Source organism: Tamandua tetradactyla, chromosome 10, assembly GCF_023851605.1.
Source record: "Tamandua tetradactyla isolate mTamTet1 chromosome 10, mTamTet1.pri, whole genome shotgun sequence".
NCBI lineage: Eukaryota > Metazoa > Chordata > Mammalia > Pilosa > Myrmecophagidae > Tamandua > Tamandua tetradactyla.
Window position 1 is genome coordinate 44,236,429 of NC_135336.1, and position 144,179 is coordinate 44,380,607.

The following is a 144,179-nucleotide window of genomic DNA, read 5'->3' on the forward strand; positions in this document are numbered from 1 at the left end:
TCCCCTCTGTTATACTCTGCATATCACATTACCAGCAAGAAATATTGAATGAAATAATAAAGATGATAATCATAATAACATTGATAATTTTTTTAAATGGCTGGGTCTTAGATTTGCAATCAAACATGTAGTTGTAGATATTGAGAATAAATGGCATTATACTTTGTCTATGTTTTGGGTATGTCAAGGAAAAAAAAGTGATTTGTTTGGCAATCTATTTAATTGGTTGTTTGTTCTACTGCATTTAATCTGTATCAGATGCATCCTCCTCCCTCCATCACCAACTTCAGTATACAGGCAACTATGGTAATATACAGTTCAAAGCTGGGGAACACAGTATGAATTTAGGAGGGGGAGTCATGCTTCCTTATTCTACTGCTTTTCTTTGAATCATGTGTCACTCTCACTGAGCTAGGTATAATTCTACTAATTACTTACTGATCTATGGTTGTTATATCTTTAAAATTCCCATAACTCTACAATTTATCTGGAGTGTTTTAGTGTATGTAATTCCATGTTATTGACCAAAATCAAGTATCCTGAAAATCTGGTAACAGCCAAAAATTCCTTTGATTTCATCCCTGTATCAGGACCACAGTGTCAAACATGCAAATTAGGGCACAAGAAGAGCTGTGAGTATTCCACAGTTTCCCAAGGTAGACATGCAAACTAAACTCTAATAGAGAGTGACCCTAGGTTAATTATATAAAACATAATCTATACTTTGTCAGTGTGTCTGCCTGATACTTGAATTAAATGAGAATTTACATAGGGAGAAAGAACAGTACAAACTATCAACTACTTTACTGCTGCATTTGATCTGATATACATCGTATTTTGAAAATGCATATGAAAATATCTGAAGTATTTTTATTATGTTCTGTTTCAATTTTTAAAGAAATTAGAAAAGAATATGAGAAATACTACTAAAGAGTAAAAATCATTCTACTGGATCACTCTATCGGAAGACAACATTTGTTAATATCTTAACATATTATCTCCCTGATTTACTTTTCAGTGCTACATAATCAAAAGCTATGTGCACTTCCTGGTGTCTGCCCATGGAAAAAAAAAAGCCATGTGCACAATTTTATGCATTGTTCCATTTAAACAACTTTTACCATATGTATTTCAATATCAGTTTATGATGTTTAGGAAAGTCCAGGTAGCAAAGTGGCGAAGAACATGGTTTTCAGATACTGATTGCCTGAATTTTAATGCCAGCTCTGCTAATTACAAAACGGGGTGACCTTAGACAAATTACAAATTATTTAAACTTAAATTTTCTTAAAAGCAAAACATGGCTAAAAATAGCATATGCCTTAGAGAATCGTTCTGAGGATTAGCTGTTTAATATATTTAAATTACTTAGATTAATACCTGGCACATAGTAAATGTGATATAGAAGTTAGCTACAATTATTTAATATCTGTATACTGTTCCATTTCATGCATATCAAACAATTTTTTTCATTATTCCCTAACAGTAGAAAATATTTTCCAATATTTTATAATTAATAAGTACTTCAATGATCATCTTTGTATGGAACACCAAGCTACTTTAAAATTTATTTTCTTTGGGTATATTCATTAATGTTAAGTGATTTGGCCAAATACAGGATTTGAAGACATGTGAAACACATTGACAGGTTTTTTTTCCTTCAGAAATACATCACAGGCTTACAAGTCACCAAGAGTTTATGCAACTGATTCATCATCACTGAATAATATAAATATTTATTTCTTTTAATGATATCATGCTGATCATTTTAATTTGAAGTTCTTTAGTTACATGTAAAATTGAGAATATATTTATGTGTTTGTCATCTGTTGGTATTTCATCTTTTGTAAATATGCTGCATGAGTTCTTTACCCATTTATATGTTAGGCTTTCCACAGTTTTCTGTTGTACTTTATTTACTCTTTTACATACTATTGCGTGGTGCTTAGTTTTCTAACACATGTTAAGTGGAATCTATTTGGCAGATAGTTTCTGAGATAACTTTTACTCCTCCTCCTCCCCTCTTCCTTCTCCTGCTGCTTGTTTTTCTACTTTGGATAGCTTTTATTTTCTTCTTTTTTTTTGGCCTGATTCCTCTTGCAAGAACTTCTCATATAATATTGAATGCCAGTGGTGACAGTGGGCATACTCTCTCATTCCTGATCATAGGGGAAAAGTTTTAAATTTTTCACTATTGAGTATGATGCTAGCTATACTTTTTTTTTTCATAAATGGACTTTATTATACTTGGAAAGTTCCCTTCTCTTCCTACTTTTTTGAGTGTCTTTATCAAGAAAGGGTACTGCATTTTGTTGAATGCCTTTTCTACATCTAAGTAGCCAATCCTTCCTTCCCCTTATTCTATGTTGAACAAGCTTTACTTTCCTGGGATAAACCCCACTTAGTCTTGGTGTATAATCTTTTACACCATATTGTAAAAGATATACACCATGTTGGACTTGGTTTGATAGTATGTTGTTAAGGACCTTTACATCTATATTCATAAGGGGAATTGCTCTGTTATTTTCTTTTCTTGTGAATTCTTTACCAGAATTTGATATTAGAGTAATGTTGGCCTACGAGAATGAATTAGGAGGTTTCCTTTTTTCCCAATTCTCTAGTATAGCACTGTTAAGCTGTGGTTTTAATTACTTTACCTTTTAAAAATAGTATATCTTATTTGGAGGACTAGACTTTCTCTTTATTGCTCCAATTTGATGGTTTTCAATACTGTTCTTACATATTTATGTTTCCTTCACTTTTCCTTATTTTTTTTTTGTTTTTTGACCTTTAGTTGTTTTTGGAAGGTGAATGATTTAGTGTCCGGGATGTTTATATGGTTCAGAAAAAAGACATTCTTCCTAGAGAGACAAATGATATTTTTTTTAAGTAAAGAAGAAATTATTTTATTATATCCATTTTCATAATGATATATTTAATTTCATATTTATGCTAATGTTGAAGAGTGGCAATAACTATATAACTACTTAAAATGAAGTTATAATAATAGATTTTTGAGAGAAAATTATAGGAGTGGTTAAAAAATAGAGTATTTGTATTTTTATAATATACAGAAATTTAAGTTAATTACAAACTGATGTAATTTTCTTTTCTTCTTAAACTATTCAGTTATTGCAAGTCAGCCAGTTTCTTGTTCCCTGTTGTGTGCCTGATAGGTGGTTTAGAAGTTATCACTCTATTTTTTTCTTGATACAGGTGTCTGAAATTTTGAGGTGCTTATTCTTGTTCTAGTTTATGAAGATTCACTGCTCAGTCTCAGTTTGGAGAAATGAATGAAATAATCTGTGATTTACTTAATGGATTAAACAGTTCTTTCCATTTTTGCATAATTCTCTAGGATTTGGAAGGTAATCATGATTCCTACTGAAAGTTAATGTAATGGAATAGAAGAAATTTTATTTGGTGCCCCATCATTTTTGCCTAGCCATAAGTTTCCCTTTGAGCAACCATCACAGTTAGCTCTCTCCTGGGCATAACTGCGACTAGCAGGGCTTGTACCTTCACATAGTTTGGATGATAAGAGACACCTTTAGCTTCTCCAAATGGCTCCTACCACTTCTTCTCTGAATGAGCCATTGCTGCTGCTTCTCTGAACTGTCCATTAACCTTTTGTTTCACTTAATTTACTAGCAAGGCCTATATCTCCATATGGCTTGGATGAGAAGAAGAAGCTATCCTCAGCTTCTCCAAATGACCCTTGCTGCTTCTGTTTTTCATGCCATATAGTTTGAAATTTTCAATCCTGAGTATCAGTGGGAAAGCCTCATCCCTCCCTTCTGGAATCACAATAAAGGCAAGAACCTGGGACCCACAAATGTCCCTCCTCCCACAGATCCTCTCAAGAGCCCAGGTTAGGTAATCCCAGTATGTTCCTCTGCTGTTCTCATTCTTCTCCTCCCTTCCCATCCAAGGCCTTAGATCTAATGAAGCTGTCGTTCATGCATTCTCATCTGTCTGGTTTTCTGAGTTTGCATCTCATCACTGGAAGAACTTCCACATAATGTCTAATACAATTGGTGCAACAAGCAGGGTGATTTAATGCTGACTGATTACAGCTAGGTGAGAATTGTTGCTGTTGCTCTTGGCTTACCCTTGTACTGTCCCAGGTGGTTAGCACCACTTGTGAAGGCTCCACTACTTGCTGGTGTTCATTGGGTGCTGCTTTGTTTTTCCATCCTTTGTGTCTTTTAGGTGTTGCCTAAGTTACTCACACCAAAGTGTTGATCCATCAAAGGCCAGGGGACCTGCAGAGAAGCATAGGTTACTTTCCTGAAGACCACTTATTTGTCCACCTGCCTTAGTAGGGCAAGAGGGTAGAAAATGGATCCCTATCTCTCCCCCCAAAAAGGAGCACAGGACTGAGTGATCCAGTGCAAATTTGGTATAAATTAATTTGCTATTGTCCTGAGAAAATATAGAGGCCCACATCAAATACAGGAGGGGGTTTTCCCAGGACTATGTGTCTGAGGCCATCCAACAAATAAAGACTCATGGGTCAACTGTTGGCTGTGTTTGCCAAATCACTTGCAGGACTAAGGATGGCATTGTACCTTAGCTGCATCTGCCAGATCTTGTCCAAGGGTTTGTACTGTCCCTGGGTTTAGGGAATATTTCCCTTGTCATAGCACATGGTGGGGGGATAACAGAGCACCCTGCTGGCCAAAGGCACACAGGAGCCTGTGAACTTTATGCTGTTGCTGTCACTTTCTATCCCATCTTCACGGGTTATGGAGGGTCCAATCCTTGACTATGGTCCCTAACTCCTCTGGTCTATTGGGAACTCTAGAGACAGAAGGGGCAGAATATGAGATAGGGCAAGGGAACCCTCCTCCCCTTGATATTTTCTGGGAGCAACTTACAAGGCCAAAAGAAATCCAGATGTGGAGGATACTAAAACTCAAACGAAAATTTATCAGACTAGAAATTCAAACCATTCTTAAGGATTTTGTTCAGCAGGAGGGAGAAATGATGGCTGGTTGGTTATTAAGGATATTCAACACAGAGTCCCCCCACTCCAGGACATGAGACAATTAGTAGGCATTGCCAAGGAATCCAAACACAATAATTAACTCCAGGGCCCTCCTGACCTCCATGCTAAATTTATTCATGACCACCAGTATCCTACTATATTTAAAAAGGAGAGGGACCATGCCTGTACCCAGTGTACAAAGGCCAACAATAGAGAGGAAGTAAGGACCTTCCTGCATAAAATAGGAATGGCACAATGAGTATGTTATTTTGATGCTCATCCCAATAAAGATTTTGCTTAAGGGGACAAGGGACAAGGGAAAAGGCAGATTAGTTGCTGAGAGTCTCATCCACGAAGAGACTTAGTGACTGGTGTCACTAAGGACACTAAGCCCTTCCCTATTAACTTAAAAAAAAAAATACCCTGAGCCCTTCCCCACCAATAAGGCAAACAATTAATGAGGCAAAATCATTACTTAAAAAGATTGAGATAAATTGCATAAAAAATTAGTAAAAAGAAAATTAAGTAAAATAAAAACAAAACATTGCTAGTGAATTCTATAAAACAAAAATAAAAAAATAGGAAACTTCCCAGAGCAGACTGAAGCTGGTAGAAGAAAGAATCAGTGTACTCAAAGACAAAACACTTGAAATGAGCCAGGTTGAGGAGTGGGAAAGAAAAAAACGGAAGAAAATCAATTCAAATAATACAATAGACGTAGCATTTCTTGAGCATTTGGACAAAAAAGGCCAAGAGTTTGTGTCTGGTCCTGAGGAGACCCACTATGACACTGAGTCAAATTACTGGGTAGCCTTGCTCTGCCTTATCAGCAGGGCTCATACTATCCAAAGGTTCTGGACAGAGGGGAGCTATTGGAAATGTGTGAGGGTGGCTCATGTCAGAGTCATAGATCATGGTTTATCAGGCCTAGGTGGGGATCCTGTATATCAAAAGTCCCATCCCCCACTCTTCTGGAAGTTGTGGAACAATTCTTCTTAAACAGTTACCCTTTGTGGTGGCAATTTTGTTTTTAAGTTTCCCAGTATAGGAATTGCTGCTTTATTGGTTGCCTGGAATAAGATCAAAATTTTGTCTCCCTTTGTAAGCCATGCAAAATGGACCACCGTGGAACGGTCCCTACCAGTCAAGGTGATAAACACTACAACCGTGCTTGAAACAAGGTATTATGGGGCTTTGGCCTATAACCCTAGATATCCTAAAAGAGGGAGTTATTATACCTACAATTTCCCCATACAATAGCATTATTCAACTTACAGTCTCTACCACTGAAGGGTGATTAACCACCAACTATACCAACCTTAAAACACAGTCCTACCCAGCAAAGTTCTATTCCTTTCATCATCTAATTAATAAAAGATAAACACAGTAGCATGGGCAATTGCTTTACTGTGACTGATTTGGCCAATATGTTTTAATCTGTGCCAATATCCTTCCAATTCTCCCCAAAACAAAGAAAAAAAATTCCAAACCATTACCTCAGGACCTTAACAACTGGTCTTTAAAAAGTTGCTTATTACTTGTACAATACAGCTGATATCTGAAAGGGGCAATTCTAAAGAGGAACTCCAAGAGAACATTTCCACACTCACACATCATTTACAAAAATTAAGCAAGGCAATAACATACCACAAAATACAGGGGCCATCAAATTCTGTAAAATTCCTAGGTATCACCTAATCCTCTACGGAGAGCCAGATTCCTGCCACTATCAAACATAAGCCGACCTCAGACACTAAGACATGCCCAACAATTATTAGAATTACTTACATTCTGGAGGTAAAACAAAGCACATCTCTCACTTCATTACAGCCCATATACAAAGCCACAGGTGTATCTGCTGCTTTCAACTGGGGAGAGCCCCAACAATGCACTTTAGAATTGACACAATAGACCATTTCCCAAACCATTGCCCATCAGGAACACATTTAAGATTAGAGGTTTTTTACTAATCTGACTCCTGTGGACTAAGCATGAAAAATGTTGGGATCTTCTAAAAATGAAGGTGTTTACAGGACCACAGATGGTCAGCCTGGGCAGGCAGACTCCCATAATAGCATGAGTGAGAGAAAATTCTCAGCAGGATTTCTGCACAGCCACTGAAGCCTCACTTGTAAAATGGAAATGGTATCTATAGGAGGGGGCTAAACCAGACAACAGGGCCTTTGCAAATTACAAGGTGGTGTGGCTTCCCCCTTGTCCAACTTCTTACCCTTATATCTTCTTAAGAGCTCCTTGGATCCAGCAGTCTGACACGGAAAGAGAGTTAGTTTATCTCACTGATGGCAATGATATCATTGTACAAAATGCATCTCAGTGGAAGGTTCACCCAGCCTCAAATACACCACTTACCCAAGTTGGTTTTTTGGGTTCTGCATTGTTGGCAAGCTGGAAGTTGTCCAGTTAGCCCTCCAGGAGGTTCTAAGCTGTTGATCTCTGAATCTTCACTAATTTTTAGAGGCTGTTCAAAGGATTCAAGCCAATGGAAACAAAACAACTTCCTCAAAAAACACAGAAGGGCTCTGGTGGGCAGGTTTTCATACAATACTACTAGCTTCACTAGTACAGGTAAGGCTCTTTTATTGCTCTTTGCTATATAGTGCCTCACTATTTTACAAATTGAAGGTTTGTGGGACCTCCATAGAATAAGTCTTTCAGCACCATTTTTCCTACAGCATGTGCTCATCTCATATCTCTGTCACATTTTGGTAATTTTTGCAATATTTCAAAATTTGCATTATTATTCTATCTTTTATGGTGATCTGTGATCTCTGATGTTACTACTCTAATTGCTTTGGGGTGCCATGAATGCACCCATATAAGACAGCAAACTTGATAGATATTGTATGAGCTCTGACTGCTCCACCAACCAGTCTTTCCTGATCTTTCTCTCTCTTCTCAGGTCACTCTCTTCCCAGAGACACAACAAAATTGAAATTAGGCCAATTAATAATCCTACAATGGCTTCTAAGGATTCAAGTTAAAGGAATATTTGCATACCTTTCTCCTTAAATCAGGCTAGAAATCATTAAACTTAGTGAAGAAGGCATGTTGAAAGTGAAGATAGGTTGAACTTTAGGCCTTTTCTCACAGTCAGCAAAGGTGTGAATTCAAAAGTGAAGTTCTTGAAGGGAATTAAAAGCACTACTCCATTCGAATACTCGAATGATAAAGCAAAACAGTCTTATTGCAGATATAGAGAAAGTTTTAGCAATTTGTATAAAAGATCAAACCAACTGCAACATTCCCTTAAGTCAAGCCTTAACCCAGAGCAAGACCCTAACTTTCTTCAATTCTCAAAGGCCGAGAGAATAATTTAGAAAGCTACACAAGAAAAGTTTGAAACTAGCAGAGGTTGGTTTATGAGGTTTAAGGAAAGAAACCATCTCTATAACCTAGAAATCCAAGGTGAGGCAGCAAAAGCTAATATAGAATCCACAGCAATTTATCCAGAAGATCTAGCTAAGATAACTGATGATGGTGACTACACTAAATAATGGATTTTTGATGTAGATGAATTAACATTATTATTAGAAGAAGATGCTGTTCTTGTTTGCTAGCTGCAGGAATGTGATAAACCAGAAGCAGAATGGATTTTAAAACGGAGAATTTATTAAGTTGCAAATCCACAGTCCTAAGGCCATGAAAATGTCCCAACTAAAACAAGGCTAGAGAAATACCCAATCTAAGGCATCCAGGGAAAGATACCTTAGTTCAGGAAGGCTGATGACATTCAGGGTTTCTCTCTCAACTGGAAAGGCACGTGGCAAACATGGCGGCATCTGCTAGCTTTCTCTTCTGGCTTCTTGTTTCATGAAGCTCTCCTGGGAGTATTTTCCTTCTTCATCTCCAAAGGTCTCTGGCTGCACAGGCTTTCAGCCTCATGGCTCTCTTGAAGTTCTCAAGCTTTCTCCAAAATCCTTCCTCTTTTAAAGGATTTCAGTAAACTAATCAAGACCCACATGGAATGAGTAGGGTCACAGCTCTGTGGAGATAATCTAATCATGTTTGAACATACAGTGCTGAATAGTGTTTAAAATAAACAGCTGCCTACACAAGATTGGATTAGAATTATGGCATGGCTTTTCTTGGGTGCATAAATCCTTTCAAACTGGCACCAATGCCATCTATTTCATGAAGAGAAGAATAAAACTCATGTCTGTTTTCAAAACTTCAAAGGACAGGCTGACTAGTGACTAAGTTGACACTCCAAAATTTTCAGGGTCTTTAAGAATTATGCTAAGTCTACTCTGTGCTATATAAGTGAATCAATAAAGTCTGTATAATGGCATATCTGTTGACAGTATGGTTCACTGAATATTTTAAATCCACTGATGAAATCTAGTGTTCAGAAAAAATGGATTCCATTCAAATTATTACTACCCATTGACCAAAAAGCTGAGATTTATAAGGAGAGTAACAGTGTTTTCATGTCTGCTAAAACCCATTCTTCAGCTCATGGCTCAAAGTCATTTTGACTTTCAAGTCTTATGATTTAAGAAGAGACTATACCTGCCATAGATAGTGATTCCTCTAATGGATCTGGGCAAAACCTTCTGGAAAAGACTCACCACTCTAGATGCTGTTAGGAACATTTGTGATTTATAGGAGGTGGTCAAAAATATCAATATCTACAGGAATTTGGAAGAAGTTGATTCCAGCCCTCATGGATGACTTTGAGGAGTTCAAGACTTTAGTGGAGGAAATAATGGAAAATGTGGTGGAAATAGCAAGAGAATTATAATTAGAAATGAAGCTTGAGGATGTGACTGAATTTCTGCAATCTCCTAATAAAACTTCAGAGGATGAGGAGCTGGTTCTTATGGATGAACACAGAAAGTGGTTTTTGAAATGGAAACTACTCCTGGTGCGGATGTTGTGAACACTATCTAAATGACAACCACTATCTAGGATATTACATAAACTTAGCTGATAGAGGAGTAGCAGGTTTTGAAAAGGTTCTCTCCAGTTTTGAAGAAGTTCTACAGTGGATAAAATGTTATCAAACAGTATTGTGTGCTACAGAGAAATCTTTCATCAAAGGAAGAATCAGTTGATGTGGCAAGATTTGTTGTCATCTTACTTTAAGGAATTGCCACAGCTACCATCACCCAAATCAATCAGCAAATATCAACATCTAGGCAAACATGCTCCACCAGCAAAAAAGTATAATTCACTGAAGACACAGATGATGGCTAGCATTTTTAGCAATGAAGTACTTTTAATTAAAGTATATACATTGTGTATTTTTTGCATAATGCTAACGTACACTTAATACTATGTACTGGGAAACCAAAATATTTGTGTGACTCACTTTATTGTGATATTTGCTTTATTGTGGTTGTCTGGAACCAAACCCACAATATCTCTTAGGTATGCCTGTATAATCAGATCAAACCTGCTTGACTAATTGTCCTCTATCCCAGCCTGCTGGATATTCTATTCTAAGATAAGGGCCTATTTTGCAAAGAAAACCTACAAAAAAAATAACACTCAATTGGCATATAAGTTTGAACAAATTATATTTTTCCTGTAGAGGGAAATTCATGGCTTGTGTGGGAACATGCAGCCAAAACCCTTGCTAATTGCATCCTGAGCAATCCCTTTAGAGTCCTGTGACAGCACCCACTTTATAAGGCCTACAGAGATATCATGTTTAAAGCTACCCATGAGTATTTAAAAGCCCATGACAAACTCCTCATCCTTTATGGATTGCTACTTGGGAGGGATACAACCCCCTGGGTTGGCCCCCTATAATCACGACCACAGATGGCATCAGCCCAGCCCACAAGTTTATTATTGGAGATGACTTTACCTCAGACAAAATTGACCCAGCCCATCACCTCAAGGCTGGAGTTGTTGTCAATGTTGAATTCACAGATTCTTGACTGCAACATAAGAAAGAATTCAAGGGCATGACACAGATTGAGAAATTTTATTGAGTACAAAATGAAGGTTTGTAGGGTAACTCTCTCAAGGGGAGAGGCATGCTCTTCTGTGCCAGGGGCCAAATTTTATAAGGCTTTTGCTGGTCATAGTACTTTTCCAATCCCCTCCTCTCCTTCCTACGTTAAAAGTCTCAGGCATATGGCGGGTCCTTTCTGCCTTGCTGGTTTCTGATAATTTGGGCAGGGAACCTCTGTAGCTGCAGTAAGCTGCTGATCTTGCAGTCATTCATTAACACTCAGCCTGCCACTGTCTCTATGTTATCCTGCCTCAACTCCCCCCTCAGAGAATCCTAGCTCCCCTTAATCTTAAGGGGCTTTGGGCCAATGGTCCTTCTTCTGTAACTCCTTCAAGCTGTCAGTAGGTCCTAACTTATTTATGGAGAATAGAAGTCTTTGACTATACTATCAGGATGGCTAGCTGAACAAGGGGAACAGGACAGTCACCTCTGGCAAGGAAGAGCTTGTTATGAAAGTATTCTGTACTGGAAGAGACAAACTGACTGAGAAATTTAATTATACACAGTCCAAACAGAAGCAGGAGTAGGATAGGGCCAAGGAGCCCCAGGAAGGGAAGGAACCGAGAAAGTTTGGGGAACCATGAAGGAAGCTTTCAGAAGGGGACAGTCCTGGCAAGAACATTTTTAGCTTGTTCTTGACATTTCTTAATGCTCTCTTCCACTCCGCCTGATTTATTAACAGAGAAACAGCACTCTTTCTGTAAGAAGGGGGAAGGTTCCACCTTCAGAGGCCATAAGCATATCAAGGACTCTTTAGTTTTGTAGGACTACTGCTGCAAATGAGCTTAGCTGTTCTTGGACCAGGTGGAGGCAGTGTTCAGTATTCTGTAGGCTTTGAAATAATTCTCAGGATAAATTGTGGTAAAGCTGATAGCTAATGACTAACTTTATGGCTCGTAGTGCCACTCTGCTGGCTATAAGGGTAACTAGGAAAAGAATGATGAGAGTGCTATCCATTTTCTGGAACTTATGTTGGGTCATTATGGGTATGGGAAATAGAGTAGCCCCATTTATTAAATATGTTTACCATGAAAGATTGACAAATATGGAGAGTCCAGTCCAGTTCACTGGAAGGGTTGGGCATACGTTAGTTCCACAGAGGAAAAATAGCCCTTTCTTGGGGTTCAGGGAAGGGAAAATGGCTAGGGTGACATATGATCCCCTTCCCCATGGGAAGACAAAGATGGAGGGTACTTCAACTCTCAGTTCAAACTTGGTAGAGGAAAGGCAGGTGTCTCTTATAGGCAACAAGCAGGGACTTTGGGATATAGAGTCTTCATGGTAAAGGATGCTGCTGTGAGGGTTCTAGGTCATATTAACTCAGAATATAGTAGTATTAGGATAGAGCCTGCAGCAGGTCAGGAAAGTTGAGCTAGGTCTTAAAGTTCTGAAGATACACTGGGATTATTCTTGACAGATGTGGGTCTTGTCTGAACATCAGAAAAGCCAAAGTTAGTTCTTCCTTCATGTCAGTATACTTCTACATAATAATTTGACTCTTGATATGATGGCCTTGTTTTAGTCCCACTGTTACCATAGTACTTAATATTTCTCCCCTGAAATTTCAGTCCATTGCTGGTGAAAAGTGGCTGTAAAGGGAGGGCAGTCTTTGGACTCGAGGAGGGACCTATGGGGATGTTTGCATTATAGAGGGAGGAGTTCGTGTCTCCACTGGTTTGATTAGAGAAAAGGCAGAGGCGGAAGGTGGATTTGCTTAGGATTTGTGCTTTGGAGTAGATTTTTCCTACTATTTGGGTTTCATGGGACTTCTCTTTTTTAACATCATGTAACAAGGCTGGGAGGAGATTAGGGAAATCTTTGAGGGGGGCCTTCATGGCATGTACTGGCAAGTATGAATTCCTTTTCTAGATGCAACTGGGGTGTCACAAAGAGACAGGTGACTCCCTATAGGTGATGTTAGCTGGCTACTACTTTTTCTCTCTGGTTAATTTAAAACCAACATTGTGATAGGTTAAATGCTCAGGCTGCTCACTGGGCTAAGTGGCTGGGGGGCATGCAGGATTGCATGAGTTTGGGGAAATAAGGAGAAAAGACAGAGTTGCTATTACCTGATTCTTGTTGTGTTCTCAGGTCCATACTATTTGGAGGAGAGGAATTTGAGGTCCTTCATTGGCTGACAGGTATATGGAATTTCAGCTGGAAATGGTTCTGGGGCATCTTCAGGGGCAAATTTAACATGTGACAGGTGAGTTGGCAATTCTTCCTCCCCTTAATTGCCATGGAAGTAGCAAGCAACACAAGATGGAGTTCTCTCCACTTTGGTTTCAACTGGGACTGGGATAAGTCATTTTGCAAGGACTTGATTAAGACTAGATGCCTGACTTGATAGTAGCTGCAGAAGGTCTTTGGTGGACTGTGGGAGAAATTTATTCCTTTGCTCTTGAATGATCTGTTGAATTTCCCTAGATTAATTAAATATTCAGTCAGCTCATGAGCTTCAGATTCTAAAACAAAATCCCTAGTGAGAAATGGCCTCTGGTACATCATTTCAAAGGGACTGAAATGCAGTGTCCCTTTGGGGGTGACTTGCAGTCACAGAAGAGTGATAGGTTGGTCAACCATGAGGTACCAGTATCTTGGCAGAGCTTGGCTAAGGTTTGCTTTAGGGTGGCATTTGTTCCCTCTATTTTACTAAGGATTGTGGTCACCATGGGCTGGGACATTCAATGCCTAGGGCTTATGAAAGAACTTGTGTGATTTTGGCAGTAAAGGCAGGCCCATTATCACTTTGGAGCAATTTAGGCAGCCCAGATTTAGGAATGAGTTCTTATAGCAAACTTTATTCACCTCAGTGGTTTTCTCACTCCACATAGGACAAGTTTCTACCCATTTAGTGAAAACATCTACAAACACTAGGAGATATTTATATTCCTGACAGGAAGGCATTTGAATAAAATTGCGTTGCCAGTCTTCTCCAGGGTACATTGTTCTGGGCTGGCTAGGAGGTGTCAAGGGAGGGGGCCTCTTTAACTTTCCCCAGTCTGGATTATTAGTCCAGCATAAGTGAGTAATGGGTAAATTTATCAATGGTCTTGCTTGTTCCTTGACCTTCAAGTGTTTGCTAGACTAAAATAGTACATCCTCTCCCAGGTGAATGACCTGGTGGAATCCTTGGTCATTCTGGACAACCCCTGGGATGTACACTTTATTTCCTTCTACATACCATCCCTCAGGTCCAAGAGTTAATCCTAGCTGGGCAGCTTGTTCTTGCTTAACTGGGGAATAAGAGGGTACATGCAGCAAATTAAGGTGTGTGGGAATGAGGCTTAGAAAGGGCTAATTTGATCAGGCTGTGGCTTGGCTGCCACTGTGGCCTGGTTATTCCCTTAGGAGGTGTTAGAGTCATCTCTGATGGTAGGGTAATAAATAACAGCCATTTTGTGTTAGCAAAAGCATGGCAATTAAGAGATTGAGTATCTCTTGGTGGTGTTTAGTTGGGACCCCACCATTTGTGAGAGAGCCTTGTTCTTTACATACAACTACAATGGCATGCAGAACTAGGAAGTCATTCTTGAAACTGGTGTAGAGACTTACCCTTTTTCCTTTGCCTGGTTTTTAAATTAGGTTTTTAGTTCTTCTTTTTGAGCTGAAGTCTCCAAGGGCAGGGCTTTAGCTTTAATCTCTCTTCTCTGGGCCGTTGCATCTATTTGCTTAGAGAAGGAGGCCACAGACTTGAGAGTTGTTCCCTAAACTCTGGGTAAGCACTCCTAAAGCAATGCTCTTCCTTTCCATGACATAAAAAGCAAAGGGTTTATTAAGGGTTGGGAATCCAAGGGCAGGGGGTCAGCAGGAGCCTGTTTAAGAGTGTTAAAGTGTTTCTTGCTCTGCTTCAAAGTAGAGGGGAAGGTTATCAGCCCAAGCCATTGACTGGTATAGGAACCCAGCAATCTCTCCAAACCTGGGAATCCAAATTCAGCAGTACCCTGCCGTTCCTAGGACAGTCTGCAACTGTTTTATTGTTTTGTTTTAGTTTTGGTTAGTGGAGGGGGTATGCTTAAGAGGGCTTGAATCCTTTCAGGGAAGATCTCTCTTCCCAGGAGTAAGGATGAACCCTAGATAGGTAACTGCTTGGAGGGAAATTTGGGCCTTGGAGACCCAAATCTGAGAGAAAGTCTAGGATTCAGGTAGTATTGAAGTCTGTTGCTTCCTTGGTGGGGCTGCAGTTTAGTAGGTCATCTATATATTGCAAGACTGTTCCCTGAGGCAATTGGAGGTCTGTCAGTTCTGCTGTTAAGGCATTCCCAAATATACAGGGACTATCTTGAAATTCACTGGGGCTGCATTGTCCATGTGAGCTGGGTAGGAATCTTGTCCTTAGGTTCCTGCCATTCCAAAACAAATAAGTACTGAATATCAGGGTAAAGAAGGATACAAAAAAAAAAATGCATCCTTAAGATCTAGGACTGAGAACCAAGAGGCACTCTCTGGCACATGGTTTAGTAGGGTGTAGGGATGAGGCACAATTGGGTGGATAGGAATTACAAAATTGATGGCCCTTAGGTCTTGTACTATCTGATAGGTGTCAATGGGTTTTTTCATAGGGAAGATGGGATTTAAAAAGGTGACTGGCACAGGATTAGGAGTTGATTTACAAGGAATTTCTTAATAATTGGCTGAAGGCCTTCTACCGTTTCCTGCTTTAAAAAATATTACTTTCAATGTTGAAAGGATACTCTGGACTTGATGCAAACACAGAGAGAGCTACTATATGGGCTTGTTCCAGGATGCCTTTATCCCACATGGATGAGTCTACTTGCTCAGAGCCTCTTTTGGGATGCTAAATTGTCCCAATCTAGTTCCCCAGGGGAAACAAGAGAATACACACCAGCTGGATTTACTAGTCTTAAGGTAGATCCCAGGGAGTAAAGATGATCTCTCCCTAAAAGAGGCATGGAACATTCCTAGACAATGAGAAATTGATGGGTCACCAGAATGTCTCTAAACCTACAAAAGAAATGGATAATGAATGTCTTAGTTTTGGCCTTACTCTCAACTCCCATATCTAGGCAAGTCCAAGTGGAGGTAGGTCCAGAGTGGCAGTTCAGGATACAGTTAGTGGCTTCACTATCAGTTAAGAAATCAGTCAATTTACCTGTCATTGTTGAGTGTCACCCCAGGCTCTTCTAGGTTGATGGTCAGATGTGAAGTCAGTGGAGCCATATGCAGCTTCAGGTACCCTCAGTCCTCTTTACTTGCTGCAAGTAGGGCTCTGGGGGCTATCCCACACCTCTTTTGGGAGATGGTGCAGTTCCTGGCCCTGTGCCTCAGCTCATGGCACTAGGGACTGGGCCAAGGCAAATCTTAGGGTCATGCAGTTTCTGGAGGTTAAGGGTACTCTCTCTCCCCCCGTGACCCTCTGACCCACAGGTGAAGCAGGACCCACCAGGCTTAGGACTGTTATTTCAGTGACCTTGAGGGGCACCCTTAAGAATGACTGCAATAAGTTGAGCTTGTTCTCTGTTCTTTTGATTACCTCTCTTTGCCCTCTCCTCTTCATTGGCCTTGTTCTGTTGTTAACGACAGAAAAGGCAGTTTCTAGTAAGTCATTAATGGGAGTTTGTGGATCCATGGAGAGCTTCTGTAGCTTTCTCTGCAAAGGCAGAGAAGACAAAGTAGAGAAGTCTTGTCAGGGGGAAGGAAGGAGGAAAAAGAGGAACAGAAACAACAAGGCAGAGGGACAAAGGGGCATGGGAAATCTGTGAGAAAATCTAGGAGCAAAAGTTGACTCCTAGAGGGGAGAAAGAAAGAGAGGTTTAGGAAATCACAAAGAACCAAGGACAGGCAGGGAGATAAGAAGGGTCCTGACTGATATTCCATTGGATTCCTGTATGACTTGGGGAAAATCCCCAGTCAGGTCTTGAAGACGTTATTATCCACTGTTCTAAGTCTCTTAGGATCCACATGGATTAGAGGCAAGTTCTTGTCACCTCCAAAGAGGGAGCCAGGGATCTCAGAGTAGGCCAAGATTATGTTCTGGGGGAACCAGGTTAGACTCCCTCAAGAAATAGGAAAAGTGATTCCACCCTTTTGGAAGGACACAGGGTTACATGAGCATATAGAAGATGAAACTTAGTCAAGCAAGAAGAAAATTGAAATATGATTCAATGCCCATGACTCAAGAGTCTTGAGAGGAGAGGTATCTCCTGCCTGGCTCACCAAAAGATGTTGCTGGCATCAAATTCTCATGTTCTTGTCCACTCCATGAGAAAGAATTCAAGGCCATAGCCCAGATCAAGCAAGCAGATAGAAAGTTCATTGAGTATACATGTAATACTGGCGGGCAAGTCCAATCCAAAGGGAGAGGCAGGGTTCCCTGTGCCAGGAGATGCCCTTTATATGGGCTGTTGCTGGTCTAAGTTCTTTTCCATCCTCCTCATAACCCTCCACCCTTGAGGGTCTCTCATCCTGTGGCTGGTTTCTGATAATTTGGGTGGGATGCAATGGGGCCTTTCCGCTTTACTTATTTCTAATAACTCTGGTGGGGATTCTCTGTAGATGTAGATTGCCTCTACATCTGAGCTACATTGCAGCTACTGCTGAGCACTCATATAGCCTTCTGCCATCCCTATGCTATCCTGCCTCAGAGAGGACTTTGCAAAACTGTAAACCACCCCCTCCACAATTGTGAAAGTGTGGGCTGGCTAAGCAGGGGGATGACTGTTTGATATGCATCAATAACTCAGGGAAAATCGAATATAATTTATAAAAGATGCAATGATATAAAAAAATTATGAGCACTCTCTCTAATATCTTTGTTAAAATGTATAATTCCTCCTAAATCCTCACTACCTTCATGCCTGCCAAGGAAATTTTCTTAAGTATAAATCTATCTATCTAGGGAGACTGACTCCAACAGGGATTCCAATTATTACTCAAAGGACTTCTTCTAATTATGATTATGGTGACAATATTTAGCTTGATTGTTTGAACTATAATAAAAAGTTCAAATATGTCCCTAAATATCTTGACTTCTTAAGCTATAGCAGCTAAGAAAATCATAGCTGTTGGCTGCAGTTACAACCCTAAGGAATGTTAAAGTAAAACAAGAGAGAGAAAGGGATCAGGGGATCCGGAGACATCAGTTTTCAGACAAGTTTATTTTCAGCCAAGTACAAAATTATATACTAGCACGAAAGGTGATGAAGGTTGTTTGCATGCCAAAGCTACACAATGCAAAAACAAGTTCCAGGAAGTAAATACTTCTAAGGCTAGGATGTTAATTTCCCTTAAGCAAGTCTCTTCCACACCTCATTGTGCTTTATCTACATATCTCAGCTTCTATTGAAGTTCCAGATCCTGAAAGCTCAAGTCTGCATTTCCTCATAGACTTGTGTCTGCAAGCTTTAGGTTAAACATCAACCTTGCAACTCCTACAATAGTCACCTGTTAAATGTCCATCCCCCAGACCTTACATACCCCAGCTCCTCTCTGAGGAAGACACAAACACACCGTAAGCAGCCATCCTCTGACCTTCCACTAACCCACCTCTGTTTCTATTGTGTGCCATTCTACAACCCAGAGATGATTAATTAGACCTTATAATTAGAAAGGCCCCACCTGACCTTAAACCCAGGAACTGGGACCACACAGGCCCAGATGCTTATCAGAAAAGGAATTCTCTGTGGCAGGGCACCCTCTCCCTGAGGTGGATAAAAAGCACATTCAAACAGTAGAGATAGGTCCCTTTTCTCTGGTGTCAAGTGGGATGGATAGTGTGTGTGTGTGGGGGGGGGGGGGCAGCTGCCATTTATTGACCCTGACCTGAAGCAATTTTCAATTACTTTGGGAGACGAGCATGACGGGACTTCTTCCTAGCTCTTTTTGACTTTTTGTGCTATGTAAGTGACAAGTACATAATTTGCCCTTTCTACACCCTTTACTCTGTGCAATAAAGAGACCATTTGCTGAAAGGTTTGTGTTGACCTGAATCTTTGCTTCCATCATGCACCATTGTAGCAATTTGCTCAACAGAGCGATCTCAAAAAGTGATGCTGAGGTAGCTCAGTATCGAGTATAATGGGGTAAAAGATGTTATATTAGTTCCTCTACATTTTTGCCTAGTCATAAGTTCTCCTTTGAGCATCCATCACTTTTAGTCCTGCCCTGGACATAACCACAGATAGCAGGGTCTCTACCACCATATGTTTTGTGTAAGAACTGCCCTTAGCCTCTCCAAATGGCTCCTGCCACTTCTTCTCTGAATGGGCTCTTGTTGTTTCTTCTCGGAATGGACCTTATCCTTTTGTCCCACTTAAGTTACTGGCAACATGTGTATATTCAAAAGTGAAAACCTGCTCTCACTTTTCCCAAATGACCCTTGCTACTTCTGTTTTTCACACAGCATAGTTTGAAACTTCCAACTCCCAGTATCCACAGGAAAGCCCTGCACCTCCCCTCTGGATAACAGGAAAGGCAAGAGCCTGTGACCCACATTCACTTCTTCTTCCCTCCCCATCCTCCATGGGTCCTCACAGGAACATGGTTGTATAAGTTGAGCAGGTCTCGCCAACATCCTCATTCTTCCTTGTTCCCCTCGGGGCATTTGATCTAACAAAGCTGTCCTTTCATGCATTCTCAGCTAGGTGGCTATTGTGCTCATAGCCCAGAGAACTTTCACATGACATCAAAAACAGTTAACTAGAGATTTTCATGCAGAGTGGACTTATTGCCATATGTAGGTGGATATGTTACCATTATTGCATGTCCATTATGATTTCAGGGGATTTATTACATAAAACAGGAAGTTGAAGATAAATCTTGTTTGATAAATACACTAAAAAGATTGAGCTTTGATATTCAAGGAGAATTTTCTAATAAAAAATTTATTTTGATCATGAAATAAATTTACCCGAAGATCAAACATTCAAACACTTTGCTTACAGCATGCAACTGTACTTTCAACAAAAACCCAGTTCAGAGACAGATCAAGGCTGCAAAAAATGACCATTTTGCTGGATTGTTCATACAGGGACACATATTTTCTATAAATCTGTCCAGCTAAAACTCTGAGAGTCAGCATGTCAGTAGAATATTTCTCTTCTCTGGCAAGGATACCCAATTTCTTTCTGAAGTGCACAGTTTTTCAGCTTGATATGATCTAATGAAATCCAACTTTTTTTCTGTCTCTAATAAAACTATATCCATTCCATATATAGTGATATATTATGTTCAATATAAGATCTGAAGGGACAAAATGTATACCATCAAAGAGTCAATGAACCAAATTGGTTTATGTAGCTATTACAAACCAATTTTACTGAAAAGCTTTCAAATATATTGTATGGTGATTTTTTTTCTTGTTCATTATAACTAGCCTTTGGTTCTATTATTTTTAGATTTTCCATTTTGGTCCCTCTTTTATACCTTTCACAAAGATATTTAGATATACTTTTAGGACTTCAATAATATGTGTGTAAAACTCTGAGGTTTTTTTTTTTTTTTTTTAATTTGGAAAGAGAATTTTGCCCTTGCCAGCTGTTGTATTGCCACAACTGCTTACATTCCACAGGAATTCTTTTCACTTTATTTTTTTTTCCATAGAAATAGAATAAGGTATGCCTATTGCTCCAATAGTGAACTTATGGGTTTTATGTAATAATAATCCTGTTGAGGCTCTGAACAGAAGAATATCTGATATTAAATAAAATGAAGACTCCTGGGCTCTGCTTCCTTAATTCCAATACCCAATATAAAGAGCAATGGAGAACTCTAGGCACTAGTGACCTAGGATTCCACCTGCTACAGGATCCTTCTGATACTTGAAACATACGTTACACAACATAGAGTTGTGAAGTTCTGAAACTCAGACTTAATGGTAGAGATAACAATGGCTCCAAAGTCCAGGAAACAGCCATCTGAACTAGATAAAAATAAACTTCTGTAACAAATATGGAACTACTAAACTTTATTACCAGAAAACCCCTGATACTGTCTCAAAAATTACGGATACCCAAATCAATAGACCATGCCCTTGATCTTGAGGCTTGCTCCTGTGAAGCTTATGTATGCAGTGGAGAAGATCTATAGGTATGCCTAAGAGTTACTTCTGGAGGATCTCTTTTGTTGCTCAGATGTGGCCTCTCTCTCTCTAAGTCAAACTCTGCAAGTGAAACCACTGCCCTCCCCCTTACATGGGACACAATATCCAGGGGTGAAAGTTTCCCTGAAAGTGTGGGATATGACTCACAGGGATGAGTCTGGTCCTGGCACCATGGTATCAACAATACCTTCCTGACTGAAAGGAGGAAAAGAAGCATAGTAAATAAGGTATCAGTGGCTGAGAGATTTCAAATAAAGTTGAGAGGCTATTCTGGAGGTCGCTCTCATGCAGGCTTCAGTTAGACATTACTACCTATTATAGTTTGCCAAACCCCAACCAAAACCATTCCTGCCAATCCTAAAGAATACTGAGGGCATTAACTAAGATTCCACAAAGGTTCCATGTACTAGGATAACTATCCAGAAACCTATGATCTCCAAAATGGTCCCTGAACCAGTTACGTCCTTAAATGCAAAGGGGCCAGCCTCTCCAGAACATCAACTAGTTCCATCCCCCTATCCTCTATTATCGACAGTCACTTGCAATGTCAAGAAGTTAGAATGAGCATAGCCCAAATACCTTTAAAGAGTGGGAAAAAGATCAAAGGTGATGATGGAGTTACAGAGAGAAAGTAGTGTTCTAGTTTCACTATACTGGAAACAGAAAGGGGAATTTATTAAGTTGCAAGTTTACAGTTCCAAGGCCATGAAAATATCCAAATTAAGGCAAAGCTATGAAAATGTCCAAATTAAGGCAACCAACAAGAGAATACCTTCACTCAAGAAAGGCTAGTTAAGTTCAGGGTTTCTCTCTCAGCTGGAAAGGCACATGGCAAAGTCTTCCAGCTTTCTCTCCTGTCTTCTTGCTTCATGACTCTCCCCTAGGGGCATTTTCTATCTTCATCTCCAAAGGTCTCTGGTTGTGTGGGCTCTAAAGCTTTTTCCAAAATGTTTCCCTCTCAAAGGGCTCCAGTGAGCAAGCCCATCTTGAATTGGTGGAGACACATCTCCACAGAAACCATCTAATCAAAATTATCACCCAAAATTGGATGGGTCACATCTCCATGGAAACAATAAAAAATTCCACCTAGCAATATTGAATGAGGATTAAAGAACTTGGTTTTTCTTGGGTACACAACAGATTCAAACTGGAACATGTAGGGTTTAGCAAATGAGTATGATTGCTGAATCATTAAATTGATATTTCTTTTAGTCTCCAGTATCTTAGAGCAGCTAGAAGTAAAAACCTAAAATTGTAGAATTATAACCCATACCAAACTCTGAAATCTGTTCTACAACTAATTGTTGTTGTGCTTTGAAATGCATTGCTTTTTTGTATGTATGTTATTTTTTTCACAAAAAAAGAAAAAGGTCAAAAAATAAAATAATTAATATTTATTTAAAAAGTTAATCTCTGGGGTGGGCAATGGTGGCTCAGTGGCAGAGTTGTCACCTGCCATGCCAGAGATGTGGGTTTGATTCCCAGTGCCTGCCCATATTTTAAAAAAAGGCAATCTCTATAAAGGCATATTTTTTGTCACTCTGGGTAGGATGTGGTCTTTAGATTTTTTGACTGTCTAACTTCCCGTAATAAATAAGGCTAGTACTACTATGTTTAATAGTACACCGCTGTATGTATACAAGCCAGTATATTGTGCTGACATACATCATGAGGAACTGAAGTAATATGGAGATTGCAGAGGGAATACCCTGGGCCGATTCTCATACAAAGACAGCTTGCCTCATTCTTGGCTACTTTGTTCTTGTCTCAACTTGCATGCCTCCATAATATTGTCATTCTTTCAAAATGCAGCTTCTTATTGCATAGATAAAAATAGGTATACATAACAATTTGTATTTTCTAGTATGCTATTCAATTACTGTACCTAGTGGATGTGATCTCTGTTTTATAATACCCTACGACAGATCGAGAGCCATGACCAAAAGTATTCCATTGTGAGTCTTACCAACCCATTGAAAACTAAAAATGGAGAGGAAAAGCACTCAAAGGAACAACAAAATGTTGCAAATTTATTTAAAAAATCAAAATTGCATCTGCAGACTACATTAACTCACTACTTCATCCTTTCTCAAATGTTTCCTTAATAAATACTTGGTTTGTATTATTCTATATTATTAAGGACAGGAAAGAAACCTTGCCTACAAACTACCCAACAAAGGGATAAGGAAATAAAAGTGGAATCATCAGAGAGATTACGTAAAATGAAAGAAGTGAGACAAGCACATCTGCTTAGTCTCAAAGAAAACATTTGTAACCTGTTCTCTCTAAAGAGTCTAAGCATTCATAGAGAAATTATAAAGCTGTGTAAAAGAGCACTTGCCTCATTTTTTCAATCTGTATCCTTGCCAGGTGTTGGTGTCCCATTACATGGGAATCAGGATTTTTATTTTGTTAAATGTCAAGTGACAGAATCTACAGAATTTCCCAGTTGAAAATCATTAAGGTAATAGTGAATGCAGTCAGCTAAACCCCTTACCAAAGCCAAGGAATGTGCCTGAATAAAGTTTGTGCACTCTTGTAATGCTAGATCCAAAATAAGTGAGGTACATTTGACTGTTAGGCGGCTCTCTGGCAGAATTTTCTCTGAAGGAGTTGAGAGGATTCCACCCATTTCTGATCATTTCTAGGGTCTCCAGCAATTACATGTGTGGGGGGAGTCAGACTACCTAAGAGAAGATGAATTTTCAGGGTGACACACAGTCTCTTTGTCCAAAATATTATGATCATTTTTCAAAATGTGAGAATTATCATGTAATTATTATGTAAATATATTTGGGAATTATCAGCAGTCTTTTATCATGGTATCATCATTACTGAATTACTTATTTATATTTATCTTTCTATTTACTCTAATATATTTTACAGCAGTTTTTCCAGGAGGGAATTATTGTTACTCTCTTCCCTGTATTTTTTATATATGTGAAAATGATTTTTGCTTTATACTTTAAGGTTGATTTTGGAAGAAATGCAATTCTTGCAATATACCTTTCCTGTACCTTTTGCAGAGAGTGTTTCACTCTCTCCTGGATTCATTTGGAGTAGCATAACACCATCTGAAGTTTTCTTCCTTCTACATGGCTCCCTTTATCTGCTGCAAGTCATATCATGTTTTTCAGATTGGAAGAAATGCAATTCTTGCAATATACCTTTCCTGTACCTTTTGCAGAGAGTGTTTCACTCTCTCCTGGATTCATTTGGAGTAGCATAACACCATCTGAAGTTTTCTTCCTTCTACATGGCTCCCTTTTTCTGCTGCAAGTCATATCATGTTTTTCATCCTCTGAATTAACTAAAATTGACCAGATAGGTGCCTATGTTGATCACTTTATATATACATACATATATGCATATAAAGATGTGTATGTCTTGTGGGGAGATACCCTATCCCCTTTCCATTCACAAATTCACTCTCATTGTTTTTTTCTTTTGGGAGAGTCTTATCTTATTATGTTTGGATATATATTTTTTCTATTCTATTTATTTTCTTATTAAGATCATCTTGAGTGAGCTGGATCTCCTTTCTGTGTCTTCCATATACATTATCTGCTTCATAATCATTTTAATAAACACTGTTATTTCCCATTTCATTTTCTGTAATTTATATTCAAGCCTGTCCCCATGGCATTTGGTCTTTTCACTCTCCTGTTTTTCCTATTTTTTTGCTTTAGTGCTCTCTCATCACTATATATATATTTTCTCTTCTATTTTTCATCAAATATCTTAGTTTGCTTTTAAGATTTTTTCTCGTCTTATAAATTTCTCTGTGAATGCTTAGACTCTCTTTAGAGAGAACAGGTTACTTGCTTTTTCTTTGAGACTAAGCAGATGTGCTTGTCTCATCTCTTCTTTCATTTTTATGTAATCTTTTGGATGATTCAACTTACACTTTTGTTTCTTTATCCCTTTGTCAGGTAGTTTGTAAGCAAGTTTTCATTCTTATCCTCAGTAATTTAGGATAAGACAAAGCAAGTATTTGTTAAGGAATCACTTGAGGAGGAATGGAGTAGTGAGTTGATGTAGTCGGCAGATATAACTTTGATTCTGTTGTCCCTATGATGTTTCTCCTCTCCATCTTTGATTTTCAAGGGATTTGTGGGCCTCATAACAAAGTTCACAATGCCATAGCTCTCTATCTGCTGCAGAATGTTATAAAACAGTGATCATTTCTACTAGATGCAGTAATTGAACAGCAAACTAGAAAATGCAAATTGTTATGTATATCTACTTTTTATCTACACAATAAGAAATTACATTTTCTAGCTTTTAATTCTTGCATTCATACTGCCTTTCTCACTTTATTCAAATGTCATATGGTGACACAGCCTATATGTTTTATTTAAAGTACTTTAGTGGAAGTTTCATAACAACATTGTAAAGCCAGTCAATGCAAGGGCCATTAACCTTTACCATCTGTCCCCTATTCCTTTTTTGTTATTGCTTCTTACTTCTCTAGCCCTTGTTCACTCTGCTTCAGCCACACAGATCTTTTTGCTTCTTGATTGCCAAACATCTGGAGCAACCCTCTGACTGAGGTATTTTCTTTCCACTCTTCTTTTTTCTATCCACATGGTTCACATCTTCTTTCCAGTCTTCAATTAAATGTCACTTTCTCAATGAGGTCCTATATGACTCCCCATTTTTAAAACTGCTACTCACCATCCCTTATTCCCACCAACTGCACCGCACACTATTCTTCCCCCTTCCTGGTTTTATACTTTTTCATAGTACTTAATTCTTTCTAACATATTGTATAGTGGACTTTTATTTTTTAATAGTCTGATTTCCCCAATGTAATATATGTTCTTTGTTTTGTTGCTGCAGTCTAAGAAAGTTTCTGGCACATAATAGACACTCAAGAAACATATTTGAATGAAAGAATAAATAAAAAGGAAGTAAGAGAAATAAACTTGTTCATTAAATTTCAGTACAGTGTTATATATTGCAGTTTACAGGTGTATTCAGTTAATTGGATTTACAAATTACTTTATCTAATTTTCACTTAAATTCAAGCACACAACATAGATTTACTAAGACTCCTTCAAAGCAACTGAAGATTGAAGATAGTGGTAATATCAGAAAGATAAACAAGAAAATAACAGAATTCAATATCTCCTACTTCAAGGATAAATACATTAGCCTTTCTATGAAGTAATATCAACAATAATTTAATAAAATCTGATAAGATAGTACCCCAAAAGTGGTTAATAGAAACAAGAATTATGCATATTTTCTTGAACTGAAATATCATGGTATATTTTGGTTCTTGAAATTTAATTATGGAAGTACATGTAGAAAGTGTTAATAGGAATATAAAACATATTGCTATAAAGTTTTATTTTTACTTATGGTATAAGTGATTAATAAAATATTGACTTTCAACTATATATATGTTTTGGTGGTAGGTCATCATTACTTATAAATATGCTTAGAGTACATAATTTTATGTACAACATTAACAACCACAGCACCAACAATTAATATTTGGTGACCATGTACTATGTGGGAGATAAATTTTACATGCATTCATACATTTAAACCCTATGCAACTCTTTCAGTTATTTATTATCTATACGTATTAAACAAATGCAGAAATTGAAAATAAGGGAAGTAAAATTACTTGTTCAAGTTCATGTAACTAGTAAATAGTGAAAATTAAACAAAAAGTAAACTCTGGGAATTCTGATTTTAAACAAAACATACTTTTAAACACTTAAAAATTATTATACAAAATTAGTACTAGTAAAGACATAATGTATTCATATTTATATATAGACATCCATAAATATAGAATGTAGATACTTGACAAATTATTGAATGAATGAATAAAATAGATTAATTTTAAAAAGGTGATTCTCTAATGTCAGTCACATTATTCTAATATTTAAGTACAACAAAAATCAGTGGACATTATTTTACAAATTTTCCTTATATCTAATTAAGGTAAAAATGCAGAATTTCTCTATTCTTTACCTTGACCATTTACAGCAAACATATTCTATGATTTTTTTTTTTTTGTCAAATATTATTAGATGAATCCTCTAAAACAGTTTAGCAACCACTGTAGGCGTCAACATGACTATCAGAGCATATTTTCAACTTCCTGCTAAATATGTTCCAAATTACTGCCAACATTTTTTCTCAGTATAATTTATTAGCTTTCTGTTTCTGTTTTCTGTGCCTTGATTTGAAGAAAATGGCCATGACTAGATGTCAATTTCTACTGCCAAATTTCAAATTTTAAGTTTGTTTTGAAGTGGGGAAAAAAAAAGTTCTGAAAAATTTTGTGCCCCCAATTTGGAGGTACACTTGCAGGATATGTTTACATGTCCTCTTTTCAAAACATATCGATTAGAGTTTCCCACTCATGTGTATATTGAACAATACTGAATGAACATCTAATACACCATACTGTAATGTCTGTGAATTTTTATATTTCCTCACCCAGAAATACCCTTATACCTCAGTTCTAAGAGGAAAAATTTTTTCATTCTTTTGTACACAATTCTCAAACCCGCAATAGAATGCCTATCACTTTGTACGGCCTTGAAAACTATACATAACATTTAATGTTGCAGGTCCTCACATTAATAAACTCTTTGCCCAAAAGAGAAATGCCTGGCTCATTTTTGAATCCCCAGTGCATGACCTAGCTCTTGAGTGGTACTGGGCACTTGATAGTAGTTACTGAATTAAAAACTAGTTTCCAGAAACTTATAACTTTTTTTTTTTAAATCAAAGCTTCCTCCTTTAGAATATTTATGCATCTGGAAAACTTCATTTATCACAAACGAGTTGGATAAGCTACTACTGATAAAGTAATATGTGTTTTTACTTTATCATAATCCAACTTTTTGTAATTGCATTTTAGAAGCAACAAATACAGGCCTTGAAAATATAATTTTGTTTTTAATACTTTTTTCATGCCTCCATGGGCAAAACAATATGAGGATAGTCAGTTTTCAATAATGTTTTCATTAGGAAATATAGCAATTTTATTGGGATTTATAATGACCTTAACAATTCAACTGAATTAGATTTATTATATCACATAGCTACAAATTTTCTCACAACATTTATGTTCATTTTAAAAGCAAAAATATAATTTCTTAGGAAGAAAACACTGGCTTGAAATGTCAGTGTCTCTTTAGTTCATTTAGAAGACTTAGCGATACAACAAAAAAAAAAACAAAAGCATTAGACAGTGTCAAACTTTACGTATAAAATGAAAAAACATTAGTATATTTCACATTATGAATAAATATTCTCTAATTACTCTTTCTATAAAGCTTATAATCACTAACTGATTTAATCCAGGAAAAGCAGTTGCTCAGTAATTGTGAAGGTCATTCTATACATTATATTGGTATGATTATTTGAAGCAATTTAATTTAACATTAGTTGAGTTTCATTTCCATCCCAAGTGCTTTACTGGACATTACAGAGAATCCAAACATGAGTAAGGAGTATGAGTGTGCAAGAAAATTCAAACACAAGTATTAGTAGGTCTGCTGATTTGAAAATATTATGTACCCAATAAAAGCAATGTTTTAAAACTGATCCAATCTTGTGGGGCCAGACCTATTGCTTAGGGTGGGAAACTTTGATTGGATTGTTTCCTTGGAGATGTTACACACTCAGTCGTGGGTGTTGTATTTTATTAGATTGAGATGTGACTCCACCCGTTCAAGGTGAGTCTTGATTAGTTTACTAGAGTCCTTTAAAAGGGGAAACATTTTAAAGAAACCACAGTTGTAAATGCTTGGACTTCCAACAAAGCCAACATGAGACCCAGATGTTTGGAGATGCAGGGCCTAGCAGACGTCTCCAAGTGCCTTCCCATGATATGCTAAGCAAGCCAGAAACTGGAGAGCCCAGAGAAGCCAAGAGATGAAACCCAACCCTGGAGAAGTCAAGTGAGGAAGTCCCACAAGAACAGAGCCTAGGAGCAAGAGACTAGCAGATGTCAGCCAGGTGCCTTCCAGCTGACAAAGGTGTTCCAGAGAGCAACAGCCTTTCTTGAGTGAGACACCTCTTATTGGTGCCTTAATTTGGACATGTCTGTGTCCTTAGAACTTTAAACTTACAGCTTGATAAATTTCCTTTTTAAAAGCCATTCCACTTCTGTCATGTAGCATTCCGGCGACTTTAGCAAACCTATACTGTAGGTGACATTTCATCTCAGACATTCAAAAACAGAAAAGTGGACTAAGGCAAGAATTATTAAAAATAATTGGTGTAAATAACTTGGGAAATTTAAGGACAGAAATAATATCTCTACCATCTAATAAACTATTAAAATGTAAACACAATATGCATTTCCTCTATAAATATTCAAATTAAGTATATCCACCTGGTTTTTATTTAAGATCATAGGTGATAAATGATAGTTTATACTCAATTTGCTTAACTCCATTGTGGAATCGTTAGCATTATATGTGAATTGAAAACAAAATTAGTAAAAGCAGTCACATATCTACCATCTATAAATTGTTTATAAAAAGTGATGATTTCTCAGATATCATTGCTCAGGTCAAGGATAAATAATCCACTTAAGCATTTGTATTTGCTTTACTTTTGTTCATTTTGGGGGTTTTAGTGAGTAGTTTTATCAAGAAAGTATGAAATGAATAACAGCAAAGTTGGCATATGGTAATGCTGTCACAAATCCTGAAGGTAGTATACAAATGGCTAAACTATGTTCCCGATTTTCTTTTAAAGTAATATCTAGGATTTTAGAATAGAGTCACAATAAAATCCCAATGAATGATTTGAGTTATGCACACTGGGAAAGAGAATGTGCAAAATGGAACAACATTTGATGAAATAATAGCAAAGACACCAGAGGCAAAAAACAAACATCAAGTATTATTTAAGAAACATGTAAATACAGTGAGAGGGTCCAATAGTTTTTTAATTTTGTTTTTGCTTTCGTATTACAGTAGGTGTGGGCTTACAGAACAATCATGCATAGAATACAGGATTCCCATATATCACCCCACCACCAACACCTTGCATTGGTGTGGAACATTTGTTGCAATTGATGATAGTACATTTTTATAATTGTACTACTAATAAAGGCCCATTGCTCAACTAAGGGTTCAATGTGTAGTGTAGTTCTATGGATATTTAAAAAAATTTTTCTTTTACCATATACACAATCTAACATTTCTTCTTACAATCATATTCATATGTGTGCGTATATATATACATATATATATATGTACATACACACATATATATATATACTTCAATGCTGCTAATTCCATTCACGATGTTGTGCTACTACCACCCCTCTCCATTACCAAAACATTTCCATTATTCCAAATAGGGACCCTATACATTTTAAGCCTTAATTTCCCATTCCTTCCCCTGGTAACCTATATTCTGACTCTATGAGTTTGCTTATTCAAATAGTTTCAAAACATTGAGATCATAAAATATTTGTCCTTGTGTCTGCCTTATTTCACTCAACATAATGTCTTCAAGATTCATCTGCATTGTCACATGTATTAGGACTTCATTTCTTTTTATTGGCTGAACAATACTCCATTGTATGTATATACTATATTTTGTTTATTCATTCAGTGATTGAGAGAAACTTGGGTAGGGTCTAATAGATTTTATAAAATAAATTCTGGAAACAACATATAGGAAAAATTGTAGAGAAGTCAAAGTAGAAGAAGTGTTGAAAAATGTCCAGAGTTGATTAAAAATACAAATTCTTAGATTCAGAAATGTAAAAAATCCTTAGCAGATAAAAATTTAAATGCTTTGGAGTAAAACAGCGAAATAAAAGAGATCTTACAAGCAATTAGGAAGGATAGACAGACTATATATAAATGACAAACGTAAACTGGAAGGAAAATGATTACTATAAACTAAAAGGTTAGAGGTCAGGTAATAGTGAAATTAAATGTAAAATATAGATAACTGTCAAAATAAAATTCTATAAGCAGTTGCCTTATTATTCAATAAGGTAAAAATAATAATATTTCTAGATAAACATTATTCTTTTTTCAAATCAAACCAAGGCAGAAAGAACTATGCAATGATGGCCTTCATGATTCAATATTCAAACAAAATGAATAACTGTGAAATAAAAGCCACACGGCATAAAGGAATATATAGAAATATAAGAAAATAAGTCCTGGCTGTATAAAGCAATAGGAATAATAACAATTTGGGGGGTGCATAATATATAGCAATAATATGTTACAACTATAAAATACGTGATGTGCTCCCTTGGCATCTATCTTATTTTGACTAGGCCATTAGCCTCAAGATGACCTTTGAACCAATCAATAAACAACTTTCTGGCCTTGGGGCATAAACTACCCTGAACCCAAATCCAAATCTGCTACCACTACCCATAACACTCACACACCGGATCCCCAATGATAAGCAAACCATTTCCCACTGCTCTGGGAACCCCAGTGCATCACTTTTCACAACAGTTACCTTAAACTAACTGACCCCTGGCTCCTGTAGGAATTCTACTAACCACCACCTTTGAATTACATAAACTCACGGAAACCTCTTGTTCTCTTGTGTGCTCTACGCTGCCGGCGCAGCTACTGCTCCCATCAATGTGAGCATCTTGGCACTCTTCTTTCTCTGGGACCTGTGAGAAGCAAACTATCTTTGCTCATGCATTTTAGCCTCAGTACCTCATTGTGTGACATCTGATCTCTACTTGAACCTTAATTTAAAATCCAGCTAAACCATTTCAAACAAAAGACAAGAAAAAGACAATGTAAGACAAAATAGAGTATTGAAACGTCAAATAGTTTGAAGTGTTTTGTTGAGGTGGTGGTTAAACAATGAGAAAGAGCTATTAGTTGTCTTCAAATTATATTATATATGCTAAATGAGACATATTAAATAACCCAGTAACCAATAGAAATAAGGAAATAGAAATAGAAAAGTTAACCAATGGAATAGAGAAGGAAGAAGAAAAAACACTCATAGAATATGGATAATAAATAAAAACTAATACCAAAAAAGAATTTATAAATGAGATCAGATAGTTCTGACATCTCACACACACACATACTCTATTTAATTTAACTAAATTTAACAAAGCACACAAAGACAAAGATTTTAAGAAGAAGAAAAAAAAATAGTTGTGTGTACTTTAAGGAGATAGACCTTTAAAGGAAAATTGAACAAAAAGTTGGAAACTAAAAAGGTAGAAAGGAAAATATGATACTAAAAGCAGGTAAAAAGTGGGTGGTACAATGCTGGCTCAATGGCAGAATTCTCGCTTGTCATGCCGGAGACCCAGGCTCAATTCCCAGAGACGATGGCCCATGCCAAAAAAAAAAAAAAAAAGCAAATAAAAAAGAAAAACATACATTTGAGTTCATTAATGACACACAAAATAGACTCCAAAGGGAAAAGGATATTTCAGAATAAAACAGTAGTTACATAGCAATAAAAGAAAGAAAATACATCAAGAGATTTTACCATTTCTGAATATCCCATGAAATGTTTGCTCTCAAAATATATAAAGCAGAATTGACAGAATTTCAAGGAGAAGTGAAAAAATGCACTGCCACTGAAGCTGACTTTTATACATCTTTCAGTGATAGTTCAGTAGAAATGAGTATATAATATTTGGAAAACATGAATATCAGTCTTACTTTAATGGACTCAATAGAACATTGCACCCAATACTAGAAAATGTACATTCTTTTCAAGCACATAGAAGACATTCACAAAAATTGTCAATGCACTAAGCCAAAAAGCAAGATTCAAAAAAGTCAGTGAATCAATATCACTGGGATGATATTCTCTGAATCCAAGGCAATACCAAAAATATTACATCCAAGCCGTTTTCATTTGAAACTATCAATAGGTTTCTAAATAACTAGTTGGTAATGGATACCATAATAGAAGTAAAATAAATAATTAGAAGTGAAGGATAATGAAGGCATAATCTTTTTTATACATCAATATAGATAAAACCAAATTAAAGCAGACTTTGAGCAAAATATATAGTGTGAAAGGTAAAATATAAAGCTAAGATAAAATATAAAGAGTGATGTGTGCATTTAGCTCACAAAATCTGACAGAGAAGAGCTTACCAAATTAAAAACAAACTAATTAATGATGGATATAAGAAAAATAAGAGAAATAGTAAAGTAGAGAAAAAAAGAATTATAAAGGCCATAAACTAAAATTTTAATAATAATAATAATAATAATAATAATACAGTCTGTAATTCTGGCCAAGAAATGAAGACAGAAAATACAAATAAGCAATAATGAGATTGAAAGAATCATATAAAATAATGAAAAGTTTCTGTAAATGTGTCATAAGTAATTTTTTACAATAGTAGTAGAATGTTAGACAAAAATTTATAAGAAATGCATACCTTAACAAAATATATTTTAAAATAGTAAATAAGTTATACTTCCATGCATAAAAGAAATTAAATTGATAATTAAAAATTTGATCACAAAGATCAACTGCTGGGTGGGCCATGGTGGCTCAGCAGGCAAAGTTCTCACCTGTCATGCCAGAGACCCCGATTTGATTCCATGCCTACCCATGCAGAAAAAAAAAAGAAAAGATAAATTGTTTTTCAGATGAGTTCTATCAAACCTTGAAGAAACAAATAGCGTATTTTGTTTACAAATATAGACATATGTTATAAACTTTAAAAACATAAACGGGAATAACACACCCACTTGTCATTACTTCTGGGAAGAGAAGAGAGCAGAAAGAAATGAGGATAATGTTTTAGTTATGTATTTCAAGTTTTATTTTTTAAAGAGAAAAATAGATATCTAAAAATTTTTAAATCTGTAATCTTTGTGTTAGATATATGCGTATATGTTTTGTTTCGTTTTTCCGTAGTTTTTGCGTGTTTAAAATTTTTAAGTAAAAAGGTAAATATCTAAAATAGAAGAAAAATATAGAATAGAGTATGAATAAGAGCATATAGGAATGTATCAAAGTGCTTTAAAAAGGATAAGCAAGTTGACTTACTAGTAATGTCAAAGATTGCAAAACTATGTGTTGTCTTTCCTTTTGATAAATTCCTTTGAAATAAAAAAATTATTTTTTAAATGGGACCTGCATATATTTAATTAATTTTCAAAAGCCTAGTTAACCAGCATTCAGAGGATCGCTACTGATTTATTCAGCTGTGGCTAGAGCAATGGGGTCATATATTACAAAATTAGCTCAATAATTATGACAATAACAATTAATATGTGTTGGGCATTTCAGGAAAGAGGGGTCAGACTACATTCTTCAAGGAGAGGAGTAGTGAGGTATCAAAACTAAGGACTGGAACAAAATTTTAAGGGTTAGCTTATTTTTAGTGGCATTTATGTGGCAGATGTAGGTGAGAGGTAACAAAATATTTTACAGCTTCTAAATGTTCATAAATGAACACTGACATGATCTTACAGGAAGTTCTTGAAAACAGTGATCTATCATTTAAGTCCTGTTGACCCCTGCAAAAATGTAATCAAACTTTCAAACTATCAATGTCCTTTACCCCTCCTTTTCTCTTTCTCTCTCTCTCTCTCTCTCTCTCTCCATCTATCTCCATCTCTGTCTCTATTTCTATCATCTCTATTTTCTGTCCTCTTTCTCTCTCTCTCCCTCCTTCTCTCCCCAGTCCTCTCCTTCTTTCTGTCCTGTAGCCCGGAACATCTAAAAAGAACTTTTGTTGGCAGCACATTTTTATTTCTTTAATTCAGCAATTTTAAACCTGATCTAATAGAATATGCATTTTCATAATTGGACAGGCATGCTTATTTTTCTTTCTAAGTTCTAATTAATCAGAGAGTCATAAATTCATTCCCTTTAACACCTTTGGTCATAGAAATGTCCAACAAGGCATCCAGAGAAAGACACCTTAACTCCAAAGGAAGGCCTTTGTCTGTCACATGGGAAGGCATCTGCTGGCCCTTGTACCTGGTTCCATTGCTTTCAGTTTCTGATGCCATTGGTTTTCTCTCTAAGCATCTGTGAACCTTTACTCATCTCTTCCAGGACACAACTCTGGGTCCTGGCTTGCTTATCATTTCATAGGAAGGGACATGAAGACACCTGCTGGGCTCTGCATCTCCAAATGCCCATGTCTAGGCATCTGCTCTCCTTTGCTGGCAGTCCAAGCATCTTCAAATATCTATGTCTCTGTCAGCTCTGAAGCTCTGTCAGTTCTCAAAGTGTCTATGTTGCTTTTGAGCTTTCTCCAAAAGTATCCTGTTTTAAAAGTCTCCTGTAAAGTAATCAAAACTTTAAGTGGGCAGAGTCACAACTCCATCTAGTCAAAAAAACCACACTTACAATTGGGCATATCATATCTCCATGGAAGTAATCCAATCAAGAGGTCACACTCACAGTTGAGTGGGTCAACTTACATGGAAACAATTTAACTAAAGATTTAAACACACACATATATATGCAATTTATTTATCTATCTATACATTTATTTATGTATGTATTTATTATCGATCACAGATTGGGTTCTCCAGGGTGGAGACTGAAAAAGAATTAGGATACAACATGTTTATTAGGAATAAACACTTTGAAAGGAAAGGGAGGCAGCAGAATTGGGCAGAGGAAGAAGTTGAACAATGATGTAGACCAAACAAAGCCTCAGCCTACCCAGAGGGAAGCTCTGGAGTGAGTATTGCCAGTAAGAGTGTATCTGTAAAGTAGACCTTTCCACCCACCCTGCTTAGTGACTAGATACAGGTTACCCAAGTGTGTTAGTTAGAGTCAGTTGTCAACTTGGCCAGGTGAGCATACCTAGTCTTGTTGCTGAGGACATAAGCCAATGGTGCGTGAACCTCATCTGTTGCCAATTACATCTGCAGTCAGCTAGGAGGCGTGTCTGCTGCAATGAGTGACGTTTGACTTAATTGGCTGGTGCTTAAATGAGAAATCGCAACGTAGCACAGCCTAGCAGCTTGGCATTCCTCATCTCAGCACTTGCAGCTCAGCCCGGGCCCTTGGAGATGGAGAAAGAAATCACCCCGGGGAAAGTTGTTGGAACCCAGGGGCCTGGAGAGAAGACCAGCAGAGACCATCCTGTGCCTTCCACGTAAGAAAGAACCTCAGTGGAAAGTAAGCTGCCTTTCCTCTGAAGAACCAACAAAATAAATCCCCTTTTATTAAAAGCCAATCCGTCTCTGGTGTGTTGCATTCCGGCAGCTAGCAAACCAGAACACCAAGGAATGCAGAATCTAGAGAGAAGAAACTCTCTACAGCTGAAAAATTGTAAAGGATCTAAGAGTTAAAGCCTTGGTAAGGAGTTAGAATGAATAAAATTGCTCTCTACAATTTATATCTCTTCAAAATACTGCAATTCATGTAAACATGAGATACCGATAGGATATCATGACCCATAGGAAGTTTCAAATCATTTCCTTGAATTACCATTTCTCATTTCACCATCCCTGAAGAATAAAAAATATAAATTAGCATCTTATTACCAAGTGAAACTCCATTCCAAAATAAAATATTCTAGTAAACTAACAAGCAGAATAAATGGAGTTCTTTCTCTTTAAACAACATAGGCCTGTGGACTTAGAAACAAAACAAGGCTTCTTTGCCATTTTCTGCACAGTTAAAAGCAAGCTGAAATCCAATTTTTATTACCCATCTTGAGCAAAGTTTTAAATGGGAAGATTTAGCCAAAAAGGAAACCTAATCTCAGTTTTTAGAGCAGAGCCATCTTAGAATTCTTCAAGGGCACCTTGGCTGAGATCACAAATTCCAAAAGAAAGTTTATGAACTAAGACCATGTGCAAATGTTCTTCCACCATTAACTTCTTATAAGTGTCCCACCACTACAACCAAGGATGCTAGGCTAGGCAACCAAGTAGAGCCCTTGAGCATGTCTCAATACCTGTTGTTATTAGAGTACAAAGGGAAGGTGCAAAGGGAGAAGAAAGTGGTGATTTTTTTTTCCTTTATTCTTGTCCTGTAAAGAAAGGAGCAGGGCTCTGTTTTACTTCTCTAAGCTTTAACTCATTCTCTTGGATTTTGATCTTTAATTCCTTTTAGAGCTCAGAATCCCATGATTATGGTGCCTTAAATTGCTCTAGCACTTTGCCATACAGAGTTACAGCTCTAATCCATCAAACTGAAATGAAATGATGGGATGAGGCAGGAGAAGAGTAAATATTTCCTCTCAGATTCTTAAGGGAGAGTGTGCAATTAAAGAGAATATTAATTTTCAACAGATTTTAATAAATTACTGTTATCCTCAATTTCTATTAACATTCCCCACATTTGTAAGGATCCTAAACTGATACATTGTGATTGCTAAAACTTTCAAACTGTAGGTATATTTCCAATTCTCAGAGCACTATATACACACTTGTGAGCCAATTGCATACACTAAATGTATTGTAAAGGTCAAGGATGGCTTTGTCATCTTCTCTTTTAGGATAAGAGAATAAAAAAATAAAGTAAGTAGAATTATGACCTCTCTCAATTTCTTTCCTGTCTTTTAGCAGTTGCCTGTGAAGATTACCCAGTGCCTCTGATAAACTCCGAAAGAAGCAAGATGAAGTTTCAGAATGTTAATTCCCAGGAGATCCTTTGAGAGCTTAAATACATCACATACAGATGGCTTATTGCTAATATCCTCAGGAGGGTTTTAGTGCCCACAGGGAATAACAGCCTATGGGTTCTAGCCAAATGCATGTTTGGGAATATCACAGGCTGGAAGCTGTTTAAATTTCAAGAATCCAAACTTAGCCTGAGTCCAGTCACTTCCAAATGATTAATACATGACCAAGTAGGCTTTTATTTTTCCAAAGACCTAATGTAAATAAGAGGAATTGGGACAGTGTCAACAGTTATGTACATATCTGTTTGTGTGTGTGTGTGTGTGTTTGTATTGGGTCCAGCAGTTGGGAATACAGTGGGGACAGACAGCAGCTGGAATGTGATCAACACCTTGGGAGGTTAGGACAACTCAGTATGAAAACCGAGTAGTTATCTGTTGACTTTTTGAGTTAGAAATCCTTACTTTAGGCCAAGATAGTATGACCAGTAACATTCAGTGTGTTAATAAGAGAATAAAGACTTTCAAGCACAGACCTGAGGTATAGTTCTGTGACAGTGGCTGGGGCAAGAACATTTAATATTATAGACAATTAAATGTTGTTAATTTGAGACTCAGAAACCAAATGAAGAGAATTATTGTTGATATAATTTGGTTGCAAATGCCACAGTCACTTTTGGAGGAAGTTCACTTGAAGGATACAAGAATGTGAATCTAAGGAGGTGAATTCAAACATGGATAGAAAATGTTAGAAAAGAGAGGGAGCTCCTTGTCTATAAGAAGCACTGCTTCCCATCTACAGTCTCATAATCCTTATTGCAGCCTTAGGATTCATGCCGAATAAACCTTTGTCAATCTTGTGACAGATGTTCTTAGATTAATCTTTCATATCTCAGCCCCTAAAAATGCATTAGGCCACAATAAAGAAAATCAGAAACAGACTTAACAGATAAGAAACCGACTCCCCCCACCCTCATAATTCCATCTCTCTCTCTCTCTCTCTCTCTCAGCATTTTATTAAAATTTGATGGTAATTTTCTAAGCCTGATCATATATACAGCGATTCAAGATTACACCAAAGAAAATAGCTAGACTGTTGCAGATCTGTAAGACTTTAAATATAGGGAACTAAAAATATATATCGAGATACACATTTTATACTCAATGTCAACTTTGACTAATCTTTATTTCCTATGGTCGAAAATTGGAGTTCCCTTGGATAGATTTTTGTTTCCCTCTTCCTTAAAACATATTAAAGACAATGCAATTAATATAGGTTGAAATCATAAGCTTATAGATAGAAGACATTTGTTCTACTACTGTTATCTGGCTCTTTGACCTAGGGTAAATCGTTTAACTTTTCAGTTCTGTTTTCCTTTTCTGTAAATTGCATATCAAATTACGCATGTGATTTAAATCAAGCAACGTGAATACAATTGTAATGAATAATGCAGCTAGTACAGACAGTATACTGTACAGTATAAATTATTTAATGGTGCACCATTAAATACAAACAAAATGAGAACAATTTATGGTAGTTGCACAATATACATTTAATAAGCATAATTAATAACTAAATATTGGATGGATAAAAGATTCATATTTCAAAATATGATAAATTAGAAAATATTTGCATGAAATTCTTATATTAAATGAATCTTTTGGAGATCCTAATTAATTATAAGCAATGGAAAATTACTCTGATTGCTTTAAGCAGATAATGCTTTTATGAAATGGAATTTGGATGCCTTTTGGTATACCGAGAGATTCTTTAATCAAGATGAGAGACCACAGAACTAACAATCAAGTCCAAACTCAGGCTGCAGAATCAATAAGGTAGGAATATGACTGCAGAGCTCTATAATACATTAGTCTGCACAGCTGTCACCATCAACAAGGTTGGCTACCTTGGCCACTGCAGGAACTTAATTTTCCTGCTACTGTAAGATTACCAGTAAGGATTCCCCTTGATCCCTGCTGTTATTGTGATTAGTTCCTAATTTAACATCTGAGGTAAGCCTAGCTACCTGAACCCTAGCTGAGGGTGAAAAAGCATCTTATAGTAGCATAAAATGGGTGGTGGTCTCTGTCTCCTACGTAAATTCAGAAAATGAATTATCTATGGAGCACATAAGGACGATTCAATGGTAACGGGTCACACATATACAAAAGGAGAAATAAGGCAAAGTTTATGATATTAACAACTTAATGAGCATAAGGGACAGCCTCTAGTCTAGTCTACTAGTCTACCCCTCTCCCGCTCTTTGTTTTTTTTATTTTTTGCCTGGGCAAGTACTGGGAATGGAACCCGGGTCTCCGGCATGGCAGGTGAGAATTCTGCCACTGAGCCACTGAGCAACCGTTGCATCGCCTCTTTTTTTTATATTATTTTTTAGATCTTCTTTGTGTGTCTTGGTTAAAATATGTTATAATGGCCTGTACTAAAATAGCTTTTTGTTGCTGCTGAAAAATCTAATTACCGGTAACAAGAAATGTCCATGCTCCTATACTTGCTAAAAACTTATTTTAAGCACACTCCTTATCTATTAATCATTATAGAGGTTGACTTACTTCAATATGTCCTGAAAAATGATGGCTGTGTAATTTGCACATCACACCAGTAATGATGATATTTTGCATCCTTTATCTATTTCATTATTTTACTTGGATGCCATCAACATGCATGTCCCTTGGATAATTCATAAAAATTCAGATATAATAGAACCCTGAGACGATTCTGATGCAGGCAGACATGCTCAGTATTTTAAGAAACACTGCTCAGTATTGAGTTGTCTATAACCTGTTTCTGTATGTACTTTTGCAATTGAAGAGAAAGCTTTATTTCTTTATAGGATTGAAGTTGTGAATGCATTCTTCATTGGGTGAAGAAACATAAAGTCTGCTGTTGTCTGTGTAACTTCACCAATTCCTCTCACTCCAACATAAAATTCAGAAGTTTATAACTGCCATGAATTATACTGACTAGGCTACTAAAACACATGTTTTATAGTAAAAAATTAGACATAAAATGTATATATCATATTATATAAATATAACTTTAAATAAAAATAGATCACCCCATATTTATATAAGGCACAGCATTCATGAAATTTATGATGGCACTTTAAAGTTCATAGCAAGTAAATCTAGTATATTTCTCCTCATCCCCTCCTGCAACAGTGGTGTAATATTTAAGCTTTAAAGCAACTTAGACTAATATAAAAGTGGTAAGGTTTCAAATATACCAGCAATGTCATTGTTTGTTTCTTATTTTTTTAATCTTAATATACATAGCTCTATAATCTAATATGTCTGTTTCATTGTTTCTCATAAAAACATGAAGTTGAAATAATGAGCCATTAATAGGAAAGAGAAGCAATAATTCAATGCCATGTCCCTCTATTCTATTTATTGAAGTTTTGTAGCTATATTGTTTCTTTATTTTCAAAGCATTTCTTCAACATAGCCTTTTGGAAAAGATGACTTTCAAAGGTTTTCCAGAGTTTAAACTGAATTTTTACCTTACACCTGTCTGAATCTCTCAAGTCACTGACAGTATGTTAGAACTACCACCAAAAAAGAATCTAAAATGTCTGGCACTGCCACTTTCATGACTAAACAAAGTTAATGCAAAATACTGGTGGGGATGAGAAGTGTGGGAGGAGTGCTCATCAGATGATAAGACTTCGAAAGTAGAAAGTCATTATTGAAGGTGATTAGCAGCAAATGCCCATCAGACTGATAAAAATTTTATTTGAAGTCCTTATTTAAAATATATTTATCCATTCATTAATATCTTAACACTTCAATTATATGTGTGTCTATTGTGGCTTAGCATAGGCCGAAGTAGTTCAAACTCTACATTATGAAAAAAGAATAAAACCGTCAACAGGGACAAAGACATGGTCAGGAGAATAAATATTTGTTACTCTTTGAGAACCTGTGGAAATTATCTTACAGTGTTTATTTTTCAAATTCATACAACAAAATACTCTTCACAGAAGCAGATTGTCCTTAGTCTCTTTAACATTTTCAAACTCCTAGCATAGCTTCTAGATTCCTCATGTTAAAAAAGAAAAGATTCTGTTTTAATCAACTTACTTGTTCTGCAGCTCTTGTCTTGCTATAAAATAAATATTTTATCCTCTGAAACGGAACTGTTTCAAACAGATGGAAGGTCCGAGAAACCATAGCTTGGACCATAGAAAAGAGAGAAGAAAACAATATAAATAGGGGAAAATACAATTCTGACAATGAACACAGAATCTTTATTAGGAGAAAGGAAAATAAACATTTTATAAAGACAAATATACAGAGTCATGACTGGGTTCAAATTTAACAGTGCTAAGAAGTTAAATACCCAGATATTTCTATTGCATTGAATTCCATTCCCTGTTATTTCTTTCTCCGTTTCAATCCAGATTCAGAGGGCACACAGCTGGAAAGAAAATAAGAATACGTGACTGTGGAGTTAATGCCCAACAGATGTGGAAGCTACACAATTGTTCCACTGATCTTCAAGAGAGAGTGCAAAAAGAATTTAAAACAACTCTAGCAAACAAGTACTCAGATTGAGTTTAGCCAGCACAGAGTTGAGAGGTGAAAGTTCTAAAAGTCATTGTTAACAGAGTAAAAATTATGATACCATGTTGATCAGGCACTATAGATTTTCATCTTCTGTGATTTTCCTTGATATTCTCACTATAGCGGTTTATGTTTTGTCTTTTCTGTTTACTAGGTTTTATTTATTTACATGATAGTTTTATTCTAGCCTTGGCTACATATCTATATCTGAATTCCTACATTTATTGGATTTTCAGAATATCTCTTTAGCCTTCCTTATTTTATACGTCTTTGGTTGACAATGCTATTGCTGAATCAGAGCTTACTGAATGTTACTCTCTTTTACCCTGGCACTGGAACCATTTCGTGAATTCCTTTTAACATGTAAAAGTTTAATATTTATGGTATGCCAAGCCACTGACCAACAATACAAATCTTTTCTTTTTTTATGCATCTGTCATCGATACCTGAAATATTTTTCAAGCAAAATTATTTACACAGACTAGAAAACACAAAGAATGGAATGAAAAGAGAGCTATTTTGTTAGCAATGTCTACTTCATGCATACCATTCCATAATATTTCATTTCAAATGACATTTCTTTCTTGGCAAAACTTGATTTATTAAGGCAATTAGAGCTTATGCAACATACTTGCATAAATGATTAGTAAAACAAATATTAAAGCAAGAAACTCTTGGCTAAGATTATCTTTCACTCATTTCAATAGATTTTGGAACTTTTGGGGCAATGCAAATAAAAGCTGTGCTTTTGGAAAACATGCAAAACCAGATGTAATTATTGGGTGAAAAAAATGAATATTTATGGAATAGGATGTGATAATCTGTGAGAGAAGTTAATGGGGTACTTAGAATCAAGACCCATGATTGGGTAAAGAAATTGGACTGGGCAGATGGGGAGTTGAATTGCAGTTCAATGCAATGTAGTTACAGCAAAGAACACACTTGTTTGTATGGAAGTTCTGGAGCTGAGATGCCCCTTCAGGGTTATTCCACCTGAAGCAAGGGGCTAGCGTTTTTACCTCTGAGTCAACAAATCATTGAATGTGGGCTGTCAAAGGGAGATTAAATTGAGTGTTGTGGTTCTCTTTAGATAAGGACCATTGGAGGCTAATAACTTAGGTGAGATCTGTCAGCTGCCAAAGGTACCAGTATGAGTTTCTGGATTTTGAAGGGAAGATATGCATAGCAAACCATATTATCTGCTATAGTCCACCCTTTTGCTGCTTAAATCGAGTTTCTTCATATGATATGTTTCAGGAACTGCACTATCAAGTTTCTGAATGCTCTCTGTACTTGGGGATATTTACAAAAGAAAGGAAAAATGAAACAAATTGTAGCCACCACTGCTGCAACTGATCTTAAAGGCACAATTGGTATTGATTGCCCCTCCTCCTCCACAGTCCATTGGAGATTCATCTCAACCTCAATTAGCACCTTCGCTAAATCTAGGAATTTTACCAAATTAGGTAACAGAGATCCTCTTCTCAGAGGCACCTGATCCGTGGTCCTCATGGCCTTCTCAGGTCATGGTTCTTGTACTTATTCATTGCCAACTTCTGCCAAATGTATTCTTCCTGGTCCCCACTGACTAATTTCAATTCTACCTCAGCCCTGATGGAAACTTCATACATGCACCTATTTTACCAATACTGGACTGACTAATTACAGGTGTTTTAGTTTCCTAGGTTATGAAAGATACACAACGGGTTGACTTAACAATAGGAATTTATTGGCTCATGGTTTCAGAGGTTAAAATTGCTCGTTTCCTCCAAGGGCCAGAGTCTTCTAGCTGGCTGGCAATCTTTGTGTTTCCTTGGCTTAACTGACACAGGCCAATGGAAATGCCAGTCTTCTCTTTTCCTCGGGGGTTCCACTGACTTCTAGCTTCTTGATGCTTCCTGTGGCTTTTCTCTCTATCTGACTTTCACTCTGCTTATAAAGTAATTTTGAATAAAACCCAACTTGATTCAGTTGGACCACACATGAACTAAAATAATCTTCAGTAGATCTTATTTACAATGGGTCCACATTCACAGGACCAGTAATTGGGATGTGAAAATGCCTTATGTGGGGGACATGCTTCATTCCTCAACAACAGATGACTATAGTCAACTTGATGAGTTATTCTTTTTACTTAGTGGTTTAATTCCTATTCACTGGTGTATTACACCTGCTGGGTGTTAACATGTGATACAACTATCCTTACATATTATATCTAATCCCATGTGTCTATTTGCATGCCCATTGTTAAGAATTCTTATCCCTGATCTAATTATTCTCCTTTCTAGCCCCTAAACCATGTACCAATCCATTTATCACAGTTCATGAGGCCATATGTATTCTTATTTTTACTTTTTTCATTCCATTCAAAGTAGACAACTAAGTGTACTATAGCTATTCTCAATGTGGCCACTGAGAATTTCCCCTCATGGCTCTTAATAGAGACATCTCTGAATGGAAATATCATGCAGAAACAGCCTGATTTTGGTTAACAGCCATATACTCAGCCTCTCCATTCTTGAATCAGCCTGGACTTGTTCTTCTTTACTCAGATGGTTGCATGAATCAAATCTGTATGCAGCATGCATATGATTAAATGGAGATGCACCAATTTAACATTGGTGGATGTCAGGCTGGCAGAGTCTGAACCACAAGATCAATTTTGTTTCAATGTTGACCAATTATAAATTGCCTGCCCAATTATAAATATATCAATTCCATCTCCATCTTATAGTAAATTTCTGATGAAACAACCTGATCTTGGCTTTATGAATTGTTGATGAGATCCACTTCATGATGGGCAATTATGGTCATATGTTTACTTATTTCCCATTATCAGGTACTCTGCTTCCACAATGGCTCAGTAGCACACAAAGAGTAGTTTTGTTGTTGTTGTTGTTTGTTTGTTTGTTTTGTGGATGTTTTAATTATATGTAATTTCACATATTGATGTCATGGCTTTGCTCCAGAATTTCATGTACCTATTTTTGAACTTCATAGGTATTTGTCATCAAATTCATGTGCCATCTTTTCTGTCACTAATTCATTTAATAAAATAGGATCTACTTTGTTACATGGTCTAAAAGCTAGAACTGCTTTTAGTGAAGCCCCAACTTGCTACTGAGCACTTTTCTGTATCTGGTTGTCCTCAAAGCTTCATCTTTTTACTTCCCCTAATATATGGACTGAAGCACTTTTACCAAATGAGGAAAATGGTCTCTCCTGAACCTAAGTTGGTTTACCAGTTATTTTTTGAGAAGAAGGGATGCAACTATTTGTTCTTATGTCAGAATACATGTCCCAAAATACTCCAGGCCATTGGATCTTAAACCTTTAACCTATGTGAAAGACTTCTGAATCTTCTCAGGGTTTACATCTCATTCTCTAGAAATCCTGAATTTTACCAACCTAGTTGATGTTTCTTACTCATCTTGTATGATTAAGAGCGTGTAATCAACTAACTTATTTTGATAGAATACTGAGAAGATTCAACTCCCTTTAGGTTATATTATGAGCTAGAGCTAGAGGATTAACATAGCTTATGGGCAACAGAGTAAATGCATACTGTTGCCTATCCCGAGTTAATACCGACTGTTGGCAATTCCCTTTATCTTTATGTGAAATTTTCCAGGTTATGCAAACTGTTTGAATCTTTATTGATCTACCCCTGAAAAGGTACCACATCTCGCATATGCAGCTACCATTATAGTGATTACATGGCTGAGTTTTGTTACTCCACTGATACCCTCAGTAACTGATTTTTCTAATGGCCAGATAAGTGAATTAACTGGGAATGTGATGAAGTTCATCACCCTTGAAGTGTCTAGGACTTTTTTTTTTGGTGGGGATGCTGCATGGTCTGGGGAATTAAACCTGGGTCTCCCACATGGAAGGAGAGCATTCTACCACTGAACCACCTGTGTACCCATGGATCTTCTAGGATTTTAAGGTGTACTAATCTCTGCCATTTCTTGGGATGTGACATTATTTAAAATGTATTATCACTCCTATGGAGGCATAGAATTTTAGGAGTTTCCACATGAAGAAACAAACAGAAAACAACTAATAAAATGCCAAATGTAAGTGCTCATGCATCAATAATTAATTTAAATTGAAGTATAAAAATACACTAATCAAAAGACAGAGAGAGGCAGAGTGGAGAAATTAAACACACCACAACAACATGTAATCTGCAAAAAATTCACTTCAAACTCAATGACATAAGTAGGTTAAAAATAACAGGAAGAAAAATTATCCCTTGCAAATATTAGCCTAAAAAAGGAAAGCAGAAGAAGATATATTAATATCTTATATAGTAGACATTGGAGCAAAAGACATTACTTTAGACAGAAATGAACATTGCATAATGAAAAGAGAATCAGTCCAACAAGGAGATGTAACAATCTTAAATGTATATGCACCAAACAATAGACCCTCAAAATACATGAAGCAAAAACAGATAGAATCAAAATGTGAAAATACACAATTATAACTGGAACTTCAATATCGTTTTCTTAACAACTGATAGAATTACACAGAAAATGAACAAGGATTTAAATTTTGAAAGACCAAAATCCCAAAATCAACCAACAGTTTATATATATATATATGTATTATATATATATATATATATATATATATGCATATATATGTGTGTGTATATGTATATATATATATATATATATTTTTTTTTAACAGGAGCCATGTACATTTCTGCATAATAGGAGCAGTACACATTTTTAAAGTACCTATGGACATTCACCAAGATAATCCATATATATTCAGGGCCATATAAAAACCTGAGCAAATTTTAAAAGAAAGAAATCAAAAAGAATATGCTCCATGAAAATAAACTAGAAGTCAATAAAAATGATTACAGGTGTACATCTAAATATATGGAAATTGAATAACACACTTCTAAATAATCTATGAATCAAATAGGAAGTCTCAAGGAAATTTTACAAACTACATAGAACTGACAGGAAATTTCAATAAAACATACCAAAGCAACGCAAAAACAAGCTTCCAGTTTCAGTTTCAAAATGTAAAGTTTTTGAAAAACCATCACTCTGATCCCTACAACAAGAAAAAGCTGAACAATCTGAAAAATCAATAAATTTTCTTGGACCTATCAGAGTGTTCATATCAGTCTAAAGAAATGATTCAACAAATAAATAAATGAGGGAAGAGAAACCAATTTCCTGTGCAGAAGGATTCTAAAAAAATTATGTAGATAATCTTCCCTGCAGGAGGTAGAGAATAACTCCCCAAATAGGAATGAATAGTGGAAAAATATTACAATCATTCAGAAGGAAGGGGATGATTAAAAAAAAGGGGGAATGAACAAAACATCTCAATGCAAGTCTAGTGAGTTGACATGTTTGACATAAATCATTTAAAATGGAATGGAAAATGAGAAGTTATAGAGCAGCTACTGAAATTTGTTGTTCCACCAACTCTTCAAATTGTAAAAGGACCATTAGCAAGTATACATTGGAATATTCAGCAAACTAAAATGTTGCTTTAAAGCAGGGGTTGGTAATGTTTCCCAGACAGTAAATATTTGGAGCTTTTATAGCTACATATGATCTCTCATCCTTGTTAGTGTACTTGTTTTAATAACCCCTTAAAAATGTTAAGTTATTCTTATCTCCAGGGCTATACAAAAGAAAGCCCTTGGGCCAGATCTAAGGGCCGTAATTTGCCAGCCCCTGCTTTAGAGTGTGTCCTAGTTTGCTAGCTGCCGGGATGCAACACACCAGAGACAGATCGGCTTTTAATAAAAGGGATTTATTTTGTTGGTTCTTCAGAGGAAAGGCAGCTAACTTTCCACTGAGGTTCTTTCTTACGTGGAAGGCACAAGATGGTCTCTGCTGGTCTTCTCTCCAGGCCCCTGGGTTCCAACAACTTTCCCTGGGGTGACTGCTTTCTGCATCTCCAAAGGCCTGGGCTGAGCTGCTAGTGCTGAGATGAGGAATGCCAAGCTGCTAGGCTGTGCTACATTGCGTTCTCTCATTTAAGCACCAGCCAATTAAGTCAAACATCACTCATTGCAGCAGACACGCCTCTTAGATGACTGCAGATATAATTAGCAACAGATGAGGTTCACGTACCATTGTCTTGTGTCCGCAGCAACAGAACTAGGTATGCTCACCTGGCCAAGTTGACAACTGAATCTAACTAACACAGAGTAATATCTATACCTTAGCATTCTGGTATTTATTCTTCTGCTTCCTTTGTCCTAAAAATGTTGTAAAAGATGCCCAAGAAAAATGATGATGAATATTGTCTTTAAGCTTGACTAGAAGTCCTATGGAGGGGCTAAACTCTGTAACGATAGACTCAGATTGCCCCTGGTCTGTGGCAGTTTTATGCTTATCCTTAGGAATACCTGGAGCTGTGGTCCCAACCCTTGGGCAAGACAGGGTGAACTACACTAACCAGTGATATATAAAGTACTATTTAAAATTCTAATCTTCCCCTGCAAGTAGCCAGTACAATATCGTCTACATTGTCCAATGAAAATGAATACGCTGATGTTCTGCACCTGATTTAATGGGATACCCAGCCTTGCTTTAGCTATACATTTCATGTTGCATAAAAATCTTCTCAGGAAACTTTGTGCCTTGGCATCTCTGAGACCAAGGTATGTCATGTGTATCTTGACATTTCATGATCTGAAGATAGATCACATCTCATATGACTGAGGAATGGCCTAGGCAGCTACAACTGGAAGACTCAGATCTCTCCTTGTTTGTCAGTGCTTTCTTTCTCTTGCTACACTGTATCTTCTACCATAATTATATGCCCATGTACCAGGTGGTGTCTCATAAATCCTTCCAATCATCCGATCCTGTATAAATTTTGCAATGTTGACTAGATACTGAAGCTCTTTCAAGTGTAATCCCGTTCCTCTTTCAGCAAGTCGCTTTCACGCCTGAGCAGAGTAAGTGACTTAATCCTAGTTATTGATCTAGTGGCCAGGAAGAAAAGTGAGAATAAATCCTGAGGTGTGTGGGGATGGGAAGGGGGATGCCATTTTGCCACTTAAAGCCCTCTACTTCACTGTCTTTAAGGAAGGAGAGGAGTGGGCCGTGCCTGTGGGCCCAAAGTGTTCAGGGACACTATGGATTCAAAATTCACGAGTCTATCAATGCAGGTGACACACCCCGTATCTCAGGGCCCCATACCTTTGCAATTAGGGCCTTGACCTTGGCGTGAAAGACTTGCTGATTTTGAGAAATCCAACTTCTCCCTTATAAATAAGTCCTGGACTTGATGTTAGCTATTTTTGTTCTTTGGTTTTAGGGATTAGGATTATATGCCACTACCTGCTGGCAGATTGCTCTTCATGGGGCTTTCACATTTCTGCATGTCTTGAGAGTGAATCAATGATTACCCCTTCTTCTGGACTATATCATGTTTGTGAATAGCTTTGCGAAATAGATATAGTGTCTCCCTCCCAAACAAAGGCATGGTTAATGCACATTATAAAAGATCTGAGTTCCCTAAACACAGGTTCCTCTCCTGAAATACAGCCCATTACATAGGTCTGTATCATTTGGCATTCTTCACATCACCCTGTGAGAACTGGGACTTAAGGAATTGGTGCAAAATTGCTGATACTCGGCTACTTTTATTACTCTATGAAAAATCTTTGACTTGGGAGCATACAAGAAACTGTCACCAGTCAATTTCTTATCTTAGGAGTAAGGTAAAATCTCAGAGTCCTTACAGTTTTTTATACTAAGGAATTCCTTTGGTTTTCATATTTAATCTTTTATATTTAATCACACCAAGCCTTAAATTATCTTTCATCAATGCTTATGTTGTCCATAGCAACTGCCATTCAATTCCTTATAATAGCTATTTCTTTGAACTCAATATTATAATATAGTTTTATTTGTGTATATTTTTAGTCCCTCCTACTAGAACATGGGCTCTTTGAGAACAAAAGCATTTTTTTAAATTTCTGTTTCCTGAGGATGTAGAAGGATAACTGAGACAGTAGATGTTCAAAAAACTTTTGAGTGCATACATGAATTAATTTATTATATAGATTTATTTTGGAGCTAAGATTCCCTCATGCACCCACAGTATAGTGTTGAAAGTGTAAACAACATTTCTTCTTTTTCCATATAGATCCTTATAAAAAGTGACAAAAGGACTGGACGATCAAATCAGAGATTTGGAAGTTAGAAGAAGTTGGCATCCTCTTGCAACTTCATCACTTTTTTCACTTCATAGTTTATTTGAAGGTGCAATGTCTACAGGTGTGAATGATAATAATGGTGAAGTAAATTTGCTTGGCTACCTATTTGGATCTGGTGACTCAGTAGAACAAAGCTGAGCATGAATACAAAGGAATCTATACCCTGTACACTTATAGCTCTCCTGTTCAAACTTTAATAAAGCAAGGCCTGGAAATAAAGGTCACCTCTTACAAGAAGAGTTTCCTGATCAACAACTAAATGAAATTGTTTGTCCTCTATGTAGGGATCATATGATATTTAGACAAAAGCTGACTCTTCATAAAAATTCTTCGTAAGGTCTTATCTTTTACCTTATTGTGGATAAGAATATGAGATTGAGCTTTAAAGTCCCTTTTATTTTATATTGTTTATTTTCTGGCATATAGTAGAGCATCCCTCATGAACTATCCATCAATAAATCCTTTTTGATTGGATGAAAATATGATCACCGATTACCACCAAAATGGTACAAAGAATAAAGAAACAGGTTAAAGAGACAGAAATGTTACTAATTTTACTGTAGGAAAGGCTCCTTACCAAAAATATCAGCATTTAATTAAAAAAAAAGTCTAGAATAGTTATAAGTTATTTCAAGCAAGATTTATCTTGATTCTGGAATAGAACTGAAATAGTACAGGGCAGCTGGTTATGTCAAAGCCACTGCTTCTGTTTAAACTTGCTCTTGGTCAGAGTAAGTATGCACTCTGCTTTTGAAAAGTAACTCTTTGAAGACACATCATTTGAACGCATGGCTCAAGAATCTAACCAGAGTATGAAATATAAGAGCTCTTATTTCAGAAGCTTTCAAAAGTACTCACAGAGTGAGGTGCACTGTGCAGTCTGTGATGCTCAGACAGCCACAGGTCATTCAGGAGTTATTCCTGTAGGTATGGAACTCTGAAGCCATGTGACTGAAACCAGAGTAAGAGTGTTATGTGCTTGTGAGTTAGTTGAGTGGAAGAAAAATAAATAAAGAAAGATTGCGGGAAAAGCTACAGCTCTTAAAACACATTTCATATCTGATAACATTTTAAAAGAACTGAGCAGAAGCATAGAAACATATAAAAAATAAAGCATTCACAATTCAAGTAGGAAACACATACACAAAGTACTGCTTACTATTTCGAAGTTGCCTTTTCACTCAAAGCATTTTTTGAAGCGTGCATTCCCTTTTCTCCTCTTTAAAGACAATAAGAAAATGACTTAAAGTTTGAGCAATAATATTTAAAACAGTATCAGCTTATTGGCCAAATTAAAACACTATATGAAATATCCATTCTTTGGAGATAAACATAAAATTGTGTAACAATGACCCTAAATAGTCCACAAATTCTTTCCAGTTATTTTTTGATATGCGTATTTATAGTTTTTCTTTCTTTGTTTTTCCCCACAGGTATCTAGACACGTATAAGATATGGGCATCTACTTACCTGTTCAAGTTTTAAAATATCTTGTAGTTAAATTAATGACTAAAGAAAGCTTGTTTTTATTTTGATTTTGGTTATTTATTCTATATTTTTTTACAATAATAATATATAAATTAATGTACTGAACCCTTATTATGTTATGATAAAGCATTTCAAATATTGGCTTTATAATTTATCTGAAAGCATTTAGGAAGTCATGGATAATCTGGATGCTCCTTGATATAAAGTTAGTCTGGAATCACTAATTCACTTTTTAAATGAAATTTTAATGAATCTGCTTCTTATTTACATATTTTCCAATTACAATTTTGCAGAAGTAGTTAGAATATCTAAATATATTATCCAATAATTCTGAATAGGATTGGAAGCTCTTCAATTGTTTAAATCAACAGAAGCAGTTCCATGTGTTTAAGTAAGAATTTGCTCTTTTCTTTTGTTTCTGCCAAAGAAAATGGAATATTGGGAAACCGAGGGACACAAGAAAGAAGTGATGAAAGAATGAAAGGATTCCAAATTTGTGGTTTTGAACTGTTCTAATTATCTCTTTCTCCCATCACAAAGGGGCTTCCTAGATGCTACATAAACCACCTTTTCTGTTGTTGGTCTTTAAGGAATCAACGTTGCTTTAACCCAGATTGACCAGGATATAATTTTCCATAAAGCTGTCTTCGAAAACCCAAAATACAATTAAGCTCCTGTAAACACAGAAGGAAAAAAGCATCACCAATGATGCAAAACACATACATACACAATATATGCATATTATATACATTTAAATATATGTGCATGCAAATAGTTAATATAAATATGTATTAATGGATAGAAACATTCAAGCCAAGATTAAAACACTCGACCCATGTGATAACATGTTTCTAGCTGCCCAAGATTCAAGAAGGGACGCTCCCTTCAACAGGTGTTTATAATCAATGATCTAGTATCATTTATGAGATGAGGTCTTTCTGGAAAAGAAAAAGTAGGTTTATTTTCTATAGCTGCTTCTCTTTGGATATCCAGGCATGTTGGATTCCATTTCGACTAAAATGATATATGGTGTATGTGTGTGTCTGTATGATTGTAACATGGTCACATAGCCAGTAACTGGCCCATTTCTGTTGATACATTAGTCAAGACACACCACACAAAACTAAGAAAATTCATTTTTAGTTTGATTTTAGGTTTGTTTTGGCAACAGCATCTCCATGTGTGCTCAGAAGTTTTCTGTTGGTAATGCCACTCCTCACCATTCTTCAATTGTCCAGGAGCATTTAAAAACAGTTTAGGTGGTCTTGTGTTGGCTTTAGGATTTCCTGATGCCTTGTTTTACTGGGTATTCTCTCTATATTCTGCATTTTCTTCTTTCTCTTTGTCAAACCTTCTTTCCTCAAGAGTTTTTTATGTGTGGAATGCAATTCTATGAGGTATGCTTTATCAAACATTTGCATTTTTGTATCTGATATAATATTAGGTGGCATAGCATTTGCTTTGATCATCGGAGCCTATTTCTTTTGTCTTCCTACTAGATTATGGAAAAGAAAATGTTCGTTATCTGCGGATTTATAATTTTGCTTTGCATTTGATAGTGCATGTCTGCTCTAACTTCTGAATTTTCTATGATGCACTGATTTAAAAAAACACTGTATATGAACACATGTATTTTAAATTGTATGGTAATTATCCAGTAACATCTTCTTCGTCTCTGTTCAATCAATGTTACCTTCCAGCATGTGACTATTGTTGGAATCTACCTATTAAAATTTAAATTAGGCAACAAGGTGCAAATTGTCTCATGAATGTTTTTCTTCCTCTTTTACAAATTTTCCCTCAGGTTTATAGCTCTCTTAGTTGCAATACCTTCCATGATGCTGAGTTTTCATACAGGATTACTGTACAAATGCAAGTGTGGTAGTTCTCAAATGAGAAGTGTGCACATTTCTATCAAGTTGCCTTTGAAATGGAAACTCAAATGTTTAGCACATTAACTAGAGCATGAGAAGCTAATTAAGAATTTCTCCAAATCCCCAGGATGGGCTTAGCAGAAAATCATAAGTCAGTTTGCAAAGTTCTTAATATCACTTAGAAGTTTATGATGGGGCAATGCAGTAATCTCGCTCCTGAGGCTTGTAGATGTAACCTCCTCAGTTGCCTATGAAAATGTGATTTCTCAGGGCTTTCAGCAAATTTTATTTAAGGGAAGGAGCCAAGGAATTTTTGACACAGTGCTGAAGTGACAGGTTAATATTATGGGAAAAAGACAGCGGAAATGTACATTTTTCCATTTCAGAGTTTTGATATTGTCAATAGGATTGGCACTATAATTATCTCTGGATTTGTCACAGGCCTATATTCTTGTTAGAAGTGAATATAAAGTAAACTGTAATTTGACGTGAAATTTGTTTTAAAAGATATGGGGGTGGGGAGGTGAAAGGTTCAAGCCTAGAAAAGATTCAAGCAGTTTAAAACTTAACTGCTGAAACTTTGTATTATTTTGGAAGGAGCTTGCTGATAAAAACAGCTGCAGGTTGTCTCCACTTGTTCTCTTGGTCAGAATGTTGTAAATCACAGAACAAGGTAGCTTCTAAAAGTGAATATATCACCAGTATCCAAGCATTAGCCCAGATGCAGGCAATTCCCAGACATCAGCCCCAACTTCCATTGGCCCCCTGGCCTTTGATTCCTTCTAACACATAAACACTGGAGAATATTTGTTAAATGCAAAAATATGGACAGATGTCCTGCTTTATTCTTCCATTCATCAATCTGTTACTTTAGTTAGTGATTTATTACATAACCATCCACTGAAGGTTTAGGTGGGTGAAAAAGAGTTTGTTCTGTTTTGTTTCAACTTTTCGTTTTCTTTTCAACTGAATTTCATTCCTCAACACTAAAATCACATGTAGTGATTTCAATGGGAAAACCAATAGAACAAAAAGATCTGGGCCAGATGAACAGATCTATAACCAAAAAAATTACCTAATACAATTTTGGAAATAAAACCGAGCTCCTTATTTTTTTTCTTACCCACACCATATATCCTTCTCTAAGCTGTTATATATTCAGCCGGAGAAATGTAATCACCATAAAGGAAAAGTAGAATGCATAGCTTAAGAATACAAAGGAATTGAAAAGATTCATTGCTCTAGGGATGTATACTCTGCAGCAGCCACAGATATGAAAACTATGGATGTGGAAACTTTGGGACACATGCACATACACACAAAACCAAAATTTTACCTTTAGGAATATTTTCAAAGGGAATGATGATTTATTCAAGACTTATATAAGGAATTAGCCATAAAGGTTAATATAACTATGTTTAAATAATAAATTATGAATTAAAAATTAAATGATCAGCAGTAGAGTATACACTAAATATATGAAGATGCATTGACAGGACATTAAAATAGATCAATAGAATACTTAATATTGACATGGAAACGTGTTCGTAATATAATATTGTGTGAAAGTGTAGGTCACAAGAGAATATTTTGGTATGATCCCATTATATAAATAAATATATATATATATATATATATATATATATATATATATATATATATATCATGATAGTTAATTTCACTTGTTGTGGCAGTTAGGTTCAGGTGTCAACTTGGCCAGGTGAAGATGCCTAGTTTTGTTGCTGTGGACATGAGCCAATGGCATGTGAAGCTCATCTGTTGCAGAGTACATCTGCAGTGGATGAGGAGGTATACCAGCTGCCATGAGTGAAGTTTGATTTAATTGGCTGGAAGCTTAAATGAGAGAGCTCAGCATAGCGCAACCCAAGCAGCTCAGCATACCTCAATTCAGCACTGGCAGTTCAGCTCAGGCCTTTGGAGATGCAGAAATGAATCACCCGGAGGAATCTTGTTGGAACCCAGAGGCCTGGAGAGAAGGCCAGCAGAGATCACCCTGTGCCTTCCTGTGTAGGACAGAACCTCAGATGAAAGTTAGCTGCCTTTCCTCTGAAGAACTATACCTTTTTAACTAAATAAATCCCCTTTTATTAAAAACCAATCCATCTCTGGTGTGTTGCATTCTGGCAGCTTTGGCAGACTAAAATACATGTCAGCTTGGCTAAAATTATGGTGTCCAGTTGTTTGGTCAAGCAAGCACTAGCCTGATTGTTACTGTGAGAATATTATTTAGATATATTTGCACCTGTAATCAGTTGATTTCATTGAGGGCTGTTTGCATCTAAAATCACAAAAGGAGATTTCCCTCAGCAAATTTCCCTCATCTTATCAGCTGCAGATCTTAAAAACTAGAACTGAGAATTTCAGAAATCATGAAGAAGAATCTTTGCCTCAACTAAAGTTGTCAACCAACTTAACCTGGGGTGTTTTGACTTGTCAACTTCACGATTCCCTTTTTTGGAGTTTTGAGTTTGTGACCTGCCCGTCAAAATACTGCAGACTCAGGGAGAAAGGCCTTCAATACCTTGATGTTGGACTTCTAGCCTCCAACACCATGAGGCAATAAATCTCTGCTGTTTAAGCCAACTCATTGTGTCATCGTGGCCCTGACAAATCAAGACATGTAGGTGGCAGTAACTTGAGCAGTTTATCCACATTTTCTAACTTTTTAATCATTCTATCTTTTTGGTTAACAATACATATATTCCACGTTAAGCTTGCTCAATCTACACAAATCTTTGTTTTCAAAGTGTAGTAACACCGGAGCAATGATAGCCTCTAATTGGAAGGACAAGCGTCAATTCATGGCAGACATATTAGACAAAATTCCCAAGTAACCATGGACAACTAATCCCTCTGATAATAATAGAAGTTCATACTACTTATTCTGCAAGATTATAGTGAAAATTTGAGATTATGTACGCCAGGTACCTCATACTGTGCTTGGAACATGGTCAGTATTAAAGCCATAATAGGTTTAACAAATGGCAATCTGCAATATTTTGTCCTTATTACATTATGCTTTTCTAATAAACATAGGGTTTTTTGTGTCAGCTTCATTCAGATTAATATGATGACATGGTCAAAAAAGGAAAAAGAATCATTAACCTATCTTGGGAAATTCTTTTCTTTCATCTACTTATATACCAGACTATACTAAGATTGAATTAAATTCAACCAAATGATTGAACACCTATAATTCGTCCTGCTCTCTGTTAGGTGTTAGATAACAGACATAAATATGACAAGGATTCTGCCCTCACGGCAAGATAAGATATTCAAATAATTATACTGTAGTGAAAAGTGCAATTATAGAAATAGGTACAAGATGCAAGGGCACCACAGAGGAGGGCTTGATTAACTAGCTGTCTGGATGGAATGACAGAGCAGGCTCCTCAGAAGATTCAACTTAGGAACAGGGTTTTGAAAATGACATTTGCCAGTCAGATAAGGAGGCAACAAATTCTTGTTAAGAGAAACAGCACAGGCTAAGGCATAGAGAAAACCACCTAGCATTCTTGAGGAATTGCAAATGTATTCTTTGCTGGAGTATAATGCGTGGTTATTAGGGTCAATAATGTTAATGGGTAAACTTCAGGAAAATCCTAACACCCTCTGATACAACTGTATAATATTTTTCTTTACCTTGAGAAACTGATGGATTTAAAATGTAGGTTTTTATTCAGTGTGTTACATCGAGATCTATATGCCTTGTACCCAGTAAACAGATCCTGAGAAAATAGAAATATAACATCTGAATAATCTCTGGCTCAGTTTCCTTATTAGGTAATAGAGCTGCCTTATTATCTATATTTCTAGTCAAAAAAAAATTTGCTTTCAGTTTAAGAGATTTATGACCAGATACCATTGCAGATCTCGCAAATCTGTCCTAAGGAAGATAACAAAAGGAGTCAGAGCACCTCTCTCCCGCCTAAACAGTCACTCGTTGGTGACCATAGAAGTTGGCTGGGGCAGGGGTCAAGAACCTCCATGTCCACTGTTATAATCAGCTGAGCCAAACCTCCTCAGGACTTTCTGCATGTTTGAAGAAACTTCCCTGGACTCAAGGGAAATATCTGCATGCTCATTAGCACTGTCATGCATGGCAAATAAAGCACAGAAAAAAATTAACCTGTGATATTTTGAAACTTATTGTCTCACTGTAATTAAATGAGATCTACCTAGAGAGGGGAAATATTTCTAAGACTGAACGGCCTAAAACAGCTACCGAATGTAAGTACTTAGATGATTTGCTTTAGAGGTGCTAGATGCCTTGGTCTGTTTGTAGGATCACTGTAAAACTATCTGAAACTTTTTAGGACAGATTTTGCTTCCTGTTTACAGGTAAATTCCACAATTTCTTCTACCTTTAATTGTCTGTTTAGGTTTCTCTCTTTTGGAGTCAACTTTAGTAAATGGAGTTCAGTTTTACCCAGCAGGCATGAGTTAAAAACATTTATTATTACTATGCTTGCCAATCTTGTAATTTTAAAGACTTTTTTTTTTCATGGGCAGGCACTGGGAAATGAACCCGTGTCTCTGGTACGGCAGGTGAGAACTCTGCCAATGAGCCACTGTGGCCCACCCACCCATCTCGTAATTTTGAGGTTTATGATTTATAGCTGCAGTGTTCTCTCTCTGAATGTGTGTTTCCCCATCTAGGAGAAAAAACAACAACTATATTCAAGCATCCTGGCTCCATTATCATCAGCACCCACCCACAGATAGGTAAATGGATGAGCTTACTTATGTTCATGCTGATGTGGAACTCACCAATCCCCATAAGATGGGGGACAAAGATTTGTTTTACTTTTAATGAGACCTTACAGACACTAATTCAAATTAATGTTTCTATTGTTTATGTATATATTGCAACCCCCTATTGTTTAATTTAGAAAGCTTATGTTGTAAGTGAAATTAAGGCTGTATTGCAATTCATTCATCCACTCAATGTGTATTATTCAACAACCAGTTAGAGCTCACTATTTTAAACACAATATCAAAAGATGACATTACTAATTATATACCTTAAAATGCTGGTAATGGAAGCATCTCTAAACAAAAGGATATACCCCATATTACCATCTAACATTTCATAAAGGATTTAGGTAAGCTACTTCAGAAGATCAAAATAGCTGTCAGTGTGAATAATGACAGGATTCTTGACAGCACATACATCAATCAATCCTCAATCAATAGAGTTATTGAGAAAATAGCTGTGGATCACATCTGAGGTAAAAAGCCTAGGCATTTTGATTGTTTCAGGCTACAGTGAGTTGTAAAGGACAGGAACATGTTAAATTTTTGTTTAAGGAAACAGAGAGCAGGGCTCTTCAATTCAGCAAGGAGGAATTTTATATATAAAAGCAAGGAACCCTCCACTAGAAACCCTTCCCATGCAGACTTTTAATAAGAACTGATAAGACCTGTCTCTTATAAACGGACTTCATTTTCCCTTGATTCCCACCATAATTACCACAACCCCCCCACACTCCATATTTTTAATGGTTTTATTCTCTTTTATTTTATTATAGATACATCCTATTGTAAATTAAGCCTATCATTGCTTATAATGTTTCATTTTACTATGAATGCTGTTTTTAATTGATTGATTTCCAATTTTAATTCATTCTTATCAAAAAGCTGGTGTCATATTGCAACCTTGTGTTTCTCTATTTTCTAATACATTGTTTATTTATTTCAATGAAGGAAACCAAATGAAATCCAATGAATTGTGAAGCTTTCTCAATCTCAACCTGCTAATGTACCCTAAAGCAATTAACAAACAAGACAATGTGAAAGATATTCATTTCTCTATAAACAGAACCTACAGGCAATTTAGCAAAGATGTCTGATAATAAAGAGGTTTCAATATGGAGAACAAAGTGCATATGGACAAACTTTCTCATCTTGTTCTACCTCCAATCCAGTCTTTTCCTACTTGTCAGAACAATTGCATCACTGAGCAAATATTGGGAAACTATGGCCATTCAAGCATTACTTTATGGTTCAAAGAAGACTTAACTTATACTACAAGGAGAGGAACTATGGAAAATCTATACAAAATATTTTTGCATGTGAAATTTGCAAATGTTAATGAAAATTGAGGGAAAAATAAAAGATTTGAGAGTTTGAAAATATATTACAATCAAATCACAAAAAAAAGAACATTTTTGAAGGAGACATTATAGGAAAAGAAGACTCTTGCATAATTTTGTATTCTCAAGAGAACTTTTTAATGAACTCTATAAACAAAAGGCCAAAGTTTAGTTGGATGGGTTTCAGAGTTCACTTAAAGGACAAGTATATCAGCATTGAAAGCAGTAAAACTCACAACAAACAATGTAGATCAAGTGGAAAAAAAACTGCATTAGGAGAGACGTTAGTTAAAAATAAGATTTTGTACATCAAGGATCAATAAAACTGATTGATCAGATTGGTAACAGATATGACTGAAGAAATGAACCAAGTAAATCAGAAAAAGGTATTTGAACATATGAAAGATGGCTTTATTGAAATGAAAGAAAATCTAAAATTAGGTAGCAAAACATACCAGAAAGATACCAGTGAAGATACTGAATTTCAAAGACAAAGAATAAATCTGATACAAATTACAGCAGGTAAAACTGGTTACCTCCATATACTAAGACAAACTATCAGGCTCACCTTGGGTACCTCTACCTATACAATATTTCAATAAGGTCATTTCTGTGTGACATTTTTCCATTTGTTCTTTGACAGAGAGATGTTCCTATTTAACTTAGAAAAATTATATAAAAATTTATAAAGATTAAATTGGCTTATAATTAACATACCAGGCAATTCACCAAGTGTACAAATAATATTTAGCATATTCACAAATATATGAAACCATCACTGCAGTCAATTTTAGAACATTTTCACCTACTCTTTAACTCTATCTCCTTTGTCCTCCATTCCCCAGCCCTAAGCAACCAACAACTAATTCACTCTCTGTTTCCATATATTTCCATATTTTGGATTTTCATATGAAAAGAATGATATAACATGTGTGTTTTTATGACTGGCTTTTTCACTTAGCATAATGGTTGCAAGTTTCACCCAACTTATATCCTTTAACAATACTTCTTTTCAATTTTATAACTAAATAATAATCCATCCTATGGATATGTTATATTTTGTTTGTCCACTTGTCTGTTAATGAATATTTGAGTCGTTTCCAGATATAAACATCTGTGTACAAGTTTTTGAGGGCACATATGTTTTCACTTCCTTTAGGTATATACTTAGGACTGGAATTGGTGGATCTTATGGTAACTTTGTCATTAACATTTGATGAATTCCAGACTATTTTCCAAAGTGGATGCCCTATTTTGTAACCCCACCAGCAATACATGAATCTGGTTTTTCCATATTATTGCCCAAAACTTCTTATTTTCATTTTCTTGAATAGTAGCCATTTGAGTGGGTATGAAATGGCACATCACTGTGACTTTGATTTGCATTTCCCTGCAAATAATGTGGAACATCTTTTCACGTGCTCATTGGCCATCTGTATATCTTACTTGGACAAATGTTTGGTCAGCTACTTTGTCCACTTTATAATTGCATTATCTTTTTATTATTGAGTTGTAAGGGTATCTATATTTTCTAGCTGCAAGTCCCTTATCAGACATATGATTTGCAAGTATTTTCTCCAATTCTATGGGTTGTTGTTATCACATCTTTGATGCAGGAATATTTTAGTTTGATGAAAATGCATTCATCTTTTTGCTTTTTTGATCATGTTTTTTGAAGTCATATCTAAAAATCTTTTGAAAAATTCAAGGGCATAAAGATTTATATCTATGTTTTCTTCTAAGAGTTTATGCTTTTACACTTTTTGATACATTTTGAGTGAATATTTACGTATGGCATGAGTTAGCATCCATCTTCATTCTTTTATATATGGCTATCCAGTCGTTCCAGTGCCCTTTTTTTAAAAAAAAGACTTAGTTTCCCATTGAATGGCCTTGGAACTCCTGTAGAAAATCACTGACCATAGTATATGAATTTCATTCTGGACTTCCAGTTGTATTTCATCGATCCATTTGTCTATTCTTGTGCCATTACCAAGTGTCATGATTACCACTGTTTTGTAATAAGTTTTGAAATCTGAAGGAGTGAGTCCTTTCACTTTGTCCTTCTTTTCCAGGATCGTTTTTCGCTAGTCTAAATTTTTAATTGCCAGTTAATGTGATGAACAAACCCAAACATCTTACTCTATCTCAAAAGAAAGCACCGCTTCACTAACTGTTTTGTAAGATACATTGTATATCATTAAGATTGTCTCTCATTGATATAAAAAGCAAGAAGTTTCATAATCTTTCCAGTAATTTTGTATGTTCTCTATTTGTCCTTACACTTTTATTCAGGCTTTTCTTTATATAATGTATTGCTTCTTTATCAAATATAATCCATTGTATTTATTTTTTATTGGATCATTATCTTAAACAATTAAAAAAATGAAAATTACTTCTTTTGTCCCATTTTATGCTTTCCATTATAAATTCCAAATTGTTTTTATATCTTATAAACAAATACTAAAATGTTTTTATATCTGTTGAATGGAATTTTGCTTTCAACTCCCCTAAGAAAAATTGTTTTAGGTGAATCTGTTTTAAATTTCATACATTTTTAAAACATATTCTATTTTTTATTTTAATTGATATATGTTTTAAGCAATCTGTTTTAGGCTTTCTATGTTTGGGTTTGAAATAACTGTATTTTCCATATCTTTTCTATCTTTTGATACAGATCTTTTTTTTTTTTGCATGAACAGGCACCAGGAATCCAACCAAGGTCTCTGGCATGGCAGGCTGGAACTCTGCCACTGAGCCACTGTGGCCCACCCAGGTCTTTTTCTTTTATTACACTTTTCCCAATCAATCCTGCAATTGGAGGTGAACATTCTTGTAGGTTTTCTAGCTGTTTTGTATTCTGGCAGTTATTACATCTACTGTACTTCTCACTTTAAAATAGAACAATATATATTGCACCTTAATTCATGCTTATCTTCTTCCCTCAATCTTAGTTTTCTTAGTAGGCTCAGTTTTAACTCAGTTTTTTTAATCTAAGTATTGTCATTGTTGCTACTATATCATTTAAACTATGTTTCAATAATTAAACTTTAATAAAATTTTAAATTTAATTCAAATTATATTAATATTTCTTCAATTTTAAAATGTAGTCATTGCAGAACCCCACTTATTTTGCATAATTTTCTTTCCAATTAAGAGGTTCTTTTTTTCTAGAATAGGGAACAGTCAATTTTATATAGGGTTAAATCTCACTGGCAGTTAGAAAATATAAATTGGTCACTGTGAATATGCTATTGAACAACTCTAAAACTATGAATTTAAAAGGGTTATGGATTCGATCATCTCCTCCAGATACTCTAGTCTTTATTTGGATTAAATTTGCTTAAGTGAAGAGCTGCACCTATAGAAAAGATTCCATTTACTTACATGCAATATTATTTATTGAAGAATATCTTGATTGGATTTCAGTATCTTATTTTAAAAGCTAATAAAAACTGTCAAAAAATAAAAAAAAAAACCCGTAACTCTTTTGTATTTACATTTATCAAGTATATATTTATCCTATTCATATTACCACCTCTATGGGATGCACAGAAATAATTTATTTGTCCAAAAGAAGGACAGATAGAATTGTGCTTCTAAGTAAAATGCTGTTATTATATTAATGCACATGAAACTCTCTTAGCTACTAGGTGTTTGTAGTCAAAACTCTGGCAAACTTGTGATATTTTCTTGTCCCAAAAAATGTATCCTTATATTCTTATATATATGTAAATATCTCATGTATTGATTTTTATTCATTTTGATTGTTATCTGGTCTATTCATAAATATATAAATCAACCATATTTAGGAATTAAGGTGAGCATAAATTAATACTTATATTGAAGACTTATGAGGTATGAATTATACTATTAGAGACAAGATTGCAGACATAAATCCAAACATTATATGATTATATATAAAATGAAAGTGATGGGCGGGCCAAGGCCGAGTTCTGGCCTGCCATGCTGGAGACCCAGGTTCCATTTCCAGTATCTGCCCATGTAAAATACATAAATAAATAAATAAATACTGCTAAGTGATGTTGAATTATAATAGAAGAGCTCAGACTGTTTTCAAATGGTCAGGGAAGAATTTGTGAAGCAGGTAGGCTTTAAATTTGGTTTTGATTGAAGGATGAACTTTAGATGGAAAAGGAATGGAGAAATACTTTTGCATGGGAAAAGATAGAAAGGAGAAAATGAGGAAGGCACACTTGAGGATTGGTGAAAGAGTGCATCTTACTGGAGTAGAGGTTCCTGTAAGCAAAGAGAATGATAAAATTACAATGGGCACTCAGACAAAAAAATGTCAAGAGATTGCTCTCAACAATGACCATGAACTTTACGTTGTGGCACACTGGTATCATTGATAGTTGATGGGAAGAAAATTAACATTGATTAAACCAGTTTGAAAGAGTACTTTTAACATGTAATAATGTATAAAATAGACTGGAAAAAGTATCAGATATTAAAAGACCTATTAAAAATTATTGTATAATTCAGGCATTATATCTAATACAGAATAGAGATAAATTAAAACTAATGTAGTTTTGAAAATGCTCACAATAACTTAATTGCTCATAGCAAAGGAATGAATACAGCATGTATTAAGAAAGATGGGAAAATTACAAATGATGAATTGACAGAGCTGGGAACCAGTTGTACAGAAAGTTATATAATAGATTATAAATTCAGTTCTGATGGTTATAATGCTCACAAAATTAGGAAAGGCAAGAACGGTAATTAATTTTATGCAGAAAATGAAAAATTTTATATTAATTATCTTGAATTTGATTTTTAAAAATATCTAGGGGAAAATATGTAAGACATATTTAGTATGCAAGGTTATAAAGCAAAGATATTTTGTTTGTTTCATTTATTAATTTATCCCAAACACCTAGAAAAGAGTCTGGCACATACTAAGCACCCTATATGTATGTATATATAAAATCTTAAATTGAATTGAAATGGGTATTGAGGAAAATGTGTTTAATGTTACAAGAGACACTATGTGCAGTAATGATTTTGTACATTTATTTACATAAAGAAATAAAAACATTGAAGGAATTCTCTAGTGGTAAACATAATATAATAAAAAGAATATGTTTTAATGGCATACATGTACTGAAAAATTGCTTTATACCTGGAATTGTGCCTTACTTGGATTTTCTTATTAAATATTCTCACTCTGAGAATCCTTACTACACTTTGAGAAATTTACTGTTATTTTATCCATTTTACAATAAGAAAGAAGTTTATGAGATTTTAATTTGTTCAAGGTTACCCAAATAGAAAGGGGAGTCCAGAATGTGATCCAAGTTGATTTGAATCTAAAGTGCAGGTTTTCAATCACTGTACACTTATACTTGCCAATAATGCCAGCATGTGGGGATTTCAAGATTAAACTTTGGGACATTTATACAGTTGAATATAAGAGAATAAAGATAAAAGGAAAATAAGGAAAGTAAACAGAAGCAAGTTAAAGAAAGCTATTAAAAGATCAGTCACTGAAATTGTATTTTCTTCAACATTCTATTAGTATGTATTCACGATTCTCTTTCTGTAGTTGAATGACCCAAGCACTAGTAACACAATGAAGCAAAATGATAAAATAATACCTACCTTTATATCATTTACAGTTAATAAAGAAAAAGACATTAAGTAAATAATTGTAGGATTATATAATTTAACATTGTAGTACTCTAAAACTTTTGAAGAAAATAAAGGAGAAATTCTTCATGATCTATAGTTAAGTGAGGAGCTCTTAGACATAACAACACAAACTTTACCCATTAAAAAAATCAATAAATTGACCTCCATCAAAATTAAAAACATATTCTATGAAAGCTTCTATAAAGAAGATGGAAAAAAAAGACACAGAATGAGAAAACAATCTTTGCAAATCAAATATCCTATAAGGGAACTATATACAACATAGATAAAGAACACTGTAAATTCAACAGTAAGAAGACAAACAGTCAGATTTAAAAGTTTGCGAAAGACTTGAACAAGCACTATATGATAAAAGGTACTCCTATGGCATATAAGGCCAGGAAAAAGGTTCAAAATCATTTGTTATCAGGGAAATGAAATTAAATCTACGTTAGCTTTACAAACCTATTATAAGGGCTAAAATAATAAACCAAAAATACTGAAAAACTAAAGTACTTATGAGAATGTGGAGCAACTAGATCTCACATATATTGTTGTTGGGGATATAGAGTGGTATAGTCACCCACACTGTAAAATATTTTAGTCGCTTCCTATAAAATTAAATATACACTAACCATTCTGAGCAACAATCTGGGTATTTATTCTAGATAAATGAAAACTATGCTAAATAAAACCTATACATGAAGTTTCAAGACAACTTTATTTGTAATAGCTGAACACTGGAATAAACCCAAATGTTCTTCCATGTGTGAATAGATAGAAAAGCTGTGATACATTCACACCATAAAATACTACCTAAGACGAAAAGGAAATGGACTATTGATACAAACACCAACACAAATGGATCTCCAGGGCATTATACTGAGTTTAAAAAGCCAATCTCACAGGGTCACCTAATTTACATGTCCATTTATATGAAAATCATGAAGTGATAAAAATCTGATGATAGGAAAAAGAACAGTGGTTGTGAGAATAGCATTAAGCAGAGTATGTTTTGACTATTAACAGACAGCAGAAGGGGGTTCTTCATATGATTTAACTGTTCTGTATCCTGCTTTTAGTGACAGTTACTTGAATCTATACCTCTGATAAAATTTCATAGAATTACGCAAACATATGTATGTACAGACTTTTAAAATCCAAATAATACCTGTAACTGAGTTAATAGGATTAGAATAGTGCCAATTTCCTGATTTTGATCATGTACTATGTCCTTGTAAATATTATCATAAACAGAAATTGGGTAAAAGGTACACAGCAAAGTTCTGCATTATTTTAGAAACTTGAGATTATAAATTATTTTGAAATAAAATGTTACAAAGGAGAGTTAAAGAGGGGTGCAAGGGTAGTTAGTTCAGTGGTAGAATTCTCACCTGCCATGCAAGAAACCTGGGTTCAATTTCTGGCCCATGCACTCCCCCACCAAAAAATTTTTAAAAATCAACAAATGGTACTGCTATAATGTGATAGTCTTGTGGAAGAAGAATGAAATGTGACCCCCACAATATAGCATGCACAACAAAAGAGAGTTAAAGAATGAACAAAAAGGGAATAGTTATAGAAATCATTAAAAAGTGGCAAACTGAAATACTGGAGATGGACTTTTGAGATGTTATAAGAGTAACAAATTTTTAAAAAATCCCTAGATGGGTTCAACATTAGATTGGAACCAGTAGAGTAAAAAATAAATGAAAATGAAAATAAGACAAAATGATAAAGTCTTAGAAGCAGAAAGGAAAAGACTGAAAAAAAGTAAGCAGAACCTACAAGACCAGTGGCACATCACCAGTCAAACAATATACACATTATGGGAGTACCAGAGGGATAAAAACTTGAGAAAAGGGAAGAAAGAATATTCAAAGATATAATGGCTGAAAACATCCCAAATTTAATGAAAGACATGAGTACATACATCAAAAAACTCGAGGATCTTCAAACAGGAAAAATGCAGACCTATATTGAGGCATATGTTAATCAAAATGTCAAATGTCAAAGACAAAGTGAGACTCCTAAAAGCTGCAATAAAGAAGTAAGACATCATGTACAAGGGAGCCTCAAAAAAATCAAGTTCTGGTTTTTCATCAAAAACCATGGAGGCATGGTTTTAAAGTGCTGAAAGAAAAAAAATGCAACCAGGAATTTGGTTTTTGAAACTGACTTTCAAAAACGAGGGAAAGTTTAGGACATTCTAAGATTTTAAAATGTGAGGGAGTTTGTCCATATTAGTCCTACAAGAAATGTTAAAGAGATTTCTTCAGATTGATAGGAAGGTCACTAGACAGTGGGTTGTAGCTGTAAAAAGAAGCAAAGATCTTCAAAAAAAAATTAATTACATGGGTTAGAGAAAAAAGAAAGAAAAGAAATTTCAGTACTATTGTATTTTTGGTTTATAACTCCACCTTTTATTTTTTACAAGATCTAAAATGTAACCATTCGATAAAGAAATGGTGTCAGACATACAATATATAAAGATGTAATCTGTGACAATAACCAAATAAAGATAGGGATAGAAGGCTATACAAACCTAATTTGTGTATACTATTGAATTTAAGTTCATATCAAATTAAATGAGACTGCTATTGTATGTTACATTTAAGCCAAATGGTAATTACAAAGAAAACACCTGGAAAAATATGCACAGACGGATATGAGAAGTGATTTGAATGGTTCACTAAAAAAGCAAACTAAATATAATTGTAGGCAGCAATGAATTAATTGAAGAATTATTCAAAAATTCTTCATACAAAAAAATCAAAACAACAGAAGTAAGTCCTCCATATTCAGTAAATATTTTAAATTAAAATGTGTTAAATTCTCCAGTCAAAAGACAAAGATTGGTAGAATGGATAATAAAGGATGACCAAACTCTATCTTGTCTATAAGAAATCTTAAATTCAAAGACACTATTAGGTTGAAAGTGGAAGGATAGAGTGAACTATTACATGCTAAAAGTAAACAAAAAGAGCAGGGCTGGCCATACTAATATCAGACAAAGCAGACCTAAATAAAAAAAATAAAATTAAAAGTGACAAGGAAGGACACTATATATGGATGAAAGGGAAATTAAGAAGATATAGCAATTTTAAATATATAAACACCTAAACCAGAGTCCCAAAATATATGAAGCAAGCTTTGACAGATTTAAAGGGAGGAATAAATGGTTTTCAATTAATAGTAGTTGTACTGGTTTGAAACTGTTTTGTACCACAGAAAAGTCATGTTCTTTTAGTCTTGATTCAATTTATAGAGCATCCAAGTCCTTTCAATCCTGATCCAATATTTTAGGGTGGGGTCTCTCGATAAGGTGGTTTCCATAAAGATGTGACACACTCAATTGTGAATGCGATCTTTTGATGAGATGGTAATGTGACTTTCCCCATTCAAGGTGAGTCTTGATCTGTTTACTGGAGTCCTTTAAGAAGGAAACATTCTAAAGAGAGCTCAACACAGACATTTTGAGATGCAGAGGAAAATGCCAGAAGGACCCATAGGATCTGTTGGAGCCAATTGAAACCAGAAGTAGGAGAGGAACCCAATAGACATTTCCATGTGCCTTTCTGTGACAGGCTAAACAAACCAGAATGCAGAGTTTTGTCCTGGAGATGCTAAGTGAGGGCCCATAGACCCTTAGAGAAGAAGACACTGGAATCAGAAGCACAAAGCAACAAACCAAGAGCAAGAACCTCAAATGTCAGCCATGTGCCTTCCCTGTTGATATCAGGATACCATCTGGCCTTTTTTCAGAGTTAAGGTATCTTTCTATGGCTTCCTTAGATTGGACCTTTTTAAGGCCTCAGAACTGAAAACTTGTAACTTAATAAATAATCTTTCTAAAAGTCATTCCATTTCTTGTATTCTGGCAACTTTGACAAATTAAAACAGATTTTTGTCCCAGAGAAGTGGAGTGCTTCTGTGTTTGCAAATATCAAACATGTTGGAATGGCTTTTTAAGTGGATAAGGGGAGGATTGTGGAAGAAGTGTGAAAGGCTTGACAGAGAAATCCTAGATTGCTTTGAAGAGACTGTTGGCAGAAATATGAACTCCAAAGATTGTTCTGTTGAAGCCCTAGACAGAAATGAGGAATGTGTCATTGCAAAGTGGAAGAAAGACAACCCTTGTTTTAAACCAGCAGATAATTTGGCAAAATTGTGTACAGGTTTATAATGTAAGGCAGCCTAGTTTCTTCTTTCAGCTTATGGTAAAATATGAGAAGAAAGGGACAAGTTGAGAACTGAACTCTTAGGTGCAAAGAAAACAAATAATGGTGGTCTGAAAAATTATGGGCTTCCAAAATGAGAGGCCCAAAAGAAGAGGGCCCCATAGAAGGATTTAGCCAAACATGAAACCGGTAAGCCATTTCAGTAAAAGCCAGATCTGGAAATGGAGTTATCTAGAAAGGATCCATGGAAAGTCCTATGGTCTGATGTCTTTGATCCTTGTGTGCCACGTGGAAAACCAAAAATGTTTTTGCATGATCAGAATAAACAGAACCACTGCCAGACTGGACTAAGAGGGACAGGAAAGGGACAAATTAACAGAAAAATTACTTCAAAGGCAGAACCATGGAAGCTAAGGTCTGAAGCCAAGAAGCCTCAGGGTAGTAGAATGGATCCATCCATGCATGTGGAGAAGGTGAGCTTTCCCCAAAGGCAGAAGGCAGGCCTTCCTCCTCACTACTCAGCAAGAGTTTTGGTATCCCAGGCCTCAGAGAAGTTCAGCACAGTCTTTGGAGTTTAGGAAAGCCTCACTGTGATCGCACTCTTCTGAGGAAGTTGAGCATGTGCCCTGGAGATGGAAGAGAGTCTGGATGCTGTCCCAAAGCTTGGGGAAGGTGGAACTGAGAAAAAAGTAGTCTTCTCAAAGTTCCCCATGGTTGCAACCCTCATCCCAGCATTTGGAGAGAACAGCATCGCTTTCTAAGTCATTGGAATGGGTGGGACTGCCATTCTCCCAAGCCCAAAGGATGATAAAGGACATTCAGACTTTGAAATCTAATGAAATTTGCCCTACAGTTTTTTGGAATTGTTTGGAACCTTTGACACCTGTTTTCCTTTCAATTTCTTCCTATGAAAATGAAAAGATTTATCCTCTTTTTTATATTTGAAGCAGATAAATTGTTCTCAGTTTCAAAGGTCTGCAGCCAGAGGAGAATTTTGCCTTAGGATAGATCATGCCTGTAACTAAATTCAATGAGATTTTGTAATATTTTGAATTGGTACTGTTTTTGTTTTTGTCACTTAACTGGTTTACGGCTTTTGTGATATTGTGATGGCATTTCTGTATTTTGTATATGTAAAGAAAATGTCATTTAGTGGTCCAGAGTGTGGAATATTTTGGTTTGAAACAGTTACATACCCACAAAAGGCCAAACTCTTTTAATCCTGATTCAATATTGTATGATGTGACCTCCTGATTAAGTTGTGTCCATGGAAATGTAGGGTACCCAATAGTGGGTGTGACCTTATGATTAGGTTGTTTCCATGGAGTTGTACCACACACTGCATTTAATTAGATGCAGATGTGACTTCATCCATTCAAGGCGGATCCTGATTAGCTTACTGGAGTCCTTTTAGAAGGGAACATTTTAAAGAATGCTCAGATGCAGATGTTTAAAGATGCAGAGGAATATCCACAAAATCTGTGAAAGCCATTTGAAACCGAAGCTGTGAGAGGATCACAGCAGACATAGCCATACGCATGCCCATGAAATGTCAAGCAAACAGAACCCAGAGTTTTTCCCTAGAGAAGCTAAGTGAGGGCCCACAGAGGTCTAAAGAGGAAGCCACTGAAATCAGAAGCACAGAGCAAGGACCTCAGACACTAGCTATGCAGTATACCTCAATATGCCACTTTCAGTAATGGGTAAAATATCTAGAAAGGAGATCAAAGAGAAAATTGAGGTCTTGAACAATATTATGAACCAAATGGACCTAACAGACTTATATGAGAATGCCGAATACAACAATAAAAAATACATTTTCTTTTTAAGGGCACATGGGTTATCCTCAAGGATACACCATATGTTGTCACAAAACCAGCCTTGAAACATTTAAAAAATATGAAAACATGTGAATTATCTTCTATGAAAATAATGGGAAGGAGGTAGAAATATAATAGAGGAAGAACAGTTCAAAAATGTGGAAATAAAATATTACACTATTAAACAACTAATGGGTCAAAGAAGAAATCACAAATGAAATTAGAAAATGTCTTGAAATGAATCAAAATGAAAATAAAACATATTAAAACTTATGGAATGCTGAGAGTGAAATTTATAGCTCTAAATTGTTTCATTAAAAAGAATAAAGCTCTCAGTCTGTGATCTAACTCTATGCCTGAAGGAAGAAGGACAAATTAATTCCAAAGAGTATATAATGAAGGAAAATTAGAACAGAGATAAGTCAAATAGAGAACAGAAAAACAATAGACAGAATCAACAAACCAAAAGTTGATTTTCTAAAAAGATCTCTAAAATTACCAAACCATTAGATAAATTGAAAAAGAAAAAAAAATATGAAGGGGATACAATTAAAATAACAAATGATATTGGGGTGGGGTGGCATTACTACAGACTTTATAGACATAAAACGATCATATTATAAGAGCACATACAGGAACAACTGTATACCAGTCATTTAGATAACCTTGGTGAAATGGACAAATTATTTAATCTGAATAAAAAGTCTCAAAAGAGCAATAACCAATGAAGAGATTCACTTACTATGTAAAACTCTTCCAACAGAGAAAAGTTCAGGACCATATGGCTTACTGGTGAATTTTACTAAATATTCAAGGAAGAATTAACACCCACTCTTCTCAAACAGTTCAAAAAATCTGAAGAGGAGGGAGTTATTCCGAATTCATTCAGAGTGTCAGATCACATGAATATCAAAGCCAGATAAAGATATCACAGAAAAAGAAAGCTATTTACTAACTTTCCTTATGAATACAAATGCATAATTTCTCCAGAAAATGCTAGCAAATCCTATCCAACAGCACATTAAAAGTACTATGCACCATGACCAAGTGGGATTTATCCAAGGAATTGAAGGGATTTCAACATAAGAAAATTCATCAATATAGTATACCATATTAATAGAATGAAGAAAAAAAAGGAAACACATGATCTTCTCAATTGACACAGGAAAAATATTTGACAAAATCCAGCACAATTTATTAATATAAACACTCAGAATACTAGAAATAAAATGGAAATTTCTCAACTTGATATGGTCATATATGAAAAAACAACAGCTAACATCATACTCGATGAATGAATGAAAACATTTTCTCAGAGACCAAAAGGAAGATAAGGATTCCTGCATTTACCCCAGCTATTCAATTTCGCCCAAAGTTCTACCCTGAGTAGTAGGGGAAAAAAAAAAAGTAAAAGAAAAAGAAGAAAGAAACAGCATCCAAATTATAAAAGAAAAAATAACTGTCCTTATTTTCAGATATGATCTTGCATATAGAATATGCCAAAGAATCTACATGGAAACTATGAGAGTTAAGAAATGAATTCAACAAAGTGAAGGAATACAAGATCAGCACAAAAATTAACAGTATTTCTATACATTAGCAATGACTATCGGAAAAGGAAATCAACAAAACAATCCCACTTAAAACAACAATTAAAAGAGAAAACATTTAGGAATCAATTTAATCTTGGAAGTAAATGACTACTGCATAGAAAACTACAAATCATTAATGAAAGAGATTAAAGAAAATCTAAAAGAATGGAAAGATAACCTGTGATCACGGATTGGAAGACAATTTGTTAAGATGTCAATACTTCCCAAAGTGATTTACATGCTCAATATGATCCCAAGAAAACTCCCAAAAACCTTTTTAACAGAAATAGAAAACCAATCATGAAATTCATATTGAAGGGCAAGGGGTTCCAAATAGGGGCCAAAAAGCCATCTTGATAAAGAACATCAAAGTTCAAGTATTCACACTCTCCAGTTTTCCCAGTTTTCTCCCATAGTAATGAAAAGAGTGTGATACTGGCACACAAACAGATACATAGACCAATGTAATAGAATTGAAAGTTCAGAAATAAACTCTCACATGTATGGCCAATTGATTTTTGACATGGTTGTTAGTGAACTCAATGGGGAAACAATATTCTCTTCAACAAATTGTTCTCATAAAAAATTATATCCACATGTAAAAGAATGAAAGTGGACACTTACCTCTAATCATATAAGAAATGAACTCAAACAGATAAATGACCTAAATATAAGTGCTAACTATAAAACTCTTAAAATAATACTGTGGTGTTTTGAAGTACTATGTACCCCAGAAAATCATGTCCGTAAGTATAATAGTGTAGGTGTAAATCCATTTTAAATAGGACCTTTTGCTGAGGTCATTTCAGTTAGGGTGGGAACTACCTCAATCACGCTAGGTTTAATCCTATTACTGGAATCCTTCATGAAAGAATGAAATTCAGATAGAAGGAGAAAGCCACTGAAGCAAGAAGATGAATTAAATGAAAACCAGAAGAAAAATGAGAGATAAGCATATACCGCTGTGTCCCTTGCCATGAGAGAGAGGAGCCCAGGATTGCCAGCAGCAGTCTTCAGGAAGAACCATCATCTCAATAATCTTTGAATTGGACATTTTCTCATCTTCAAATCTGTGAACAAATAAATTATCATTGTTTAAGCCAACCCAAAAACTTGAAACAAGTACACAGAGAAATGATTTTAGGATATTGTATTTGCAATGGATTCTTAGATTTTTATACCAAAAACAATGGCAACAAAGAAAAAAATAGATAAATTCGATTTCATCATTATTAAAATCTTTCGTGCATCCTAGGACATTGCCATGAAAGTGAAAAGAGAACCTACAAAACAGGAGAAAAAAATTGGAAACCATATATATGAGGAAGTTTTAATATCTAGATAATATTAAGAACTTCTACATCAACAATGAAAAGATAAGCACCATAATATTTAAAATGAGCAAAGGACTTGGATAGAAATTTTTCCAAAGATATACAAATGTCCAATAATACAGGAAAAATGCTCAACAACAGTAGCCTTTAGAGAAATGCAAATCAAAGCCACGATAGGACACCATTTCACACCCACTATAATCACTACAATTTTTTAAAAAGGAAAACAACCTGTGTTGGAGAAGATGTGGGGAAATAGGAACACTTTTATATTGTTGGTGAAGATGTAAAATGCTGCAGTTGTTGTGGAAAACACTTTGGCATTTCCTCAAGAAGTTGTCCTATAACCAGGCAATTTAACTTCTAGATATTTACCCCAAGGAATAGAAAGCAGGGGCAGATAGCTGGACGTCAATGATCATATCAGCATTATTCACAATAGTCAAAATATGTTAGCAGTGCAAGTGTCTATCAACAGGTGAATGGATAAACAAAGTGTGACATATACATAAAATGGAATATTATTCAGCTATGAAAGAAATGATGTTATATATGCTACACCATGTATGAACCCCGCAGACATCATTTTGAGTGGCATAAGATAGAATAAGACAGATATTGTTTGATTCCATTTATATGAAATAATGATAATATGGAAATTCTCAGAGACAGAAAGTAAAGTAGTTTACCAAGTCCTCTTGTGAGGGAACAGGAGAACAGGGTGTTATTCTGTAAACTGTGCCAGGTTTCTGCACTGAATGAAGGAGAAATTTTGGTGACACATGGTGATGCTGATAGCACGTCATTGTGTACATGACTTATGCCACTGAATCATATGCTTGATAGTGGTTGAAAAGGGAAATTTTATGGTGTTTATATACTACCATAATTTATTGAGGAGAGAGAATAAAGAGACAATGACAATTAAATACAATACACGATCATGACCTGTATCTGACAATGGAGGACAAATACCCAAATGGACAGTATTTGGAAAATTGAAAAAAATTGAAGTTCTAACTACATGCTTTATATCAATGCTCAGTTTCTTGAACATGAGAACTGTAATTATGATGGTTTCAGAAGAATGTCTCCTTGTTCTCAGGAATTGTACATGTAAGTGTTAGAGGAGCATGATGCATGCAACCTATTTTCAAATACCTAGAAGGCAAATAGATAATGATAATGAAAGATAGAGATAGATAGATAGATAGATAGATAGATAGATAGATAGATAGATAGATAGATAGATAGATAGATAGATGATGGATAGAGATAGAAAGATAGATTAGATAGATAAGATGGTATAAAATTTGGAAAAATGGCAATAGTTGGTAAATCTGGGTGAGTATCTGGGTTGGGAATACAGAATTGCTTGCTGGAATTTTTAAAATAAGCTTTAAATGTTTATATTCAGAAAAGACTGTCTTAAAATCAATTACCCAAATTTCTACCTTAAGAAATTAGGAAAAGAAGAAGAATTAAAGATAAAGAAAGAAATAATGGAGATGAGAGCAGAAAAATCAATGAAATAAAAAATAAACAAGCGATAAAGAAAAGTCAATAAAACCTAAGTTGATTCTTTTCAAAGGTCAACATAGTTAATAAACCTAGAACTAGACTATTCAAAAATGAGAACACAAATTATCAATATTAGGAAAGTAATTATGGCTATTATTAGAGCTACTGCAAAGATTAAAATGATGATAAGCAATATTATAAATAATTTTATGTCAATTAGTTCAGCAATTTAGTTGAAATGGGAAAATGCCTTCAAAAACAGTATTTGTAAAAACTGGCACAAGAAAAATTAGAAAATCTAAATGACCCAAAACCGATTAAATAAAGTTAACTCATAATATGCTCCAACAAAGAAAATTCTAAGGCCAGATTACTTCACTGGAAAATTCTATCACATTTATGGAAGAAATTACACCAATCTACACAAACTCTTTCAGAAAACAGAGGAGGAGCAAACACTTCACAGCTCATTATGGGAAACTGGCATTATTCTGGGGGCAAAACTAGAAAGAGACATTAAAGGAAAATAAGCTGCAGAAAAATACCTTTCATGAACACAGGTACAAAAATCCTTAATCCTTTTTATCAGATTAAATCCAAAAATAAATAAAAACATAATATAGCATGCACATGAAAGGAGTGGATTTATATTTTAGAATTGAATGACTGAAATTAACCACATTAGTACCATACATGTAAATATATGTGGTCATATTTCTTGATGCAGAAAAGATATTTCAAAAAGTTTAAACATCCTTTTAAGACTTAACACAGCCAGCAAACTAGAAATAGAAGTAAACTTTTAACAATGTTAAGGCCATCAATGAAAGCTTTTAACTAAAATCATAATAATGGTGAAAAAGAGAAAAAATTAAAATAGGCTGTCGGTTGAAAAGTGAATGAAGAGTGACATACAGGAACCCCCTTTAAGAAAGTTGCGGCAAAGAGGGAGGACAGAAAAGTGGCAAGAAAAGAATCTATCCAAGTATCAATTTTGAATTTTGATAGAATAGATCCAGTAAAGATTATGGGATTAGAGAGAAGAGACAGAAAATAAATTAGGACACAGGGTTTCTGAGAATGTGAGAGAAATGAAGTCTGTTCTACTTATGGACTATTGGTATTTAACTGGAAGAATGGACACTGTTTATTGCAATAAGAAGTGAGGATCATGAGTGGATAGATGTAAATGCCTGTGTATGTGTTGGTATTAGATACTCTCAAAAGAAGTCAAGGGTATTCTTTACCTTTCTTTCTTTTTTTTTTTTTTTTTTTTTTTGCATGGGGAGGCACTGGGAATCGAAAATGGTATTCTTTTAAGCTGACTTTTTCTCATTCTAGACATGTTGTAAGATGATTCAATAAGAATCAACTTCATGAGGGAAAGGAGAACAGAGTTTTAAGAAGAGTAAAGGTGTGAGAGTAAACTAATAAGAGAAAGTGTTGAAACTTAGTTGATGACATTTAAACTTGTTACAAAGCATGCATAGAATAAATTGCCAAAGAGCTTAGTTTATAAGTAGAAGCTTAAAGCAATAAAATTGTAATACTTGGATTAGCTCAATAGATTCTTGGATGAAAGTAGAAGGGCACTAAGGCTTTATCTCGAAAAGTAGGCCAAAAGTTACGATATGTGTAGGACATCCAATCCCTCTTCTATTGGCTCTGGTAAGTGTTGAAATGCGTCACTGGATTAACCATGAGCCGCACAGAGCTTTGACAGCTGGATGATGATAACAGAGAGGGAAGGCCATTTGAGGAGGTCAGACCAGAATTCACAGTATGCTCCACAATTAAGTCAGTGTTTCACACAGGTGCTCTATAAATCATCATAATGGGTAGGCAGAGTTTTCACACTGACTTTGTAATTAATGATTAGGTTGTTGCTAGAAATTTGGGGAATGCTTATGAAGAGGTATAAACCTATACTACAAACCATAATCGCTTTACTTTTTAATCAGAATATTGTGTAGGAAAATATAAGAATGTGTATAAAGCATAGTGGGCTTGGTGATTCTTTCTTGCGTATACGAACTACCAAATAATTCAACAGAAATTGTCTTCAACATACTTCCCATGGTCCAAAGAAAGACAAATATTTTTTATCATAAGATAACATTTCTACCACTTTACTTTCAAATGTATTATAATTATTTTCATGCCTTTTTTACTAAGTTGTATGCTATTTAATAGCATGGACTTTGTTTTCCTTATTTTTATAGCATGCATGACTATTACTTAATATTAACCAACAAATATTGATATGCCTTATTTTTTTAAATTTTTCGTGTCATGTTTTTACATATATATATTATGTGACAAGCAGACATTGAGTCCCCCACAACCCATAGGGAAAAGCATTCCATGGGTTTACATGAAAAAGAAAGCAATTGTATCTTTTTTTTTTTGGAGATCGTGGCCTGTTGTGTGACTACTCTTTTTATCTGGCTTAAAAATGTATTTTGGTAAGATACCAAACTCTCACATGCCATTTCCTGAGAAGCAAGATATGAACTGAGAATAGAGATCAATAAAGTGCAAAGAGCTTGAAGAATTTTATAGAACGCTCTTCTTCCCAAAGATCATTGGCTGTATTAGATCTTAATAGTATTCACTATATGACAGAAAGAAAATTGATATAGACTCTAATAGTTGTGTGCAGATCTGTGGAACAAAAGCAGAGAGAACGAAGGGATAATTTTACTTCATCAAAAGTAAGAAATGTGAACAAATGTGATTTTCTTCTAGTTCTTGACTATGACAACCCACATCTGACTTGAGGTCTGTTCTTGAGGTCTGTAAAATGTAATTGCACCATTTATATACTCACTGAAAAGAGAGAAAACATATAAAATAGATCTAATAGTACTACTGCTCTTTTAACAATTTAAATTTAAAATTTTATATCAACTAGCTACTTTTCCATGGTATTTATTGATTTATTTTGGTTCACCTTCATTACTCAGATAAGAAGAAACATATTTTACTGATGTGTCTCACTGATCTTTTCATCAAGAGCAGATAGAATCCAATTGTACAGTATATTCTAACCAGAAAAGGAATCCTTATGTTATGGAGTAGTTGTTTAGGTTTTTTTTTTTTTCCTTCCAAGGGCTGATGTCTTTCACAATTTGTCTAAGTACAAAAGTGTATTGTTTTGTCTTTTTTTTTACAATCTCAACTACTAATATAAATATATAATTAAATATATTTTAAGAAAATATAGACTATTTAAATCATTATAAGTTCTAGAAATAATAGACAAATGGTAATCTAAGGAAAAAGAGAGAGTGAGAGTGAGAAGAGGCAGGGGAGAGACAGAATGGAAAAGAAAGAGAGAGAAAGAGAACGAGAAAATGAAAAAGAAAGGGAGTAGGGTGGGCTGATGCCCTGTACCCCAGTAAAGCATGTTCTTAAACTTAGTCTGTTCATGTGGGTGCCAATCCATTGTAAACAGCACCTTCCAATGAGGTTACCTCCATTAAGGTCTGACCCAATCCAATCAGGATGGGTCTTACTCCTGTTATTGGAATTCTTTGTAGGTAGAATGAAATTCATCTAGAGAAGGAGAAACTAAAAAAGGAGAGAGCAAGAAGAAAAACGAATTTAAAAATTGATAATCTATCAATTGAACTTAATACGAAATAAATCTTTATTATCCTTTTTTAGCTATGTAATTCCATTGCCCCTTTCTGAAGATTTAACTCCATAAATCACATAACCGAAGAATTTGCTCCATCATGCAAAGGTGTGAATCTATGAATGGTTTAATGAGTGTGGTCAGATCAAAGATTCTGAGGGAAGTTAATCCCAAATCACTTTAATTTCTATGAAATATACCTAATAAAGGTCAGATTGCCACCCTTTTTTCATATTTTAATTCCTTCATTACTATTTTATATAATAATCCATTCCTTTTAAATATTAGAAGTCCCAGGTAGAAATTTTCTTGTTATCCATGTGTATGATGTTGATTTCATTTGTTTAGTTTTGTTTTGTTTCATTTTGAAGGTTTTATGTGAAGTGCTCAAATTTTTTTTATTATTGTTAATAAAATTATTAACAATTTAATTAACAATTAAATTTTTCGTGTCATGTTTTTACATATATATATTATGTGACAAGCAGACATTGAGTCCCCCACAACCCATAGGGAAAAGCATTCCATGGGTTTACATGAAAAAGAAAGCAATTGTATCTTTTTTTTTTTGGAGATCGTGGCCTGTTGTGTGACTACTCTTTTTATCTGGCTTAAAAATGGCTTAATAATAAAATTATTAACAATAATCCTTAAATATAAAAAATGACATTTAAGTAATAATCATTTCCTTTCTTAGAACTTGTTTTGATTTACTTAGGTGACCACCTAATCTGCTGAAGGATACTAGACAACTTACTTAAAGTCATAGCCTAACTTATTTGTGAAATAAAATGTATAATAAATCTTTCAGTAATACAGGGAATTTATCATAATGAACTGTGGTAATATATCCCTTAAACTCTAGGTAAAATTTATTTAAAAACTGAGTTAATTCGGTTAATCCTACTGTTTTCCTAAATTTCTAATCGATTTAATGAGAAACTTACCTGGAATTGAGTATTGTGGCAGTTTGAAATTATCATGTACCCCAGAAAAGCCATGTTTTAATCTTGATCCAACCTTGTGGGAGCAACCATTTATTTTAATCCCAGATCAGTACTGTAGGTTGGGATGTTTTGATTAGATTATCTCTATGGAGATGTGATAGGCCCAACTGTGGGTATTACCTTTGATTACCTAGAGATGTGATTCCACCTATTCCAGGTGGGTCTTGATTAGATTACTGGAATTCTTTAAAAGAGGAAACATTTTGGTGAGAGTCAGAAATGACAGACCCTAGAGAAACGACAGAAGCCTCAGAGCTGACAGAAACTTCACAGCAGAGCTGACACAGATGCAGACATGTGGAAAACAGAAACACAGATGTTTGAAGATGTTTGGAGCCCATTTTTTTGTGCCAACTATCTTAGAGAATATTTCATATAATTCATAGACACCAACTCAGTTAAACACTTAATGGTCTAGTGATTATACATATATAATCTACCATGTGAATATGGTTCAGACTTGATTGAGAAAACTGGACTGGTATAATGGTATCCTATTGAAAAATACTGTAACATTTAGAAGCATGAGATTTCTCTTCAGTGGAAACAGAAATGTAAGAAGGCCATTATGCATAGTTTCATAAGTTCTCTTACACAACTTCAGGATGTCATTTATATAGTCTTTGTTACGAATGATATGCTCTGAAATTCTTCAATACAGAGGCTTTGATTATAAGTGAAAGTGGCTAAGCATTCACCTATATCAGTGTAAATTTATAATGATATTATTAATGTCAAACTTCTTTTCTCTCGAAATCAATCAAATGTTATTTAAAAATCTTAGTGAAAGTCTTTGGTTTATTACAAAAATTGATCCACATTTGTATATCCATTGTAAGATTCTAAAATGACAGAAATATGGCCCAATTTTTTCAGATATATCACTGCTGCACAGAGTGGTTGAGTCAGTATAAAGTCAAGACAATAGAAACTACTAGAGTGTTTCACGAAGGAAGAGATTTAACACAAGAAATTAGAGGCTTATATGATTGGTAACAAGGCTACTGCAGTGAAAGTCAGGAAGCTTGCAATAGACTTTACAAAATTGAAGTGCATAGAGATTACACACAATTGACACTGATACTTTCAGCTGCCTATAACATTGAAGTCGGTGATTCTTAAGAGGACTCCTGGTAGTTGCTGACAAAAACTCATGACTGGAGTGGGCCACGGTGGCTCAGCAGGCAAGAATGCTTGCCTGCCGTGCCAAAAGACCTGAGTTCAGTTCCTGGTGCCTACCCATGTAAAAAAACAAAACAAAACTCATGACTGACATCCGTCAAAACGGCATACCTTCCTGCATCTGTTGTTCTGCTTTTCTTCTACTTTACCAGTACTGTGAGAATACTTCCCGTTGGTGGACACTAACCTAGGATCATACTTGTGAGAAATACTGGGAAATGCAGCTTCCAAGTTCTAGTCCTTGCCATGAGTGGGAAAGCTTAGACAAGCAAGGGTGGTGTTTCTGTTACCGTAGCTGTTTTTGATATTGAAATCCATTTAGAGATATTTTACCTGCTCAGATCCAACACACAATTTAGTTTTTCTCCGAATATTCTTCTGTGGTATATTGATAGAATTTAGGGTTCTTCAAAAATACATAAAATGACAGTTTTATTTTGCCACACATGTGCCTTTTTATTCTTAAATAATAACCAACTTTTCTAATTATTTACTTGAAGCAAAGTTACAGCACATATAGAGACCTGAAACAGCATGTGTGAAAAACATCTGAAAAAAAATTAAAGTTTCTGGACAGATGTTATAAGAGTCTTGTAAAAAAAAAAAGCTATCACCATTACAATCCCAATTGTAATTTACTTTACATCAGGCATTCAAATTCATTATAGTTAGGCCATATGTTCCAAATGAAGCTTGGTTCTACATTCATGAATCAGTTGACAATGAATAGTTAAGTTCTGCTAATTCAGAAAGGTGAAGTTGAGTGAGCTTACTTAAATGGGAGAATATTTGTAACTACCAATTCTATATACCATCAAAAGACTACCCAAAAGACCTGCCATATGTTTTAAATTACAATGAAAATGGCTTTTTAAAAAAACTGCAGCTTTTATGCAGCTACACTTGAGAATATTTTAGCATTTCCATTAAAGTTCTATTCTGAGATGTTTAAACCTGGCTATAAAATCATTGTAAACTTGAAATTTAACATGTGAAATCTAAAGGAATATTAAGTAACAGAATACATTAAAATAATTAAATAATTTAAACATTTTTTATATCTTTAATATGTTAGCAGTATAGTTAGATGAATTAACTTTAAAAGATATTATTTGTGCTACATGGACTAATGATTGTGACTCACTTACTATGATAATGAGCTGTCCCAACATACCAGTAACAATTCCATGAACACTACAAGCTAATTGCTAGCAAGAAGAAAAATGACTTAAAGTAGAAAATCTGGGGGCTGAAGGGCAGCATTATAGAATTTCCAATGACCTCAATTCAAATGCCAGAAATGCATTCCATATTCTCTGGAAAATAACCCAAGGACAAATGGAAAGTAGTGTGTTATCATTGATAATTTAAGGACTAGATATCAACATATTTTAAAAAAATAAATGTAATAACCTAGAGAAACTGCAACTTGAACGAGTCAGTTAAGTCATTGTGAAGAATTTTCTTTTATTTTTTGATGTAAGACATGCTCTCTTCTTCCTTAATACCCACCCCAGTTAGTTAGTAAAAATGATCCACTCAGAAAACTTGCAGAATGACCAATTGTCTTAATCCTGTCCATAGCATGGCTTCAGCAAAGGAATTCCTGGAGGAAACTTTATGATCTTCTTAGAGTTTAATGGAAAGGATAATGTGGAAGAGCAGAAAGCCTCTCTATTCTGTCAGACCAAGTTGCACGGGAATCAGAAAATCTGGGTTTGAGTCCTGGGTTCTATCACTTTCAGCCTCAACATTTGGGGAACACAATAACCTCTCTACATTTTGGTATAGTAACCTAAAAATGTGATGTTAGTGTAAACCTTATATGTTCCTTTAATTAGGATTAATTATGTAAATATAAATGACCAAAAATGTAATTATATCCTAACAAAATTAAATAAAACCAAATTGCTATTATTTTATATATGTGGAAACCACATAATGTTGCATTGAATAGAACCATCCTAGAACCTCTATCCCAGCTATTATCAAGAAGATCGACCTGATTTCTCTAATACTCCCTCTGGCAATGAGTGATATCATAAGCACATATATCAGGAATGAAACAGGAAGTCAGAAGACAAAATACAGAGCCTTAGGATTAGGACAAAATTCACTGTTCTGAAATATGATATGAAAGGCAATTTTAAAATGACAGATATTCTTTTCTAAAGTTGTTGCCATAAAATGTCCTGAACTCAGAACTATACTGTCATGGTCTTCAATGTTTGCCTTGACATTTTTGGCTTTGTTGGCTGGCTTTGTGGAGTTGATCCATTCATTATTTGTACTAAATGTTGATCTTCCAGATTCATCCAGTACACATTACTTTAGCTCACTCAATAAATACACATTAAGCTCTTGTTGTAGGTCAGGCACTGGGCTATAAAGAGCTCAGAAAGAAATAAAGAGGTACCCCTTGTTCTCAAAGTGTGTACTTTCAAGGGTATGGCTGATAAGAAAGAAATAATTCTGATAGTATGAAATAGAATGATTTTCTGGCTTCTTGCTTGCTTAGTATCTCATGGAAAGGCACATGGCAACATGTACTGAGCTCTGCCCATGTCTAGGCATCTGCTCTCTCTGTCAAAACTCCAAGCATCTCCAAATATCCATGTCTCTGTCAGCTCTGAAACAACTGTTCTCCAAGTATCTGCACCTGCTCTGGAGTTTCTCCAAAATGCTTTCTTTTTTAAAGGACTCTAGTAAACGAATCAAGACCCACCTGGAATGGGTGGAGTCAAATCTGCATCGAATCTAAAGGTCACAACCACAATTGGGCTTTCCACATCTCCATGGAGATAGTCTAATCAAAGTTTCCACCCTACAATACTGAATCAGGATTAAAAAGAATGGCTTCTCTCACAAGATTGGATCATTGTTAAAACATGGTTTTTCTGGGGCCCACAATAGTTTCAAACTGTTACAGACAGTAAGACTTAAATCAGTGAAATCAAGGAAATTATTCAGTAATATGGGTAAGATCAACAAGTTTTCTAGTTGTGTAATATTGGAAAGCTATTTGGCATGCTTTGACTTTTTTGAGTCTCTTTTTCATTAGTATTACCTAAATTTAAGTATTGATAATGATAATTTTAATAATAGTAGTGTGGGTCATGTTACCTGCCAACAATTGCTACAAATGTTAGATGAAAAAATGGGTGTGTAAGCATTGAGCACTGTGCCCAGCTAGAAGTTGACTTTGTTTGCTCTCATCATTCATTCCAGTCCACTTTGGTCCATGGGCATGAAAAAGTGGAGGTGGATTTGAGTTTTCAGATATTGGTTGTGATCATTTGAGGATCCAAACAGAAGAGGGTTTTTATATACATCTATATCTTCTCTAGTGCAGTGAGGTATAAGAATCACCTGGGGATTTTGTTATGTAGACTCAGAATGAGCAATTCTGAAGTGGGGACAGAGATTCTACATTTATAAAACTTCCCAGGTAATGTTGAAGCTTCTGGTCCATGAATCACTTATTAAGTAGCAAAACTCTAAAGAATGTGTATAATTATGTCCATGTTCCTAGCAGGTGGATAGGTAGGTTTTGATAAAATTTAAATGCAGGAGATACAGAATTGGCATGTGAGATATTACTGTGACTCACTTTGTAGATCAGGCTCTATTTTTCACACACACACACGTACACACACACACACACACACACACACAAACAGCTTTTTCCTCTTCAAGTTATAAATAGCATAAATACTAATTCTGTAATTTTTTACAGATGATTTTATTTAAAGACGCAGGTGAAAGGATATTAACTGCCTGTTTTATTTTTTTTTTCTTTATCATGGTCTCAAATTAAACATTTGAAGTACTTTATCACCAGCCACTCATGGATGTTAGCCACATATTAGGCACTGACTTTTCTAGACGGATGGGGCATCAGGTGAAATTGGAGGATGAGAAAATGTAAGGGTCAGAATGGAAAAAGAAAATGTGTGGCCTACCACTTTTTCATAGACTTGATCAGCAGTATGAAATTTCATGTAGAAAGACATAGTAAGAAATTCCTAGGGGAATACAGTTGCCTTTGTTGTCAATTGTACAAATTTTTTGTGCGCCTTTGATTTGGCATTGATTTAGAGAGAAGTTCCTCACTATGGAGCCCTATGAGTAGTCTTGCTTCTGAACTCCCTGAGGAAGCTTCATTTCCAGATATCAAGCAGTGATGGAGGACATATCAAAATTTTTCTCAAGAGTGTTCACCATACAGTTGTGGAACTATTTTTACATTTCTGGAAATATTTTTACTTAGATGAAATATATTTCGTAGTGATAAAAATATAATTCGGAAGCAAAATTAAGTCAAAACAGAGGACTGGTGTTTCAGTTTGCTAGCTGCCGGAATGCAACACACCAGGGAAGGATTGGCTTTTAATAAAAGGGGATTTATTTTATTGGTTCTTCAGAGGAAAGGCAGCTAACTTTCCACTGAGGTTCTTTCTTACATGGAAGGCACAAGATGGTCTCTGCTGGTCTTCTCTCCGGGCCCCTGGGTTCCAACAACTTTCCCCGGGGTGACTTCTTTCTGCATCTCCAAAGGCCTGGGCTGAGCTGCGAGTGCTGAGATGAGGAATGCCGAGCTGCTCAGCAGTGCTACATTGCAATCTCTCATTTAAGCACCAGCCAATTAAGTCAAACATCACTCATTGCAGCAGACACGCCTCCTAGCTGACTGCAGATGTAATTGGCAGCAGATGAGGTTCACGTACCGTTGGCTTATGTCCGCAGCAGCAAGACTAGGTATGCTCACCTGACCAAGTTGACGACTGAATCTAACACAACTGGTTTTTCAAACAAAATCAATGCCTCCTTAGAATTGACCCCAAATTTGCTTGTAATTTTTCTGTCTAAACATGTTCTAGTGTTTGGTATTTAATATTATTTTCTGGTTGTATCAGTGAGTCTACAAAGGTGAGAGGTGGAGGTACAACCTTCCTTACTGAGTGGAGCCCATTTGGAATACTTTGTTGAAGAGAGTTAACCAAGAGAGTATTATAGGTAATACAGGTAAAACCAAAATGTATCTACATTCTCACTTCAGGATGGCCATTCTGTATAAATTCAATAATTTTGAAAATATGATCCATGTGTAAAATGGAAACTGATTATGCAGGAAATGACTATTAGGTAACTAGGTAACTAGGCATCTTCTGATATCAACTAAAGTCATCTAGTACATCATCTGAACTTACTAGAACTTTATGAAAAAAATGTATTGCAAAATATAGAGATCACCTTACCCCAAACCCTGCACAATGTGGTGGCTTTTTTGTGTACATGTGAAAACATTTGTGCACTTTCCTTTCTGTATGTTATATTTTAATAAAAAGATTTTTAAAAATATATAAAAGTTAACATTTATTTTTCTCCTTAATTTGCTATAAAGAATCAATAGTAATAAATGGAAAAAGAATTCAATGTTTGGATTAAACAAAATGTGCCATTTTGGGAAAAATGTCTTTATCTATTGCTTTCTACTTCATCATCTGTGCCTTTGTGCAATAAAAATTTATCATGGCAACTGAAGAACCACATGTACTACCTCAGAGCTAAAATACTCTTTAAGAAATATTTTGCCCACTATTGAATATGTATCATACCACATTTAGAAGTGAAAATAGTTTACAGGTGCATTATCATAAAACTATTCAGTGCTTTTATTTTAAATGTTTTTTCCAATAAATAATTAATTGCCAGTTAAACAGTATATTTAACAGCAGCAAGGAAGAAAGCCTTAAAATATTAAAAAAAAATCTTAAAAATTTAACATGCTAGATAAATTGTGACATCCTTTCAATTTGTAATCTGAATTTGTTTCTTAAATAGGTTCAAATTATAGTATATAAAGATATCATCACACAATCTTAAACTACAAAACAAAAAATAGCTCCAGAATACACAATAAAATTGCTACTCCTTTTAACATGTTAATCAAGACTAATTTAAACCAACTTAAACATAAATGAGTAAGTATGGGCTCATCTAACCAAACTTCTAGAAGAAACAGGATAACTTTGGACTAATGATGAAAGAACCATGATCCAGGATGCCAAAAAGAGAGTCTCTCATTTATTTTTGTTTATATTTTCTAATTATCTTCATTCTCTCCTACTTCTGCCTTTGACAAGGCAGGAGCATGTGCATCTCAAGATTTCAAACATTTCTAGCTTCAAACCATGGAGAAAGGGTAATCCCTTATCTATTGTAAAACCCTTACAAGAGCAGCTTGGATGTGGTGCTCTCTTCTTGGATTATTCTGCCATGGTAAAAAAAAAGGAACAGAAACAAGAACAGAATGGCCATGACAGCCAGCAGAATCGTCATGTGATAGAGAGCTATAAGCTGGTGCCCAATATATGTATACTCTAAATATGCAAACAATAAATGCTGCGTTCAAGTTCATCTTCCTTGAGTCAAACAATTTCTTCTGCATAATACTGATTGCATATTTCATATTCATTAACATTTGTATCTTGTTCTTGTTCACACAGATTTTCTTCCATTACCAAAAAAGGTGTGTTCCCTACAGATGTGCTCACTACAGCTGTGCAGGAGTAGTGAACCTTCTTCCATCAGCACGTGTGTAAGTATTCTTTGTCATGCCCCAGGGGTGATTTATGGCTTCACATTTCAAAAGAAATGAATCATGGGAGTAAGCTAAATAATTGGGTGTGTCCTGCAAGAAGAACATTGAAAGAAGGATATTAGCATATAGGAAATATATCCCAAATGGGGAGGGAGGTTGCTTTTATTTTCATCGCGACTTGTACACCACAAAGAGATTCTAAGTAACTGAGTTGGAATGAAAGAAAGAAAATTAACCACAGATGCTTATGAAAGTGGAAATGTTTTCTCTTTTCTTCCTTCCTCTTCTCCTTTTCTCCTTTTCCTTTTCTCTTTCATTTACCTTTAACTTCTCTTAAATTCTCTCTTCCTTCTTCTTTTGCTCCTATTGCTGCTTTTCTTTTTTTCCTCCTCCTCCTCCACCCCTTATCCTCTTATCTCTTTTTGGCAGTATTCATCATGCAAAATCCATGGGGTAATTGATATAGATATAGATATAGAAGATACAGAAATCAATATCGATATAGATAGCTACAGATATCTTACAGCAAGACTTCAACTTAGGACGTACTTAAGAACTAATTCTCAACCAAGTTAAGTGACACCAAATATTGCTAAGAAAGTGACATTTATAGTTGAAAGAATTATATAAAAGACCTTTCTCACATGATTGATATATGCAATTACACAGAAAAAGATTAAGTGCTGTAATCAAGTGTCATTTCCATGGGAATCATCTCAAGTCAAACAATTAGGATTATTCATTTTTTCAACTCTTATTTATCCTTTGGCACTGTAACCACTCCTATCATGATTGTGATCAACACAGTAGTTTATGTGTATTGAGTAAAATGGTCCAGGATCTAGGCCACACTTTTTTCTATATATTATAGCATTTAATCCACATGAATCTTATAGAGTAGTTATTATTACTCACATTTTCCACCTGAGGAATTTTGTATTAAAGTTATTATGCAAGTTGTGCAAGAACCTATATCACATCTCTTTGTCTAAGTTAAGCAAAATTTCCCAGAATGGTGTTGGCCTCTGGAAGATTGAAGGGAATTTGAAATAATATGAAATGTATTTGATGGTAACCGAGTGGGGGAATGTGGTAAATCTCAAGTACGTCCTGACCACTGATAACGCAGGATGATATATCATTGCCTAATTCTAACCCCTCTGAGCTCAGTTATACCCTTCTGGCAAATTGAAATAATGCAGTCATGAAATGCCTTCAGCTTTCTGCAATACAGATGTTGGTATCATCTGTCCAGCCTAGTGGACCATTTGAAGTTTCAGGGTATGTAAGGGTAAATGGCACTAATGTGGTCAATTTGATCAAAGCTGACTTGAGAAGCCATTTAGGAGAATAATCAGAGGTAAAGACAGGAAATCTGATTGAAAATATTTTTAAGGTGTTTTAAATGCCTTGATTTTGAGTATTTATAATTTACCAGGCAATAGGAAAGGATTTGAGCAGAGAATAACATAACCCACCATCAAAGAAGAGAACTCTTGTAGCTATGTGCAGGAACAATTTTGCCTGAGTGAATGCTTTGAAAGCGTTGCAGTTATTCAAGTGAGAAATAATGTGGGATGAAATGAGGTGGTGACATCAAGGACAGAGAACAGGAATTAGAACTGACAGCACTAAAGTGTCTCAGGTATCTCCCGATTATGGAACTGGGTACGTGATTCATTATCTGAGGGCACAAGGAATGGGAGAGTCAAAGAATGTCTTTAATATTTCCCAGCTGTGTTTCTAGGAAATTGATAATACCATGAAGTATAATGCAAATTCTTATTTTTTCATATCATCCTGTACAGGAGAGCAAGGCCTTGAAAAGATGAGATACAAGGAAAAGGGAAGAGATGTGAGCAGTAAAAGTTTGTAAGCACACATTCATTTGAGCAATAGTGAAGGACATCTCAAGGGAGATTTTTCTTTCAATTTATCTAAGAACATTCTAAGGGGTATTCAGAAGTAGTTTGGAAAACAGCAGTGATTATAATTAGTATAAAGCTATAGAAGGATATACTTTAAATCAAGAAATGATGTTTTAAATCAGTGTTTTTTCTTCATTCAAATCATAATATAATTAGAATAGCAGTAATGAAATATGACACTACCTTTGGCTAGTAGAAATAATTCAAAGCTGGTGATGTACTGAATTTAAATTTAACTGTTTAATGTTAAAATCACAAAATTCATCCCAAGTCCCCACCTTTATTTAACCTTAGAGCCAACATCCATGTGGCTCTTTTCCATCTCAGAAAAGAAGAACACATCCTGCATATACTCTGTCTCCGATCCCCAGATTCTTTGCTAAAAATAAACTGAAACCCAGATGCAAACAGAAGCTGTTGGCTATTGCCTAAAGTAGGTGCCCCTGCTCTCCAGATTTTAATAGCAGCTGTCAAAATTTTGCTGGCCTATATACACGTATGTTTGGTATACAAATGGAGCCACGGGCAGCCATGGCAGTCTGCCTCTGAACACGCTGCCTTGCGTGCCTTGGCCATGTCTAATGTGAGACATCACCACAAATATGAAACTGCAGTCAGTTTCAAAGGAAAGAATCCTCCCTTGTCACTTGCAGAAAGAGGCAATCCAAACAGCAGAATTGCTCTATTGAGTGGAAAATTCTTTCAATGAAATCTTGTTTAATATATGTAATAACTTTCTGCTACAAACCTGAAAGGAATACAAACTGATCAATTTAACTTGCCTAATCAAAATAATAACTTTAAAAGTATGCACAGATGGACTACTAATTAATAGTGTGACTATTTTCTTGTATTATCTTTATATTAATTTTTTTCTTTTAAAAACTGTATCTGTGGGGAACTTCCTTCTACTTTCTGATTGGAACGCTGCCCAATTCATGAATTGTTCAATAAATCTAGAGTTAAAAAAAGTGAAAACCTGTATCTATGTACCTGTTTTGAATTTTTAGAAATGTCTTCCCATGACATTGCTGAGTGTGCACTGGTTCCTAGGATTGCTTTATATTTAATGTGGGTGGTAATTTTCAATTATGAAAAATATGATTGTTCATATTTCTAAGGATTCTAAGATTGTGTTGGTTAACAAAAATAAGCAAGCATTAGGTTATATAAAGATAAGTAATCACCATCTACGATTATTCATTGTATTTCCATCAACCCATAGGGTAAAATATAGGGAACTTAAAGGGATAGATTATTCTCCCACTACATGCAATGAGGAAATATTTAAAAAGATATTAATGTCATGAAGCTGCTTTGAACCAATGAGCATTAATGATGAAAAACCCTGAAATTCTGCTTATTCAGATTTTCCTTTAAAAAAGTCATCTTTACAGAATTCTATAAATGAACCAAAGGGCCAAAACGGACAGGTTTTAAGGTGAAAACTGAGCCATAATTATCTCTTCATTCAGATTCTGAATTTAAAATAAAATGAAATACTTGTATTACATTCAAAGTTCTGTTTCTAAACCAGAACAAAAATCTTATCATTATAAAGCATCCAGCTTTATATACACTGAATGCTATCAAACTGCATTGAGAAATCTCTAGAAATCATTATTATATATAATTAAATCATGAGAATAAAACATTTCTTAGTATCTTTAGATTTTATGATTTTTGAGCATGGAAGAAAACTTTATCAGTAATTCAATTAAAAATGGTATATTTCTGTTTCTATCAGTATACTCCATCTCTGTGTATTCAACTTAGCTTGAGTTTGTTTTATCACCACTTTATGAGTCTTATTTTTTATTTTTCCTTTTTCTAATTCTGTTTACATATCAGCACTTTCTTAGTTGTTATATTTCAAATTCTATTATATACAAATAGTTGCTTGGTTGTTAAAAATAGATACAATAGTTATATAATTAAAGAGCAATGTACTAATATTTTTAATTCATATGTATATTTTATAAGCAATGGCAGAATAACTGAAATAAATCCTAAAGATAGAATTGTAACATGATAGTAGCTGATAAACATCTTAAAACTGGTCATAATGCACACAACATTATCAACATCTGAGTCTGTCTCCCCACTAAATGGAATATCTCCAAAAATTTATTTTCTTTCTTTTGATCTTTGAATTACAAAATATATTTATTCCTAATTTGTTTCCACATTTCTAGCTACTATCTCTGTACAGATAGACCAGTTACACACAGAATCCATGTTTGAAATCTTCATCTGTCTTCAACAAGATTTTCTCTCCAAACCCTGTAATTCTACTAATGAACCAATCATTAAGTCACTAATTTGAATTCACTCATTCAAGTGCCCTACATAAGCGAAGTGTTCAATTAATGCTGAGTCAGTTGATGTCTCTCTCTCTCTCTCACTCTTTGTTCCCTCCCTTTTAGTAATTTGTAAAGGCAAACAAGTTTTCTTCCATATGGGTATTGCATAACTATCTTTTACCCTCTTACATTTCCACCCTCTTTTCTTTAATCAAGGCCACCATCAGGTCATCATAAGGCTATTTTAATTATCCCTCCCTCAAGACTCCTAGTAAGGCAATCCATTGCATAAAGCACTGCCTGATTAATATTCCTAAAAGGTATTTTTTTCACATAGGACTGTGCTCAAAAACCTTCACTGAAAAAAAAAAAACTTCATTGTATTTCCATAAAATAAATTTCTAATTTTTCAGTCCAAAACTCAAGGAATAAATAAAATAAAATAAGTATTTTGCTACCTCTTTTCATTTAGAAACTACCTACTGAGTGTCTTGGGACTGAGGATATAGAAGAAGCAAAATAGGCAATGATATAACCCTAGTAGAAATAATATTTCATTCAAAACTTTCTGTTCAAGTACCTGCTTGCTCAGACAATGCACACCCCTGAAAGTGTCTTCCCCCTCCTTCCCATGCTTCCTTCATAGAGCGATCCCAGTCCTACCCTCTCATGGTATCTTTCTCTTGAGAGGGAAAATGTTCACTTTCCTTATTTCTATGGAAAGTTTCTATGAAGACGAAGGAGATTATTTTCCCCTAGAGCTTTGTTTTGGCAGTGCCTCACATCACTTTTCAATAGCTCTTATTGAATCTTCAACATAAAAGGAAAAATAATTAACCTGATAGATGGTGATTTGGGGAAGAAATGCACATTTGTAGCTCAACTTGTTTTGAGTTTACCGCTGTAGGAGCAGCCAGTTCTCAAGCTGTACTCCTCTCCTTTGCTTTAGCTAGCCCCTCCCTGAAGGGAAGAAGCAGGTATGTTCAATAAAGGGGAGATGAGTAAGGTAGAACTAATAGTTTGCTCTCCTTATATCTGTGTCTTTGTCCATTTCTCTATTGATTTAGAAATTCGAAGGGAATATCTGTATCCAGCCCCACACATACATATATCTCACAAAATCGTTAAGGCCTTCTTTCTTGAATTTTGTAATATAATCTATTATAGAGAAGTTACTTACCAATATGAGTCTATTTTCTCAAATATTGCTATGAATACTAATTAGTATTATTTATTGATTAACTGTTCTTACATGATTTTCCATCTGAATAATATTTTGTATTAGCATATTTCATCCCTACAGACTAACAGAATGTCCTGTACATAGAATTTATAGGTAATAGTAAGATAATTTAGTTTTATATTTTGTAGCTTAAGTGCTATAAAAAATTGGAAGCCTACACTAAAAAGTTCCAAAATACCTGGGGATGCTCATGAATGTGGGAAAATTGACTTGAGGTTTAAAGCAATTTTAAGATTTAAATAGATCATGAGTGGAAGGAAAATAATTTTATATAAGATAATTCATAGTCGGTAATGGCACAATATGAAATGAAGTGAAGAGAAGCATTGCATATTTATAGAAGTAAGAAAATGGAAGAGAGAAGAAGATTGATCTTTCTGTAATTAATGGGAAATAAATTTAAATGACAATATTACTCAATTTATGATTAGGCTTAAAATTCAGCAGATTAATTTCAGATTGTGTGGCATAACGAAATAGTGCTAATCAAATATTCCATATATTCTTGCATATTCTTTATCTACTTACGATGTTATAAAAGGGCAATATGACTGATTATGGCCAATAGACTGTGAACGGAAGTAACATATGCCACTTCTGGCCCTAAACAGTTTAAAGTTTAAAGACTCTTCTATTCCCAAATTTCTCTGCCTAGAAAATCAAATGCAAAATAGAAAAATCACAAAATAGAGGATTTATACGTCTTGGTTCACTAGAAGGAAGAAAATTCTAGCCATCCACAAAAGATAATATATAAGTGGGAAATAAATATGTGCTATGTTGAGCCACTGAAATTGATTGAGACAACTAAAGTTGCTTAAACTAATAAATATATGTTGATTGATATGGAATTGGGACTTAGAACAAATTCTGTGTTATTCTGATCATCTTTTGATCATAATTTAGAAATAACGTGGGTCATCTAACTCAAGTAATAATCTAAGTATTGCTTGACTAACTTCCTTCCAGAGAGTTTCCAGAGAAATATGTGTGGTGCATGGCTATCCTGAAAGCTAATCCTTCAACAGCATAAACCCTCACTAAGGGTAAGGTATCATCTTACATTTCTTGTGAAAAATATTCGCTGAGCACCTCACTATGTTCTGTTGGGAATAGAGAAGGCATGGTTTATGAGAATGAATTATACTATCACTCTATACCTTGAAATCATGGTGTGGTAGTTGGGACAGTGACACAAAAATATAGAGAAAAATTAATGCTAACAAGGTGGTGCAAAGTGAATCCTCCACTTGTATTTATCAGAAAATATTATCAAAGAAAGTAGGGTTTCAATTACTCCTTAAAGAAGGCATGGTAGGGATTTTCAAGAAATGGAGTAAGAGTGGAGAAAAGAGGCTCAACAACAACAAAAAAACTGCAGAAAATTTTTTTTTTACTGAAACAGTGATCATAAACATTTTCCTGAAAAAGTAGCTCAGAGAATTGTTTGCAGGCCCCGAAAATGAAACTTCTGCCTAGGCTCCCAGGAACAAATTAAACCATGCTATTGAACTAGTCTGATGAGGAAACTACTATCTTTACAGTTTTGGAATGAATGCCAGTTATGGAACAAGAAATCAATATAACTGCTACCACTGCTGTCTTCTGCATGAGTGCCAGTTCCATGTAGTCATTGCAGCACCCAAATCCAAATGCTTCTACCACACCTTTTGCAGAATTCTGCACTAAAAACGTGTCTGAACCATCACTTTTCTCACTTGTGGGAATCAGACCTATGAATCAGTAGGTCTTGGGTCACAGGTATGTGTTCTTCCTGCTCAAGATGTTGGCAAAGCATTTTTCTGGCTTTAATCTGGGAAATTAGTACTCACAGGTAGAAAAAGCCCCAAAGACAAAAAAAAAAGAAAAGAAAACAGTCTGTGGGGTTGACTCATGTACCCCATAAAAGACATGTTCAAGTCTTAACCTCAGTTCCTAAGGTTGTGAACGCATTTGTAAATAGAGTCTTTGAAAATGCTATTATTAGTTAAGGTATGGACTCATTTTTGAGTAGGATCTTCAAAGCTCCTATTTGGATGAGGTCAAATTGAATCAGGGTGGATTTAATTCATATGGCTGAAGGCTTTATAAACAAAGGAAATGTGACCACAGTCAAATCAGTAGAGGCAAGAAGCCAGAAATCACCAAAAATCAGAGGCGTAGACACAAGAAGAGAGAAAGAGCCATGTGACAGAGGCTGCCTTCACAATAAAGACTCTGGAAGAAAGGAAGCCCTGCCAATATCTTAATGTTGGCCTCTTCTAGCATCCAAAACTGTGAGATCATAAAACCTGCTATTTAAGCCAACCAGCTTGTGGCATTTTTCATGTCAGCCCTGGAAAATTAAGACAATGTTAAAAAGGAAATGGGTAGCAAAAAGTCCTTACAGATATCCCCTATCTATGTTTACATTGTGTTTTATTAAAATCAGTTTTGTGGAGATTAAAGAATAATAAAGCCAAAGACAAAAATGATGTATATTTGTTTAAACTGTGGTAGCAATCCCAAGAATAAACAAGATCCTTAAGTTGTGGCCTGAGAAAACAAAAATGAGAATCCTAAACAAAGGCTCATATAGAAGGTTTAATTAGGAAGGACTTGGAGGCTGACTGAAGGAATATAAGCATAGGACGTGATGGGAAGAATATAATGTCCACATCTCCAAAAGTTTAACTTGGTGTATATGAAGGATGCTAGTACAATGAAAATTAATATAGAATTCATGAGAAAATTAAACTGGAAGAAGTGATGACTTGAGTTTCAGGTAATGTTGAGCTGGAAGTGAAGTGGTGCACGCATCTTAAAAAAATAAGCAAATTCAAGAGTATGCTGAAAAACATAAAGAAAACCATGATTTCAATATTATAAAGAGTTTCTCAAAGAAGGTATGCTTAAGAAGCCCAAAGAAACAGGGTTCTATTTAGTTTTAGCTGGGTAAAAAGGTCTAATTTAGTTATTTGAATTTTTAGAGATTGATTATAGTTTTTGTTGATAAACTTTTATCTGATTCCACTGTATAAACTTTTATCTGATTCCACTGTAGTGAAACCAGAGAAAATCAGTTCAGTGAAGTCTATGTGAGCTGTTAGCATCAAGATAATCTATCCAGGCCAATTATGGAATGTCCTCTGGAGATCTCCGAAAAGGAGATAGAACTCTACTTCCCCAGTATTATTTATGAAATCATGGGGTGCGACACGGTGGTCAAAGTGAACTTTTAAAGACATTTTCAATATTGTAATTCTATAATTATTTTAAACTATATGTCTCATGTTCATGAAAATGCATCTGTAGATTATGAAAGCCATTTCCTTTCTTAAGCATAAGAATCATTCATGATTGCTTAGAAAACTTAAACTGCAAACCACTTAATGAAAAATAATCTTTCTCCAAGAATAAAAGAGAACTTTTCCCATCAGTTTCTATGCAATCACTGGCAAATTCCTGGCTACTCAATCATAATGAGCCTGAAATAACAAAAATTTCAAACAATTACCCTTTCATAGATTGTTAGAGAGTGACCCCTTAAGTCCAATATTGTCCTCAACTGAAATTCTCTACTGACCTGTTTAATTAGATAAGATACATTTATTGTAGAAATTATCCTTGGTTAACCACAAGCAGAGAAACAGAGAAGAAAAAAATATTTTTAAGAGTACTTTTCTAATATTCTAGCAATGTTTGTCACCTATTCTGAAGAATATAGAGATGTAAATAATTAATACTTAATTTAAATGACCTGTCCTTGAGAAAACTAGGGCAATGATATATTGTTTTAAGGAAAGCACACACACAAAAAAACAAACAGAACATGTGTTTCTAAATAGAAAATAAATAATTATGCATATCAAGGCTTCTGAAATAAAATAACCCAAAAGATATGTAGGTTTAAAGAAGAGCTGGCTGATAGACAACTCTCCTCACAAGCCAAAACTGAATAAATAAACTAAAAAAAAAACAAAAACAAAACATTGGGGTAAGCATCACTGTCTGGTAAAGGCATGGGTTAGGGGCTGTGACCCCTGTGCTCCTGCTCAAGGCAGGGGAGCCGAGCAGGACCCATGGCGGTGCACTGGTAGCAGGATTTGCAGGATGTTATGTTTTGCAAGCCGTGAAGCATATGAAGACTCAAGTAAAACAGGTTTTTCAAAATCTTCCAAAATCTGCCTTCAGTAGTAGTTATTACAGAGGTGGGCCTGAGCCCAAAAAGATGAAATGAGAAGCAGCACTAAAAATAAGAATTGTTCATCATTGAATTATGCTCTTAAATCACCCAGACAAAGGCGGGTCTCCTTATTCAGCAGCCAAAATCAATGAAACTAAAGATTTACTAGAGGGTCAAGCTAAAAAATAAAGTAAATGTATGATGAAAAATATTGTTATATTAATTTATATATATGATGTATATATGATAACCAACTTTTTATAATGAAATGCCTCAAAGCTGCAATTTTAAGAAATGATTTAGCACAAAGCCTTGTTATAATGTTTAATTTGAGAATTTTAAATCAGATTATAGACTAGTTTAGAATATTTGGAGGTTAATTATTATTCATGGATAAATGTACTTATACCATTTGAATAGAAATATTATTCATTACTCATTTAGTTAATAATTTGATACCTATGTGGATTTCTCAAGGCAAGGTGAACAGGATTGTCCCTGTCCTCAAGGAACTGCCAGTCTAATGAGAGGCTGAAAACAGGTGATTAAAATAAGATGTGATGCTATGATGGAATTAGCACAAACAGTCATATAATAGCAATTCATCTCACAGGGAAAAGAGGTTGTTCAAGATACAGAGAATCACACTCTAAAAAAAGAAAAGGCCCAACTATTTGGAACTTAGCAGCTAAAAGTAAATTTGCTACAACCTTGATATAAGGAATTGATGTAGGTATGTAGACATCATAACTGACAGAACTCAGATTTCAAACTTCAAAAACTATAATAATATGACAAAAAGATTTGAGAGTACAAGACCTGTTTTTACTCAAGAAAGCATATGCATTGTATTCAACTAACTCCTTGACTGTCTATAAATTGTTCCTTTAATTGGTTATTTTCTGACAAAGTTTTGCAGCTCTCATGACCAAGCTTGATCACTTCTAGAGAAACTGAAAATGGCAATGCCCTCAGTATCAAAATATTATTCAGCTTGGAGCCTGAAGAATTTATATGTTAATTAATTTAAATGACATTTCAATGCAAATGGTTTAATGAAATACAAATGTTCTAACATTAAAATATATAGTGTATCATCATAAGGCTCTTAAACTAGAAGTCCTGTATAAAATACTATTGGTAAATTATAGTCTGTACACCAAAAGGATTATTTTATATTGTGCAGCTCTAGGATGAATAAATTTTACTATCTACCATCTAAACTTTCTTAAATCATTTTAGAGTTCCTAATTATTAATGGAGTACACAAGAAATTTCAAAGTAAAAATAATGGAGATAATCATTTGATGTTGGGACATTTAGGGACATATTAAAGTATGGGTATATGTGTTGTTTTGGTTTATTTTTCATCCTGTGCTCCTATAAAATCTTTCTGACCAAATCTGTTCATTGTGATTTAAAGTATGATAAAGCATCAGCCTAAAATAGTAAGAACAAAATGAAATAAAAAGCTCATAGGAATAGAAGGCTTCAATTGTAGAGCTAATGTGTCTGTAAGATCTAAATTGGTCAGATTAACTTAATTGAAATGGTGTCTTTAAAAGCTTTCTGCTCTTTTTAAGAGACTCCAGTTGTTCACAGAACAGGATTTGCTGAGTATAAACTTTAAGAGAGGGTTTATAAGTTTCTGGGAAGTACAGACAGTTAAATGGGCTTTTCCTTCTCAGTATCAGTGTCATTAGTCAAAACATGATTTAGGGAAAAATGGAATAAGAAAAAAAAGCTTTTGTTTGTAGTAAGGAGTAAACTATTTTTAAAATAAATTGAATCCAAGCAACCAGTGTCTAACATCTGTTCGCAAAACACCTAAGAGTGTGACTAAATAATCTTATGTAGATCACTTAGACTCCACTTCACTGGCATCAGTATTAACACAGCCATTCTCTTTATTGAGATATCACATGTTAATTGAGCACAAACTAGCAGGACAAACCTAACAGGAAGTTGCACAGCTGAAATTTTAATGATATACACAGTGGAAATCATCTACCGAAGATGACCATACTGAATTTCCCAAGATTCATGAGATTTTCATACCTAGGCATGCTTCTGTCATGCAAAGACAGATTATATGTTTGCTGACTGTTTCTATCTCCAGTTTCTGGACTTGTTTAGTCATGGTTCTGATTTGTGCGCAATTGCTTGCATTTTGCAGTTGATCAGCAACACTGCGAATCTGGTTTTAATTAGTCTAACCGCTTGGTCTCTGTAGGAGAAGCAATAATGCTGCCCCCCCTCTCCCAACCAAACTTGACCATGTCCTAATCATCTCTGGAACCTGTGAATATGCTTCCTTACTTGTCAAAAGGGACCTCAGAGGTATAAGTAAGTTAAGGATGTTGAAAGAGAAATTATCCTGGTGGGCCCAACGTTATCAAAACGTCCTTGTAAGAGGAAGGTGAGAGGGTCAGAATCAGAAAAAGGAGATGGAACCAGAAGATGAGGTTTGAAGATAGAGGAAGGTGCCATGAGCCAAGAAATACAAAAATGTGATGGCTTTAAGATGTGGGAAAGGGCAAAGAAATAGGATTTCCCCTAGGCCTTCATAACAAACACAGCTCTCCAGACCTCTTTTAAACTCTGACCTCTGGAACTGGAAGAGAATAAACAGGTATTACTTTAAGCTGTTCAGTTTTTGGTAATCTATTATAGCAGCAATAGGAAACGAATACGCTCCATGTCAAACAGCAGCTGAAGGAATCTCATTGCTGGTTTTTTTTTTTTTTTTTTTTAAAGGAAAGACAGAGAGAAGGAAGGAAGGATAGAAGGAAGGAAGGAAGGAAGAAAGGGAAACATTTCAAACATTTTCTTGCTTTATTGTATTTTGTTTTTCCGTTTTTTGTTACATGGGCTGGGGCCGGGAATCGAACCGAGGTCCTCCGGCATAGCAGGCAAGCACTTTGCCCGCTGAGCCACCGCGGCCCACCCCTGGTTTTTTATCTAGATTTTTAGAGACAATAAAATGCAGAGATATTTAGTGTACCATTTGACATTTCTATGATTTTATACCCCATATAAACACCATGCAAATCAAAATCTACATTATTTCTATCATCTCAGAAAGTTACAGCTTCTCTTTTCTGATCAACCTTCCTATTCCACAGAGGAGCCACTTTCTGATATCTATCAGCATAGATTACAAATGACATTTCCTGGATTATAAGAATTAATTATGTCTGACTTACTTCATTCAACTTAATGCTTTTGAGATCCCTGTCTTCTTCTGGATCTGCTCCATTCTCTACTCTTTCTGAGACTTAAGCTACACTTCCATTAAAACATTGTAATGTGCTACCAATCTCAGAAGCTCTGTTCAGTTTGCATATTTATTTTTCTTCTCTTTGTATTTTGGCTTGATAATTTTTATTGACCTGTATCAAGTTCACTGATCCCTTCTTCTGCAGTGTTCAGTCTGCTGTTAGGCCTATTGAATAAATATCCCAGTTACAATGTTGTGCGTTTCAAGCATGGAATTTGAGTTTAGTTTTTGTATATTTACTGAAATGCCCCATGTGTTTACACATCTCATTGAGTTTTTATGTTTTTATCTTGAAGAGTCATATCATCTCCTGCTACACACTGTTGTTAAACTTTATTTCTTGCCACTAGGAGCTCAAATTTTTAAAATCAATCAGAGGAAAAGAAAAAAAAAGGAGGGAAATGTGTATTTCTTCTTGAAGAGAGATTAAGTCCTGGACCAAGGAATATCACAATAAGTGTGCCTCTGAGATCATTTGTGCCTTTCTGATTTTCTTCTTTCCAGAGCTGCTGCAACAATCAGTGAAGCTTTCTGTGACATGACAAATTGTGTTCTATACATGCTTTTAAGTCATGGCTGAAGTTATAAAATCAAAACTGCCATCTTTCTGTGTTTCCTTTAGTCTGTGTGTGGACAGAAAGTCCCTTCCCTGCTTTGTAAAGAAAGTTAATTAGTGTTTAACAGTATTCTGTTTAAAACTGTAGCTTTATTTCTCTCTCTCTCTCAACTTTTGGATATTATTTTTTTTTGTAAAGATCTATTTTCATAGACATTTGTATTGAAACAGACAAATCTAATAGCAAATCCTAGAAAATATAGGACACAGGAGACACTTCTAGTGACATCTCAGAGGTTCTCAATAAACTTTGAATGAATGAATGTTAGTAGCCGGTTATAGAAATAGTCTTTTCCTGTGGCTGACCCTGCTATGACCTACCAAATTTTCACTTTCCAATTCTTCTTTATTAAAAGAACTGCAATTTTGTAATGAGCAACAACATGTACAATTTTAAAATTATATTTTCTAGTATATCCTACAGCTAAGCTTGACAACCTAATACGGTTTGGACCATGAGATATAAACAAAAATTCTTCTGGATTGTTCCACTCTGTTTTCCTAATTTGGACGTCATCCTTCTACAGTAGTATTTCTTCCTTCTGTTAGCTGAAAGAAAAACATTATAGCTGTAATTTTACAAGCTATCTTAGATTAGAGCTGAAGAGCCAAAAAAATCACAGAAACTGTAGCCTTCATATCTTTGAACTGTTTACTACAATAAATGCCCAATTCCACTTTTCATGTTATACAGGAAAAATAAATCCTTTGTTTTTTCTTCAGTAAATCACTAATCCAAACTAGCATAATTGCCTATAAGTATTTATAATTTTATAAATGTAATAGAAGCAAAGATAAAAATTAATAATAAAATGACATAGTGTACGCTGAGTACAAATTGAGTGGTACTAGTATTAATTGTTACAGAGACTCATAAAGTTCTAGTCCTGGAGGAAAACTCATAAAACGATAAGCTGGAGCTAAACATTGAATTTGGAAAAAGAGTAAAATGCATAAGTGGGGAAAGACTTTTTTAAAAAGATGGCATTCGGCACCAGGAAACAGCATGAATAAAAGTAATTTCCTGCTTAATATCCGTTTTCCTAGTACGTGAGTGCAAAGATTATGTTTGTTCAACTTTCTTTTCTGAGTTCTATCTGTGTACCTGAACCAGAGATGATAAACAATTTGTTTTGAATGAAGGAATGAATATATGTATGGAGAGCATAACAGTGGAGAAAAGTGGATAAGTAACTTAACATAAAATTGTGGAGATCTGCAACATAAGGTCTTCTAAAGGTAAGGTAATGTTTTCTGATCTGGAACCTGGAAAAATTATTTTGAGAAAATAAATTATTGGTAGCTTAATAATAAATTAAGTAGAAGCTGATGGATCTCCAGCTAGAAATCTCAATTGAGAGGAACATATTCTAAATCATGATAGTGGTATAAAAAATATAAACAAAGAGACACAAGAAAAATATTTAGCAATGAAGAATCAGTAAGACTTAATGACTATATGTAAAGACATATCTCATTTATTGTGCATCACATTATTGTGCTTTGCAGATATTGAGCTTTTTACAATTGGAGGTGTGTAAGCAATCCTGTGGTAAAGTCTATTGGTACCATTTTTCCACAGCATATGCTCATTTCATGTCTCTGTGTCACATTTTAATTAAGGTATGTACATTGTTTTAGACATAATGCTATAGCATACTTAATAGACTGCAGTTTAGTATAAGCATAATTTTTATATACATGTGGCTTGCTTTATTGTGGTATTTGCTTTACCACAGTGAGCTGGATTTGAACCTGAGTATCTCCTGAGGTATGCCTTATGAAGATAAAAAACTTATGCTTCTCAAATTAAAATTAGAGAACCCAGGTAAGTAACCATGATCTTTCCAGAAAGAGGTATGTTTGGTTGAAGTTGAACAGTAATTGGTATTATATATATGCTGAGTTTGAAGGTTAGGAGGCAGGGATGTTGAGGTAGAAGTGACCAACAGATGTGAAAATGAGGCTTAGAGAAAGGTCAACGTGGAGACGTAGCTTTTAGCTAAGTATATTTAAGCTACTGATGAATTATCAGGAAAGAATTACTCAATGACAGGGCTTTATAATCCTACAGTAAGTGGTTTATGACTGTTCTAATAAGGTGTCAGTGAAAGCAAGGTCATTGAGAGGCACTGAGAAGAAACAGATAGAGGGCTAAAATGAGAACCACAATTGAAGGGTTTCAAGGGGAATAGGTGGTTAACATAAAAAGGAATGCCTTAGATAGATCAAAGACAATTAGGAGCTGTTCAAAGTACTCTAGATTCAAGAATAAAAGGATTTTGAATGATTCAAGAAAAAAAATCCATTTACAATATGGGAGAAGTTTGACTTCATTGTGTTAAGGAGTGAGTGGTTCACAATTAAATAGAAGCAATGCACATAGGTTATTCTTTGATGGTTGAGATGATGAATTAAAACAATAGGAAACACTACCTTGAAGGCATATTAGTGTTCAGAACTGTGAAGGGTCTAAGAAATTGCCATATTTACAAGCTAACAATGTAATCTGTCATCATTTCAGGGATTCTGGCAAAAGACAAGATTCCTGGTTCAGAGACAAAGAACATTATTTCATCAATAGAAGTAGCCAGAATATCAGAATTTACGCCAGTACTCTGAGCTTCAATTCCCACAGAACATGAAAAGATGGACAGTAGAGCTGTCTGAAAATATAGTGGGTTTCATTTTAGGGGAAGAACCCAGAGCTTAGGGAACTCATTTAATAGGCCATGAGGCTTATCTGAACTTTGTCCAAAGGGAGTGTTATCATTATTATGCTGTGCATTAAAGAAAGTTGCTTTTTGATGCAGAGGGTGACACTCTTTATCTTCCAAAGCTGTCTGCTATGCACACTTCCTTGAAAAGATAGTTCAGAACAAAGACAATCAATATTTTTGCTTCCAAGGCTTGCAAACACATGAGCTATCCATTCGGAATTGTCTACCCATAATTAGACTGCAAGTGAAATTTTAGCAAGTGGGAACATTTAGAATGTTTATCATAAAAAGAAAATCTCTAGTGCAAACAGTTATTGATAATAGAGAAGAGAGAAATAAAATCCTTGAGGAAATGAACTGGATTATGGTCACACAAATAGGTAGTAAAAAACACATTGCCAGAAATGGCTGAATTCAGTCATTTTGCTTAGGAAGGGAAAGAGATTTTTTAAAAGCCATGCCAATACTCACAGAAAATTAGAAACTGAAGCAATTTTCTGTGGGTGAGTAGATATGGGAGAAGGTAAAGGTTTCAATGAGCATATTTCGTGCCCCAAATCACTAGATGAATGATGAAAAAACAGAAACTCAGATTACTGGACATGATGTGAACACAGAAGCAAGAAAGCCTATTTATATTCTTTTTGTTGAGTTTAATCATAATGACGTATGTTACTTTTTTGAATTCTCTCAGAGATATTTCTAAGTAGACGTAGGTTTCACCAGTACTATATAACTTGGCACTGAGATTATGACTAAACACATATAGCTGCAAAGGCATAAGGATTAGAGAAAAGATTCTCAAATATCAAAACCATAATTCAACACCAACCAGATCACAAAACAGAATTTTGCTGTTAACATCTTTATGTTGTGATGATCATTTATCATTAGTTTCTTTCTCAGAATATAAATAAAATTGATGGAAGTCAAGCTGTCCCACTCTGGGCACTAGCTCAGTATTTAGACAGTTGTGTAATCTGACTTTCCTGAGGCATCTCTACTTTGTGTATTAACTAATTTGTTTTCTTTGATTGCAAATTCAAGCAAAGGGGAATGATTTGGAAACAACTTAATCCTGTTACGTATAAATCTAAGGGCAGATACACCATTTAATTAGGCTAAAGTTCCCAACTAATTGTTAACACATTCAATTATGAGGTGAGCTTTAACAATTGAATTCTCCTTACCATGGTGTTAGTAAGAGATCATTAATGCCCCATATCTCTTTGTCCTTGTCACTTTAACCAGTCAGTGCATCCAGAGATCATGGCAGAGGGAACCCATAAAAGCCAAAAAGCCTCCTGCAGACAAAAACTGCTTCTATTTATTATTCTCCACAGTGAACTGTGGGCTCCCAGTGTACTGACACATTATGCTGTGCTCTCACACAATAATACTTTCTTTCAACTGCACCCCTTCCATTACCATTCCTGCCCTCAATTCAGTATGGCCCACCACTTCCCTGATGACTTCTCTACTCTTTGTGCATTGTACTTTTATTCCCTATATATTGGATAAGTATAGATCCATATATTTATCCTTTGGAATATTAGGGTAAATACTCAAGCATGTCTTTCATATTTATCATATAATATTACAACACTCTTTTAAAAAAATGTAATTTATTCAATAGTATCTATTCTTTGAAAGGCTTTGCTGCCCTTGCTACAATTCCTTAAAAACAGATTTTGTGTCTCCAACATATACCTCATATTCTATACATTTCAGTCTTCACACACTCCATTGCTCTATGCTATGTGTGTTTCTGTATTTCTGTTAAGTAGTTTCTCTCAGTCTCTCTCTCTCTCTCTCTCTCTCAGTCTCTCTCTCTCTCTTTCTCTCTCTCTCTCTCCCCTTGATGCTCTACTATTAAGCTGCCAGCATCCAAGTCATCTACACTGAAGACTTCACAGTCTCTTACCCACTGTTATTCAGTTTTATTTGTATTTATTTTCTTTATGATTGAGTTTATTCATGGTGAAAATAACTATTAATTTTCCCTTGAAACATATTCTGAAATTGAAATTAGAAACCTGGCTTCCAGGAAAAGAAAAATCTCTGAAATAATGCAAGCACTCTGTTTTTATGGTGCTTATTGGGTGCCTAGCTTTATTTAGACCCTCTTTATCTAGACCTTCTGTCTTTGTGGTGCTTATTGCTTTCCTAGCTTTATCTAGAGCATCCAAATGCCGCACACAGTCTCTCCATGGATTAACTGGATATATGCTTTGACCCTCGGAATTTAGCAACCCATATGACACGGTTACTGGCCAATCAGGATAAACTCCAGCTAAGGCCTAGAGCAGAGCACTGCAAGCCACCTGCTGTGACACGCACTACTTCTTTGGCTGCAGTTTTTGGTAGGGGTGGAAAGCAGAAAGACCTCAGTGGTCAGAGGAGGGACCTGCTGTGGCTAGAGTTGGTTATTTGCAAACTCGATCAGAAGTATTTCAATATTTTGTCTCCTAAGGCAATGCCAGTGAATTCTGGCTAAATATTAACCTTAATTTTTATTCCTTGCTGCTTGTTTCCTATCAGTAGAAGGTTCCAATGAATCTGCTTAGTATTGTCCAAACTTCCTTAATGGTAAAATTTACCTGGACACCATGTTAATTACTTAAATACCTGATCCCACTCCTGCTCCTCTAAAAGAGAATCTCTAGGGATAGAGTCTGGGAAGTTATAACTTCTACTGTCACCCTAAATGATGACACATCTTTAGTGAAGTTCAGGAAACAGTAGCTTACTTTATATGACACTGCCCACATCTTTACAAACTGGCAGTACAAATGCTAAGAGGTCAATTTTCAGAAGAGAAACTAAACTTATTAAAGTTTAGTAGCTTTTTTAATATTAAGAACCAGATCTTCTGTTTCTACTTACAAGATTCTTAAGATTATTAGATTGGATTACTTTCTCTGGACTAAGGAGTTTAAAGAAATGGTAGACTTGTCCCTCCATTTTTATTTCTTAAATGCTTCTTTTTTTCCTCTATCCCATTTGTGGTTTTATTTTAAAAAATTATATATTCCAAAACAACTCAGTATTCTCTGTATTTGTCCATTTCTTAAAAGCAAGCACACACTACTATACCTATTAGCAAATTATCAGGAGTGCGTTTTTTTAAACTTTCTTATTATATAATATAACATATATACAAAGCAAAGAAAGAAAAAAGCAATACTTTACAAAGGACTCGTCAACAAATAGTTACAGGACAGATCCCAGAATTTGTCATGGGCTACCACACAATCCTCTCAGATTTTTCCTTCTAGCTGCTCCAGAATATAGGAGACTTAGAAGGCATAAATAGTTTTTTTTAACATCATAATTGACTTTTTTTGTGAAAAATAACATATGTACAAAACAGCGATACATTTCAAAGCACAGCACCACAGTTCGTTGTAGAACATATTTCAGAGTTTGACATGTGTCACAATACCACAGTTTTAGGTTTTCACTTTGAGCTGCTCTAAGATACTGGAGATTAAAAGAGACACCAATTTAATGATTCAGCATTCATATTCATTTGTTAAATCCTATCTTCTATGTATAATTCCACCATCACCATTTATCTTTCTATCCCTCTCTTTAAGAATGTTTGGGCTATGACCATCATAAATTTTCATGTTGGAAGGGTCTGTCAATAATATGGGGTTGGGAGATGGAACTATCTAATGTTCGGGAGAGGCTGGGTCCTCTGGGTCTCAGGATTTATCTGGTAGGAGCACAATTTTTATCATTCAAATTTCTTTTATTATGAAAATTAATTCAAAGAAGAAGGAATTTTATTTTCCTCAAATATGCATGTATTTAAGAGTAAAATGGAAATAATAACGGAAAATAAGGACTGTTAAACATTTCTTTCTGTATTACTTATTTATGATAGAGAATACTGTTTTTTTCTGGTATGCCTTTTGGAGATCATTATGGGGAATTTTTAGCTTCTTTGTAAATGATTTTTCCCCTGCAATTAAAAGATATTGTTTCCTATCAAAAAAAGTTCAGCATATGTTAAATATATACAAAGGATAATGGTCAACATTAACTGAAAAAAGTAAATGATTGAAACTGGACAAACAGTATACAATCTGAAGGTTGTGGCATGTAACTCTCAAAGTGGTGACATGTCACTGATTTTTAAACTTGAGAATTCAATCTAAGTGGCTTTGTCAATTTAAAAAAATATTGTCAAGCCTGTCAGCAATCAAATGGAAGGTAGACATTGCACAAGACTGTGGTGAACTTTCAGATAGAAAATTTGGTTGGTTTTGTATTGACTCAACCTTCTTCCTTGAATTGAATTTATCAATATGACCGTCAAGATTAACCTCGAGGAAAGTAGGACTTCATCATTGGTTGTATCACTTTGTCTTAATAAAGGGATTCAGACTCTTAGGCTGAATAGTGTAAGGTCGTTCATGAGGACCTTACTCATGGCTTAGGCATAAAAAGTATTTGAGTGGCTAAACAGGATGGGCATTTGCTAAATGTTTTTAGAGACTGGTGAGAGAAATATGCTTACAAGCTGATAATGCTAGAACAACTGAGAATGTTATTTTCTATGGATATTTAATTCAATATTCTTCAAAGTGAGTGTTTTGAACCATATGTCAGGAACACTTAGCGTGTTTGCTGTAAAAGCATATTCCTGAGCCTCTCCACAGCAATGACTATTAAGGATCTCTTTAATTTACAGCAAGTATTCCAAGTAAAGCTTATGCATAGTAAGGTTTTAAGACCATTACTCAAACCTTATTAAATTAGCTGCTGTTCCATAGACCACATAGGAAAAATTTATAAATAGCACTCAATGTTTTCACAAACATAGAACTTTGCACTGTGCTTGAAGGGTACTGGAAGAATTGCCACCACAAAAGTTAGGGCTACTACCAAACCTGAAACTTGACTTTTTTTGATTAATTTCTTCAGGATAAACCAAGCCATATTTATGTGTCCTTGTAAAAATACTAAATCTTCTGCTAAAAAATAATAGAAATAATAATGATTTAACTCCTTTGTTTTAAGAGTTTGTCAGAAATTCCCCTCAAGAGTAGCTGAGAGCAAGGCATTGAGAGAATGAATGTTTTGATGCTACAATAGAACATAATGTGTATTTCTACCCACATTGTACTTACATTTTTTTGCATTTAATTGTAATTGGTTGTGTGTACAACTGATTTGCTCTAGTGACTCATGAACTCTATAAGGCCAAGAAGTGTTTATTCTAGGTTTTTCTTTCACTGAACCCTGTTATAATGCCTGACGCATGATGATCTATTGTCTGAATAATTATATTATTATGAATGGAAGATGAATAAAGCATGGGTTATTATTTGGGGAAAGTTGAAGTATTGGGACACACAGTGTCTATCTCAAAGGGAAAACCAAAGAAATCACAAGATAGGATAAAAATGGAAAGGGGGAGAGGTGCAAAACATTTAGATTTATTTTAAATTTTTCTACAAGTCAATATTTCTTCATTTGAAAATATAAGTTTTGCTTTTTAACTTCATTACTATAAGTAAAAACGTAAAATATATGCATTTATACATGTATTTATGTGTTATTGATTACTAAAAATTCTCCTCTATACTAAATTTAATTCAGTGAATGCTTTGTTAATGGTGATTTTTTTAAAACATGCATGTATTTCTTTTTAAAACAAATTAAGCGTGTATAGACTGTTTTCCAACAATTTATCATTTTTTTGAAAAATGCTGAGGCAAATTTAGAGAATTCTGAAACTAAATGCAATATTTTTAGGAAGCCATGTAGTATAGTGAAATGAGACTTGACTAGAAATCTTAAAACAGGTTTGTGGCCTACTGAGAGTCTAGCTTGGTGAAAAATGTTATTTGTCCTGAGATGAGTATGAAATTAACAATTGTTTTAATAAACTCAGACATGTGAAATCAAGAAACAATTCACATGGAAACATTGTAAAAATTAAAGCATACCTATGTTTTACACTCAATGCCAAATATTAAATAATATCCTTCAGGTTTTCTTTGGGATCTTGAGAAAAGTCCTTGAATAGCTTCAAAATCTGACATTCAGTTTATCTTTCAACTGTTTTCTGGGTTTTGTCTTGGCAGTCAAACTAGAAACCAGAAGTAGTGAAATAGGCTCAGATACTGGACTAGGCTAAAAAAAATTTTTGTAAAGCATCTCTGTTCACAGGTCTCACAGGTCTTTGTGACTGGCATTGTCTCAATCCTATTATTATATGTCCAAAAAATTACTGATTTGTCCTTTGATAAGTCTATAGCTCTTTAATTTATGGGTATGATGGAGAGAGCAAAATTTGAATGCTACAGGATTCAAATGTTCCTTTAAAGTCCTGAAGCTCAATTATGTGGTAATAAAGCATGTCCTTCCTCTGTTTTGATCATGTGGCAGGCTGAACACTGCTGCAGACTCCCTCCCAAGATACCCATGTCCTAATCTCCATAATGTGAATGTTATCTTACCTTGCAAAACAGACTTTTAATTAAAGATTTTAAGATGGGGAGATTAATGGTGGATCATTTAGGTGGACAGGATAATCACAAGGGTCCTTGTAGAAAGCAAGAAGGAAAGAAGGTAGAGTCAGAAGAAGAGGTGTGGAGATAGGAGCGGAGATTGGAATGATTTAACTACTGTCTGGCAGCCACAAGCCAAGGAATTCAGGCAGCCTCTAGACGTTGGAAAAGGCAAGGGAAATGGATTCTCTCCTAGTGTCTCAAGAAGGAATACAACCCAGCTGACACCTTGGTTTTTGGTCTTTTGACCTCCAGAACTGTAACATGTTAAATTTGTATAATTTTTAAGCCACTAAGCTTGTGGTAATTCTTTGTATCAAACTAATATAATGACTGAACACAATCATAATTATGATTTATAATTGAGTAAAACTATTAAGAAAGCTTATTGGTTAGGAGCCAGAATATCTGTATGTAAATCGCTTCTCCACCACTTACTACCTATGTGACTTTGGCAAATCTCCACTGTCTATAAAGTAGGGATAATGCTACTACCTACCTTACAGGGTTATTGAAAATTTAGGATGAATTAATAAATTGAAAGCTATCAGAACCATGTGTGGAACATGGTTAAGTGCTCATAAAATCTAAATCATCATTAGTTTATTCTTAATATTATTAAAGATTTTATAGGCATAATTTGTTCACTGATTAGATAAAAGTTGCTTTTTTTTTTCTCTATGTTGGCTCTATGAAGTAAAGGATATCAAAATATGTTTTATCAGTGAGTGGAAAAGTATTTGCAAAGTCCCCTTGGGAAAATGGTGAGAAAGGGGGAAAATTCAACTTCTCCAAGTAGAGAATTCTTGATATTCTCACAAGCGGTGGGGACAGCCAAAGCAATGGGCTGAGTCCCCAAGTCTTGGGGTTTGTTCATGTGGGGCTTGACCCTGCAGGGGATGAGTCAAGCCTACTTGAAGTTAGGCTAAGAGTCACCCCCAAGTAAGCCACTTTTGTTGCTCAGATGTGGCCTCTCTCTTCAGCCAACACAACAAGCAAATTCACCACCCTCTCCCTGTCTACATGGGACATGACTCCCAGGGGTGTGGACCTTCCTGGTAACATGGAACAGAAATCCTGGAATGAGCTGGGACTCATCATCAAGGTATTGAGAAAACCTTCTCAAACAAAAGGGGAAAGAGAAATGAGACAAAATAAAGTATCAATGGCTGAGATATTCCAAACAGAGTTGAGAGGTTATCCTGGAAGTTATTTTTACGCATTAAATAGATATCACCTTGTTAGTCAAGATGTAATGGAGAGGCTGGAGAGAAGTGCCTGAAAATGTAGAGCTGTGTTCCAGTAGCCATGTTTCTTGAAAATGATTGTATAATGATATACTTTCATAATGCAACTGTGTGAATGTGAAAACCTTGTGTCTGATGCACCTTTTATCTACCTTATCAACAGACAAGTAAAACATATGGCATAACAATAAATAATAGGGGGAACAAATGATGGAATGAATTTAATGGATTGAAATGCTGGTGATCAGTGAAAGGAAGAGGAAAGGGGTAAGATGTGTATGAATTTTTTTCTATTATCTTTTTATTTCTTTTTCTGGATTTATGCAAATGTTCCGAGAGATGATCATGGTGATGAATGTGCAACTATGTGATGACATTGTGAATTACTGTTTATGTATATAGAATGGAATGATCATTGAAGAATGTTTGAGTTTGTTGTTATATATTTTTTTAATTAAAAATTAATTTTTAAAAATAAGTTTTATCAAATCTCTGCCTTAAAATTGCTAATAACTAAAGGAGAGGTAGAATGTGTACCTAAATAACTATAGTGCAGGATGGAAAGTTGTGGGTGTCAAACATGTGTGTCTGTCTTCCCACCTGCCTGTAGGTCTGGCAGGTTTGATGGATGGTTAGTGTGCATAGATTCTTGACTATGGAAGTTTCTGAATTGTAATGCCATTTTTAATTCTGTTATAAAGATAGAATTAATTTTGGTAATCAAAATAAATAATTTAGGCCAAAACTAGAGATGCTATCCTCTGCTATCTTTTGGGTTGCTGTCCATAAATTCTTGCCACTGGATTATAAATTTCAATTTGTAATTATCACCTGGTCATTTACTGTTACACAAACTGCCAGATATGGAGGTTAAGTTAAAAACAAAAACAAAACAAATAACAACAACAACAAAATATGTTTTATAACTGATGGTAGAATCCTCTTCTGCTAGTAGCTCTCATATTTTTTCTTTGAACTATAAAATGACAGCTCAGGACTGTGGTAAATCCTTGGAAAAGGAACAAGAAAATAATATTAATTCCTGAGTCTATGTATCCATTTTCTTCTAAATTAACCTTCATAATCCTATGATGGATTAAACAGGTACAATTTTCCAACACCTTTATAGTAGGAAGAGCATTCAAAGTTGTATGATATGTTGGCAAAACATGAAAGAACAAACATCATTGCCATCATCAGAACAGCTTCACTCTTTTGATGCTGATATGGTTTATTTATTTGTTTCATTTTATTTTTGCATGCAATGTTGTACATCTTTTAGTAGCAAAAAAAAAAAATCTTGGCTTCAAAACTGGACTCAATTTGTATACATGCTATCAAAGAGCACCTTGACCTGAGCAGGACTCTGGGATTAAGTATATAGATTTACACTCATGTTTATATTAGCCAACTGTTCATAATGTAGGAAGCGTATATGCAGTATAATTAAAATACTCAGTTTAGTATTTTCTATACTTCTCTGAAACAACTACCTGAAAGAAGCTATATTTAGATGCCATGAGTTTATTTGCAGTTAATAGAAGAGTATGAATTAGAAATAACAAAGTGAGTCAAATTATTGAGGTAATCATATAGAAGGGAAAGACAAGGAATTCTAGAAATGTCAACATGTGTTTTTATCTATGTAAAGTTCAAAGGGAAATGTTTACTTAAATTTTATATTCCTTTTTCCTTGAATTTCTTTCAACTTCTATATGCATATATGATTCTACATATATTAAAAAGATAAAATTATGCCACTTCATTGAATAGTCTTCAACTGAGAATATTTGACTTTGTATAATAGGCCATATTAAGCATCATTTCTAATTCAGACCAAAGACTACTTAAAGAAGTCGGTATTAGCAACAAATCTATATTCTGATAGGAATCCAGATTGTGATCAATTTATCTATTTTAAGGAAATTACTACATTGAAACCTCCACTGAGCTTATAGATTTTGTTAATATTGAGTCAAACTACAGTAAATTCATCCTTTAAAATATTATGATATTTATGCCTTGCTTTTGATAAAAAACAGGCTGGAGGATGAAGATTTTGACCAAAAATAAAGCTTTCTTGATAAGGATTCATGTGAGACAAAGCTATATACCAGATCTAGGCTGAAAATGGTGGGTGTGAACCCGTCAGCTATTTCTTTGTATACATGGGCAGTAGATTTTGACAACTGAATAATACATGTGGATAACACGGTTTGCCTCCCAACATTACAATGCTTTCAAATTAAAACAATATAGATGCAAAAAAGAAAAGAAAAGCAATAATATAGATACAGGCTAGAAATTTGTAGTATTGGTATTCTTCAATTTCAAATCACAGAAACTGACTACAGTTTATCTAAATGAAGAAAACTATTTAAAAAGTATTTTGATAGTGCACACGATGGGCAGGAAGGTGGGAGATCTAGATTTGAAACTGGACAGGAAACTTTGGACAGTATGGAATTGGTCTCATTGCAGAAGTCATATAGTCTGAAAATATCTTCTAGAGTAAAATGGAATCTTTTTATGGTATACCCCAATTTTTTATTACCATTGATCTTGGTTGGATGAAGAGCTGTTCCATGTTAAGAGCCGAACAATGCACATAGACAAAAAGCCCCACCAGAGTGTTATAGAATAGAAAGGAGAAATTTAGTTGGCATTAGGAAGGGGGAACTGCTGCTGAGCAAGCCCACCCACCAACCCCCCCCAAAATAAAGCCAACTGTATGTGATAGGTTTATTCTCATACTTTAATGAGTTTTGAAATATTACAACTAAGATTTAAAACTCAAATTTTGTTTTATTATATGTTACAATCTATCATTGATGCAAATAGCAGGAAACAGACTATTTGAGATGGGGAAAGGTAGAAGAAACATTTTTATAGAATAAACTTGCCTGAAAATATGCAATTTTAAAGAGTTCACTTCATACCGGACAGATGATTAATTCTGATTCTTTTTTATCAAGCAAGAAGATGTACATAACAAGGCTTTTATATTATACCCCAGACATCCTCAGTTGTGATAGATGCACAAAGCAAATTGTCTGAATTTTTATTTAAAGGCAGTTTAATACAAAATTTAAATTATAGAAAATAGAAAAATAGCTTCAGCTGTGCAATGTATTATCTTAGAAAATAAATAATATATAACCCACTGAATCTATAAATGACACCCACAGAACTTTAATAAATTTAACTCTGCTGCTCCCACCCACCAGTACTTTTATAATCATTTAAAGCCTAATTCTTCATGCAGTGAAATTGTTTTAAACTTTTCATATGCTGACAAACAGAATCTTTATATTTTCCATTTACAAAATGACATCTGGTTTATTTCCATTTTACTTTTTTCAAAATGATGTCACTTTAGTATTTTATTTCTTATTTTGTCAAATTACTTTGTCAAAAATGGTGAAAATGCAGTCCTTGAAGACCCAAAATTACAGAAATGTAGATAATGGCCCTCTACCTATGATAGTTATATAATTTAAATTTTACAGTAAGGTATCTTAGGTACCTACTTACTCCTTTTTTTTTTTTTACTTAACCAAACCCAGAAGATGTTTAAGTAATAAAAATCATGACCCTGCCTATTGATTTTAAAGGTTAGTGATAGCATAGTATTAATAATACAAATCACTTTTCCCATTTGATCATTTAAATACACATGGTCCGTTGCATTTTGTACCTAAAGACAAAAAAGGAAAAGAAAAGAAAACCTCGGTCAGAGATGTACTGCTCTTCTCACCTGATCACCTCATCTTCTTTCCCTCACATTATCTCCTCCTCCAACCAGCAAGCACATGTGAAAACATATACACATGTACCCACAAGCACACATGCATGCACACTGTAGTGCAGGGTTTAATGCTATGGATTCTAACATCAGACATATCTGGGTTTATATCCAGCTCTTCCATTTACTAAGTATGCAACTTCAGGTGAGTTATTTAACTCTCTGAACCTTTCCATCTTCATTTGAAAAATAAGGTACACACAGTGCCTATTCTTAGTAAGTGGAAAGCACTGGTGTGGCATGTATTGCTATTGTCGATATAATGCTATTACTAGCAACAATAATTGTGATATTAATAAATGTTGGTGGTTTATCCCTTGTATTTGAAAAGCGTACAACTTCTCATAATCAGATAGAAACACCTTGCTCAGAGATCATTCCTTGAATGCAATACATATAAAGAAAAGATAATCATGAAGCCTGGCATGAATCACAGTTTTGATGAATGCTCAGAACCTTCTGCCACTTAAAGATGTAAAAAAATCACAGAAATCATAATATAAGAGTCTCAGCAGTACAGTTGAATGAATGAGTCCAAAACTCACTTTATTTTATTATTAATACAATATATGCTTTATTGTTAATTTGGAAATTATTTTCCACTATAATTAATCTATGCTCAAAACTGAGTTTTATTACTGATTTTAGTCAATAAGATTTCAGAAAAATATGATTCTCTATTGGAAATTCATATAACTTTAAAACTTTGTCCCTCCTGATATCTTTTCTCAATCTCTTTGCTAAAATGACTAATGTTTAAATGTATGAATGACATCAGAAGAATCAGCATTTAAATAACAGATGTCACTCTTCTATGTCTGGATTGAATAAAACTTTCTGCAGAAGATGAGACTTCTCAAAGCATACATTAGGTTAAAGTCACCAAAGCCTTTCTCTGTTCCGGACTCACTCCTTTTTTTTTTTTTTTCCATGAGCAGGCACCAGGAATCATACCCGGGTCTCCCGCATGGCAGGTGAGAACTTTGCTTGCTGAGCCACCATGGCCCACCTTCACTCCTTCCATTTTAAGCTTCAGGCTATAGCATTTATAATTCAAAAGTCCCACTCTTTTGTTTTTTGGAGTGTAAATTTTTCTTTTTATTAGAGTATTTGTAGGTTTAGAGAAAAATATTGAAGTAACTGCATAGTACCCAAATACCCCACCCTCTCATATACAATTTTATTAGTATTTTGCATTAGTATGGTAACTTTGCTAAAATTGCTTTTCTATTAACTATAGCCCATAATTTACACTGATTCACTCTTTGTGTTGTATAGGTTTGCAGGTTGTGTCTTTTTCTGGTAACTTATATACAAATATTTCCCATTTTATCCACTTTCAAATACCTAATTCAGTGGTGTCAATTACGTTCATAAAGGTGTGCTTCCATTACAATTATACATTGACAACATTTTTCCAATACCCAAATGAAAACTCTGTGTCAATGAAACATTAACTTCCATTCCCCACCCTTATCTGACACCTGGTAAACTGTATTCTAGTTTCCAACTTTATGAATATATTCTGTTTGTTTCATATAAGTAAGATCTTACAATATTTGTCCTTTTTTGCCTGGCTTATTTCATTCAAAAACAGATCTTCCAGGCTCATCCGTACGATTGTATGCATCAGAATGTCACTCCTCGGGTGGAAGAAAAAATATTTCAACTTTCCCTTCCTTCCCTTTCCTATTCCTATGGTGATTTCTCCTAAGTGAATCTTTTCAACTTATCACCAGTCTTCTCAAATGAATGTCACTGAGGTGGAGGTTGACCCAAGACTGGGAGAGTGGAAATGTCTGTGGCCCTCCCTGGAGGCAGGTGGGACAGGGTGGACTAGAGAAATTCTTCACCATCTGTCAAAGTTTCAAGACCAGGCTAACACTTAAGAAGCATTAGCATCAGGGTCCCTCAATTTTCCTGCTTTAGTTCCAAAGTTATTAGCCCTGTACAGTGTACACCTTTTTTTGTGAAAAGCTCTTCTTTTCAAAGGAGAGTTTTAGCATCACTTGCCACAATATCAAGAAAGTGAGTTAAATAGAAGGTTTTTCTGAAGTGAAAAACAGAGGCAGACAGTCCCTCATTAGCTGGGCAAAATTTCTTGATACATTTGAACAATTTTTTACCTAAAGACTCATCTTTGCATTGACAGCAAATGGTGAGATTTAATGTATACCTTGAGTTGTTCCAAGGACACATGCAAATCATTAGCCATATTTTCTAGGGATGCATCATCCAGCCCAAAGTAAGACCTATAGAGGGATAAGGTGTCCTTCAGCTTCTCCACATCAGTATCACTGATGATGCCCACAAAATTCACTGCCGCAAATGCAGCAGACTTCACGGCTTCCAGCAAGACCTTCTGTCTCAGGAAATTCCCCTTCCGGTCAAGGGTTTCCTCAGTAGCACAGGGCAAGGAGAACGTGAATATGTAGAACTTGTGAGCTGGGAGCTCCCTCAGAAGGGTGGTCTCCAAGTCTGGGAAATCATAGTCAGACACATCAATGTTGAAGGCTAAGAAGACTTGAAGTTCTCTCACTTTAGCCTATGGCAGATTATCCTGACAGTTATTTCTAATCTGTTCAATGTTCTCTCCTTACTGAAGCTATTGTGTTTACACTTTTATTCATTTTATAAATCACTGTTTACTTTGGTTCAAATAAAGTAGAAATTTTTCCTCATTTTCTCAGTTGTTTTAGCCAGGTTTGCATCATTTTCTTTGAAGCATGTTGCAGAAATGATCATTAAAAAGTGGTACTCACCAAAGTTCACTTTCTGCAGATATGCTTGTGGTGGAAAGTTAGTGGACCCAATGCTAGGCAGATCCCAAAAGTTCACATTAGGAAACACCCCTGTTCGTATTGCACTCTCCAATGTTGTCTCTAGTGCCCTGGTTTTGACCTCAGGTTTTTTCTCATGTCCCACACCCATCAGGACATTGATGAAATTGGATTTTCCTACCTCTGTCTCCCCTGTCACAGCAATACTCAGTGGAGCATTCTCAATGTTTTTCAAAGCATAGTTAATCACAGAAACTGCCCTTGAAATTTTCTCTTTATCCTAGTATGTTTGAATCGAAGTAATGGTGTTCTCAGAGAGGATTTTGTTTGCTATCTTGAAATTTTCTTTAAACTCACTGATGCTGGAAGCCAAAAAATGAGCCTCTGGGTGGAAGGGTGTGAAGGAAGGTGACTGACCAATGGTTGTGAGCAGTAGAAGGTGCAGACCCTGAGAGAAAAGAGATTTCTGGTATAAGAGATGAATTCTGAATGTTCCCCTCAAAAGGGCAGAAAATGCTGAGTCTGGTGCAGTGCTCTCTGAAGCCCACAGCCCAGAAAATTTCCTGTGCTCGTGAAATCCTTTGGTCAATGAAGAAACAGACGGGCTGACTGTCACTCTAGGAATGCGGACCCACTCTTCTTGATAAAAAAATGAAAAATAATCCTGAAATAGGGTAGTCTAGAGTAACAACACTTAACTTTAAATCAGGAAGTGTGGTCTAGTCCTGAATCACTTTCCATCTATATTGGTGGTCTTGAACAAGAAGCAATTATACTCTTAGTAAAATGAGAAAGTTGATTTAAGTATTTCTAAACATAATCCAAGTGGTAATATTTCTTTGGAAAAAGTTATCACCATTTCATTTTAATCTAAGAAATATTTTTGATAATACACACAGACATCACACACACAACACACAATCATAGTACAAACACACACACACACACACACACACACTTTCTTAGACAAATGTGGGATTCAATACTACTGTTCTTGAGGGGAGGAGGGAGTGAGAGAAGAATAAGAAGGAGAAGAGGGAAGTGGAAGGGAAAGATGAAAAGAAGAAAAGGAGGGGAAGGGGAAAAAGAAGAGAAAGAGGAGGAAGAGGGAGGAAGAAGAAGAGGAGGAGGACGAGAAAGAGATAAGGAGAACAGGAGGAGGTCGAGGAAGAAGAAGAAAAGAAATATAAAAGGATTTGTCATCAGATCTGGAGGATTCTGCAGCAGATTTATCTGCCTGGCTAAATATATATGCCAGTAACAGAATTCCAGTTTTGACTTTTGTTTGGTAATAAAATGCTTATTTTTCACTAGTAAAATTTTTAAAAAGGAGGTTAGGGGATTGGCATTGATCATAATGTGTAATGAAAAATGCTTAGGAAATGCTTAAGTGAAAACTCCCATCCCTATTTAAAATAAAGGCTTCCTAAATACATATGTACCTTTATTTATTTATTTTTACATGGGCAGGCTCCGCACCGGGAATCGAACCTGGGTCTCCGCATGGCAGGTCAGAACTCTGCCTGCTAAGCCAACTTGGCCCACCCCATATCTCTTTTGTTATTGATTATTATCTTCATTTCCCTCAAGAAATAGCATGAAGCATGCTAAATTCGAGCCTGGGAGAAAGTAGAAGAAAAATATAACCTCAGAGATCTATTCCACTATGGTGGAAAAATCGACTCGAACTAATAGGCTCTTCCTGACTCTAATCTGCATGACTGACAGTTGAAAACTTTGTGCTAAGATGAAAACAAAATTGGGCAACATAGTGAAGAGAGAAGCAATATCCAAATTGCAAGGTGGATTAGATGCACTTGTCTGAGTTTGAATTTGCAAGACTTGTATTTTAATTCTATGGCAATGTAATTCCACCCACAAGAAAGTAAAGAGGGAGTTAGATGAGAACCAGGAGGGAAAAGAAAAGATCTTTTACTGACTATCAAAGGAAATAAATATCCTTGTTACTTTACCCCCTTTATTCCTAAATTGTGAACTGTCTATTTATCACAGATAGATCATTTATAGGTCATTATGCAAAACTAGATTTTCACAATATTGCTCAGAAATCCAGGATTGTGTTAACAACCAGATGGATATTTCTTGATTATGGTAGCTGCATTCATTTGACTGATCAAAAGCCTCTGTATTACCCTTCAACAGATGTATTAGGGAGTTGCATGAGATAATAAGCATTTGGTATATTCATTCACAATATGATGCACTACAGAAGAAATTTTTCTTAACCTATAAAATCAAAGCAGTCTCATGGATTTCTTAAGACGATTCTATAGGAATAGCAAATATGGTCAAGCATGAATGCAGAAAAATAATGAACATCTAAAATGATTCGAGCTCTTACATGTCTGAGAGTTAAAGGATAGGATTTGGAGAATTATCTTGACCTGTCTGACATTTCTTTTTCAGCTATCTCCTGCCTTTTTACCAAATTCATAACAGAAAAATATGTAAGGTGCTTATATCAGACCTTCCATAACTACCCTGGCAAACATGGCTCAAAGATGCTTATTTGCGTATCCAGAAGCTGGAAATCTGACACACAGTTGAAAATACAAACCTCACAACCAAAACTATGGCAACCAACTTTTATTTTACTTATGGATTATATGGGAGGGCCTGAAGCCTGAGTTCCACTTTTTTTCACTCTACGAGGTACCACAGAGTAGAAGTAGGTTGCATATGCTTTGTCATCTTCAAAAAACATTAAAAGTTCTAAAATTACTAATATCTAGCAATATTTGAGGGCTTTCTGTTCTAAGAAATGCACGTGATTTCCTCATTTCACCCTCACAATACCTTCAGAAGAAACTAATATCTTCATTTTACAGATGAGGAGACAGATAGATTTAAAATTTGTTTAGGATCATTCAGTTCATAAGTAGTAAAGATTGGGTTCAATTAAAGCTTAGGCATTATGACTCTGGAGTCTGACATAGTAAGTATTTTGCCATTTTTCCACTCATCTCATATTGCAGAACAGGATTATAATTTACCTTAATGATTATTCAATTTACTCTAAATATCACGCAATTTTAACCAACACCTGCTATTTAAATTGAAGATGTTTTTGGTATCTTAGTTAAAATTCCATGAACTAAGTTTTATTTGTGAAGATTACCATCACTGTTATAACTCATACTTTAAAGATTCTATTAAAATTGAAATTTATTTTTATTAAGTAATATTTGTGGATAAGAGCAAGATCTTTGTCAAAAAGCACCAGGGACTGAAGGGACTATTAAATAAAAGAATCAGCAGAAAACAAACAAACAAAAACACAGTAATCCACCTTTCCTTGGCAATCAACAGATACAGAAAAAGAAGAAGAGACATGCGTGTCAAGTTTAGGAAGATACGGGCCAATTAAAGCAATGAGAAGGATTGGAGAAGGAACTTAAAACACTGAGGAAATTGGGGCTAAGCAGATATATAATTCCTTATGAATCAAATCTTTTGCCATTATTTTATTTGTTTTCCTCTTAAAATATTAATTATATAGATTCACCTGCACTGACTTCTCCCCTGAGTAGGATATTGGAGAGATCATTACGTTGAAAACTTCTACTATAAAAAAGTAACATCTGAGGCATTTCAGAAAGGCTCAAGTTAATTTTCAGCCTTTATCAAATCCATCCTGCAGAAACACAGGAATATTTTAATAGAGTTTATTGAACTTTAGACATTTTATTATGAAACTCCACAAACTAAAAGCTTCAGTGATATGCCCTTTGGGTTTTATCACAAAAAGCTATCACACATAGGACAAGACAAAATAACTTAGTCAACCATGCTTCACACTGTCAAATGAGCTGTTTCAAACGCAAACCTTGGGGTTTGTTTTCTTAGTTGGGTGAATTGCAAATTTGCACAACAATTCTGGATTGAACTGGAAGGTAAATGAGTTCAAGCATATTTATGTAGCTTCTACGCATTAGAAATTCAAAATGTGTACAATGGTCAATGACTGTAATCTAAAACTATAAAATGAAATGAAGAAAACATTACCACAACCAATGCCAATTCATAAGCATTCAACTTTGGCAGTCAACCTTACAAATGAACTAATAACATCAGTGTATGATGAACAATACTCATGTTTTGTCAGCTTGGCATTATACACAGGGCTAATGAATCTGGAATATTTATTGAACACATACAGTGTGTGTCCAAAATATGCATGGTATAAGATTGGAAAAGAATAAAGTAAAATAGTCTTTTTCCCTTCTGGAGTTTATAATGAAACATGTTCTCATCATAAAGTATTCATGGAACTCAAGTCTAGTTCTCTGAATAATTATTCTTTGTCAGAGGTGTGAAGCTAAGAGGAGTTGATTAAATAGCCCACCTCATTCTTTCTAGTTTATCCTACAAAACTGTAAAGTATTCCTTCAGCCTGTAGGTTCCAAAAGGTCAAGGACCTTGCTCTCACTCAGCACTGCATTCTCTGTCCCTAGATAAAGGCTCGTCAAACAGCAAAGAAACTTTTGAGTGTGTATGTCCCTGTGTGTAAAGGAATACAAGTAAACAGGCAGGCAGCAAATGTATCCAGATAGAAGTTTTCTCAAGAAAGGAAGGAGTGTCTATATATCAAGTCAGTCTGAACTCAGAAGGTTAAAAGAGAGGTAGTGTATTCAGCCTATTTAAGAAGCAGGACTCATGATGAGTTAACATAAAATTAGCTTATTTTTATATTCCGCTGCTCAACAATGATAGTGTTTCCTCTGTCCCTGAGTGAAAATCCCTTGCATGCTCTAAGACTTTCCTGAACACATTTTGGCAATAGAATGCTCTATGATCGCTTTAATCATAAGCACATTATCAAATTTATTAGTATAAAATGTTCAGTTGTAGAAAATTATAATAGCATGTACTTGATTGAACTATAAATTTCTCCAATCTAAACCTTATGGATTAGATGTACTGAATTGAGGGGAGATGATGTAAGAAGGATAGATTTTTTTTCTTATTTTACAGATAACATTGCCAGAGGCCTCCTACTCTCTAATAGTGAAGATATTTAAAGGTATTTTTTTTTTCTCATGAGTACTTACTTTTCTGGGTTTTTTGGAAGCTCTGCTGGGGTCCTCTGAAAAATATCTTGTGACGCTGATGGAATCTCTCTATAGTAGCTTTGCCTAGGCACCATAGCTGCATTTCAGATCAAAACATTTTTAATAAGTTCTAAATGCGTATTAAAGACTACAAACCGATACAGAGTGATGTAGTTCTGGGCTTCAGAAGTCATTCTTTCTAACACTGTAAATGAGTGCTGCCACCATTGCTTAGGAAACTGTCATTACCTTTTCTAATCTCTTTGGCCTTAAATATCTTGGAAAGTTTTCCCCTTTAATGTCTCTTATAGGTTCTATATTATGATATTGATTTACTTATGATTCCTTCCTTGTTTTGGTTTACTAAAGCTGACAAAATGCAATATACCAGAAATTAGTTGGCTTTTATAATAGAGGTTTAGTAATTTACAGTTCTTAGGCTGGGAAAATGTTCATCTCAAGGAAGCAATAGGCAATACTTTCTCCATGAAGACAAGTACTGAGAGCTTAGGCTCATCTGTCAGATAGAAAAGCACATGGAGACATTGTTAGTCCTTCTTTCTCAGGTTTCATTGTTTCCAGCTTCCGTGGCTTCCCCTCTGAGCTTCTGGGTGTTTCTCTCTTTTAGCTTCTGTCGCTGTTAGCTTCTTTGTGTCTTTTTTCCATCTTTTATTCTCTTATAAAATACTCCAGCAAGAGGATTAAGACTCACCATGAATGAGATGATTCACATCTCAATTGAAAAAATCTTAGGAAAAGGTCTCACCTACAATAGGTCTAGAGCCATAGGAATGAATTAAAAGAACATGATCATTTTCGGCATATATACAGCTTTAAACCATCACACTTAAACCTTTGAACCCCAAAAAAACATGTTCTTTCTATATGCAAATACCATTCCATCACAATATCCCAAAAGTCTTAAATCATTCCACTAATGATGTTAAGAACAATGTCTCAACAAAATCAGATAAAAGTGTGTTCTGTACTGGTGCAAAATTCCTCTCCACTGTGGACCTCTTATACTTAGAACAAGTTATCTGCTTCCAATATATAAAGGAGGGACAGTCATAGGACATATCCATGGACATAGGGAGATACTAGAAGGAAAAAAATATGAGGTCAGGGGTCCAAACAGTTCTGAAAACCTACAGGGCAAACTCCATTAGATTTCAAGGTCTGAGAGTCATCTACAGAAAGACATTTTGTCTTCAGGACTAATAGAGTGGCAGCTCCACCCTTTACATGGGCTTGTGGCCTTACTCCCTCTGTGCTGGTTTGAAAATATTATGTACACCAGAAAAGCCATATGTTAATCCTGATTCAATCTATGGAGGCAACTGTATCTTTTACTCCTGATTCAGTAATGTCTCTTGAAACTGTTTAATTAGATTGTCTCCATGGAGATGTTACACATCCAATTTTGGGTTTGACTTTTGATTAGATTGAAATGGGACTGCACGCATTCCAGTGGGTCATGGTTAGTTTATTAGAGAATTTAAAAGGGGAAATATTTTGTGAAGAAACCTCAGACATGACAGAAGCCTCAGAGCTGAAAGAACTCAGAGATGAAATAGATGCTTAGAAGTTTGGAGATGCTTCGTGACCAGCAGATATAACCATGAGATGTTAAGCAAGCAAGTACCTGGAGAAAGCCAAAAGAAGCCAAGAGATGGAAGACAACCCTAGAAAGGCAAAGTAAGAAACACCCACAGGAACAGAGCCTGAAAGCAACAGAGTCCCAGAGCAAGGGACCAGCAGATGCCAGCTACCTGACTACCCAGCAGACAGAGGTGTTCCTGACCCATTGACATTCCTCGGGTTAAGGTATCCTTACCTGGATGGCTTAGTTTGGACATTTTTATAGGTTTAGAACTTTAAACTTGTAATTTATTAAATTTCCTCTAAAAGAGCCATTCCTTCTCTGGTATATTGCATTCCGGCAGCTTGCAAGCTAGAACACCCTCCAAATGCTAGGTGAGGGACTCAACATCTCTAAGCATTGGGAAGATGGTCATGCTCTCAGCTCCACCTTCATCAAACACTGGCATGATGGCTGGCTCTCTGCAATCTATGGAACATACTCTCAACCTCATCAGAACAGTCAGATGATTACCAGACTCTCCCCAATCCCTGGGCAATGTGTTTCATGTTTTCTGATGACTGCAACAGCAGCACTCTTCCTGAATGACAAGGTGGTGAAGTTCTCCTCAATCCTACAGGTATTTGAGAAACCTTGGGCTGGTAATACTCTTCCTGAACAATGGGATGGAAGGCCTGCCTTCTGCAAACTCCAGGGCAAACTTGCCATTTCCATATACATGGGTGGGACCTTTCTCTTCACACATGATATCTTTGCTGTAGACCTCAGCTACCAAAGTTTCTGCCTTTGAAGTCATTTTTCCTTCAACCTGTCCATATTCATCTATATGAATATGACCAAGCTGGCAGTGGTCATATTCATATAGATCTTGCAAAAAACGTGTTGGTTTCACATGTAGTGGATGAGGGTCACAGCTATCAGATAACAGGACTGCCCACAAGTCCTTTCTGCAAAACTGCATGTTCAAGCCTGACTAACACAGACATGCCTGGCTGTTTCCTTGTTCAATTACATCCTTACATAAGGCACTATCTTCTGGGGCCTTGTTTTCTAGAAACAGAATTTTCCAAACTGTCAATGTCTGATTTGTTTGTACTCAAGAGTTCAGTTTGCCACATATACCTTTACTCTCATATTTTACTATAAATTTCAAGGAGAAGTCATGCAGCATTTTCCACATTTAGTTTGGAAATCTATTCATCTAAATATCCAAGTTCATTGCCTTAAAATTGTATCTTCTATTCTGACATCAGAACTGAATTTTGCCAAATTCTTTGTCACTTTAAAGTGAGGATCATCTTTCCTCCAATTTGCAATGATCTTTAAACATGTCTGTCTAAGATTTCCTCAAAAATACCTTCAGCTTCTATATTTCTGCAATAATCTCTTCAAAGCAATCTAGGCTTTTCTATCAAGCATCTCACAATTCTTTCAGAATCTTCCCCTTATTAATTTATAAAGATTTCGGAGACCACCTTATTCTCAACGATCCCTCTCCAAGCAGCAGGGTGGCACCCAGACTCTGCCATCTCTAGGGCACAATCTCAATCCATTCAGAATAATGGAGTAGTGGCCAGGCACTACCCAATCCCCAGTGAATGTGCTCTACCCTTTCTGAGGCCTGGAGCATCAGAATTCTTCCTGAACGATGGAGTGGCAGGTCTACCTTCTATAACTCCTGTCTATGTGCATGGATGGGTCCACTCACAAGGAGTCTTAGCTACAGACCTTGGCTTCCATTGCATTCACAGCACCCCATTTTACTGATATCAAAATATGGCTTTGTCAGCTAATAAAGCTGACAAAATGGAATGCATCAGAAATAATTTGGCTTGTACAATGGTAATTTAGTAACTTACAAGTTTACAATTCTTAGGCCACGAAAATGTCCAACTAAAGGCATCAGCAGGCAATATTTTCTCCATGGTGAATCTGGGTTCCTCTGTCAGATAGCAAGGCACATGGCAATGTCTGCTGGTTTTTCTCTGTTAGGTTTTGTTGCTTTCAGCTTCTAGCTTCAATGGCATCTTTCTCAGCTTCTCTGGCTCTCTTAGCTTCTTGGTGTCTTTCTCTTTAAATTTCTCTGTTGCTTTTTTCTGTCTTTTACTTGTATAAATGTTTCCAGTAAGAGTACTAATAGCCACCCTAAATGAGGCAAGTCACATCCATTTGAAATAGCCTAATCAAAAGGATCCACCAACAGTAAATTGACATCCACAGAAATGGACCAAAAGATCTCTTCTGTACCTTATTCTCCCTAATTACTCTAAATGGCATAGTTTTTTCATCACTTTGAATTCTTCAGTTCCTCCATTGAACTCAGTCCCCATTTTGCAGAATCTGGAACCCCCATTAACACTTTACTATCACTTACGTGGTTTTGTGTTTATCTGAAAAAAATATCAGTGATTACCAACATGACCTCTACAATTTGTCTCGGAGCTTAGCTGAATAATCTGTAAGGGTCTTATAAGGATCACATCTTTCTCCCACACCAAAACTAAGATTACTGTACAACTTGACCCAGACAATATAAGTCAGAAGTAACAACACCTCTACTTTCTGCATAGGATGTGTCATGCTGTAAAAATCCATTGATTTCCATCTTTACCACGGTAGCATAAAAACAGGACAGTGTACAAAATAAAATAATATTAAACCCATCACAGAAATGAGGTCATAGGGCAATCAATTAACAAAAATCCAAGAAAAGACAATACACCAGTGTTTGGTTACCTGATGCATGCAATCAAGGAAGGAGAAGAAATCTAAACTTTAAGTAAATTGCTAAATAATGAGTGTGGGATAGTGTGAGAATACAGAACTCCTGGGAGCTGAAAAACACAAAGGGAATTCAGATATAATTGCAAGATTTTTTATAAAGACCTCAACAAATGATCATAAGGTAATCATGGGCAGGAAAACAAATAGATGAGACCCTCCCTCTTGATGTAAGCCGAGAGGCCATTGTAGAAAAGTCATGATGTCCCACTCAAAACTTTCTGCTCTATCATTCCTTTGGAACAGAAGAATAAGGCAGTTGTGTAGAATAGCAAACATTAATCCCTTGAGGTACAGTTAAAAACAAAATTCACCTGAGTAAAAGGAATAGAAAAGATATCCCTACCTATGGGGAAGGGCAAAAAAATTCCCAAAAGTCATATCAATATGGATTCACCACTGGAGGAGAAACAATATCACTTAAAATAAAAAAATCCACTCTCATATGAACTAGGAAATTTAACCAGAATAACAGGGAATTCCAACTCTTGCTGAAACTTTAGCAAGCTTAGCAAAAGAATAATTTTACCGGACATAAACTTCCATGAATATACAATATATACCTCAGTTTCAATGCTTCTACACTAGATGCTTGGCTTTCAACTAAAAAAAAAATTACAAAACATGCAAAGAAGCAAGAAAAAAGCATTTTGTGCACGCACAAAACAACCCATAGGATTAGAGTCTGATATGATTCAGGTATTGGAACTATTAGACAATACATTTAAAACAAATATATATTTTTTCATTTTGTCTTGATTAATTTGTTAAGGTCTCTCAAGAAAAAAGTTGAAAACATGTATGAATATGTGGAGTATTTCCACAAAACATAAAGATTGCAAGCAAGAATAAAATGGAAAAGCTTAAGAGAAGTGAAGAAAACATTTGGTGGGTATTTTGATTTGCTACTACTGCTAGAATGTAATATACCATAAAGAGGCTAGCTTTTATAAAGGGAATCTATCAAGTTACAAGTTTGCAACTCTAAGGCCATAAAATGTTCAAACTATGGCATGCACATAAAGACACCTTGACTCAAGAAAGGTGTCTGTTTGTCACATGGGAAGGCACAAAGCCAATATCTGCTGGTTCTTGTTCCCAGATCCATTGCTTCCAGCTTCTGATTCCAGTGGTTTCCTCTCTAAGCAGCTGTGGGTCTTCAATTGGCTCCTTTAGGGCAAAACTCTGGGTTTTGGCTTGCTTAGCATCACATGGGAAGGGACATGGCAATGCGTGCTGGATTTTTCATGTCCAAACATCTGTGTCTAGGTGACTACTCTCTCTGTCAGCACTCCAGACATCTCCAAATGTCTGTGTCTCTATTGGCTTTTTAGAAACTGTATCTCCTGGAACTTCTGCATTTCCAAACATCTGTGACTACATCTGCATCTGAGGTTTCTCCAAAATATTTCTCCTTTTAAAGGACTCCGGTAAACTAATCAAGACCTACCTTGCATGGATGTAGTCATATCTACATCTAATCAAAAGGTCACACTCACAAGTGGGTGTGCCATATTTCCATGGAAATAATCCAATCAAAATGTCCTGCCCACAGCTGGGTGTTTCACATCTCCATGGAAACAATCCAAAATTTCAGTCCCACAATATTGAATCAGGATTAAATGAAACATGGTTGTACCCACAAGATCAGACCAGTTAAAAGGAAATGGCTTTTCTGAGGTATATAACAGCTTCAAATTGGCACAATGAGCATATCAATAAAATCAACAAAGCAAAGGAAAGAATCATTAAAATAGATGATAGATTAATAGAAAAAAACCTAACGAACCACAAAGAGTAAAAAAGAGAAAAATAAAATAGTTATAGATAAGTTTTATGACAATATCAAACAATCTGAAATATTGGAAATTAAAATCCTAGAAGACAGAGAAGATGAAAAGAGGAATTTTTTAATAAGGGCTGAAATACCCAACCACAAGTATCAGATTTTCAGCAAACACAAAGCAAACACCAAAAGAATAAATAACACACACACACACATTTCTTAAACTGATGAAAACCAAAGATAAAGAAAATAATTGAAGCCTGACACAGAACAAAAATATGAAGTGCAGAAGACGTCTTGGAATAACAATAAGAAATACAGCTGATTTCTCAACAGAAACTATATAAATTGAGAGACAATGGAAAGGCATCTTTAATGTATTGAAAAATAATAACTGTCAATTAGGAATTCTATATCAGCAAAAAAAAAAAAAAACAGCTTCCAAACATGAAGGAGAAGACACTGATGGAGAGGAAGTTTTAAAATTTTGCTGTGAAGAGGTAGGAGGACACTATCATAAGAGAAAAAATAATGACAACTGCTAATTTAAAAAAAAATGTTGCAAGTCATTGAAAATTGTCGTAAGAATATTAGTACTTTCCTATTTCTTCTTTAACAAAGGAGCACAGATTTAATAACTTAAAACAATGCAAATTTATTATCTTACAGCTCTGGAAGTTGAGAGTCAAAAATGTACTTCCAATGATTTAAAATCAGGTGTTGTCAGAGCCACATTACTTCAAGAAGTTTAAACAAAAAGTCTATCCTCTTGCCTTATCCATATTCAAGAGACTGCTCACATTCTTTGAGTCATGACCCCCTTCCATCCAGCAAAGTTCATTAGAGTTGTCTTTCATCCCATCATTCTGACATTGACTCTCTTGTCTCCCTTTTTCACTTGCAAGAGTCTTTGTGAGTATATTGGACCCACTTGGATAATCAAAGATAGCAACTGTAATTTTGCTGCCAAACTTAATTCCTTTGTCCCATGTGTGTCTGTTTGCTAAAGCTACCAGAATGCAATCCAGAGATGGGTTGGCTTTTACAAAGGGTGTTTATTGAGTTATAAATTACAATTCTAAGGCCATGAAAATGTCCAAATTAAGGCACCAACAAAAGGATAGCTTCTCAGAGGAAAGGCTGCAGTCATCCAGGGTTCCTCTGTCACATGGGAAGGCACATAGTGATGTCTACTGGTCGATTCATCCAAAATATCTCTTGGGGTGTCTTCTTTCTTTCTTAGCTCCTGTCATCTCTGACCTCCTTCCAAAATTTCTCTCCCTTACAGGACTCCAGCAAGTGGATTAAGACCCACCTTGAATGGAAGAGGTCACATCTCCATGAAAACAACCTAACAAAAAGGTACCATCAAACAATAGGTCTGCCTGCAGAAGACTAAATTAAAAAAACTTGGCCTTTTCTGTGGCACATAATAAATTCAAACCAGCATACCATGTAACATAACATGATATCTTCACAGCTTCTGTGATTTAGGCCATGGGCATGCTGAAGGAGCATTATTCTACCTACCACAGTATACCATCTGGCCCTAAAAGATGCATGTCAATTCTGTTTGCAAAACCCATTCATCCCATTCCCAAATCTCCCAAACTCTCAAAGCATTGCAGCATTTACTCAAGTTCAGAATCTCATATATGTATCATCACAACAAAAGTCCCAAATCTCATCATCTAAATCAACTAAATTAAGTATAGGTGAGACTCTGGATATAATTAATCCTTGGGTAAAATTTCTTTCCATCTGTGTATCTGTGAAACCAGTAAAAAGTAATCTCCCAAAATAAATGTTGGGGCACACATACATATAAAATCAACTGTGTGCATTTCTATTTAAAAAGAAATGGAAGAAGTTACTGAGTTCTAGGTGACTTCAAAAGCCATCAGGGAAAAGAACATCACATTTCAAGGCTTGAGAATAATTATCTGCATTCGAAGATCCACCCTCTGGGTTTGTAGTTTGATCCTTCAATTAATCCCTAAGACATCAAGAAGGGTAGAATGCATTTGAAGAGGAGTAATTTGTCATCCTGTTTCATATCTGCAGATTTTTAAAATTCCAACAACATTCTTTCATTTCATTTCCTCTCTCTTTCATTCAAACTGACAGTGTTTCTGCTTGCATAAAATTCTCAAATTCCTTGTGAGTCTACCATGAATGTCATATGGATTTATTCATTAGACAAAGGCTCCTCCATGGGTCTTTCCTGAATAATCCCATCTTTATTTCTGCCTTCTATTGAAATGTCATAGAGGAGTGAGGAGTCATATGTTTAATCTCTTCAAAAAGCCATCTATGTGACTGAACACCCTGGCCTTTTTGATGCTTCAAGGCATTAAAAAATGTCCACACATACTCTTGGCTTTCTCTCCAAAGCAAGCTTTTCTGGCAGTGATTATTTTAATTTTTGACATTTGGGTAATGTAGACAGGGTGAGAATCGCCAAAATCATCACATTCCTGTTCTATTTTCCCATCAATATACCTTTATGCTCTTGAATTTTACTATAAGCAGTAAGAAGAAACCAGACCAAACCTCAACAATTGCTTGGAAATCTCTTCAGCTAAACATACAAGTTCATTGTGTACTAGATCTGCTTTCTACATAACTATAGTACAATTCAGTTAACCTTTCTACCACTACTTAACAAGTATCCTCTTTTTTTCAGTTTCCAATTTTCTTCTAAGCCTTCATCAGCTGCAACTTTAGTGGCCATATTTCTACCAGAAGTCTGTTTAGATACTATCTGATAATATATGTTTCTCTCCCATGTTCTTTACTTCATTCTGAGCCCTCACCAGCAGGGTTATTAATATCTGTATTTCTACTAATAGTCAAAGTCCTAAATGTGTTTCAATGGACAAAAATCATGGTGTAGGGAGGGATGTACTCATTACTCCAAGGGGCCGTTTCTTATCTTATCCAGCTTCTAGAGGCTGTCTATATTCCTTGATTGTGGTCCACTTTCATTTCCAGAACTAGCAATGGTTAGTTGAATCTCACATTACTTTACTCTGATACCTGCCCTGCTGCTTCCTTTTCTCACTTACAAGGACCCTTGTGACTGCATTGATCCACCCATATAATCCATCCTAATATCTTCACCTCAATGTGAGTCAGTCATTGGACATAATTTCATCTCAAGGCTTAATTTTACTTTGTCATATAACATAATTTATGCACACATTTTACAAATTAGGATGTGGATATCTGTGGGGGAGGCATTAATCTGCCTACCACAATGCATACAGAAAGTGGAAAAACATCAATTCATGAAAATCTGCTAATATTGATAAGAAACACTGAGAGTCTGTGGCATTTGAGCTTTTATTTGCTCTCATATTCTCATCCTCACCTTTCTATCAGAAAATCTAATCCTCATTCTTTATTCTAGGCAGATAAATTGAAGAAGATGAGGGCTGTCTTTAGTCACAGCAACCTGTCTAGACTTACAATTACACCCCAACAGAGGGAGAACACCAATATCTCTCATTGCCCAAAACCAGTCCTCTGCTTCCAGCCTTTCAAGGATGCCACAACTAAGAATACTGTGTCTCACATCTCTCCCCAACTCATCTTCCAGTAGTGTGGTGAGAATTAGATCTGAGCCTCAACAGAACAATAATCCTGGAACCCAATTACCCCATTCCCCATTAAATCATAGAGTTTCCATGCCAGAACAGGCTACCTTCCTCACACCCACTTTCCACTGCATCTGCTCATAAAACATGGTTTCACCTCTGGAGGAAGGGCATTGCTTTCTCCTGCTCCAATTCCAATGCACTGGTACAGATAGTCTACCTAGGGAGAGCAGCAAGACTTTGGTAGAATTTCATAGTTCTGCCTGAGGTTACTGTGCATGGTTGATGCCTAAGACTACTGCTAAAAATAATAGAGGATCTTGGAAATTAAGTGCTTTGTATAACAATATTTCAATGATAGTCAACCACATTACTAGTAGCAACAAACAAAATGGCTAAATAGCCAGAAGTAGAACAGAGAGAAATGGGAAAAAGAGATAGCCAAAAAGAGTCTTCCTGAAATCACAATTATACCCTGTGAGTCTAAAAGGCTTGGCACACATGGTAGGCTGCCCCACTCAGGAGCAGAGTGGGATGTGTGGAAGATTTGAAAGCATACACCAAACTACACATATACCAATCAACAAAGAACTAAAGTTTTACTGGCATTAAAACCTTAAATACATCTTTTAATAAACATAAAAACTAAGCTACTCTGATGGAAGGGAGACTCCAGGGAAGCAAGGATTAAAAATAATACGACAATCATCCCTAAAAGTTTGGAATACTCTATTCATCCTCAAAGCTATGTATTTCAGGAGCCGTCAGAGACAGAAAATTCTGAATGTGGGATTAAAAAACAAAAAAGGCAAAAAATAATGACAACACCAAACAAAAGAAACAGGTAAAACAGGTTGAAAAAAATAATAAAGTAAAATCCCTTAACTGTGATATCAATCTCCAACCCACATAGGCATTCAATATCAAAGGGTAAAATCTAACTGGCAGAGCGGGCCATGGTGGCTTAGTGGCAGAGTTCTCGCCTGTCATGCTGGAGACCTGGGTTCGATTTCTGGTGCCTGCCCATGCGATAAAAAGAAAAAAAGAAAAATCTAACTGGCAAAAGAGGTCAAGTGCAACCTTTGACAGAGAAGTGGTTTGCCTCACCTGCTGTGCCAGAGAACCGGGTTCAATCCCTGGAGTCTGCCCATGCAAAAAAAAAAAGTGATTTGCAGTAACCCAAAGGTAAATCGATGTAGCCAGGCTAAAAGATATAACCAAGGAAAACAAATCTCTGAGCAGGGACATCAGAGACTGCACATTTTGAGTGAAATAAATTCTGTAGAATACATTTAGTGATCCTTAAACAAATAAACGACAATTTCCATGTAGGAATAGTATTAAGAGTTATTGCAATATAATATACAAAATGTCATTTTTTATATAATAAATAACAAAAAATGGGAAAGCACAGCCCGAACAAAGTGAATAAAACAGTCAATAGGAATGCCTTTGCAATGATACCCTGATGGTATGCGTTTAATAATGTCTCCTAAAAACATGCATTCAAGTCCCAATACACAATATCTGTGATCTTTACAGATGATCAATTTACGATAAAGCAATACTGGATGAGTTTTTCCCCTCAGTCTAATGAAGGTCACTCTTATCAGAAAGAGGACATTTAGATACTGATAGACACACACAGAGATAAGAAAGATAGTGGAGTTATGTTGCCATATCCAAGAATCATTCAGAGATACCAGAAACTGGAGGAAGCAAGGAAGGATACTTTTCTAAAGTCTTCACAGAGAGCATGGCCCTAACAACATCTTGATTTCAGGCTTTTAACCTCCAAAATTGTGATAGAATAAACTTCTCTTGTTTAAGCTTCCTAATTTGTAGTATTTGTTACAGAAGTCCTGGGAATTTAATGAATATGCTTGTTCTGGTTAGTTGGGTGCTACTGTAGTAAATATCTACATGTATGTCATTGGCTTTGGAGTTAGTTAGCAGGTAGATGCTTGGAAGAATTTTGAGGAACATGATAGATTGTCTTGAAAAGACTGTGGTAAAAATGTGGTTATTACTGGTATTTCTATTGAGATCCACACGGGAATAAAGACAATGCTATTGGACACTAGAGGAGAGGCACTAATCAGTTTCCTAGCAGCTAAAACAAATATGATACAATAGGTTGGTGTGAACAGTGAATGTATTGGCTTAGGCTTTTGAGGCTAGGAGAAGTGCAAAATTGAGACATTATCAAGGCAATAATTTTTCCTCAAAGACTGTGGCATTCTGGGACTGGGTGTTGGTGATCCTGTTTTTTCCATCACATAGCAATTCACATGGCAGCATCTTTTCCTTTGTCTTCTGAGTTCCACTAACTTTCAACTTTTGGTTACTCTCCATGGCTTCTCTTCCTTAGTCCAATTTTCTTTGCTTATAAGGACTTCAACCATATTGGATTAAGGCCCACCTTCTTTCAGTTTGGGCACATGTCTCCTAATAATACCTTCAAATGTCTTAATTACAAATGGATTCAACCCACAGAACCAGGGATTGGGACCTGAATATAACTTTTGTAGGGATAGAAGTCAGTCCATAAAAGTCACTTCTTTTTATAATGTGGTAGTAAAATGGCTGGATTAATTTCTTTCATTGCTGCAATGTAGAATTTGTACGTGATGAATTTGGTTATTTAGCTGAGCAGATTTCCACAAAGCAGGGAAGGTGTGGCCTGCCTTCTAAGGGTTTTGCTGGACAACAATTTTTAAAATGATTAAGTATATGATTTATGGGTTCAATCAATCACCTTAGCAGAAATCAAGAATTAATTGTGGTTATCTAGGAAAGATGGATACATAGCTCTTGTGTCGAATGGTGTAGATCCCCTTGATATTCATATTTGACTGTTAAAGTTTTTGAGAATTTTGTACCAGCAAAGTTATTGCCACTTTATGGGCTGAAAGGGACAGAGATTGTATGAAATGAAGGAAGAGGGCAGAGCCACAGATGCAAAAAGCAAAAAGGATAGGACTCCTACTGCCTCAGACAACCAAGAAGGTTAGCAACTGACCTGGAGGAACAAGACTTAAAGGCTCCACTCTGAGGGGCAGAGAAGTTCTGGCTTCCCGTGAGCACCCTGAGGACAGATCACCAAGCCACAGAGGATAACTCTCAAGTCTTGATAACTACTGCAACTTTCCTTTCTGGTTAGAAAACTTGCTTTAGACCAGCAACCTATTTTTTTCTTTCTAATTTTGCCTTTTTAGAATGGAAATATCTGTTCTTTGTCTGACCCACCATTGTATTTTTGAAGTCAGATAACCTCATTTCTAGTTTCACTGGTCTGTGAATTTTTGCCCCAGGACCAACTACACCCAGAGTTTCACCTATACCTGATTTAGATGATATTTAAAGAAGATTTTGGACTTAGAACAGGTAGAACTTTGATAGATGTTGGGATGGGGAGAATGCATTTTGCACACGGGAAATACAACAGCTTTTCAGGGGCTAGAAAGTAGAATGTTTTGGGTTTGTGTTCCTTAAAACATATGCTGACATGATTCCTTATGTTGAATTAAGTTCATTGTAGATGTAGGGAACAGGAAAGTCCTAAGAAGTCATACTGGATTAGAGTGGATCCTAAATCCAATATGACTGATGTCCATATAAGAGACGGGAAATTTGGACACCAGATGGAGACATACATGGAGAAGATTGCTCAGTTAAGATGGTAGTAGAAATAAAAATCATGTTGCCAAAGCCAAGGAACAAGGAGCTACCAGAAGCTTGAAGAGACAAGGAAAGATCCTTCCTTTAAGGCCTTCAGAGGGAATATGGCCCTATTGACACCCAGATTTCAATTTCAGACATATAGCCCCCAAACCTATGAGGGAATAAGTTTATTTTGTTTAGGCCACTCAGTCTCTGGTAAGTTGTTTTGGAAGCTCTAGGAAACTAATGCAACAGACAAATATTCCATGACATCTATTATAAATAATAAATGTTCAAAGAACACAATTAATCTAGATAGAAGGCCCTGAGTGAAATGGGAAGCAGTATCTCTCTCCAGTGGTTGCACCAACTTCTCTTGCATTCAACTAAAATTGATCTGTATATATAATGAAAGATCCAGGAAATAAACTACTAAAGAAATATAAATGGATTCCTTTATTCTCTCAAATGATAAAAATAGAGCTAACAAATTTAAAATATAGAAAACAAAGTATGGGGACTGATCAGTAAAGAAGAGCTTATGTTGCTCTGAAATAGAAGTTAAAACAAAGTTATTCCAACATACATTAAATTGTGCAACCTATTCGCATATCTAAGCCCTCAATATTACCTTAGATCCCTGATTAAAAAAAGTGTCATAAACTTCAGACATTTGGCATTCTTTGACTATTCAATATAATCTCATTAGCCATTTTCAATTTTTTGTTGTCGTTGTGAGTTTTATTCTCTAATTAGTTTTTCTTCATGTTTCATCTTCTTTTTTATCTCATAATACATTGCAAGTTTTGACAAAATGATGGCATTCATCAAGTGTAAAGAGCTTGTTTGTCTTGTTAGTTATCTTTCATGTTTTGCATGTTTTTATTGATTTTTGGCTTGAAATACTCCTTTCAACATTCTTTATCCATAATTCCTATTTTTTCACAGCACATTGCCTAACAAATTGTTTGGGGACTTAATTTTCAGGTATTAAAATCATGAAATCATTTTTTATACCATATAACTTATACACATACACAGCTCTTTGTTTTTTTTTTTTTTTTTGGAGGAAAAGAAGCATATTGAAATAAAACAGGGCCTATAAAACCCTATGATCTGCACTCTTTTTCTTTTAAAAGTTTATGATCAGACAAAAAGTCAGGTATGAACCAAATCCAGGAAACTGTGTGATAAGAAAGATGGGAACATGAAAGTGCTATGAAGTATCCCTAAAAATTCCTGGCTCCAAAATGTGCACTCAGCTAGACTAAGCCTGCATTCCTGCAAGAAGTACAGAAAACCTGTACGAGAGGACTTGGAGAGCCCACATTTTTTCTTTTGCTATTTTCAACCTCACCTCCTCCTTCCTGAAAAGCTGCCAAATGGACAGTGCTTAATAAAATTTTTCTCCACTCTATTTTGTGTTAGAAGCCAAATAATTGAACTTTTTCAGTTAATGCTTTCCTCATGATGAATGGAAAATGACCTCAACAACAGGAGTGAATGTAACATAGAGTAACAAATCATTCACTTTGCCCAGGACTTCAGAGGTTCCTGGATTGCAGGAGGAATTGTTCACCTTAATGTAATACCTTATTAAAGGTACTTAAATATTACAGCACTTATTATAGACCAGAGTCCATTACCTAAAGTTGAGCATGTGCATCAGGGAAGGCAATCAGAAAATCTTCAGAAGCAACATATTCAAATATTCTTGAGGATAGATGATTAATGTAAATGGATAAAGCTATATAAAGATATCCAAATTATGTACAGAAAAAAGCAGATTTTTAAAAAAATTGTCAGTTTATAATCCAGGTAAATCACTTGTCCTTTATCACAGGATTAGACAATCTAGCTCCAAGAAACTTGAGAAGATCTTCATAAGCACAATGAAGCATAATGGTCACAAGTGGCTGCACAAAGTTCAGCGTAGATTTTGGGGCCAAAATGTTATAGTTTGAATACCACCTATGGTACATACTCTCTGGGTTATAATGGGAAGCTTAGTAACCTACTTGTACCTCAGTTGCAGTTTTAGTTTTTCCTGTCTCATAGCAATGTTGTTAAGTGTTTAAAGTATTAATATGTGCAAAGAATTGATAGCAATGCCTTTCTCACAGTAAACATGAAATAAGGGTTAGTATTTACTTCTCCATAGATAATTATCAATTCTTTAAATGTCTGATGTTGTGAGCATTAGGAGAGAGAGAAATAAACATGTTCCACAAATACCTTTCATTCTCTCTTCCAAGAGTGTTAGTTAAATGATGAAATTTAATAAAGTTTTTTCAACCAAAATCACTTACTAAGCACAGCCTTAAATTATATCATAGAGAATGTCATCACATACAGTGTTAATTTTAAAAGATGTACTTTAACAAAGATACTCGATGTACTTTGTGATATGTCACAGAAACAACATGGCTTGCAATAATTTACCAGAATATTAAGCTACTGAGCAGGAATCACAAATGTTTGTGTCCCTGTGCAGTTGCCCCTTTCAGGACTGATAGATGTATTGACCAGTCACCCAATTATCAGGCTTCTTTGGGAGTTACCTCAGATGAAGGGAGTTTCCCAAAAGAAGTAATGTTGGGATCCCATTCATCCAAATCAGAATAATTCTTAAGGGCTATTTCTGCTTCAGAGTCTCATCAGATTTGGCTAAGGGCAAGAAATGAATGTACAAAGCCCAACATCTACTCCTTATCAATTACTCTCCTTCAATACATTCCTTTCAATGGCAAGGTATTGATCCCAAGAACAGTTCCAAATCACTTCCTGCATACTAACCTCCATCACAGTATCTACTTCCTGGGGAATCCAACCAACCTGGAACCAACTGTCACTTGCTGGGCTTTTATAAGGGTTTTCGAATCGGATCACATTTCACATCACTAATGGCAGGTTGAGCACAGATAGCCTTTGGAATCATATTGTGATGGAAAGAAATGTATTGGGGAAGGAGTATATTTGGCATTCAATAAAGGTGGGGGAAATAGTATTAAAAAGACCATAGGATTTTTATGGCTGTTGTTATGGCCAATTGATACTTTGGAGAAAGAAATAAAAGGATATAAATAATTAACCATCAATTAAAAGTTAAGTGTAAAAGCCAGAGGTCAGGGCAGGCAATGGTGGCTCGGCAGGTAAGAATGCTTGCCTGCCATGCCTGAGGACCCGGGTTCATTTCCCGGTGCCTGCCCATGTAAAAAAAAAAAAAAAGCCAGAGGTCATTCTTCATTCTCATACCCAACAGACAGATCAGAGACATTTGACACCCTGGACTTAATTCTAAAAGTGCCAGAACTTCATAGATATAAGTACCCAACCTAGGCAAGCCTATGCCAAGGTTAGGGTTAGGGTGAAAAGGAAACCGTGAAACATAGGATGGGGATTTGGGGATTGACACACTTCAAAATATTATAGTCCTTTATAAGCAGAAAAAATCTGGACACAAAGAAGCCATGAGGAGCCAGAAGCCACAAGTCAAGGGAACAGGGAAGATAAAAGAGAGAATTTTGTCATGTGATAAGGCGGGGACACAAGCTAAGGAACTCCAAGGATGGCCAGCAGCCAGCACCAGACTTTGGGAAGAAAGCATTGTCTTCCTGATGTCTTGATTTTGGACTATTCCTAGCCTCAAAACTGTGAGCAAATGAATTCCCGTTGTTTAAACCCACCAGTATATGATACTCATCTTAAAAGCCTGATGGATCTTATAGTCATTTAGTTATGATCATTTTTGATCACAGACAAAATATTCATAAAGGCTCCAGGAATCTCTTCTTCATGGATTTGACCAATAACTGACAGTGGAGCCAGCGAGGGAAGGAGAATAAAGAAGCAGGCAAACACATCTGAAGACATGAAGGATCTCTTGTTCCTATGGGCACACTTTTATCTAAGGACACTTTTTTCCAGATCTTACTGATATGACCAGGCAGAAAGCTATATTGGACAGGGATGCTCTAAATAATTGGAACTCTTATAATTATTATTTCCATGCCATTCCATCTTACTTTTAGATGCTTTCATTAATAAAGCACTCCCAAAATAAATAGTATAAAAAATTAAGAGTTCAGATGATATGCTGATAATTACATAATCACCCCACTTGCAAATTTTCTCACTTATGATACTATATTCTTTATCTATTTAAAACTGCAGTGAAATATATTAAAGAGTAAAGGTTAATAGAGTGGGCTCTAGAGCAACTTAAGAAAACATTCTTTTTTAGCAATATTTAACTTGTAATTTACATTCATATTATTAAGCTTGTAGGAGACAATATTGTATAGAAAAATCCTAAAGGATATAAACTCATACTCTTCAAAAGCAGAACCACTGCTTCTCTTACTGGGTAGATCCAAGATCAAATAATGAGTTGATGCTGTATTTTTCAGAGAAGAGTTGATAAAGATGTGTACCTTCCCTCCCTTCACTGTCATAGCTGACAGGTGCAGCTCTATCATTAAATGAGCTAGAATGGGATTACTTCATCGCACAAATAACCTACCTGAGACCAAAGGGAAATAAAATTTAAAACAAAATATAATGGAGAAACAAACAATCATCATTGCTCATTATTTTTCATTTCCTTTTTTTCTTTAAATGGCTGTTTTTACTGGTTCAAAGAATGTGGCAGATGTTGTCTGTGTCTTTGTCACAGGAACTGACAGTTTGCCTAGAGAGCAAGAGCACCAAAACAGAGTTACAAGAAAGGTAATTCTTTATGACTCAGAAAGAAGAACAAATACAATGTTTTAACATATATTCCCAATTGCATATATGGCGTACATTTTTAGAAAGCAATAACTGCCTTATTTTTTCCCCTGTGATTCCTTTTATGCAATCTACAAATCACATGTCTTCTGAACATTACTGTATAGCATAGGCTGGCATAACTGGTATTCAGTGGTAAACACAGTAAATCAAAGTCAAGGAGTCTTCAACCACGACACAAGTAAAAGTTATACCATCATAAGTCAAATAGTCCCGCCCTAAACTACCATCACGTTTTAAGAAAACCAAAGACTGTGCTTGAATAGCATCTTTGGTGCAGTTACCTTCACTTTTATTTCTGCTTTTTTTTTTAATGACCCTAGATCTTTCTCACATTGTCATGCTTAAAAGACCTACTAGAGTACAAGTAGCAGTATGAGTGGTTTTTATCTAAATTTCAATAATTCCCTATGTCAACACTTTCCCAAATTCAGTTGTGATATATTTGCTGGAGAGTTCAAGAAAACTCTAACTAGTTTAAGATTATTCTCTGTGTCCAACTGGTGGGTTCACTTGACTCCAAAAGAGAGTAAGCTTCACAGAAACAGTTTTAGTGCTGAATTTAAGGTACAAATTAAGAGATAAATGCTTCTGAAAATCTCTGTAGTTAATATGAATGCTTATATGAACATTTATAGAGGGGGACAAAAAAACTCATATACCTATAAATACTACTTAAAAAATTATTTAAGCACTTGTATATACTCTGACAGAGGTAACCGACATTACCAGTATGTTCAGAGTACTCTATCATGTTTTTAGAATAAAATGCAGCCTTTTGGTAAAGAAAATATATGTGCATGTGCACACTTATGCAGGCAAACACACACATGCATAGGAACAAAACAGTTTGAGAACGATTTCAAATATTTTCCCAGGAATTTGTGTGTATTAGTCAAGGTGTTTGGTTCCAAATGACAAAAAACTCAAGTGACACTAGGTTAAGTATCCTTAAAGATTTTGGCACAACTAAATGAAAATTTTACTCACAGCTGGATCAAGAGGTACAAATGATATCTATAGCAATTATCTTTCTCCCTGACTCTAATTCATTCTTCCTTGTACTTTACTTGTATTCTAGTCTATATGTAGTATGATGGAGCTCTAGCACTCTAGTTCCACATTCTCACAGACTGTAGGTCAGAGAGACAAATACTTCTTTTTACATTCAAAAATTGTACTTGAACTGAGTATAGTCAACCCTGAATTATTAGAGTCACGTACACTAATAAACCACCCACTGTGGGCAGCGATTTTGATCAGATTAACAAAGCCTGGATTTATGCCTAACCCTTGAGCTAGAGGACAAGTATGGTTCGTAAGAATTATGTAACCGAAGGTGAAAAAGGGGATTGCTGAAGGAAAATGAAAGTTCTTTCAACAGGGGAAAAAAATGAGAAATGTTTGGATATAAAGTACAAACAGTGACTACTTGTTAGAGTCTATCCTTCACAAGTGATACAATAGGATGCAAATACCTATTGCTGGTCAACTAGTAAAAAATTTTGTGAGTTTGAAAATATTACATTAATCCAACCAGCACATTTCTTTAGAAATGTAAATTTCTGTCATCAAAATCACCTCAGTCTTGTGGGCTTCTGTTATTTCACATCTTTCCTTCTTTCTTTTCTGGAAGTCCTATGTTATTTAAAAAGAATTTCAAATTGTTATCCCCTGCCCGATTCCCTGGATGAAGTGCTGGTTTAATGGTGATACAATTTTAAATGAGTAATATCAGTCTAATTCAGTAAACACTCAATGATTCACTCAGAACATTTTAGGCATTAAGCACCCTGCTTTGCATTTGCTTGAATATAAAGTATGTTAAGTATCAGTTACTGACCTCAGTAGCTGAAAATCTAATGTGGA

General features: G+C 35.4%; 1 pseudogene; it reads left to right on the forward strand.

Annotated features, from left to right (window-relative positions):
* The first annotated feature begins 51,178 nt into the window (after positions 1 to 51,178).
* On the forward strand, positions 51,179 to 98,232 carry LOC143647642 (mitochondrial import inner membrane translocase subunit TIM14 pseudogene; annotated as a pseudogene).
* Positions 98,233 to 144,179: the final 45,947 nt, after the last annotated feature.